At 43.5% G+C, this 103,226-nt stretch overlaps 5 protein-coding genes across 9 annotated transcripts; 3 read left to right on the top strand and 2 right to left on the bottom strand.

The window, feature by feature from the left end:
* The first annotated feature begins 15,694 nt into the window (after nucleotides 1-15,694).
* On the top strand, nucleotides 15,695-18,392 carry spink4 (serine peptidase inhibitor, Kazal type 4). Its single transcript, XM_055908980.1, has 4 exons — nucleotides 15,695-15,855; nucleotides 16,190-16,224; nucleotides 16,633-16,745; nucleotides 18,295-18,392. Exons 1-4 carry the CDS (start codon nucleotides 15,801-15,803, stop codon nucleotides 18,338-18,340), a joined length of 249 nt encoding a protein of 82 aa, XP_055764955.1. The 5' UTR covers nucleotides 15,695-15,800; the 3' UTR covers nucleotides 18,341-18,392.
* Nucleotides 18,393-18,406: 14 nt separating this feature from the next.
* On the bottom strand, nucleotides 18,407-26,606 carry LOC129840933 (beta-1,4-galactosyltransferase 1-like). 2 transcript variants are annotated; one of them, XM_055908979.1, is made up of 8 exons: nucleotides 26,457-26,606; nucleotides 25,039-25,539; nucleotides 21,638-21,697; nucleotides 21,265-21,500; nucleotides 20,637-20,824; nucleotides 19,846-19,968; nucleotides 19,432-19,536; nucleotides 18,407-19,319 (listed from the first exon to the last, which is right to left on the bottom strand). In XM_055908979.1, the coding sequence occupies exons 2-8, from the start codon at nucleotides 25,265-25,267 to the stop codon at nucleotides 19,160-19,162; spliced, it is 1,101 nt and encodes a 366-aa protein (XP_055764954.1). In that variant the 5' UTR covers nucleotides 25,268-25,539; nucleotides 26,457-26,606; the 3' UTR covers nucleotides 18,407-19,159. The 2 variants fall into 2 exon arrangements, with proteins under 2 accessions (XP_055764954.1, XP_055764952.1); XM_055908977.1 differs by lacking the exon at nucleotides 26,457-26,606 and having other exon boundaries at nucleotides 25,039-25,687.
* An 18,481-nt stretch (nucleotides 26,607-45,087) lies between these two features.
* On the top strand, nucleotides 45,088-60,118 carry LOC129841400 (tudor domain-containing protein 7A-like). The gene is made up of 20 exons (XM_055909660.1): nucleotides 45,088-45,173; nucleotides 45,870-46,078; nucleotides 46,412-46,559; nucleotides 46,823-47,060; nucleotides 47,550-47,602; nucleotides 47,888-48,132; nucleotides 48,337-49,083; nucleotides 49,296-49,432; nucleotides 49,707-49,896; nucleotides 50,623-50,734; nucleotides 51,106-51,311; nucleotides 53,186-53,320; nucleotides 53,450-53,533; nucleotides 53,725-53,859; nucleotides 54,024-54,128; nucleotides 55,625-56,038; nucleotides 58,098-58,219; nucleotides 58,484-58,644; nucleotides 58,888-59,009; nucleotides 59,265-60,118. Exons 2-20 carry the CDS (start codon nucleotides 45,878-45,880, stop codon nucleotides 59,361-59,363), a joined length of 3,654 nt encoding a protein of 1,217 aa, XP_055765635.1. The 5' UTR covers nucleotides 45,088-45,173; nucleotides 45,870-45,877; the 3' UTR covers nucleotides 59,364-60,118.
* A 225-nt stretch (nucleotides 60,119-60,343) lies between these two features.
* LOC129841540 (tropomodulin-1-like) lies at nucleotides 60,344-78,862 on the top strand. 2 transcript variants are annotated; one of them, XM_055909851.1, is made up of 11 exons: nucleotides 60,344-60,665; nucleotides 64,926-65,136; nucleotides 66,703-66,859; nucleotides 69,646-69,762; nucleotides 71,618-71,707; nucleotides 72,217-72,347; nucleotides 72,785-72,892; nucleotides 73,160-73,303; nucleotides 74,342-74,486; nucleotides 76,008-76,132; nucleotides 76,584-78,862. In XM_055909851.1, exons 2-11 carry the CDS (start codon nucleotides 65,011-65,013, stop codon nucleotides 76,584-76,586), a joined length of 1,146 nt encoding a protein of 381 aa, XP_055765826.1. In that variant the 5' UTR covers nucleotides 60,344-60,665; nucleotides 64,926-65,010; the 3' UTR covers nucleotides 76,587-78,862. The 2 variants fall into 2 exon arrangements, with proteins under 2 accessions (XP_055765826.1, XP_055765827.1); XM_055909852.1 differs by lacking the exon at nucleotides 76,008-76,132.
* A 377-nt stretch (nucleotides 78,863-79,239) lies between these two features.
* Nucleotides 79,240-92,018, bottom strand: LOC129841541 (complexin-1-like). 3 transcript variants are annotated; one of them, XM_055909854.1, is made up of 4 exons: nucleotides 91,994-92,018; nucleotides 89,523-89,642; nucleotides 85,519-85,697; nucleotides 79,240-80,470 (listed from the first exon to the last, which is right to left on the bottom strand). In XM_055909854.1, the coding sequence occupies exons 2-4, from the start codon at nucleotides 89,551-89,553 to the stop codon at nucleotides 80,276-80,278; spliced, it is 405 nt and encodes a 134-aa protein (XP_055765829.1). In that variant the 5' UTR covers nucleotides 89,554-89,642; nucleotides 91,994-92,018; the 3' UTR covers nucleotides 79,240-80,275. The 3 variants fall into 3 exon arrangements, with proteins under 3 accessions (XP_055765829.1, XP_055765830.1, XP_055765828.1); XM_055909855.1 differs by lacking the exon at nucleotides 91,994-92,018 and adding an exon at nucleotides 90,517-90,865; XM_055909853.1 differs by lacking the exon at nucleotides 91,994-92,018 and adding an exon at nucleotides 90,629-90,785.
* Between the last annotated feature and the right edge of the window lie 11,208 nt (nucleotides 92,019-103,226).

Here is a 103,226-nt window from a genome sequence, read left to right as displayed (position 1 = left end):
TGATAGGATGGAAGAGGAGAGAGTAGCGGCGGAGAGAGAGCGAAGGTTGGGACGGCGCGATACCATCCGAGTAGGGGCAGTGTGGGAAGTGTTGGATGAGAGCGAGAGGGAAAAGGATACAAGGTAGTGGTCGGAGACTTGGAGGGGAGTTGCAATGAGGTTAGTGGAAGACCAGCATCTAGTAAAGATGAGGTCAAGCGTATTGCCTGCCTTGTGAGTAGGGGGGGGGGAGGTGAGAGGGTGAGGTCAAAAGAGGAGAGGAGTGGAAAGAAGGAGGCAGAGAAGAATGAGTCAAAGGTAGACGTGGGGAGGTTAAAGTCACCCAGAACTGTGAGAGGTGAGCCGTCCTCAGGAAAGGAGCTTATCAAGGCATCAAGCTCATTGATGAACTCTCCAAGGGAACCTGGAGGGCGATAAATGATAAGGATGTTAAGCTTGAAAGGGCTGGTAACTGTGACAGCATGGAATTCAAAGGAGGCGATAGACAGATGGGTAAGGGGAGAAAGAGAGAATGACCACTTGGGAGAGATGAGGATCCCGGTGCCACCACCCCGCTGACCAGAAGCTCTCGGGGTGTGCGAGAACACGTGGGCAGTCGAGGAGAGAGCAGTAGGAGTAGCAGTGTTATCTGTGGTGATCCATGTTTCCGTCAGTGCCAAGAAGTCGAGGGACTGGAGGGAAGCATAGGCTGAGATGAACTCTGCCTTGTTGGCCGCAGATCGGCAGTTCCAGAGGCTACCGGAGACCTGGAACTCCACGTGGGTCGTGCGCGCTGGGACCACCAGGTTAGGGTGGCCGCGGCCACGCGGTGTGAAGTGTTTGTATGGTCTGTGCAGAGAGGAGAGAACAGGGATAGACAGACACATAGTTGACAGGCTACAGAAGAGGCTACGCTAATGCAAAGGAGATTGGAATGACAAGTGGACTACACGTCTCGAATGTTCAGAAAGTTAAGCTTATGTTGCAAAAATCTTATTGACTAAAATGATTAAAATGATACAGTACTGCTGAAGTAGGCTAGCTAGCAGTGGCTGCGTTGTTGACTTTGTTTGAAAGTGTAGCTGGCTAGGTAACCTCGATAGCTGGCTAGGTAACCTCGATAACTGGCTAGATAATTACTCTAAACTACACAATTATCTTAGATACAAGGACAACAAAGACAACTATGTAGCTAGCTAACACTACACTAATCAAATCGTTCCGTTGTAATGTAATAGTTTCTACAGTGCTGCTATTCGGTAGAAGTTGGCTAGCTAGCAGTGTTGACTAGGTAGGAGAACGGCAGCGCGGCGGACGAAAATAGCTGGCTAGCTAACCGATAATTACTCTAGACTACACAATTATCTTAGATGCAAAGACAGCAAAGACAACTATGTAGCTAGCTAGCACTACACTAATCAAGTCGTTCCGTTGTTCCGTTGAATGTATTAGTTTCTACAGTGCTGCTATTCGGTGGCTAGCTGGCTAGCTGGCTAGCTAGCAGTGTTGACTACGTTACGTTTGTTAGATGGACGAAAATAGCTGGCTAGCTAACCTAGATAATTACTCTAAACTACACAATTATCTTTGATACAAAGACGGCTATGTAGCTAGCTAAGATCAAACAAATCAAACCGTTGTACTGTAATGAAATGAAATGAAATGAAATGTGATACTACCTGTGGAGCGAAGCGGAATGCTACCTGTGGAGCGAAGCGGAGTGCGACCGGAATCGCATGCGACCGGAAACCCTTACGCGCCTTACCCTTACAGGCCCTCCGATTTGACACACTGAACTCTGTCTGATAAGTAGTTGGTGAAACAGGCGAGGCAGTCATTTGAGAAACCAAGGCTGTTGAGTCTGCCAATAAGAATACAGTGATTGACAGAGTCAAAAGCCTTAGTCAGGTCGATGAAGACGACTGCACAGTACTGTCTTTTATCGATGGTGGTTACGATATCGTTTAGTACCTTGAGTGTGGCTGAGGTACACCCGTGACCAGCTCGAAAACCGGATTGCACAGCGGAGAAGCCAAGCAGTTGCCATACCAGGTGGTGATGCAACCAGTCAGGATGCTCTCGATGGTGCAGCTGTAGAACTTTTTGAGGATCTGGGGACCCATGCCAAACCTTTTCAGTCTCATGAGGGGGAAAAGGAGTTCACAACTTTCTTGGGGTGTTTGGACCATGATAGTTTGTTGGTGATGTGGACACCAAGGAACTTGAAACTCTCGACCCGCTCCACTTGTTAATGGGGGTCTGTTCGGCCCTCCTTTTCCTATAGTCCACGATCAGCTCCTTTGTCTTGCTCACATTGAGAGAGAGGTTGTTGTCCTGGCACTACACTGCCAGGTCTCTGACCTCCTCCCTATAGGCTGTCTCATTGTTGTCGGTGATCAGGCCTACCACTGTTGTGTCGTCAGCAAACTGAAGGATGGTGTTGGAGTCGTGCTTGGCCACGCAGTCGTGGGTGAACAGGGAGTACAGGAGGGGACTAAGCACGCACCCCTGAGGGGACCTAATGTTGAGGATCAGCGTGGCAGATGTGTTGTTGCTTACCCTTACCACCTGGGGGCGGCCTGTCAGGAAGTCCAGGATCCAGTTGCTGAGGGAGGTGTTTAGTCCCAGGGTCCTCAGCTTAGTGATGAGCTTTGCGGGCACTATGGTATTGAACGCTGAGCTGTAGGCAATGAACAGCATTCTCACATACACTACCGTTCAAAAGTTTGGGGTCACATTTTTTGTCCATTAAAATAACATCAAATTGATCAGAAAAACAGTTTAGACATTGTTAATGTTGTAAATGACTATTGTTGCTGGAAACTTTTTTTATGGAATATCTACAAAGGCGTACAGAGGCCCATTATCAGCAACCATCACTCCTGTGTTCCAATGGCATGTTGTGTTAGCTAATCCAAGTTTATCATTTTAAAAGGCTAATTGAAACTCCTCTCAGCCTCACATGAATACACTGGCACCACAAAGAAAATTCTGATCAGCACCTCAACTTGGTCAAACAACCCCCACACCTCCTCTGGAAGCCTCCTGAGGACCTCTGCTGCCTCTCCACTGCTGCTACAGGGGTATTTGTTGTGAAATAGAGGCAATTGCACTGAAAGAGAATCTATGTTCAGCTCAGGGTACTGATCTATAGAGTTGGATGATCTAGAGACTCATCCAACTCCCCCGTGAGAAGAGCTCTTTCCAACTTTTGCAGGACGTTTAGACTGTCCTGATCAAAACGGTCGCCAAACTGAACCTCCACACCATCCAACACTTTAAAAATTCTGCCCTATATGATCCACTGCTTTGCCAGCAAATCATCTTGAGTGTGTCTCAATGGATTCAATGGAGTCAATCAATGTTGTTGCTTTCTCATACAGTGCAATGTAGCTTCGTCATTTCTCTTGTCCCTCAGAGAGGACCGCACACACTCGACTGCAGCCTGCATACCAGAGACAGTCAGAGTTTTCTTCTGGAGTGAAATGTTTAGGCATTTAAGCTCTCCAAGAACAGCAGAAGCAAGTGTGAAGCCCAACACAGTCTTGCCTTTGCTGAAGTGCTCAAATAAGCCACTGGCAGTTGAAGCTGTCTTGGATGCAGTTTTTTCCATCTCCTCTAGGCTGCTTAGTACCCGCTCATACTGCCCTAGCACAGCTCTATTAGCAGTATTCCGCACAGCACCTTGTTGGACATAGGGGTTTAAGGGTGGTCAGATGTGTATCTTCGGACGTGGCAATTGATTCAAGCATGCTCTTAAACTGTCCTGACTGGCCATAGAGGACACGTAACTGATGGACCAAAGGAAGGGAATCCAGGATCAATGGGGAGGCTGAGCAGCCAGCCTGTGTAATCAGATTTACACAGTGTGCTCCACAATGCACATAGATGGCTATTGGCTGCTGCCTCCTCACAATTGCCTGTGCACCTGTAACGGCTTGTCCCTGTCTTGCTACATGCCGCACCGAACTAACAATTTTCATCAAGCAATGCCGTGCGTCCTCCTGCTGTTTACCCCACGCGCTGGATAACTGGGCACTGATTGGATTTAGCTGGTGTGCTGTTACAGTTACAAAGTGGCGGTGGGTTTGGCAGTCTGATGTGCTGTGAATTTTACAATGGCTTTTCTCCGGTTCCTAAATCCTGCACTAAAGAAGGCAGCATCCGCTCTTGGGCCAAAAGATGGCTGGCTTCAAAACCCTTGGCTACAGTGAAAACACAACACTCTTTTTATTGACGGATTATAATGCAGCCAGGGGGAATCGCGAAACCGTTTCTCTTGAAACGTCAACACTGTTGGCAAGAGTTTGCAGTTCTATAAATTGTGGGTGTGGTTGATATGGTTTTGTGCCGTCACTGAGGTAACTGGACAATGCTGTGCCACTGTCCCCTATACTGGTTTTTGTATGGTTTTTGTATAAATGCTGAAAATAAGGTCTGTGTTTTGTTGTATGAGATAATCTTCATAAGCTAAAGTTACTTTTTGTGAAATTGGAATAATTTATATAATTTTAAAAACCATATAAAGACTTCATAATTCATAGGTTTTGAAAATCACTATTTTTCATCCTACATTGTGATGTCACTGAGAAGCATTTTTTCCGACTTTCTTCATATGTTTTTAACCACAAAGCATAGAAATGTGCTGTTTCCACATACTGTATGTAGACCCTGGTATGGTGCTGGAGATAATGAACATGAGGTTGAAAAGTGGCGGAATTGCCCTTTAATCATTAATGGGGAAAAACACAAAACGCAATATCAGCGTCTAGAGGCAACGGGGAACTTCACCCTATTCTGTGAATTCAGTGTGATGAAATATTCATCATAATAGAAATGTAATCAATAGAGCTTGACACAATCAGTCCCTATTCTATATGACATGTAATAATGTCATACTTGTTCTAGAGAATGCAAGCTGAACGGAAAGGCTCTGGAGCAACGAACCACCCTTGCTGTCTCTGCCGGGCCGGTTCCCCTCTCTCCACTGGGATTCTCTGCCTCTAACCCTATTACAGGGGCTGAGTCACTGGCTTACTGGTGCTCTTTCATGCCGTCCCTAGGAGGGGTGTGTCACTTGAGTGGGTTGAGTTACTGACGTGATCTTCCTGTCTGGGTTGGCGCCCCCCCTTGGTTTGTGCTGTGGTGGAGATCTTTGTGGGCTATTCTCGGCCTTGTCTCAGGATTGTAAGTTGGTGGTTGAAGTTATCCCTCTAGTGGTGCGGGGGCTGTGCTTTGGCAAAGTGGGTGGGGTTATATCCTTCCTGTTTGGCCCTGTCCGGGGATATCATCGGATGGGGCCACAGTGTGTCCTGACAGCCTCGTGTCTCAGCCTCCAGTATTTATGCTGCAGTAGTTTATGTGTCGGGGGGCTAGGGTCAGTTGGTTATATATGGAGTACTCTCCTGTCTTATCCAGTGTCCTGTGTGAATTTAAGTATGCTCTCTCTAATTCTCTCCTTCTCTCTTTCTTTCTCTCTCTCGGAGAACCTGAGCCCTAGGACCATACGTCAGGACTACCGGGCATGATGACTCCTTGCTGTCCCCAGTCCACCTGGCCTTGCTGCTCTTCCAGTTTCAACTGTTCTGCCTGCGGTTATGGAACCCCTACATGTCCCAGACCTGCTGCTTTTAACTCTTAATGATCGGCTATGAAAAGCCAACTGACATTTATTCCTGATTATTATTTGACCATGCTTGTCATTTATGAACATTTTGAAAATCTTGGCTCTCTCTAATTCTCTCCTTCTCTCTTTCTTTCTCTCTCTTGGAGGACCTGAGCCCTAGGATCATACGTCAGGACTACCGGGCATGATGACTCCTTGCTGTCCCCAGTCCACCTGGCCTTGCTGCTATTCCAGTTTCAACTCTTCTGCCTGCGGTTATGGAACTCCTACCTGTCCCAGACCTGCTGTTTTCAACTCTTAATGGTCGGCTATGAAAAGCCAACTGACATTTATTCCTGATTATGATTTGACCATGCTTGTCACTTATGAACATTTTGAACATCTTGGCCATGTTCTGTTATAATCTCCACCCGGCACAGCCAGAAGAGGACTGGCCACCCCTCATAGCCTGGTTCCTCTCTAGGTTTCTTCCTAGGTTTTGGCCTTTCTAGGGACTTTTTCCTAGCCACCGTGCTTCTACACCTGCATTGCTTGCTGTTTGGGGTTTTAGGCTGGGTTTCTGTACAGCACTTCGAGATATTAGCTGATGTACGAAGGGCTAGATAAAATAAACTTGATTTCTAACTCAGCATTATGTAACATAAGACAAATTCAACTCCATCTTTCATCGAATCAGATGGCTTATTCATCACAAAACCATTTGATGTTGCCAATAATTTAAATTATTATTTCATTGGCAAAGTGGGCAATTATATTCATGCATAAAAAAACAAATAATGAAAGAAAAGCAGTGTAATTTTGAATTTTGTAAAGTTAGTGTGGGAGAGGTGGAAAAATTATTGTTAACGATCATTAACCTCCTGGCATTGACAACTTAGATGGAAAGTTACTGAGGATGGCTGACTCTATAGCCACTCCTATCTGTCATATTTTTAATCTGAGCCTAGAGGAAAGTCTTTGTCCTCAGGCCTGGAGGGAAGCCAAAGTAATTCCGCGACCCAAGAGTGGTAAAGCAGCCCTTTACTGGTTCCAACAGCAAACCTTTCAGCTTGATGCCAGCTCTTAGCAAACTGTTGGAAAAGATTGTTTGACCAAATACAATGCTATTTCTCTGAAAACAAATTAACAACAGACTTTCAGCATGCTTATAGAGAAGGTGTCACGACTTCTGCCGAAGTCGTTGCCTCTCCTTGTCCGGGCGGTGTTCGGCGGTCGACTTCACCGGCCTTCTAGCCATCATCGATCCATTTTTCATTTTCCATTGGTTTTGTCTTGTCTTCCCACACACCTGTTGTCAATCCCATTCATTACCTGTTGTGTATTTAACCCTCTGTTTCCCCTCATGTGTTTGTCAGAGATTGTTTTATGTCAAGTGTTTATTCTTGGTGTATAGGTGCGCGACGGGTCCTCGTACCCATGTTTATTTAATGTATGTATATTCTCGTGTTTGGAGCATGTCATGTGGACATTTATTAAAAGTCTCCATTTACACTTCGTTTAACTCTCCTGCGCCTGACTTCCCTGCCACCTATACACACGACGTTGACAGAATCTCTGACCATAAAAATGAAGTCAGCAGGAGGAGGCATTTCGCTAATGGCGGTAGAGGAACGTGTCATGGAACAAGCGGAGGAGATTGACAGTCTGAGCGCTGCCATGGATCGCATTGTCCAGAATATGGACCGCTGGGAGAGACAGGGAGCTTTTCCAGCACCTCCACCACCACCACCTGGAATTCCTTTGAACGCTTTTCCTCCTCCTGAACAGAACAGGATCCATTTAACCCTACCCACGGGATACAATGGAGATACTGCCAGCTGCCAGGGTTTTCTCCTAAAACTGAACTTGTATCTGGCCACGGTCTCTCCAGTACCATCAGACCGTGAGAAAAGTTCCGCCCTCGTCTCATGCATCACCGGGAAAGCCCTGGAGTGGGCCAACGCTGTGTGTGGAGAGGATACGGCGTTGGACCATTTTGAGGAGTTCATCTGCCATTTCCGGAAGGTATTCGACCACCCATCCGAAGGCAGAGCAGCGGGTGAGCTCCTCTATCATCTGAGGCAGGGGACGAGGAGTGCTCAGGAGTTCGCTTTAGAGTTTAGGACGTTGGCTGCCGGCGCTGGATGGAGCGACAGGGCCCTGATCGACCACTACCGTTGTAGTCTACGCGAGGACGTCCGTCGGGTGCTGGCCTGTAGAGACACCACCCTCAACTTCGACCAGCTGGTGGATATGTCCATCAGGCTGGACAACATGCTGGCTACTCGGGGACGTCTAGATCGGGGTCTGGTTGTTCCATCCTCCCGCACTCTCTCTCCCGAACCTATGGAATTGGGAGGGATGGTGCGCAGGGAGACCGGAGGGGGTACCCGCTCGAGCACCATCTATGATCGCAGAGATCACACTGCTGATCGGTGCCGGGTTGGTTCCTCTGGGAATAGAGAAGGCAGGCAGGGCACTCTGGCATCACCCCAGGTGAGTAGGCACCATACTCATCCAGAGCCCTCTGCTGCACTTATGTTTGTCTCTGTCACTTTTCCGGATTTTTCCCTGCATTCCCAGTATAAGGCGCTAGTAGATTCAGGCGCGGCTGGGAATTTCATTAATAAAAATTTAGCTCATAGTTTAGGGATTCCTATTGTTTCTGTGGATATGCCTTTCCCTATTCATGCCTTAGATAGTCGACCAATAGGGTCAGGGTTAATCAGGGAGGTCACCGCACCTTTGTCTATGATAACGCAGGAGGGTCACAAGGAGAAGATTAGTCTTTTCCTTATTGATTCCCCTGCGTATTCTGTGGTGCTAGGCCTACCCTGGTTAACTTATCATAACCCCACTGTTTCTTGGCCACAGAGGGCTCTCACGGGGTGGTCGCGAGAGTGCTCAGGTAGGTGTGTAGGGGTTTCCGTTGGTGCTACTACGGTGGAAAGTCCAGACCAGGTCTCCACCGTGCGCATTCCCCCAGAATATGCCGATTTGGCACTCGCCTTCTGTAAAAAGAAGGCGACTCAATTACCACCCCATCGACAGGGGAATTGTGCGATAGATCTCCTGGTAGACGCTGCATATCCCAGGAGTCACGTGTATCCCCTGTCGCAAGCGGAGACAGTGGCTATGGATACATATATCTCTGAATCCCTATGTCAGGAGTTCATTCAGCCATCCATTTCACCCGCCTCTTCGAGTTTCTTTTTTGTGAAGAAGAAGGATGGCGGTTTACGCCCGTGCATTGATTATCGAGATCTCAATAAAATCACGGTAAAATATAGTTACCCGCTACCTTTGATCAATACAGTAATGGAGTCAATGCGCGGGGCCCGCTTCTTCACAAAATTGGATCTCAGGAGTGCGTACAATCTGGTGCGTATTAGGAGGGGTGATGAGTGGAAGACGGAATTTAGCACCACCTCAGGTCATTATGAGTACCTGGTCATGCCATATGGGTTGATGAATGCTCCATCAGTCTTCCAATCATTTGTAGATGAGATCTTCAGGGACCTGCACGGGCAGGGTGTAGTGGTGTATATCGATGATATTTTGATATACTCCGCTACACGCGCCGAGCATGTGTCCCTGGTGCGCAGGGTGCTCGGTCGCCTGTTGGAGCATGATCTATATGTCAAGGCTGAGAAATGCTTGTTCTTCCAACAATCCATCTCCTTCCTAGGGCATCAGATTTCCACTTCAGGAGTGGAAATGGAGAGCGACCGCATTACAGCCGTGCGTAATTGGCCAACTCCAACCACGGTAAAGGAGGTGCAGCGTTTTTTAGGGTTTGCCAATTACTACCGGAGATTTATCCGGGGTTTTGGTCAGTTTGCAGCTCCCATTACCTCACTGCTAAAGGGGGGACCGGTGCGCTTGCAGTGGTCGGCCGAGGCGAATAGGGCTTTTGGACAACTGAAGGCTCTGTTTACCTCGGCGCCTGTGTTGGCTCATCCGGATCCCTCTTTGCCATTCATAGTAGAGGTGGACGCATCCGAAGCTGGGATAGGAGCAGTGCTCTCTCAGCATTCGGGTGTGCCACGGAAGCTTCGCCCCTGTGCTTTCTTTTCGAAGAAGCTCAGCCCGGCGGAGCGAAACTATGATGTGGGGGACCGAGAGCTGTTAGCTGTCATAAAAGCCTTGAAGGTGTGGAGACATTGGCTTGAGGGGGCTAATCACCCTTTTCTCATCTGGACTGACCACCACAATCTGGAGTACATCCGGCAGGCGAAGAGACTAAATCCTCGCCAGGCAAGGTGGGCCATGTTTTTCACTCGTTTTGTGTTTACGCTTACTTACAGACCAGGCTCCCAGAACGTCAAGGCAGACGCTTTGTCTCGGCTGTATGACACAGAGGAGCGGCCCATGGATCCCACTCCCATACTCCCAGAGTCGTGTTTGGTGGCGCCAGTAGTGTGGGAGCTGGACGAGGACATTGAGCGGGCGTCACGTGCAGAGCCCTCTCCTCCTGAGTGTCCAGCTGGTCGTCTGTACGTTCCGTCTGCTGTCCGCGACCGATTGATTTATTGGGCTCACACATCACCCTCCTCTGGTCATCCTGGGATAGGTCGGACGATGCGCTGTCTTGATGGGAGGTACTGGTGGCCCACTTTAGCTAAGGACGTGAGGATTTATGTTTCCTCCTGTTCGGTGTGCGCCCAGTGCAAGGCTCCTAGACACCTGCCTAGAGGTAAGCTTCTACCTTTACCCGTTCCTCAACGGCCGTGGTCGCACCTGTCAGTGGATTTTTTGACTGATCTTCCACCTTCACAGGGTTACACCACGATCCTGGTCGTTGTGGATCGGTTCTCCAAGTCCTGTCGTCTTCTCCCTTTGCCCGGTCTCCCTACGGCCTTACAAACTGCAGAGGCCCTGTTTACACATGTTTTCCGGCACTATGGGGTGCCTGAGGATATAGTGTCTGATCGGGGTCCCCAGTTCACGTCAAGGGTCTGGAAGGCGTTCATGGAACGTCTGGGGATCTCGGTTAGTCTTACCTCAGGTTTTCACCCCGAGAGTAATGGGCAGGTGGAGAGAGTTAACCAGGATGTGGGCAGGTTTCTGCGGTCCTATTGCCAGGACCGGCCGGGGGAGTGGGCGAAGTTCGTGCCCTGGGCAGAGATGGCCCAGAACTCGCTACGTCACTCCTCCACTAACCTTACCCCTTTTCAATGTGTATTAGGGTATCAGCCGGTTCTGGCTCCTTGGCATCAGAGTCAGACCGAAGCTCCTGCGGTGGACAATTGGTTTCGGCACGCTGAGGAAACCTGGGAGGCAGCCCACGTCCACCTTCAGCGTGCCATAAGGCGCCAGAAAATTGGCGCAGACCGTCGCCGCAGTGAGGCCCCGGTGTTCGTACCAGGGGACAGGGTCTGGCTCTCGACCCGAAACCTGCCCCTCCGCCTGCTCTGCCGGAAGCTGTGTCCGCGGTTTGTGGGGCCGTTTAAAGTCCTGAGGAGAGTGAACGAGGTATGTTATAGGTTACAACTGCCCACTAATTACCGTATTAACCCCTCGTTCCATGTGTCTCTCCTCAGGCCGGTGGTGGCTGGCCCGCTCCAGGAGGCTGAAGTGCGTGAAGTTCCTCCGCCTCCTCTAGACATCGAGGGGGTCCCGGCGTACTCTGTTCGATCCATTTTGGATTCGAGACGTCGGGCGAGGGGCCTTCAGTACCTCGTGGACTGGGAGGGGTACGGGCCGGAGGAGAGATGCTGGGTTCCGGTGGAGGACGTTTTAGATCCTTCCATGTTAAAAGAATTCCACCGCCTCCACCCGGATCGCCCTGCACCTCGCCCTCCGGGTCGTCCCCGAGGCCGGTGTCGACGCGCTGCTGGAGCCGCGCGTCAGGGGGGGGGTAATGTCACGACTTCTGCCGAAGTCGTTGCCTCTCCTTGTCCGGGCGGTGTTCGGCGGTCGACTTCACCGGCCTTCTAGCCATCATCGATCCATTTTTCATTTTCCATTGGTTGTGTCTTCCCACACCTGTTGTCAATCCCATTCATTACCTGTTGTGTATTTAACCCTCTGTTTCCCCTCATGTGTTTGTCAGAGATTGTTTTATGTCAAGTGTTTATTCTTGGTGTATAGGTGCGCGACGGGTCCTCGTACCCATGTTTATTTAATGTATGTATATTCTCGTGTTTGAAGCATGTCATGTGGACATTTATTAAAAGTCTCCATTTACACTTCGTTTAACTCTCCTGCGCCTGACTTCCCTGCCACCTATACACACGACGTTGACAGAAGGGCACTCAACATGTACTGCACGGACACAAATGACTGATGATTGGTTGAAAGAAAAAGATTATAAGAAGATTGTGGAGGCTGTACTGTTAGATTTCAGTGCAGCCTTTGATATTATTGACCAAAACTTGAGTGCAATGGCTTTTCAACCCCTGCCATATCGTAGATTCAGAGCATCTGTCTAATAGAACTCAAAGGGTTCTTTAATGGAAGCGTTGTCATGCCCTGACCATAGTTTGCTGTGTATGTTTCTATGTTTTGTTTGGTCAGGGTGTGATCTGAGTGGGCATTCTATGTTGTTTGTCTATTTCTATGTGTTTGGCCTGATATGGTTCTCAATCAGAGGCAGGTGTTTGTCGTTGTCTCTGATTGGGAGCCATATTTAGGTAGCCTGTTTTGTATTGCGGTTTGTGTGATTGTTACTGTGTTCCTGTGTTTTGTGGTGTCACTTTACAGGACTGTTTCGTCTTCGTTCGTTTATTTCGTTATTTTGTTTGTTTCACGTATTCCTATTAAAATGGATACTCACCACGCTGCATCTTGGTCCGACATTTCTTACTCCTCAGACGAGGAGGACGAAGACTACCGTTACAAGCGTCTCTAATGTCAAACATGTAAAGTGTGGTGTACAGCAGGGCAGCTCTCTAGGCCCTCTATTCTTTTCTGTTTTTACTAATGACCTGCCACTGGCATTAAACAAAGCATGTGTGTCCAGCAACCACAGCTAATGATGTCACTGAAACCCTTAGCAAAGAGTTGCAGTCTGTTTTGGAATGGGTGGCCAGTAGTAAACTGTTCCTGAACATCTCTAAAACTAAGAGCATTGTATTTGGTACAAATAATTCCTTAAGTGGTAGACCTCAGCTGAATCTGGTAATGAATGGTGTGACTTGAACAAGTTGAGGAGACTAAATTACTTGCGTTACCTTACATTGTAAACTGTCATGGTCAAAACATATAGATTCAATGGTTGCAAAGATGAGGAGAGGTCTAGCCATAATAAAGAGATGCTCTGCTTTTTTGACACCACACTCCAAAAAAGCAAGTTCTGCAGGCTCTAGTTTTGTCTAATCTTGATTATTGTCCAGTCGTGTTGTCCAGTGTGGCAAGGAAAGTCCTAGTTATACTGCTGCTGCGGCATGCGGCAGAACAGAGTGGCATGTTTTGCTCTTAATTGTAATCAGAGGGCTGATCTAAATACTATGCATGCCAGTCTCTCTTGGCTAAGAGTTGAGGAGAGACTGACTGCATCACTTCTTCTTTTTATAAGAAACATTAATGTGTTAAAAATCCCAAACTGTTTGCATAGTCAATTTACACACCGCTCTGACACACACACTTATCCCACCAGACATGCCACCAGGGGTCTTTTCATAGTCCCCAAATCCAGAAAAATTCAAGAAAACGTACATTATTATATAGACCCCGTATTGCATGGAACTTCCTTCCATCTCATAATTCTACAAATAAACAGCAAACCTGGTTTCAAAAAAAGATAAAGCAACACCTCGTGGGCACAACGCCTCTTCCCTATTTGACCTAGATAGTTTGTGTGTATGCATTGATAAGTAGACAATGTGTTCCCTTTTAAAAATGTATGTAGTTCTGTTCTTGAGCTGTTCTTGTCAAATGATGTTATGTCATTCTGTATTTTGTTTCATGTTTTGTGTGGACCACAGGAAGAGAAGCTGCTGCTTTTGCACCAGCTAATGGAGATCCTAATAAAATACCAATACAGGGTCAAACCCAGACAATGTTGGGCCAGTTGTGTGCCGCCCTATGGGACTCACAATCACGCCCAGTTGTGATACTGGATTTGAACCAGGGTGTCTGTAGTGACGCCTCTAGCACTGAGATGCAGTGCCTTAGACCGCTAAGCCACTCGGGAGCCCCAAAATAGAATACTGCATACACTTGTCACTATACAGCTGAGGTCGTGTCACAGTTTACAGAAGCAATGCTTCAGGCCTCCAGTAAATCACTGAAATACATTCAAGGGGCTGAATTTAATCAAACATGCATTGCAAGGAAAATCACATATTGTGCTTCAATGACACAGATACTTTACACTGAGTAGACAAAACAATAAGAACACCTGCTCTTTCCAGGACATAGACTGACCAGGTGAATCCAGGCGAAAGCTATGATCCATTATTGATGATCCCTTGTTAAATCCACTTCAATCAGGGGTAAATTGAGGGGAGGAGACAGGTTAAAGAAGGATTTTCAAGCCTTGAGACATGGATTGTGTTTGTGTGCCATTCAGAGGGTGAATGGGCAAGACAGAAAATGTAAGTGCCTTTGAACAAGGTATGGTCGTAGGTGCCAGGCCGCACCGGTTTGTGTGAAGAACTGCAACGCTGCAAGTTTTTTTCGCTCTCAACAGTTTCCTGCGTATCAAGAATGGTCCACCGCAAAGTACATCCAGCCAACTTGACACAACTTTTGGAAGCACTGGAGTCAACATGGGCCAGCATCCCTGTGGAACGCTTTCAACACCTTGTAGAGTCCATCCCCCGACAGATTGAGCTTGTTCTAAGGGGCATAGTGGGCAAGGGGGGTGCAACTCAATATTAGGAAGGTGTTTCTAATGTTTGGAATACACTGTGTATATTTCCTTCCAATGAGAGTAGGTTTCATTGAATTCCAGCTGTATGTACAATACAACCATATTGAACATAATTCTCATATATAATGCACTCACTGTAGAACTTTGAGATTTTTTCAATTAAAATTATGTTATGTTTTATTCATACCACAAGGCATAACAAATAAATCAGTGTATGACATGAACATTTGTCTCTTTACAGGGAAACCGGAATGGACATTTCGATCATGAGCATGGGAGGGAGTGCTTGACTGGCTACCAATCCACATCGCTCCGGCCAAACGGCACAGCCATTAACGTTTCTTCTCTACGTTGACACTGGATATGCTTCCTCCCCGACGACATTCAAACCGGTTCTGATTGGTCCCAGAAACCGATGGGTTGGTCCAGAGCCGATCTACACGAATCACGAATCAGGTCGTTTTGAAGTAAGCACAAAGGACTTCTAGGATAGCAGGTTCAGACTGATGTATGGAGAGATTGTTAGAGCAGCGGAATTAAATGAATAATGAGTCGTCAGGCAAGGGAGCTGCTAGGGGGGTCTGACATCACCACACAAATGTCATCATCATGACCAGATAATAAATGAATTGGAAAATAAAGAAAGTGACCTCAGTTTATTCTATTGGAGTTTCCAATGGCTCACACATTACAAAAACACCACACTATAATACAAAGCGTATAGCCCAATAGACATTCGATAACAACAAAAAATACATCAAATTCAAGTTCACAAAATATGACACATCTCTAGGTCTGAGAACTTTACATTCCATAGCCCTTGTTTGATCTAGAACAATAACACAGTATTGGTACACCAAAAGTAATGCTGTCTTCAAATGCTCCTTGAAAAGGTGAAAGATCAGAGATGATACTTCACAACTCGTGAACTCGGGTATCAAAATCATCTCAGACTTTCCCACAACAAGGATGGTCATTTAAGGGGTTATTTCAGAGTGGAAACCTTCCTGTGGTAAATGTAAAGTGGAACTACAACAATTCACTGAAAAAAGTTACAGGATATCACCCAGGCCCCCTCACAATTAGCTCCAAAACTCTAAGGTGAATTCATAGGAATGGAAAACTACAGCACTTCAACGTTTATTTCATCATCTTCTGCCGAGTAAAGTCCATTTGCGTCTCAAATGGCACCCTACTCCCTATATAGGGCACTACATTTGACTAGGGTTTGACCAGGGTTCATAGGACTAATATAGTGCGCTATATTATAGGGGATAGGGTGCTATTTGGGACACAGCCTGACTCCTGTCAGCTGTGAAAGTTCTCACACCTGCTGCTTCACAATAACCACTGAGAGAATGTTAGATAGGGCACTCTCGCTGTCTATCCACTGACAACATGGCTGGAAAAGTAGTGATGCTGCTGTGTGTGATGCTCCTCGTCGCCTTTGCAGGTCAAGTACAACTGTTTTCTGTGTGATATCTTGGGGTTTAATAAAGTTTATTGAATTTAATTAAATACTCAAAGAAAGCATTGATTGAACCGTGGAGTATTTCAGTAACTATGGGAAAAGCTTGATTCTGCCACCTGCTGGAGTCGAGGGACTATGAAACTATGTTGAAACTATTATGGCTAAGTGGCCAGATGATATACCAGTTTTAATGTACAGTACATGAGATGATGGTTAAATGAGTATGATGTTATCTAAACCTCCATGGTCTGACATTGTAATAACATTCTTGAGGTGATTTGAAAAAACATTGTAACATACTATTTGTTTTCTTCAGGCGCAGAAGAAGAGCACTCTGGACTTTACAGAAAGGTAAGGCTGATCTTGACATGTCTAATGTAAATGCTGCTTCGTAAACCAAACCTGGTGTGAATTCAGCTTGGGGTAAAGTTTCCCCTAGGTAGAGATTAAGGATCAGCTTCCCCTCCCCCAATCATAACCTTAACCATTAGCAGGGAAAACACAAATCCCAAGATCAGCATCTAGGGACAATTTCACTCTAGTCTGTGAATTCAGTCTCATGAAACATTCAGAAAGTGTCAGCAGATAGAAGTGTAATCAATAGAGCCTGACACAGTCGACCCCTATTCCACATGACATGCAATCATATCGTTCATACTTGTTCTACACAATGCATTTCTAACTGAGTATTTTGTAACATTACACTCTCCTGACTGCCCATTCTCTTGGTCTTAACAGTAATGTGATATTGTTTTGTAGCCATCTTGTGTTGATATGGTGGAGATCCTAGCTTGCCCTATGAACTTGGCTCCTGTGTGTGGCTCCGATGGCAACACCTACCCCAACGAGTGTGCACTCTGTGTCCAGAGACAGTGAGTACTGTACCGACCTGGGTTAAAGTATTATTTGAAATCATTTCAGATACTTAAACTGGGCTTGATTGAGCTTGCCTGGCACAATGGAAGCAATAGACTAGTTCTAAAACGGCTAACCCTGCCCATCAGGCATTCCAGACAAGTTGAAACACACAAAAAGTATTTGAATGATGTCCCTGGTACACAGCTGCTCCTTTCTCACAGCCCTGTCCAACCATATCACTATAAAGCTGAGAGAGTCCGTTTACAGAAACAACACTCAACACCTCAAAGGTAAACACTGAATTCAGACCAGTATTTCAGGAAAATCCACATTCTGTAGGCTCCTACAATGTAATGTTGTAGCCACTAAAGTGCTTCTGGAACCACGTTTCCATCCACAGTTTATGTGAGTAAAGTCAAACCTTTTATTTTAAAAATAAGCATGACAGCTGTGATGGAAACAGGTAGTTTAGGTAACATTTTATAAATGCCGACAAATAGGCCTAATTTGTTGGACACGGTTGGGTTCTTTTTGTGTCGGTATAATGAATTATGCGAGAAATGGTGGTGGAAATGCCATTAAGCACAAATATTGATATAATAACCATAATATCAAAGTAAACTTGAAGTCGCACGATGATATGGTGTGTGGTCCTCCCACTACAACTCTGGAAAGCATGTAGATTATTAGGCTACAGATTAAATAAATGATGATGAACATCACAGGGTGGTGAAAGTACAAGATGACCTTGATGCTCCTTTCCAATACATATCGAGGGTCTTATTTTGGGGACATGATGATCAATGCTTGACTGCCGTTTGACAAACAAAAATATTTTCCTTATGTAGACTAGCTGTGAGCTGTTGTCTAGAGCGCAGGTGCCAAGACCAGAGTAGGTACATTTGCTATTTAACGCAATAGTTTTTGTGACATAACTATCGGTAGAGTTGAAAATGCCATGGAAACACATTGAACTTTAGATCTTTATTCGGTACATGAAAATTTAAGCGAAAAAGTACATTTTGTGTGGGCTACGTCATCAAGCACTGAATTTGATCTGACACAGGTCCGTTTGGTGGAAACACACCACTGGTGGGAAAATGTGCTTATTTTCTTTTTGTGGACTTTAGAATCTGTCTCCAATTGGATGAAAACCTAGATAATGACACAAAGATACTACGGATATAGGATCTTAATTTGAGCCAATTTGCTACAGCAGGAAAAAAATCCTGCAGCAACAGGAAATGTGAATTATTATGTGGATTATAATGAATGGATATTTTTGTATGGGTTAGCACATTTTTCGTTATGGAAAATCAAGTCTGAAATTTCTAAATTGAAATTACGAACTTTAGAAGCCTTTTTAAAACTCAAATACACTACACGTTTGTATTTCCTGCTGTGCAAGAAAATTCTCAGCAACAAAAGAGTGATCAAATTAAGACTCTATGAGAGCAGGTTTCGTTGAATTCCGTTTGAATGTACAATACAACCATATTGAACATAATTCATACCCAACAACATAGTAAATAAATTATGGCATGAACATTCCTTTCTCTACAGGGAAACCAGAATGGACATCTTAGTCATGAAGGAGGAGAGCTGCTAGGGGGATCTGACATCACCAAACAAATGACATCATCATGACCAGATAATAAATCAATTGGCAAATAAAGAAGAGGTCTCTGTCATTTTATTTTGAACAGTTGAACATTTTGTTATTGTTTTTGGGGAGTTTCCCATGGCTCACACAGTAGCCACACTATAATAGTCCAATAACTAAAAAATACTAAATTAAAGTTCAGATTTTCACACAGAAAATAAGGAGGAAAGGCAACACATTCGATCAACAACAATATCAAAAAGCATCTCTGAAACCTTTACATTCCATAGCCCTTGCTTGATGTACACTAGTGTAGAGCAAAAATACAGTATTTGTAAACCTAAAATTTGCTCCCTGAAAAGGTGAAAGGTCAGAGATGAAACGTCACAACTTGGGTATCAAAATCCTCTCAGACTTTCCCAATTGTAATTGGAACTTGGAGGGGGGGTTATTTCAGAGTTGGGACCTTGTTTCTCCGAGTTGCGGTGAAAGCAGTTGAAGGCAGCACTACACAAAGCTCTGCCAATTGGGCCGCTCGAGGGACAAAAGTTCCAAGTGGATATCATGACACCTCCTCAAAGATTCATGCTAAGTCATGTTACGGTTCTACAGTGTTGTATTATAACCGCTGCAGCCTCTGCAATAGGTTATTGGTTAATGCAACAAATAGATTGTGCGCTGCCCTCTAGGTTGTTCTATTACCTAGCATCCCTCGTACTGTTCTGGGAAGTTTTCTTGACCTCATTCCAGGTGGTTCCTGCCTTCTTCACAGGGCCGGATTTACAAACGGGCACGCAGGGCTCTGCTTGTTCATCTCTTCCTCATTCATTCTTTATCCATGTCTTCTTCATCTTCGGGTGGTATCCCCACGTCTACTGTAATATTTGTGAACAGGTCATGCTTTTCAACTGCGACAACTTTGTACTCGAGAGAGTTGAGGCCATCGGTATCCATCGTCTTTAACGTGTGAGTTATTCTCTTGAACCTGCAGGGCAAAATAATAATCTGTCATCAACATTTGGAGTATAGTTGGGGGACGGGTGGTAGTTTAAAATTTGAGGGGGAACTTGGTGAACGCGGTTGTTCTAAAGCTTTACCTCTGAGGATTGTCGTTGTTATTTATGTCTCTTTCGTGACGGATCATCCGGCATTTTCCGACTTCGCCGTCCGGACGAGAGATGGACATTTTTCTGTCATTCATCCTACGGAAATCAGACCAGTGATAGGAATTTGATTAAAATAATTTAAGGGGGGGGGGGGGGGGTCACCCTTTTTTTTAAACAAAACACATCCTCTCCAGCACCCCCGCAATGTCAACATAATGTGACAACGGCAGGTTTCTATGTTTTGTAGTCAAAAAGATAAGTGATCAGTGATAAGGGAAAGATGTGTTTCCGATGACACTGATAACATCATCCAGTGTGCAGCATGTGATTTTATGAGCAGGCAAACGTAAGTAAGATCAAGAGTTACGATGTGCTACATGTCTATGAGGATAAACGTTTTCTGACCTGTTGAAAATGTCGTCATCTTCACCACCCCACCCCCAGTAGTTGTTGGGAAAGCCGTTGATTTTCATGATCTGCTCTTTACTCAACGATGAGACACCGCCAAAGTACTGATTATAGGGCAACCTATGGAGGAGACGAAGACAATCAAATATACAGATATACTGGAAATACTAGCAGCTGTGATGGCCGAGTGGTTGAGGCGGACGTGACGGGCCCTCCCTTGGTGGTCCACTGTAGCTCAGTGAGTAGAGGATGGAGCTTGCAATGTCAGAATAGTGGGTTTGATACTTGGTGCAAATAAAATGTATGCATGCATGACTAAGTCACTTTGGATAAAATTGTTTGCTAAATGTCATACGTTATGATATATTATAGTTTCCTGTTCTGTCGTGCTGTGCCTCCGAAGGTAGGAATTGAAGAAGTGTTAGGGATGTATCCAATCCGTAGCGCTAAAGTTCTGTGTTGGAGCCAGAGTTACATTTAAAAGAAATGTTCCTGTGTTAGTGGAGACTATATTCACGGTAAACACCGCATATGTCGGTTCTATCGAAAATACCTTGTGCGATTTAAATGCAAATCTCGAACGCTTCAGCGAAACAGATTTAATCGAGTCCTTTTCCCCTTGGTAATACTGTAGGTATGAGGAAACATTAACAACCACTCTGGTATTTACCATGGTCATAACAACGAGTCAGCAGTTAAACATTTAAAGTGATAGTTCACTCCAAAATAAAGGTTATTGGTTGAGGTCTACACCGTACTGTGGCACTGCGATAGGACTTGACACGTACTTGAAGCCAAACTTGTCCATGGAGACAGACAGGTGTCTGGGCTGGCTGAAGCATTTGTAGGTGTTGCGGTCATCCATGGGGATGATGTCCACGTCACTGAACACAAAGCAGTCGTAGTCATACTCTTTCAGGGCCTCAGCATAGCCAATGTTCATCAGCTTGGCCCTGTTGAACGTGTTGTCTCCATCCTAATGAAGGTAAAAGGCATCCTCAAGATGAAGATTAAACATCTTACTGTAAACCAATCAAATGTATTTATAAAGTTCTTTTTAATTCAGCAGATGTCACAAAGTGCTATACAGAAACCCAGCCTAAAACCCCAAACAGCAAGCAATGCAGGTGTAGAAGCACGGTGGCTAGGAAAAACTCCCTAAAAAAAGCAGGAACCTAGGAAGAAACCTAGAGCGGAACCAGGCTCTACGTCATTTAAGGGGAAGTTTTCTCGAAACACATTAGGCCTAATTCTGGTCTTAATAGCATATTGAATGGAGAATCTCCATTGTAATCGCTATTTAGTCCAGGATTAGGCTTAATTTGCTTCCCGGAAACAGGCCCTAAGTGTTTCATTCAAGTGTTTAAATGTTAGTGTTAAATTTAAGTACTTTTCCAAATGTGTGTTGTACTGTACCTGATTGATAACATAGACACCATAGTCCAGCTGTTGGCGCTGAAGGATGGGATGGAGGTAGTAGAGCCAGAACTTGAGGTGCTCGTCACGATGGCGGAAGGGGATGATTAGAGCAACCTTCTGGAGGGCGACACAGTCATGTGGTTTGTAGCGACCTCCTTCCTGCAGACCTGGGTTCTCCTTCCTCACTGTGTCCAAGCTGACAGGCGTAGAGAACTCAACCCTGAGAGGCCCAACTGCAGATCAGGAGAAAAGTTACATTAAAGTAACTTAAAATCTATTCATGTGGCGACTTGATGCCTTTAGAAATGGTATCAGTACTTATTGGTATTGATAGAGAATTTCATTTATTGTTTTCCATGTTACCATGTACCTAGAAGTGGAGAGGGATCTGGGCATTTCTTTAATTCTTGGGTATTGGTCTCTGTAGTTTCTGAAAAATCAAATATTAAATTGGTTCAGGTGTTGGACAAAAGAAAATGTTGATAAAATGATGCCTTGCAAAAGTATTATTTAATCCCCTTGGATTTCTTCAAATTTGATTGTGTTACAAAATGCGATTCAAATGGATTTAATTGACATTTGTTGTCAATAATGTACACAAAATACTCTGTAATGTCAAAGTGGAAGACATATTTTATATTTTTTAAGATAAAATATAGTTGTTGCATCAGTATTCAGACCCTTTCTTTAGCCAAGCCTAAATTAGTTCAGGAGTAAAATGTGGCTTAACAAATCACATAATAAGTTACACGGACTCACAATTTCTGTTGGTGTCCATTTTGAAAGTGCTGAACGAAAGGCCTGCTGAATGAAAGGCCTACCTTGTCGCAGCTCGTTTGCTTGCACTTGCTTTTACTTGGAGCTAAGTGTTAATGATAAATGAACAAACATAATGAATTTACTGAACATAAACGTAATATTGTTTGTGTATGGTTCATGTTTATTGGAGAATGCAGTTCTTATCGACTTACACAAGTCCACAAGGAGTCAGTAGAAACTTTCTTTATTCAAGCAAGTCAGCCATTATCAGGTGTAGAACGTTCTGCTGTTGGGACAGCTTTATGTAGTCCCTAGCAGTTTGTGGGCACTGTTTGTCACCGTTATAGTGCAATTAATGTACTGTTTAGTGTTGTGTTGTGTAGTGGCTTTGCTGGCATGCATAAAAAAAAATGGTTGCGTTTGCCCCACCATAATTTCCATGCTAAAATTGCCACTGCGTATTTGTACATTTTGAAGTGATAAAGTGTTGATTCTTTGAAGTGAAGTGTTTAAACTTGTTTTAATTGTTAAACCGTTATTCAAAATGAACAAGTGTCTAATGAACTAATGTTGATTAATCACATATTACAATCCTGCAATAAAGAGGGGAAGGGGTTCTGTCTGTAAAGTTTCTGTGTTTCTGTGTTGTGTTCTCAAATGAACATTTCCTTCGTGTCTAGCTGTAAGATCTCCAGCCTGTTTTATTTGACTGTCACTCTGTCTCAGTATATCAGCTATCTGAATCCATTTTGCAGCTTATCACAGGCTTACAGTATGATGGCATTACTGGCCTTATGGTCAGCTGTCATCAGAAGCAGAGAATAGCAACAGTGCATTCGGAAAGTATTCAGACCTGTTGACTTTTTCCACATTTTGTTACGTTACTGCCTTATTCTGAAATAGATTAAGTCGTTTTTTCCCCCTTATCAGTCTACACACATTACCCCATAATGACAAAGCAAAAACAGGTTTTTAGAAATCTTTGCAAAATGTATTAAAAATTAAAAACAGAAATATCACATTTACATAAGTATTCAGACCCTTTACTCAGTACTTTGTTGAAGCACCTTTGGCAGCGATTACAGCCTCGAGTCTTCTTGGGTATGACGCTACAAGCTTGGCACACCTGTATTTGGGGAGTTTCTCCCATTCTTCTCTGCAGATCCTCCCAAGCTCTGTCAGGTTGGATGGGAAGCTTCGCTGCAAAGTTATTTTCAGGTCTCCAGAGATTCGATCGAGTTCAAGTCCGGGCTTTGGCTGGGCCACTCAAGGAAATTCAGAGACTTGTCCCTTGGCCACTCCTGCATTGTCTTGGCTGTTTGATTAGGGTCATTGTTCTGTTGGAAGGTGAACCTTCGCCCCAATCTGAGGTCCTGAGTGCTCTGGAGCAGGTTTTCATCAAGGATCTCTCTGTACTTTTCTCTGTTTACCTTTCCCTCGATCCTGACTAGTTTCCCAGTCCCTGCCTCTGAAAAACATCCCCACAGCAGGATGCTGCCACCACCAAAGTTCACTGTAGGGATGGTGCCAGGTTTCCTCCAGACGTGGCTCTTGGCATTCAGGCAAAAGAGTTCAATCTTGGTTTCATCAGACTAGAGAATTTTGTTTCTCAAGGTCTGAGAGTCCTTTAGGTACCTTTTGGCAAACTCCAAGCTGGCTGTCATGTGCCTTTTACTGAGGAGTGACTTCTGTCTGGCCACTCTACCATAAAGGCTTGATTGGTGGAGTGCTGCAGAGATGGTTGTCCTTCTGGAAGGTTCTCCCATCTCCACAGAGGAACTCTGGAGCTCTGTCAGAGTAACCATTGTGTCACGTTCTGACCCTAGTTCTTGTGTTATTTCTTTGTTTTAGTTGATCAGGACGAGTTGGGTGGGTTATCTATGTTTTGTGTTTCTTTGTTGTGTTTTTCGTTTGGCCTGATATGGTTCTCAACCAGAGGCAGGTGTTAGTCATTGTCTCTGATTGGGAACCATATTTAGGTAGCCTGTTTGCTGTTGTGTTTTGTTGGTGGTTGTCTTCTGTGTCTGTGTGTTCCACATGGAACTGTTTCGGTTTAGTTCGTTCTCTTTATTGTTTTTTATTTTCAGTGTTCAGTTTTTGTTCTATTAAATTTCATCATGAACCTTACCACGCTGCGCGTTGGTTCTCCGATCCTTGTTACTCTTCATCCTCAGAGGAGGAAGAGGAAAGCCGTTACACATTGGGATCTTGGTCACCTCCCTGAGCAAGATCCTTCTCCCCCGATTGCTCAGTTTGGCCGGGCGAACAGCTCTAGGAAGAGTCTTGGTTCCAAACTTCTTCCATTTAAGAATGTTGGAGGCCACTGTGTTCTTGGGGACCTTCAATGCTGCAGACATTTTTTGGTACCCTTCACCAGATTTGTGGCTCGACACAATCCTGTCTCGGAGCTCTACGGACAATTCCTTCGACCTCATGGCTTGTTTTCTTTTCTCTGACATGCACTGTCAACTGTGGGATCTTATATAGACAAGTGTGTGCCTTTCCAAATCATGTCCAATCAATTGATATGTTGACTCTCATAGCAAAGTATCTGAATATTTATGTAAATAAGGTATTTCTGTTTTTATTTTTTATACATTTTCAAAAATGTCTAAAAACCTGTTTTCACTTTGTCATTATGGGGTATTGTGTGTAGATTGATGAGGATTTTTTTTTTTTTAATTAGGCTGTAACGTAACAAAATGTGGAAAAAGGGAAGGGGTATGAATACTTTCCGTGTGCACTGTACATCTTGTTCTTGCCCTCTGAAGGGACACCATTTAAGAAATATAACACTATATGAAAGCTAATGATCAAATAATTTCATCAACAATAACCTTTTAGCTTACTATGCCACACATGTGCCATGAAATTACATAAGTAAAAAAAATCTCTAGCTTATTGTCAAATGTCTTCAGTCTTCAGTGACCTTATTTTTAAAACATAATCATAGTAGTGTCCGAAAATCCATATATTTACATATATTTAGAAGTTATACAGCACATTACTTACCATTTTCTTTCGTTAGTTGTTCTCTCCCGAAGTCTGACTCCAAGCGGATACCTCTATAATCGACTCCTGATTTTGTTAATCCTTCTTCACTTTGGGAATCCTTCAAACTGGACAGCAAAGCATTCCTACTCGATTTAGTAACATTTGAGTATCTCAACTGATACCAGAAATATACTGAGAAAGATAAGAGACATAAAAGCACAAGGCTGCAGAATATTTTTCTCAGCATCTCACCGCTGTGTCCCGTGAATCACAGGCTACAACACAAAAGTTTACTGGTAACGAGCTTCCCCACCTAACACATTGGTGCGCTCAACCTGCCTGGCCAGTTTTTCTGCCAACATTTGACTCAGATTACAAAACAACGATTGACCAACCTCATGTCTTTTGTTAGGCACTTTAACGCCATATAAAAACCAACCTATTGACAAGCATCTGAACAAACCTGACAGTATCGGTATCTTGCCTTCTTAGTTTCTAGCAGCACCAGCCACCACTGGGCTATGGTAGAGTGAAAATGATTTGATTAATTATTTTCCTGTATTTGATTTACTGTGGATATGGATTGATATGGAATAAACATGACTATGTACCAGAAGACACAGACAGATGGATTCCCTTTTGGGGAAGGGAACATGAGTTAACCAAGTATGTTTAAGTAACATATTTATTTAAGTAAATGTCACGTGTCACGTTCATTGTAATGATGAGACCAAGGCGTGGTATGCGTACATTCTCTTTACTGAATGAACCACTTAACAAAACCAACAAACCGTGAAGCTATACGACTAGTGCAGACAGGCAACTATACATAGACAAGATCCCACAACATAAACGAGGAAAATGGCTACCTAAATATGATCCCCAATCAGAGACAACGATAAACAGCTGTCTCTGATTGTGAACCATATCAGGCCAACATAAACATACAAAACCCATAGACATACAAAACCCTTGACATGCAAAAACCCTAGACATACAAACTAGCTTACCCACCCTAGTCACACCCTGACCTAACCAAAATATATAGAAAAACAGAGATATCTAATGTCAGGGCGTGACAACATGTTAGTCTATCCGTTGTAACTACAGTGCCTTCAGAAAGTATTCACACCCCTTGAATTCTTCCACATTCTTTTGTGTTACAGCCTGAATTTAAAATGGAATAAATTGAGATTTTATGTCAGTGGCCTACAAACAATACCCCATAATGTCAAAGTGAAATTAGGTTGTTAGACATTTTTACAATTTATAAAAAATAAAAAGCTTATGTCTTCACTCAATAACTATTCAAACCCTTTGTTATAGCAAGCCTAAATAAGTTCAGGGGTAAAACTGTGCTTAACAAGTCACATAATATGTTGCATGGTCTCACTGTGTGCAAAAATTGTGTTTAATATGATTTTTAAATGACTTACCTTATCTTTGTACCCCACACTCAATTATCTATAAAGTCCCTCTGTCGAGCAGTGAATTCCAAACACAGATTCAACCACAACGACCAGGGAGGTTTTCCAATGTTTTCCAATATATATAGTACCAGTCAAAAGTTGGGACACACCTACTCATTCAATGTTTTTCTTTATTTTTACTATTTTCTACATTGTAGTATAATAGTGAAGACATCAAAACTATGAAATAACACATAAGGAACCATGTAGTAACCCCAAAAATTGTTAATCAAATCAAAATATATTTTATATTCTTCAAAGTAGCCACCCTTTGCCTTGACGACAGCTTTGTACACTCTTGGCGTTCTCTTAACCAGCTTTACCTGGAATGCTTTTCTGACAGTCTTGAAGGAGTTCCCACATATGCTGAGCACTTGTTGGCTGCTTTTCTTTCACTCTGCGGTCCAACTCATCCCAAACCATCTCAATTGGGTTGAGGTCGGGTGATTGTGGAGGCCAGGTCATCTGATGCAGCGCTACATCCCTATCCTTCTTGGTCAAATAGCCCTTACACAGCCTGGACGTGTGTTGGGTCATTGTCCTGTTGAAAAACAAATGATAGTCTCACTAAGCGCAAACCAGATGGGATGGCATATCACTGCAGAATAGTGTGGTAGCCATGCTGGTTAAGTATGCCTTGAATTCTAAATAAATCAGGTGACACCCACACCATCACCCACACCATCACACCTCCTCCTCCATGCTTCACGGTGGGAACAACACATGCGGAGATCATCCGTTCACCTACTCTGCGTCTCACAAAGACACGGCAGTTGGAACCAAAAATCTCAAATTTGGACTCATCAGACCAAAGGACAGATTTCCATCAGTCTAATGTCCATTGGTCGTGTTTCTTGGCCCAATCAAGTCTCTTCTTATTATTGTTGTCCTTTCATAGTGGTTTCTTTGCAGCAATTTGACCATGAAGGCCTGATTAATGCAGTCTCATCTGAACAGTTGATGTTAAGATGTGTCTGTTACTCTGTGAAGCATTTATTTGAGCTGCAATCTGAGGTTCAGTTAATGCTAATGAACATATCCTCTGCAGCAGATTTAACTCTGGGTCTTCCTTTCCTGTGGCGGTCCTCATGAGAGCCAGTTTCATCATAGTGCTTGATGTTTTTTGCAACTGCACTTGAAGAAACTTTAAAAGATCTTGACATTTTCTGCATTGACTGACCTTCATGTTTTAATGTAATGATGGACCGTCGTTTCTTTTTTCTTATTTGAGCTGGTCTTGCCATAATATGGACTTGGTATTTTACCTAATAGGGCTATCTTCTGTATACCACCCCTACCTTGTCACAACACAACTGATTGGCTCAAACACAAATTAACTTTTAATAAGGTGAATGCACCAATTTGTAAGTCGCTCTGGATAAGAGCGTCTGCTAAATGACGTAAATGTAAATGTAACAAGGCTCACCTGTTAATTGAAATGCATTCCAGGTGACTGACTACCTCATGAAGCTGGTTGAGAGAATGCCAAGAGTGTGCAAAGCTGTCATCAAGGCAAAGGGTGGCTACTTTGAAGAATCTCAAATATAAATATATTTTGATTTGTTTAACACTTTTTTGGGTTACTACATGATACCATATGTGTTATTTCACAGATTTGACGTCTTCATTATTATTCTACAATGTAGAACATAGTGAAAATAAAGAAAACCCATTGAATGAGTAGGTGTGTCCAAACTTTTGACTTGTACTGTATATATTTTGAAAGCAGACATTGATTATCTCTTTGAGCAGGGTGAAGTTATTAATTACTCTTTGGATGGTGTATCAAAACACCCAGTCACTACAAAGATACAGGTGTCCTTCCTAACTCAGTTGCCTGAGAGGAAGACTGCTCAGTGGTTTCACCTTGACTCATCTGGTGACTTTAAAACAGTTACAAAGTTTAATGGCTGTGATAGGAGAAAAACTGAGGATGGATCAACAACATTGGACTTACTCCACAACACTAACCCAAATGACAGAGTATATCGAATGCACTCAACCGTCAAAACACTGCTTCCTCAAAATAAAACCTTTTTGTTTCTTACTGTTCCGCAAAGCACTGTTGAAAATATCCCGTACAATAATTCCTTTTACAGTGAGGACGAGTGACTAGCTTGGTAATGATAAACTCACAGGAAAATAAACTATCCTTTGGAGGGAGAAAACCAATGGGATCGATTCCCTTGAGGTTATCTGTTACTGCGCTCTCTGTTGACAGTGCCATTGCACGGTAACATGTCAGTCAATAAGGGAGCACAAGGTGCCACTTGTGTAGTTTGGCGTTTGGGGTCAAAGGTACATCACATGACTGCAACTAGGAAACGGGGCTTTGAGAGCTATCAGTAGATAGTACTTTCTGTTATCGCTTTTAAGAACTATCTTTTATGTTACTCCCTTGCTCGTTGAAAGTGGTTCCGACACGATAAGAAGCAACATGTGAGTGCAATTCAAATTTTGGCTAACTACTGTATCAGTTATAAAGGGATGCTTGATAACTGTAAATCTGTACATCTTACTCACTCGTTCATGGAAGAAATGTATTATTCAGTCTGAAAGTCAACTTTCCTTTTTTAATTGTTTATTAATTTTTGTCTTGAAGGGGCTCTCCTAACCAGACCTTTGACAGTGGTGTATCCATGGCCCTCTTCTTGCACTATTCTCTCGTTCTATCGGTAAGGGGTCTCTGTGCCCAAATACAGTACATTAACATCCAGGTAACACTTTACTTGACACCTAGCGTCATAACACGTTATGATACAGTCATAACCATGTCACAGTATGTCATAACAGCTGACATAACTTGTCATAACCTGTCATAATATGATCATAACACTGTCATGACAAATATATTTACCCCTGTTGTGACATATATTGCGTTATTTTGTGGCTGATTGTGACACCTACATAAGAGTGTCAAAACCCACATTTAATCAAATGTGTTTTTTCCCTGCAAAGAAGTTTCCTTTCGTTTGAAAGTTTGTTTCTTATCCTTTGTTGTTGTATTGAATTCCTTTAAAGTTATGTTTTTACACTTTATGACACTGTCAAGAAGCATTATGACCAGTATGATCAGAATCATGTAAGCCAGATAGGCCTATCACGTACATGCCCTTATGTCAGTCATCAGTCAAAAAGAGGGTGTCTTGTCCTGCTCCTGAAATCTGTTCCTGCATTCATCACAGTCATCAGCAACAGAGCGTTGGGGTAGGTGCATGTCTGACATCAATGATTACAATGATAATGAAATATCATCCTTTTCAGAAAATGTTATATTAAATATAAATACTGTTGACAAGTAGGCTATGGTGTAATGGAATGTTTTGCCTTGTGTGGTTGGTTTTGTCGGTTTTGACACCCTTATGTAGGTGTGATAACCAGCCATAAAATAACGCAATATATGTCACAACAGGTGTTATGACCATATTATGACAGGTTATGACATGTTATGTCAGCTGTTGTAACATATTATGACATGGTTATGACCGTATCAAAATGCTTCTGAGTGAATGGAATACTGAACAGGGGTGAGTCAGAATGTTCTTTAGCGAGTGGAACACCAGTGTAGCAGGAGTGTCAGGATTAGATCCTCAGCGGGATCTCAGTACCTGCTGGGTTTCTCATCTCCCTAGTATCAAATCAAATCACATTTATTTAGAAAGCCCTTTTTACATCAGCGGATGTCACAAAGTGCTTATACAGAAACCCAGCCTAAAACCCCAAACAGCAAGCAAGGCAGATGTAGAAGCACGGTGGCTAGGAAAAACTCCCTAGAAAGGCAGGAACCTAGAAAGAGTACTTGATCGATTCATGAATGCCACTGTATTCTATATTGTGTCCTGTAGCATTGATAATGGTGAGGGCTGGGAGTTTTTCCTGACCACATGGGATAACCTGACATGGCCCTAGTAACAATGGCATGTGCACTGCTCTCAACACAAGCATAACTTTGTCTTTGTCTTTGCAGCGTTTGTGTTCCTCGTGGGTGCTCTCGAGGTGGGCCTATTTCCCTTTCTTTGCATGTCTGTCAACCCCTTGCCGAGAGTTCGGGGCTGTTCTGGGAATCCTCTGCTCTTTGACATGGTCAGTGCACGTTTGATGTGATGTCATGGCGTAGGGTCAGGAGTTTTTACCGACCCTGAGATCTGACCGGTTGAAGTAAGGGTTGTTTTTTCTGGTCAGGATGAATAACTCCTGGCTCTATGGGGACTTACAGTGCTGTGAGAAAGCATTCGCCCCTTTCTGACCAGTTACTGACGGTACAAATCCTTTTTACGCCGGGGAATTGGGTGTTGTATAACTTTGTTAAATAAATAAGTATATGTTTTTTGGAGTTATTTTATCTAATATTAGATCTTGGTTGAAGATCTGATAATGTTATATATATAAAAAAATATGCAAAAATAGAGAATATCAGAAAGGGGTCAAATACTTTTCCCCAGCACTGTACCTGTAGACAGCTTGATTTAGTCATTACAGGAATTGCCCAGCTTACTGAATAAGTAGCATTGATCTAAGGACTCCCTATAACAGCCTGGTTGATTTTTATTTGCAGGTTAATCATCACACTGTGGGATACGAGTAAGGTAGGTGAGTATTCAACACGCCAACACAGTCGTTTACCCCCTCCATATAGAATGCAACGTGGTATAACAGGCTGCTATAGCAATGTGGTTTAGCAACATATACTGCCTGCAAGCAAGAGAAATGTAGCACTTATGAAGATGAAAATGGATATCCTCTCTTCTGGGAAAGGGTGACAAACTTCCCTGTTTGATGATTGTGTGATAGAATGTGTTGAATTAACTTTGTGTTGCCGTCATCCTGGCATGTTTGCACAGAGGTGGAAATTGGAAAAGCCTGTTTGAATAGTAGACAAGATTTGTCTTATCCTAACTTGAATACCTGTTGTTGACTCTAATACCACTAACAAAGCACAAAGCATGTCTACATCCGTTTATTAGCATTGTCATTACGTTCAAATGCTTATACACTAGAACACAAGGGTTTTTCTTTATTTGTACTATTTTCTACATTGTAGAATAATAGTGAAGACATCATACCTATGAAATAACACATATGGAATCATGTGGTAACCAAAAAAGTGTTAAACAAATCAAAATATGTTTTATATTTGAGATTCTTCAAATAGCCACACTTCTCCTTAATGACAGCTTTGTAGACTCTTGGCATTCTCTTAACCAGCTTCATGAGGTAGTCACCTGGAATGCATTTCAATGAACAGGTGTGCCTTCTTAATGCGTTTGAGCCAATCAGCTGTGTTGTGACAAGGTAGGGGGGTATACAGAAGATAGGCCTATTTGGTAAAAGACCAAGTCCATATTATGGCAAGAACAAATAAGCAAAGAGAAACAACAGTCCATCATTACTTTATGACATGAAGGTCAGTCAATCAGGAAAATTTCAGAACTTTGAACGTTGTGCAGTCGCAAAAACCATCAAGCGCTATGATGAAACTGGCTCTCATGAGGATCGCTACAGGAAAGGAAGACCCAGAGTTACCTTTGTTTCATTAGAGTTACCAGCCTAAGAAATTGCAGCCCAAATAAATGCTTCACAGAGTTCAAGTAACAGACACATCTCAACATCAACTGCTCAGAGGAGACTGTGTGAATCAGGCCTTCATGGGCGAATTGCTGCAAAGAAACCACTTCTAAAGGACACAAATAATAAGAAGAGACTTGCCCGGGCCAAGAAACACGAGCAATGGACATTAGACCGGTGGAAATTTGTCCTTTGGTTTGGAGTCCAAATTGGAGATTTTTGGTTCCAACTGCCGTGTCTTTGTGAGATGCGGTGTGGGGGAACAGATGATCTCTGCATGTGTATTTCCCACCGCAAAGCATGGAGGCATGGAGGAGGAGGTGTTATGGTGTCGTGGTGCTTTGCTGGTGACACTGTCTGTGATTTACTTCGAATTTAAGGCACACTTAACCAGCATGACGACCACAGCATTCTGCAGCGATGCATCATCCCATCTGGTTTGGGCTTAGTGGGACTATCATTTGTTTTTCAATAGGACAATGACTCAACACACGTCCAGGCTGTGTAAGGGCTATTTTACTAAGAAGGAGAGTGATGGAGTGCTGCATCAGATGACCTGGCCTCCACAATCCCCCGACCTCAACCCAATTGGGATGGGTCGGACTGCAGAGTGAAGGAAAAGCAGCCAACAAGTGCTCAGCATTTGTGGGAACTCCTTCAAGACTGTTGGAAAAGCATTCCAGGTGAAGCTGGTTGAGAGAATGCAACGAGTGTGCAAAGCTGTCATCAAGGCAAAGGATGGCTATTTGAGAATCTCAAATCTGAAATATATTTTTATTTGTTTTACACTTTTTTGGTTTGTATATGATTCCATATGTGTTATTTCATAGTTTTGATGTCTTCAGTATTATTCTACAATGTAGAAAATAGTAAAAATTAAGAAAAACCCTTGAATGAGTAGATCTTCTAAAACTTTTGACCGGTAGTGTATATATACAATTTGGCATATTTAGCATTCATCTCACATATAGTTCATAGTACAGTATGTCATTGCATTCAATAATATGTCTTTATCATAGATGCCAAATGAGTTATTCCACTCATTTACTATATTCAAATGCTATATCCCTTACCGTTTTTGCCAAGGCATTCATCACTCTTGAAAGTAGGTGTGGCTGTTAGGCTTATGTATTTCTGCGTCTATGACTGCTATGTGAACATGAACTTGTACTCTGTAGATGCTGGGTAGTCGCCAGAAGCTAGTCTACATGTGGCCGACCATTTTGTCTCTCATCTTCCTCCTGGGGCGGTTCACATACATGCTGGTCAAAGCTGTTCGGATTCGCCTCCTGCTTGAAACTGAGGTGAGAATTTCAGTTGGAGATTACCACATCTGTTTGAGGATGTGTGTCAGTGAAATTGAGTTATTAATCCCAATAGCGTATATCAGATATGATGAAATACATACTTGTGTTATTTATGACTCATATTCAAACAGGATTTTGAATATCATGAGCTTCATTTCATGCCACCCTGCAAATGTTTTTGACATCACTTCTTTCAGGACCAAGAGCAGCTAATCCAGTGTCACCAGGCCAAGCATGTACAGAGGTTGTTGAGAAGGAGCCCTATTGACCGGTAGGACAACAGTAGGAGAAACACTGGCTCATCATTAGCCCTACATACAGTAGGGCATTAGCCCTTCATTCATTAACGGCATCCTATGTAGGGCTAGTTCATCACTTCAGTTATTACCGTCACAAGTTGCAGCCATAGCCATACATATAAATATGATATATTCCGTGGTTATATAAAAGTAAATTGTTGGTAACAGCCTGTCATACCATTGAAACATACACCACCATTGGCCTGCTTTCAAAATTAGGTCTACTATGTTCTGGATGAGAAACCTTTTGGGTTCCATGCAGAACCCTTTCTAAAGAGGGTTCTACATGGAACCCAAAAGCGTTCTACCTGGAACCAAAAAGGGTTCTCCTATGGGGACAGCCGGAAAACCCTTTTGCCTGAATATCTGTACCATTATCATTCATCAGTCTGCATAGTTTATGAATTTGTTTGTTTGATTGATTGATTGATTTTCTAGAGTCCTGGCTAGCCACAACCATCTTTGCCAGCCTAACATCTGTGTCATACACATTCCATGTGTCAGCATGTTACCGGTATGTCCTGTTTGAAGCAGTTATTCCATATATATACACAGTGTACATTATGCAAATGATGTATTGGTCTGTTAATATTATTAACCGTGTCTGTTGGTATTGTTATAATTTTTGCCCTGTCACAGGAAACATCTGAAGAAATTGTGGGCTGGGGAGAAGGGCTTTCTTCCTGAGAAGTTCCATAATCCCACTTCTGCAGTCAGTGTGGTGAGTAGCAGCGCATTCCAATTCCAGAATGTTCCACAGAATGATTGGGAATGTTATTTGTTGTGTCAACATTTTTAAGAGTCATATTTTGTGACATTACATGCAGGCTGCCATCACAAAATACTCCAGATGGCAAATAGCATTTACTTTGTGGTAAGACAACCTTTTCTCTTCCTTTCAGCCCATACAATACATAGTTATAAGGGGATATATAGGATGAGACATAAACAGTCACCTCCAAAATGATTGCCAATCTCGATAAAGATGGGCAAAAAAGAATGTATAACATACGTAATAAAAATACAGAGCTATATTATTTAATAAAAAAAATACAAATGTATGCTTTTTATTTATTTATTTATTTATTTTATTTAACCTTTATTTAACTAGGCAAGTCAGTTAAGAACAAACTCTTATTTACATTGACGGCCTACCAAAAGGCAAAAGGCCTGCTCCTGTCACGCCCTGGCCTTAGTATTCTTTGTTTTCTTTATTATTTTAGTTAGGTCAGGGTGTGACATGGGGAATGTTTGTGTTTTGTCATTTTGGGTGGTTATATGGTAAAGGGGGTGTTGGGTGTAGTGTATGAGTTTGTGTTGAGTGAATGTTTCTAGGTATGTCTATGGTTGAGTGAATGTGTCTGGGTATGTCTATGGTTGCCTTAGTGGTTCTCAATCAGAGACAGATGTCTTTCATTTGTCTCTGATTGGGAGCCATATTTAAGGCAGCCATGGGCATCATGCATTTGTGGGTAATTGTCTAAGTGTTTAGTGTCAGCACTTATGTTTGATTAGCTTCACGGTCGTCTGTTTTGTTGTTTAGTTGTATAGTGTTCGTGTCGTTTTCGTCTTCTTTCTTTAATAAAGAAGATGTACTTTCCACACGCTGCATTTTGGTCCTCACTCTCTTCGCAAGACGATCGTGACAGCTCCGGGGACAGTGGCCTGGGATTCAAAGAAATAACTAAATTCAATATAAATATCGGACAAAACACACATCACGACAAGAGAGACAACGCAACAATACACAAAGAGAGACCTAAGACAACAACATAGCAAGGCAGCAACACATGACAGCACAGCATGGTAGCAACACAACATGGTAGCAGCACAAAACATGGTACAAACATTATTGGGCACAGTCAACAGCACAAAGGTCAAAAGTCAACAGCACAAAGGTCAAGAAGGTAGAGACAACAATACATCACGCGAAGCAGCCACAACTGTCAGTAAGAGTGTCCATGAATAAGTCTTCGAATTAAGAGATTGAGATAAAACTGTCCAGTTTGAGTTTTTGTTGCAGCTCGTTCCAGTCGCTAGCTGCAGCGAACTGAAAAGAGGAGCGACCCAGGGATGTGTGTGCTTTGTGGACCTTTAACAGAATGTGACTGGCAGAACGGGTGTTGTATGTGGAGGATGAGGGCTGCAGTAGATATCTCAGATAGGGGGGAGTGAGGCCTAAGTGGGTTTTATAAATAAGCATCAACCAGTGGGTCTTGCGACGGGTATACAGAGATGACCAGTTTACAGAAGAGTATAGAGTGCAGTAATGTGTCCTATAAGGAGCATTGGTGGCAAATCTGATGGCCGAATGGTAATGAACATCTAGCCGCTCGAGAGCACTCTTTCCTGACGATCTATAAATTATGTCTCCGTAATCTAGCATGGGTAGGATGGTCATCTGAATCAGGGTTAGTTTGGCAGCTGGGGTGAAAGAGGAGCGATTATGATAGAGGAAACCAAGTCTAGATTTAACTTTAGCCTGCAGCTTTGATATGTGCTGAGAGAAGGACAGTGCACCGTCTAGCCATACTTCCAAGTACTTGTATGAGGTGACTACCTCAAGCTCTAAACCCTCAGAGGTAGTAATAACACCTGTGGGAAGAGGGGCATTCTTCTTACCAAACCACATGATCTTTCTTTTGGAGGTGTTCAGAACAAGGTTAAGGGTAGAGAAAGCTTGTTGGATACTAAGAGAGCTGTGTTGTAGAGGATGTAACACAAAATCCGGGGAGAGGCCAGCTGAATATAAGACTGTATCATCTGCATATAAATGAGAGAGCTTCTTACTGCCTGAGCTATATTGTTGATTTAAATTGAGAAGAGCGTGGGGCCTAGGATTGAACCTTGGGGTACTCCCTTGGTGATAGGCAGTGGCTGAGACAGCAGATTTTCTCACTTTATACACTGCACTCTTTGAGAGAGGTAGTTAGTAAACCAGGCCAAAGACCCCTCAGAGACAACAATACTCCTTAGTCTAGAATGGAATGGTCAACCGTATCAAAAGCTTTGGCCAAGTCAATAAAAATAGCAGCACAATATTGCTTAGAATCAAGGGCAATGGTGACATCATTGATGACCTTTAAGGTTGCTGTGACACATCCATAACCTGAGCGGAAACCAGATTGCATACCCGAGAGATGCTAATACAATTGCTCAGAGAAAAATATTTTGTTGAAGTAAAAAAATAAATTCTCAAAAAGATATCTGTGAAAATGATTTACACTCCTGTTTTCAAAATGTTGTACGCCCTCCCCCTTGCAAGGATAACAACACTTAGCCTTTTTCCTATAATGCTTTATCAGATTGGAGAACACATTGAGAGGGATCTTAGACCATTCCTCCATACAGAATCTTTCCAGATCCTTGATATCCTTTGGTCTGTGCTTATGGAATGCCCTCTTCAATTCAAACCACAGGTTTTCATTGGGTTTCAAGTCCGGAGAATGCGATGGCCATTGCACCCAGTTCCAATCTAAGTGCCAATGCCGTTTAGCAAACTCCCAAGAGTTTACATTTATTGTTTGCTCTCAATAAAATAGGCTATTGGCATGGAGTTGGTGTCTAACTTTTGAGTTGGAGACTTGGTGACCCCAAGATGTGACCAAGTTCTGTAATTCTCCAACTGTGGCCCTTGGATTTTTTGATGCCTCCCAAACCATCTTCCTCACTGTGTGTGGAGACAAGATACACTTGGGTCCTCTACCAGGCAAGTTTACCACTGTTGCAGCGGTTTTAAACTTCTTAATTGTTGCCCTAATAGTGGTAAGTGGTATATTTGGTTTTTCAATTTTTTTGGGGTACCCATTGCCTGATTTATGAAAGTCAACAACTAGTTGTCTCTTTTCATTGATTCATTATTTGCCTTTCTGCGTGGTAATGGATGACAAAGGGATTTTACACGTATGTTACCTCATTTTTATACCCCAGTGAAACAGCAAGCCATGGAAGGCCACAATACACTTCCTTAAATTGAGATACATTTTAAAAAAAAAGTAGAATGTTAATGCAGATTTTATTTAGATTTTATCTTCAGGGGTTCCAATAATATTGACAGGTATCTTTTTTAGATTAAAAAAATAAACTTCTTAAGCGTAATCTCTTTCTCTGAGCAATTGCATTAGTATAAAAGTATAGAATTGTCCCTTTTTGGGGGATACAGTATAGCGCAGTATTTGTATTTACAGTCTTTTTTGTTCATCTTTATCAAGGGTGCCAATCATTTTGGAGGTGACCGTGAATAGTTATGTATTGGATAGATAAAAGATCAATAAATGCATTCTATATGAAAGTTCTCCAATTTCTTCCAGGTTTTCTAATTGTTCACTTTATCCAGTTCGTCTTTGCGTTGCTCTTTGCCTACGGAGTGGTCCTCCCTATCCAAAATGGAAGAGTGTTGGAAATGTTGACCAACCTGGGAACCGTTCTGTAAGTGTACTCTATGGGACAGTGTCCCAGACCCAGATTAACAGAGAATCGCCATTGAAAGTGTTTTTGAGTCCAGGATTAGGCTTAATCTGGATTTGGAAAACTGTCCCTTTAACTGTTTTAAACAAGATATAACTATTCAGAAATAAGATATTTTCAAGGAGCCGCTCAGTTCATATTAGAAAATGTCACTGATCACTGGTATTTCTTTACCCGTTGAGTGTCAACGTAACATATTTCCTGGTACGTATGCATATCCAAGCAGTGTGAGTTTCCTTATCCTGTGTGAAGTAAAGTTCTCTCTATCAGTTTGACCATAGGTATCGTTATAGGATTGGTTATAGTACAGGTGGTGCTGGTCCAAGTGTTCTTCCTTCAGGACAAGATCTCACCTTCAGACAGGAAGAAACCTCTGGCACTCAACAACAGGTACAGTATTATGTAATACAGGCCATGCCTCGACCGAACGTTCACCTTAGCCTGCTGGTCACCTGTCATTCACCCGTCACAACTCTGCCGAGTTACAATCTATGTTTGGTGCGCTTCTTTGGAACATTCCCACGAAGAAAGAAGAATGCTTAACATTTCCTTAGTGAAAGGATTTCAAGGAACATGCTGTAAGGATATGGTGCATGATAAAACACCCATATTTAGATGGGTGCTGTACCACAGGAGGTTGGTGGCACCTTAATTGGGGAGGACGGGCTCGTGATAATGGCTGGAGCGGCATGAGTGGAACGGTATCTAGTACATCACACGCATGTTTTCCATGTGTTTTGATGCCATTCCATGTCCTCCGTTCCAGCCATTAATTATGAGTCGTCCTCCCCTCAGCAGCCTCCACTGTACTGTACACATCATACTACACAGATCAACATTGTGACAAATGTTGGTATCGGATTTCCTGGTTGACATCGTAAGATCTTTTCACAACTATTTTTCTTTACCCAGAGGTATTTACTTTAGTTTACCTTAGTTACTGTACACACAAGCTTTCCTTAACCCAGGGCTAATGCTGGGGATGAATAGTAGTGGTTCTCATCTAAACACTAAGCTAATGAGAAGCAGAAAAACACAACCAGTATTTACATGCCTCTGGCCACAGACTTGAGGAGATTTTTATGGCTTGACATTCAGCATTTCACCCAAACCAGGGCTAGTTGAGCCTCATTATGCATACATGTGTAGCACAGACAAAGTGCAGTCAAGCTGTTCGCGCACACCTGCAAGAACACACACACACACACACACACACACACATATACACACACACCGTTTGACAGTGCATGCTCCTTTTACATATCAGGAAATACATACACTGAGTGTATACAACATTAAGAACACCTGCTCTTTCCATGACAGACTGAACAGGTGAATCCAGGTGAAAGCTATGATCCCTTATTGATGTCCCTTGTTAAATCTACTTCAGTCAGTGTAGATGAAGGGGAGGAGACAGATTAAAAAAGGATGTTTAGGCCTTGAGACAATTGAGACATGGATTGTGTATGTGTGCCATTCAGAGGGTGAATGGGCAAGACAAAAGATTTGTGTCAAGAACTGCAACACTGCTGGGTTTTTCACGCTCAACAGTTTCCTGTGTGTATCAAGAATGGTCCACCACCCAAAGGACATCCATACAACTTGACACAACTTTGGGAAGCATTGGAGTCAACATGGGCCAGCAACCCTGTTGACTGCTTTCGACACCTTGTAGAATCCATGCCCAGACGAATTGAGGCTGTTCTGACGGCAAAATATTGGGAAGGCGATCCTCCTGTTTGGTATTCGCAGTGTACGTTGACATGACCCTATGGTATCTCCCCTCTAGGAAGGCGTTCCACAACTTCAACTACTTCTTCTTCTTCTACAATGTTGTGATGGGCCTGAGTAACTGCATCCTGCGTCTGCTGATCAGCTGCGTGGTGGGCACCTGGCTGGTGTCACGTATCGACCGTACCATCATGCCGAGGGGATACGAATCCATGGACCCTGGTCAGTTTAGTGACCTAGTTAGGGCCCAAAGGTTTTCCCTGACCAACTGACCAAGAAAAACTCTGCACCCTAATTAAAGGCTATAACTAAAGCCCATAGTTTTTCATTGTAAACTCATACAGGTGCAGCTATACACTAGCAGGTGATTCCGTCACTGTAATATAAGTAAGTAGGCACGTTTCTGTAGAGCAGGGGGTAGGCAACCCTGTTCCTGTAGTGCCGCAAACACTTCAGGATTCTGTTCCAACTAGGCACCACACCTGACCAACTGAGCTAATTGATCAGTTCAGTGATTGCCTAAATTCAACACACCTGGTCTTCCAGGTCGGTTAAATCCAAATCATGAAGTGCCTGTGTTACTCCAGGACTAGGGTTGCCTACTACTGCTGTAGAGTGAGGCAGCTTGATGTGTACAAGTACGCCCCTTGGAGAGGATGTTAGTTCCAAACTTGGTCCTGGGATGATTTTCACAGACCACTACCACAACAACCCTGTCATGGTGTGCTTCTGCCATCTTCTCCTAGAGAGACAACAGAGGACCACAGAGGCAGCATCGTACTCCACGTTCAACAACACACCTTCGCCAGGTCAGTTAACATCACGATGTCATGAACACAGCTGCAGATCAAAAGAATGGGATGTTTGAAAGATCATTTAGTGTAGGTTGAAGTTTCTCATCATGTGAGTGTGTATTAGACTAAGTAGTCCTTGAGAGATTAGAAGGTTCTGAGAGCACAAATCATACTAACCTCCAGTGGTGTAAAGTACTTAAGTAAAAATACTTTAAAGTACTACTTAAGTAGTTTTTTGGGGTATGTGTACTTTATTTTACTATTTATATTTTAGCAATTTTATTTACTTTTGATACTTAAGTAAATTTAAAACCAAATCATTTTTTACTTTTACTGGGCGACTTTCACTTTTACTTGAGTCATTTTCTACTACGGTATCTTTACTTTTACTCAAGTATTACAATTATGTACTTTTCCCACCACTACAAACCTCAGTAGCCCAACACAGATTGTTGATCAAAACAGACAAGTGAGCAGATCCTGGACACCTCACAACTCATACAAGTGACATTTGAGACCTGAAATATGAATGCTAGGACACTTAATCATTCTTTGTAGATCATGTCAGTCTCTCTCTAAAACCACTGTGTTGTAGATTCAGCCTGTGGAAGCCTGGCCAGGCGGCGATGGATGCTCCTCTACACCCTGTTGAAGAACTCACGACTGATCCTCCTGAGGAAGAACAGGACCTCCTCCAGTCCCACTGACCACCAGGGCACTGTGGTCCAAGCCTGGCTGCTGGCCTCTCAGACCGAACAGATGGGATAGGCACCAGAGACGACAGCCACAGCAGTTACATCAGATCAGACTACGCCCAATGGGCAGGCATTAACTGACTGATTCTGTTCATGGCTTATACATGCACAGCCTGAAATAGTGTAGTACAATAATGTGATATAACATTTAATAGACCTACACACATTTCGAGGACACCTTTATGGCTCATGAGTGCTACATTTGATACCACAGGCCAAGCTCTTACAATGTATTGTTTTGTATGTGATGAATCATGGGAAATGGGGATAACTGGTCAGTTGAACAACTGAAATGTGTCTTCTGCATTTAACCCAACCCCTCTGAATCAGAGAGGTGCCAGGGGCTGGCTTAATTGACAACTACATCTTTGGCACCCAGGGAACAGTGGGTTAACTGCCTTGCTCAGGGGCAGAACAACAGATTCTTACCTTGTCAGCTCGGGGATTCGATCCAGCAAACTTTCGGTTACTGGCCCAACGCTCTAACCACTAGGCTAATATGATTAATGCATTATAAATTCGGAAATACCTACATAATTACTCCTACTGTGAAAAAATGATAGGACAAATGGGACAGAGTTATGCTTTTTATCTCATAACGGTCCATTTGTTTTTAGTAGGCCACGTAGCCACAGGAAGTAGAGGTGCTGAGGGTGTTGCAGCACTCTCTGAAAAATCTGAATAAAAAAAATACAGTACCAGTCAACAGTTTGGACACACCTACTCATTCAAGGGTTTTTCGTAATGTTTTACTATTTTCTACATTGTACATTGTTCTACTATGAAATAACACATGGAATCATGTAGTAACCAAAAATTTGAGCCAATCAGCTGTGTTGTGGCAAGGTAGGGTTGGTACACAGAAGATAGCCCTATTTGGTAATAGACTAAGTCCGTATTATGGCAAATATGCAAAGAGAAACGATAGTTCATCATTACTTCAAGATGTGAAGGTCAGTCAATGTGGAACATTTCAAGAACAAGTTTCATCAAGTGCAGTCGCAAAAACCATCAAGCACTATGATGAAACTGGCTCTCATGAGGACCTCTACAGGAAAGAGAGACCCAGAATTACCTCTGCTGCAGAGGATAAGTTCATTGGAGTTACTAGCCTCAGAAATTGCAGCCCAAATAAATGCTTGACAGAGATCAAGTAACAGACACATCTCAACATCAACTGTTCAGAGGAGACAGCCTGAATCAGGCCTTCATGGTCAAATTGCTGCAAAGAAACCACTTCTAAAAGACACCAATAAGAAGAAGAGACTTGATTGGGCCAAGAAACACGAGCAATAGACATTAGACTGATGGAAATCTGTCCTTTGGTCTGATGAGTCCAAATTGGAGATTTTTGGTTCCAAAAGCTGTCTTTGTGAGATGCAGAGTAGGTGAACGGATGATCTACGCATGTGTGGTTTCCACTGTGAAGCATGGAGGAGGAGGTGTGATGGTGCTTTGCTGGTTACACTGTCTGTAATTTATTTAGAATTCAAGGCACACCTACCAGCATGGCTACTACAGTATTCTGCAGCAATACGCCATCCCATCTGGTTTGTGCATAGTGGGACTATCATTTGTTTTTCAACAGGACAATGACCCAAAACACCTCCAGGCTGTGTAATGGCTATTTGACCAAGGAGGAGAGTGATGGAGTGCTGCATCAGATGACCTGGCCTCCACAATCACCCGACCTCAACCCAATTGAGATGGTTTGGGATGAGTTGGACCGCAGAGTGAAGGGGAAGCAGCCAACAAGTGCTCAGCATATGTGGGAACTCCTTCAAGAATGTTGGAAAAGCATTCCAGGTGAAGCTGGTTGAGAGAATGCCAAGAGTGTGCAAAGCTGTCATCAAGGCAAAGGGTTATATTATTTGTAAAAAAAAAATTGGGTTTGTAAATGATTCCATATGTGTGACTTCATAGTTTTGATGTCTTCACTATTATTCTACAATGTAGAACATTGTAAAAATAAAGAAAACCTCTTGAATGAGTAGGTGTATCCAAACTTTTCACTTGTACTGTATATACAATTTAAAAATGTATTTTTTTAAATGATGTTTTCTTCTCACAAAAGTAGTGCACTGGGCCTTTACTAGTATTAGCAGACCAATATAGATGTCTGTAGCTCAAGCAACAACAACAAAAAATCAGCATCTCTGCTTTGGCAAAAAAACTAGTTTTGTAATTATGAACAGTATCTTGCAGGATTCAATAGTCATTCTAATGGGATACAGAAAGAACAAAACCATGTCCTCACATTAAAGGTGCAAAGTTATGGGCAAAGACACAAAACATTCACATCAAATAAAATATTTTTATTGATCAAATTACATGGAAAACAACGCCTTTTTATGCAGTTGTCACGTCCTAACAATAGTTCTTATGTGTTTTGCTTGTTTAGTGTTGGTCAGGACGTGAGCTGGGTGGGAATTCTATGTTGTGTGTCTAGTTTGTCTGTTTCTGTGTCCAGCCTAATATGGTTCTCAATCATATCATATAAATAAATAATAATCATATAAATGTAAATGTAATCAGAGACAGCTGTCAATCGTTGTCCCTGATTGAGAATCATATATAGGTGGCTTGTTTTGTTGGGGGGATTGTGGGTGGTTGTTTCCTGTCTCTGTGGTCTGCACCAGATAGGACTGTTTTGGTTTGTCACACTTTTATTTTTTGTTCGTTGTAAGTGGTCACTGGTTTTTGTTTAATTAAACATGTTGAGCACTGGCTTGTTGGTCCGATCCCTGTTTCACCCCCTCTTTTAGTGAAGAGAGGGAAGGCTGCCGTGACAGCAGTATTAATTTACCATCCTTACAAACCACTTAAGGTAAATGTACATTGCTGTATTGTACATAGGCTGGTCATTTGGAGTAGCGCAACGGTCTAATGCACTGCATCTCAATGCTTGAGGTGTCATTACAGACACCCTGGTTCGATTCCAGGCTGTATCACAACCGGCTGTGATTGGAAGTCCCATAGAGCAGCGCACAATTGGCCCGGTTTGGCCGGTGTAGGCTGTCATTGTAAATAAGAATTTGTTCTTAACGGACTTGCCTAGTTAAATAAACGTTACATTTTAAAATATATATGAATAATAATCATCTAGGTTTGTACCTGTAGACTTTCCATCACCATGAAGAAAAACAATGTACAATACAGTAATTGAGTACATTGAGACATGGTGGTTTGTGATAATGTGGCTCAGTTGGTAGAGCATGGCACTGGCAATGCTAGGGTTGTGGGTTTGAATCCCATGGGGGACCAGTATGAAAATGTATGCACTCACTACTGTAAGTTGCTCTGGATAAGAGTGTCTATGAAAAGGAATGAATAGACCATTTCAGTTTTCACATAGTTTAAAAAAAAATCACAAAAGTAGGGCGCTGGGCCTTTACTAGTCATGTATTAGCAGACTGATATAGAAGTATTCAGCACCTGCAAAAACAACAAAATCTGCACCCCCAGCTATAGCATGCCACATGTACTGTATATGGGCCACAGTCAAGTGTATTTCAATATGGTTGCATCAATGATTGTAATTGAGTATCTTTGACTTGAAAATAAATTATTACATTTATGTAAATGTCTTACAATAAAATAAATCATATATTTACTAAACGATGCCGTGATTACTAATAATTATTACATTAACCACCTGAACTTGAGGGCACGTGTGCGTCCCGCACGCGAACGTTAATTCGAAAACAGTTCTGAGGCAGTGACCCAGCAAAGATAGTTAATTGATTGAAGCTAATAACAGTCCCAGGTAATCAGTATTGCTAATCAGCCAATATGAAATACAAAGTATTATACGTCCTTGGACTTTTAATAATATCTATGTAGCTAACGTTAGTTTGAAGCCTGGATACTTTCGTTACAATAACTTCCAGTGAACTTGCCAGCTAAAGCTAGTTAACGTTAGCAGACGTTGGCTAGCTAGCTATCATGTTTTAGCCAACAACGTTAAGGCACTATAGCATATTCGTAGACAGTATTATAGTGCAAGGACTGACATTGGATACAGTAGCTCAGGACAATGGATGTTTATAGGAAAAGTTACTTTGAAAAACATGTTTGACCGCCCAAAGATCGGCGGCCTCGCATGACAAGTGCCACACTAACGTTATTCATCCAGTTCAACCTACAATCAAAGCAAACTTTTGTAACCTCTCTAAACATCTCTGCTGCAGTCTACTTTTGTTTAGTTGGCTAACAACAAACACTGGGAAGCTGTAGCCTAAGTGGGCAACCGTATAGCTAGCTAGTTGAGTTGGTTATATCTAGGCAACGGTAACTTATCCGTAGCTCAAGTATTTAAGTTTGCTAGCATATGTCTCAGTAGTTGAGGCCTTGGTAAGTGTGTATAATTGTGTGTTTGGTGACTGTAGAACATAACTGACTTGACTATCTACTATCATTTTGGGTTGACACTGACAGCAGTCTTCATTATGTTCCTGACCAGGTGTCAGGATGTCTGACGATCTGATGAAGAAGATGCTCCGGGCTGTCCTCCAGGCCAATAAGAACGGGGTGTCCATCACGCGGTTGCAGGGGGAATACAGGTCGCTGACGGGGGAGTTCATCCCTGACCGAAAGATGGGTTACCCTTCAATGGAGTGCTTCCTCCGCAGTATCCCCTCCGTGGTCAGGATGGAGAATCGCATGGGGGAGGTAAGGCCTACCTCCATATAAACGGGCGGCTGGTAGCCTAGTGATTAAAAGCACTGGGCCAGTAACCGAAAGGTCGCTGGTTTGAATCCCCGAGCCGACTAGGTGTGAAATCTGCCTTTGCCCCGCAGGAGCAAGCAGCATATCACTTATACCAGCCGGTTCCTTTTCTATTGGCCACTTTCCTTTTAAATCTATGAAGGGAAGTGAAGACGTGCACATTTCAGGAGGAAGGACATATTTGGAGTTTGAGGAGAGTTGAGCTAGTCAGATTGAGGTTTTAAGCCAATATGTGTCACTTTGTATGAGCTTGTACTCTCTATATTTCTCCTGTAGATAATGTGCTTTGCTGCAGTCTGTCAAGAAACGGCCCACATCGCTCAGCTGGTCGCCCGTCAGAAGTCCAGCAAGAGGGCACCTGGCAGATCCCAGATGCTGAACTGTCGGATGAGGTCGAAATTGGCTTCAAATTTTGTGTTCTATGGTAGGTCTCGTCTGTCCTTGTCCCAGTCTGTGTCATCTGAGAATGGCTCTTTTCTGAATGTGTCTTTCCTCGATGGCCCAGTTTACTATTCCTTTGAGAACTTGAATTTCAACAAAAAGCTAAGTATAAGGGCCTTTCAGACAAATTATATTCCTCTCACTCCTGATTCTTTGCACATATGAATCAAATCAGTGAGTGAAAAAGTGAAGCAGGATGCTCTCATCACTGACATCTACCTCTTCCATCTCTCCCCTCATCTCCAGAGAAGCCTCGGACGTCCCTGCGTCAGCCCGACCGTGCTCAAGTGCGCTCTGGCTGGAGCCAGCCTTACACCTCCATGGGACCCTCACGGCCACGAAGCTACAACACCTGTGGAGGCTTCAGTGCTGGGGGAGACATCAGGAAGATGTACAGCCAGCATGACAAGCGGGCCAACCCCCCTGCTCCGGCACCGCAGAGTCAGAACAGGGAGTCCATCACTCAGGTGAAACCGAGTGAGAGGTGAGTGGAAGGAACACATTCTTTAGTATGAGAGGTGTGGAGGGCATTAACACACACCAATGTGTAAGGTGTAGGTGGTTTGTGACGTTATACCGTTTTCAATGTAATTTCATGTAATGTTATTGACAAATGTCTTCTCTGCATTCAAATAGTACCACCAGACCTCCCGGGTGGCGCAGTGGTCTAGGGCACTGCATCGCAGTGCTAGCTGCGCCACCAGAGTCTCTGGGTTCGCGCCCAGGCTCTGTCGCAGCCGGCCGCAACCGGGAGGTCCGTGGGGCGACGCACAATTGGCATAGCGTCGTCCGGGTTAGGGAGGGTTTGGCCGGTAGGGATATCCTTGTCTCAGTATGTAAAATGTAATAAAATGTATGCACTCTACTGTAAGTCGCTCTGGATAAGAGCGTCTGCTAAATGACTAAAATGTAAATGTAGATGTTACTATCCCTCTATCTTCAGACCAGTCAAGAAATGTACCTTTTCTTCTAGACAGGTGAAAGAAGTCAACCATCACATTTCGATTACCACCCAAAAAGCTCCTGGTAAGTCTCAAGTGGAACCCACCTTTCTCCATTTGGAGATTTGGCTAATTGCATGACAGCAGATTCATAGTGGAGATTTTGTCTGAAATCCCAGACTAAGAGTATTTCTCCTAGGAAGTCTATGCTATGTCTCCCTCTAGAGGGCATCTGGTTAGTGTCCTCTGAACACTCCAGTGGTGGTAGTGTTACTGTACAAAACATTTGAAAACGTTTTCACCCTACTGAACATGACTAGCTGGTATACTATGTATTAATAACATGCCATCGTTTCATCCTATTTCCCAGCTCTCTCCAGTTTCCCAGCTCTCGCCATTACCATCAGTAACGTCTCTCCTCCTCCGACGCCCAAAGCCTTTAAGCCGGGAGGCTACAACCCCCAGGTGGTGCAGAGTCAGATCTCTGAGGTGCTGAAGAAGTACTGCAGTGGTCTGTGGCTCTCCAAGCTGCCCTCTGTGTACCGGGACATGCACAAACAGGACCTACCTGGCCAAGCAGTCATAGACCTGGAGAACTGGACACACATATGCTCAGTAAGTATCTAGTGGAAAATCATATTATCTTTGTTTCCCTTCTATCAGCAACAAAATGTTTTTTTTTTTGAGATGATAGAATAGTTACCACTCATTTTCCCCCCACAGATTTACAGAACGTTAGAAAGTCGCACTGTTTTACTGTAGTGTTTTATGTACTTTAAAAATGCACTTTGATGCATCAAGTGACACTTTGTGTTTCAGGTTGAGAAGCCTGTTAGTACCAATCGAGCAGATAGGCTGGTCTACCCCCCTCAGCCCAAACCCCCCAGCCCTGCTCTCTCACCAGTCAAACCTCCAACGGCTCCTTATACAGTAAAACCAGCTACAACCCTCCTAGCCAAACCCATCACTACTGCTCCAGTCAAACCAGTCACTGCCAACCCAGTGAAACTGGCCCCTCTATTCTTCTCACCTAGGAACCCCTCCTTGAACCAGAGTCAGACCTTGCCCACTCCACCGGCCACCTCTTCGAAGCACTCCCCGACCCATACCCCTACCTCTCCAACTGCCCCATCTACCTTGTGGAAGCCCTCTCCTTCCCACCTACTCCCTATGCCCACCTGTAATTTGTGGAGACCCTCCCCTACTTCCACCTCGCCCTCAATGAAGCCAGCAACTACCCCCACCTCCCCTACTCCTCCCTTCCTCACCTCCCCCACATGGATGGCCTCCCCTACCCCCACCACCCCGATCCCCCTCTCCCCTACAGCGGTGAGCATCCCCGCGGAGGCGCGCCTCAGACTGAAGGAGCTGCTGTCTAAATACAGCCATGGCCTGTGGGCCCACGCCCTCCCCAAGCTCTACCATGAGACCTTCAAGGTTCCCTTCCCAGAGGACATCCTGGCCAACCTGTCTCTCTTACTAGACATCTGCACCGTGGAGTACCCCATGTCCGACAACAAGAAGAAGGCCATCCTCTACGGCCCCACCACCGAGTACAAGGCCAAGGTAGGGCTGCCTGTTCCACTCCAGAAATGTTATTTAATTTATTCATTGTTTATTCGGGAGATCATATATCGGAGTCATTTCTGATTCCTCGAGTCGGGAATCGACTCTTGAAATTGATTCCCTCCCAAACAACATGTGCCGGGTCCAATAGAAGAAACTGGTAGAGAACACATTGGCACAACTGTAGTAAGGTGTGTTGTTTGGACATGCAGGTGAGCAGCACCCCGTCTTCTCCGTCGGGTTATAAGCTCAACAGCACCCCCGTGGTTCCTCCTCTGCTGCTCCCCAAGGAGGAGTTCCCCTCAGTGCTGGTGGTGGAGGCAAGCAGCACCGACCAGGTCATCCTCAGGTAGCTTATTTCTTTGGTCATTTGACTATTTATTTTGAGAAATTGCTGGTCAAATTTAAGGGGACTTTTACATTTTTGGGGGGAAATTATGTCTTCGACATTGCAATTTCGGGGGCATTTCATGAACTTTTCAGGGAATTTTGCAGCCTAAAGCCTCTAATTTCCTGTTTAGAAGATTCACTCCCCTGCAATATTTCCTGCTGCTTCTGGAAATCCTCCAACCTGGATTTCAGAAAAACCTGAAAATGTTGGGAATTTTCCTCTTCTTACTCAGGTACATAGGCGAGGGCTACTCTCAGGCCCTGGAGACAATGGAGGAATCCATGAGTACCGTCTACAGCCAGCTCAGCGCTCAGAGGCTCCTCCCCTTCCCCTCGACTGGTGAACTGGCGGCCGTCAAAGTGGAGGGGGGCGAGGAGGTCGTCAGGGCCCAGGTCTGTGAGGTCATGACCGACAAAGTCAAGGTAAGGACAGTGTTGGAGAGGCAAGCTCAATGGAGAATCTCCATTTGAAAGTTCTGTTTAGTCCAGGACTAGGCTTAACCGGTGTCTAGGAAATCTCCCCTATAGGTTTGTGAAGCGCTGCAGGGAACTGAGCCAAAACACGATTAGGTGGTGAAAAGTTGAACAAACATTGGCCTAGTGGTTAGAGCATTGGACTAGTAACCGAAAGGTTGCAAGATTGAATCCCCGAGCTGACAAGGTACAAATCGGTAGTTCTGCCCCTGAACAAGGCAGTTAACCCACTATTCCTAGGCCGTAATTGAAAATAAGAATTTGTTCTTAACTGACTTGCCTAGTTAAATAAAGGTAAAATAAAACATTTTAAATGCAGTAGAAAGAGAAGTGTGTGGTAGTGGGTTAGAAGGGCCTCATGAGGATACTTTTCTGCCAAATCTAGTTGGATTTTAAAGTATAGTGTGAAAAATAATAATCATGGGAAGCAGGAAATAATGAGGATGTTTTATTGGACATTCCTATGCTAGACTTAGTTACAGGTGTCCAGTCCACATCACCTACATGGCCCTGTGTTTAACCAGATTTGTCGACCCTCGGGTGTTTTAAGTGGACCACTAGCCCAGTAACCAGCCGTGCAGGTGTATTACTAGAAGACTGTACCTTGTATGTTTTCAGTCCACAGAAAGTTCAAGGCCCTGTTTATAACCAGACTGTGTTGTTGTTGCTCTACAGGTGTACTACGTGGACCATGGCTTCTCTGAGGTCCTCAGTAGAACCAAACTACTGGAGCTGCAGAAAGACTTCCTCAAGCTGCCCTTCCAGGCGACTACCTGTACACTAGCTGGTAACCAAGTTCAACTCCCATTTCCCCGTCTCTTCTGAGCATTGCAACTACAGTGTGTCCATGAAAATAATTAGTTTGTGTGATGGAGAATACAAGCAGTTAGCTAAATGTAATGTTTATTTACACATGTCACGTCACTACAGTTAGTGGTATTCCACGTTCTGGTGTGTTTAATCTGCTGTCTTTGTCCTTTAGGGATCCTCTCAGATCTAAGTACCTCGGGGTCGTAATATGGAGCAAGAGGTTAATTTTAATCGCTCTCTCTCTTTTTTCCATCTCTCTTTCTCTCCCATCTTTCTCCCTCTTTTCTCTCTCTCCCTCACGCTGCTGTCACCATCTTTCTCCCTCTCTGCGTCTCCCTCTGTGTGTAGGTCTGGAGCAGTTCAGCTCGGAGCTCTCTGTGCTGCAAACGCTGGAGTCCCTGGCCGTAGGTAAGATCCTCCTGGTGGAGCTGCTGCAGCACGACGCTGACCCGCCCCAGGTGGTGCTCTACGACACGTCGCACGATGATGAGGTCAACATCAACGCTGTATGCCTCAAGGCTCTGCAGGACAAGGCCATGGAGAACCCTTTACAGGTTGTTATAGGTTTTCTAGAGTATCCATTTTTCCTTTCAATGCACATTTGATCAATTTGCATGGAAAGGATGCGCACAGACGGCATGCTGGGAGCAGCACAGGGTCAGCCTTGGACTGGGGCACATTTCCGGGTTAATGGCCTTGTTCTATGGCACACCGTCAGTAGGTAGCACATGCAATATTGTGTTCTGTCCTTTGTCCACCTGAAATGCATGCATACCCATCATGTTTTCTCTTGCCATGTTAAGTAATCTACCTCAATCTCACTGTAATGAGGGTTTGTTCTCAGTTAGGCGTTCATGAATACGTAGTGCCATGTATGGAGTTTGAATGCGTCTGTGGTTTCTCCTCCAGGTCAACAGTACCTAAACTCAGCAAAAAAGAAACGTCCTCTCACTGTCAACTGTGTTTGTTTATTTTCAGCAAACTTAACATGTGTAAATATTTGTATGAACATAACAAGATTCAACAACTGAGACATAAACTGAACAAGTTCCACAGACTAACAGAAATTGTCCCTGAACAAAGGGGTCAAAATCAAAAGTAACAGTCAGTATCTGGTGTGGCCACCAGCTGCATTAAGTACTGCATTGCATCTTCTCCTCATGGACTGCACCAGATTTGCCAGTTCTTGTTGTGAGATGTTACCAAACTCTTCCACCAAGGCACCTGCAAGTTCCCAGACATTTCTGGGGGGGAATGGCCATAGCCCTCACCCTCCGATCCAACAGGTCCCAGACGTGCTCAATGGGATTGAGATCCGGGCTCTTCGCTGGCCATGGCAGAACACTGACATTCCTGTCTTGCAGGAAATCACGCACAGAACGAGCAGTATGGCTAGTGGCATTGTCATGCTGGAGGGTCATGTCAGGATGAGCCTGCAGGAAGGGTACCACATGAGGGAGGAGGATGTCTTCCCTGTAATGCACAGCGTTGAGATTGCCTGCAATGACAACAAGCTCAGTCCGATGATGCTGTGACACACCGCCCCAGACCATGACGGACCCTCCCCCTCCAAATCGATCCCGCTCCAGAGTACAGGCCTCGGTGTAACGCTCATTTCTTTGACGATAAACACAAATCCGACCATCACCCCTGGTGAGACAAACCCGCGACTCGTCAGAGAAGAGCACTTTTTGCCAGTCCTGTCTGGTCCAGCGACGGTGGGTTTGTGCCCATAAGCGACTTTGCCGGTGAGGTCCTGCCTTACAACAGGCTTACAAGCCCTCAGTCCAGCTTCTCCCAGCCTATTGCGGACAGTCTGAGCACTGATGGAGGGATTGTGCGTTCCTGGTGTAACTCGAGCAGTTGTTGCCATCCTGTACCTGTCCCACAGGTGTGATGTTCGAATGTACCGATCCTGTGCAGGTGTTGTTACACGTGGTCTGCCACTCCAAGGACGATCAGCTATCCGTTCTGTAGCGCTGTCTTAGGCGTCTCACAGTACTGACATTGCAATTTATTGCCCTGGCCACATCTGCAGTCCTCATGCCTCCTTACAGCATGCCTATGGCACGTTCACGCAGATGAGCAGGGACCCTGGGCATCTTTCTTTTGGTGTTTTTCAGAGTTAGTAGAAAGGGCTCCTTTAGTGTCCTAAATTTTTATAACTGTGACCTTAATTGCCTACTGTCTGTAAGCTGTTAGTGTTTTAATGACTGTTCCACAGGTGCATGTTCATTAATTGTTTATGGTTCATTGAACAAGCATGGGGAACAGTGTTTGAACCCTTTACAATGAAGATGTGTGAAGTTATTTGGATTTTTATGAATTATCTTTGAAAGACAAGGTCCTGAAAAAGGGATGTTTCTTCTTTTGCTGAGTTTATATATAAAATGTATATATATATATAAATGTCTGGTTTCTCCTCCAGGTCAACAGTACCTATATGAATGTGTCTGTGACCAACGTGTGTTCTGACGGAACCATCTTCTGCCAGCTGCCCTCCCGAGGTCGGGTCAAGCTCAACGAGATCCTGGATAAGATCGAGGCCTTCTTCATAACCCAGGTACATGAAGACAGTTGGGATAGTCACACCATTCTTTTTTTTGGGAGGGGGGGGCAACTTGCTGTTACATTATTAGGCTATATTTGTGTAATGGGATTTACAATATGTTGTTGATCGTCTCCTTGCCAGGTGACGTCAGAGTCTCTGGTGTCCACTCCGTTCTGTGGGAAGTGCTGCCTGGCCCGGTACAAAGGAAGGTGGTCCAGAGTAGAGGTAGGAGACTGTAAAGAATAAACTACATGGAAGGAACACTTATCCCAATGGGATGTTCTCTGACAATACATCTTTTCACCCCAAAATAAATGAATAGTGAAATCTAATGCGTTTCAAACCAATTCTCTCCTTTGTTATATTCTGCACTATGCTTGCTTTTACCAAACAGTATGTCTGTGTATCCCTGTCAGATCACCAACCTCCATGGTAGCAGAGTGCTAGATATCAAATTTGTGGACCTGGGAGTCCCGGCCTCTGTAGAGGTCATAGAGCTGAGAGAGATCCCTCCTGCGTTCCTGCACGAGCTCATGGTCATCCCACCACAGGTCGGACGGAAAGACCCCTGGCTTTATTGATGATTGATCCCTTGTGTTGTCTCCTGTTGTCTGATGTACAATTTGCGATAGGTTATCTGTACACCATGCGTTCCTGTACTTTGTCGCAAGCAAATGTCCCTATGCGATACTAAAGTATACTACTCTCTTCCTAGGCGATCAAGTGTTGTCTGGCAGAGCTGGAGGTGGGGGTCTGGACTCCTGAGGCTGTTCTCTGGCTTAGAGGTGCTGTACTCAACGCTATGGACTGTAGCATGAAGGTACGTCAATCACAAACACAGATCCAATTAAAGTATATACAGTGCATTCGGAAAGTATTCAGATCCCTTGACTTTGTCCACATTTTGTTACATTACAGCCTTATTCAAAAATGGATTAAATTGTTTTTTTCCCTCATCAATCTACACACAATATCCCATAATGATAAAGTGAAAACAGTTTTTTTGTGTGCAAATTTATTTAAAAAAATACACACCTTATTTACATAAGTATTCAGATGCTTTGCTATGAGACTTGACATTGAGTTCAGGTGCATCCTGTTTCCATTGATCGTCCTTGAGATGTTTCTACAACTTGATTGGAGTCCACCTGTGGTAAATTAAATTGATTGGACATGATTTGGAAAGGCACACACTTGTCAATATGAGGTCCCACAGTTGACCGTGCATAACAGAGCAAAAACTAAGCCATGAGGTCGAAGGAATTGTCCATAGCGCTCCGAGACAGGATTTTGTCGAGGCATTGAATGTCTCCAAGAACACAGTGGCCTCCATCATCCTTCAATGGAAGAAGTTTGGAACCACCAAGACTCTTCCTAGATCTGTCCGCCCAGCCAAACTGAGCAATTGGGGGAGAAGGGCCTTGGTCAGGGAGGTGACCAAGAATCCGATGGTCACTCTGACAAAGCTCTAGAGTTCCTCTGTGGGGATTGGGTTGTCCTTCTGGAAGGTTCTCATCTCTGCAGTACTCTATCAATCAGGCCTTTATCATAAAGTGGCCAGACAGAAGCCAGTCTTCAGTATTTCTAAAAATAAATAAAAATGTTTTTGATGTGTCATTATGGGGTATTGTGTGTAGATTGAGGGAAAAACAGCTACTATTTAATCCATTTTAGAATAAGGCTGTAACGTAACAAAATGTGGAAAAAGTGAAGTGGTCTGAATACTTCCCGAATGCTCTGTATCAACTGTTTTTGTACTGCAGGTGTGGTAACGGCTAGCTGAACAGAATGTTCAGAATGTATTTTGGGAGGAAACTGCAGTCGGCACACTTTTAAACAAAGAACTATTGAATTTGCTTGCCTCGAGCAGCTATATATAATGCTTGAAAAATTGATGCATAGACAGACGAGAGTTGATGAGACATTAGAAGCAGGTGTGATCCACAGCTGCCGAATTGAAAGAATTTTTGACAGAGTCAAAAAAAATGTCCTCATTAGCATAGCTTTCAGAAGCTACAAACTGAAAGTAGGCACACTGGAATGTCTGACTTGTGAAGCATAAAATAAAATGGACATGAAAGGCTCTAACTTGGACTGATTTTTAACCTTCTCTTCACCTATATATAAAAGCACTTTGTAAAGGAAAAAGCTTCATAAAATGAACGATTGATTTTCCTTCTGTACTATTAGATCTTCAAGCTTTCTAACTCTCCTTTGCGCTGTAGCTCTCCAAGCTGAACTTTAGAATTAAATGTTATTGATTCTCCTATGTCATGTCCATCTCCAAGAAATTTTCAACCCTCTCCTTTTCTATAGATCTCGACACTGGACGAGACCAAGCTGGTGCACATCTACCTGTTTACCTCTGACTCCCAGGATGTCACCAACAGTGTTAACCACCAGATGACGACCTCTGACCTATGGAAGCAACCCGGACCCCAGAAGGACGGCCTCCCTACCCCCAGTTTCCTCAACACCGTGGTCGCCAACATGGTGGATCAGCTTACCCTCGACAGCCCAGCCTGCAGCCCTATCCCTGTCTCCACCAACACCCCCAGCCCTCTGGATGGTGCCGGGGACACCTCAAACCCCACTTTGGTCACCACCGCTTGGGAAGAGAAGCAGCTGGTGCTGCCCCCTCTCTTGGAGCTTCCCCAGGCGGGCCAGAACATGGACGTCTACGTGTCTGTGGCCTGTCACCCGGGACACTTTGTGCTGCAGCCATGGCAGGTAACCAGTTCAAGAGAGCTGCCAAGGGCTGCATCCCAAATTTCCCTCCATCAAAATGCATACAAAATTAATCTCAAACGTTACTAATAAACTTTTCCAAACAAGTCAAACAACGTTTATAATCAAACCTTAGAACGATACAATTTAAGACTGAGAATTGTTATTGTCTTTACCGGAGAAAAATACCAAAGAACGCGCTTGGAAACACTACCGCCAAAATGGGAGCCACCTAGAAAAACTACAATTTCTGGCTAATTTTTCCAAAAACCAGCATGAAACTCTTTCTAAAGACTGTTGACATCTAGTGGAAGTCCTAGGAACTCCAATCTGGGAGGATTTCGCCTTAAAATAAAAGTGACAGCCATTGAAACAGTGGTAGGCTGAATTTTTTTTTTATTTTGGGGGGGGGGGTGGTTTGTCCTCGGGGTTTCACCTGCCATATCAGTTCTGTTTTACTCACAGACATAATTTTAACAGTTTTAGAAACTTTAGAGTGTTTTCTATCCAAATCTACCGATTTATATGCATATCCTAGCTTCTGTGCCTGAGTAACAGGCCGTTTACTTTGGGCACGCTTTTCATCCGGATGTGAAAATACTGCCCCCTACCCAAGAGAGGTTAATGGAGTAGCTTAGTCTTTAGACATTGATTTTGTTTGGTCTTGGTGATCATGTGTGTCTGTATTGTTGAACTCGCTTGACAGGGATTTCTCTGCCAATGAAATCCTCGGGAGGGCCGCCTGAAGTGCAAACTGTAAAACAATATTGCTTTCAGTGTGAACTAAGACGACTAAAACCACAAAGTATGTAGAAAAGATAATGGTGCTATATATTTTTGGGGGGTATAATCTTTGAGTACTGACAATCCCCTAAATAAAAGCTAGACAGGGAGAATTGAAAGTTAAAACAACAATGAATATAGCTGTATATATTTTATTTTGTTTGTCCAAATGAACACCATATTAGCCATGATTTTTCTTTTTGAATTACAGGTAATTAGCTTTAATACGGCAAAAAAAAATGTTTAGCTCCGTGGTAGAATATGTATAATTGCATGAAATTTGTAGTAAACTGCAATATTTCTCTCAGCTGCATGGAAAATGTATAGAATTGCAGGAAATTTGCTTTAAAACTGCAAAAATGTCTCCACTCCATGGACAAATGTTAGAAAATGTCAGCCAGGCCGACCACGCCCCCCCCTGCCACGCTCAACACCTAAGCCGCTTTTTTTTATCCAGAATAAACCTGCATGGCTGAGGCAACCATGTACACTGAACAAAATGTATACGCAACATGTTAAGTGTTGGTCCCATGTTTCATGAGCTGAAATAAGATCCCAGAAATGTTGCATACGCAAAAGAAAGCTTACTTCTCTCAAATTTTGTGCACAAATTTGTTTACATCCCTGTTAGTGAGCCTTTCTCCTTTGCCATGATAATCCACCTGACAGAGGTGGCATATCAAGAAGCTGATTTAAACAGCATGATCATTACACAGGTCCACCTTGTTCAGGGGGACAATGAAAGGCCACTCTAAAAGGTGCAGTTTTGTCACAACACAATGCCACAGAAATGTCAAGTTTTGAGGGAACGTGCAATTGGCACACTGACTGCAGGAATTCTCTGGTGCTGTTACTAGGGAATTTAATTTTAGTTTCTCTACCATAAGCTGCCTCAAATGTCGTTTCAGTGCATTTGGCAGTACGTCCAACTGGCGTCACAACCGCGAACCACGTGTGTGGTGTGGGGGCGAGCGGTTTTCTGATAATGTTGTGAACAGAGTACCCCATGGTGGGGTTATAGTATGGGCAGGGACAACAACCACAATTGCATTTTATCCATGGCAATTTGTATGCACATACTGTGATGAGATCCTGAGGCCCTTTTTTAATATATTTTTTTAGGCATCTGACCAATCAATGCATATCTGTATTCCTAGTCATGCAAAATCCATAGATTAGGGCCTAATGAATTTATTTAAATTGACTGATTTTCCTCATATGAACTGTAACTCTTGCATGTTGTGTTCAGTATATTTCAAATGTGTCAAATCAAACTCAGGACCTGTACAAGCTGGTGGTGCTGATGGGAGAGATGGTCCTTTACTACAACCAGAGGGAGGAGACGCCGGGGCCCGGAGATGTACAGAAAGGAGAGGTCTACGCCGCCAAGGTGGACCATAAGTGAGTGGACAGATTAAGTTTTGGAGGCCCCCACAGTTTTGGTTTTATACAAATGTTGACTTCGTGTTTTTAGTCCTAGATGATTTATGGGTTTTGTGTTGTTTTCACATGGCTGAGGCAACTATATCAACTTGAAATGTGTCAAATAAATGCATGAATGTTTCATTCAGCCTTTTCCCTCGTAGTTGACTCTGTTGGTCAAGGGTGTTCTCTACAACCACCTGGGGTCTGTGTATAACCTCTGACCTCTCTCTGTGCCCACAGTTGGCACCGTGTGCTGGTGAATAGGGTTCTGTCCAGCGGCCTGGTGTCTGTGTACGAGCTGGACTATGGTAAACACGAACTGGTTAGCTGCACCCTGCTCCAGCCTCTCATCGAGTCGTTCAGACAGCTGCCCTTCCAGGGAATCACCGCACAACTGGCTGGTGAGTACTGGACAATGGGTAATACTGTGCATATAATGAATGTGGTTCGAGGACATGCAATTCTGTTGGAATAGTCTGACTGGTGACTTGTAGTTTATCAACAGTGTATTTCTATCATGTTGACCTCTAACATCCGCTATCTTGAACACTTCTTGCAAAAGACACAAACCAAAAAAAGACAATCAGACAAACCTGGATAAATACAGATTTAATCAAATCGAATAACCCCTCTTCCCTCCCCAGGCGTGGAGCAGTGTGTGTGGTCGGAGGCGGCGTCCATTGTGTTCCGGAACCACGTAGAGAAGAAGCCCCTGGTGGCCCAGGTGGAGTGTGTGGTGGAGGCGGAGCTTCCCTGGGACAGGAAGGTGATTGATTTATTGAATTTATTTGAGAATGATAAAAATGCATATAGCCAGTAGCAACATAAATTTCAAAAAGGATAACAGTCACTGGTTGCCTCTGAAATGGCACCCTATTCCTTACATAGTGCGCTGCTTTTGACCGGTGCCCGTTTCAGACAACCAGAGCCCCCATGGGCCCTGGTCAAAAGCAGTGCACTACATAGGGAATCGGGTGCCATTTTGAATGCAAACACTGGCTTATTTCCGTTGTGCTCCAAGGTGATGGTGTACCTGGTGGACACTTCTCGGAAGGAGACTGACATCTGGGTCCACAACATCATGGCTGACTTCCCAGAGGAACAGAGTACCGCCGCGTAGAACCGGACTGGACAGACATACCACATAAGACTGTTGTGGTATCCTTATACCACACAGGTAGAATCTCTGCCAGAGTCTATCACATATGCTGAAATGATGCACACCACTTGCTGTAGCATATAACTGTTGGTATCCCGTTCACTTATTCCACAGGTCACAAAGATCTTCCAGAGTGTCTCAGGTCATTGGGTAGCCTGCATTTATGCAGGAGCTCGGTATATTAGCTTAGCACTGTGTGAAGCATAGAACTGTGATTTTTCTTATCGTATGGGGGGACGAATCTATTTGCAGTGTTGTGTGTGTACAGAGAAAGGGATTAAACAACAGTACCCACCCCATCAATCACCTTAGCAGGGTATGTTGTTCAAGTGTAATATAAAGTGTCCTTTATCGTTCAGTTTCAATCTATCAAATACTTTGTGTAGAAAGTTCTTTACTGATTTAGTTATTATTCAGCGCCAACTTTGTCTTGCCATTTGTCCTAACTTGTGATTTGTTTGCCTTTAACTTAAATAATAATTTAAGTTTCAGTCAATTGTATGTAATTCGTTGTTCAATACCTTGACTTTGACACTTATTTTGCTTTTTGTGTGTAATATCCCACAGTACCAACTTTACTTTTGAATGAAATGGCTCAAATGGATTAATGTAGATTTGGCTGAATAAATGGTTCATTAAAAAGCACAACTTTGTTATACATTGTAATATTCATTACCAATAACAGCTACTAAGCTGTTTATACCGTGAGTGGAATATGAAAGGAGAGTTATGTTATGAATTTAGTTCAATTAAAACTATACGAAATGGTATTCAAAGACAAAGGTTTTTATTCTTTACGATGAAAACGCACTATTGTTTTTGCTGCTGTTCTGATGCACCGGTAATGTCTACTACTGGTAACGTAAATGGCGCTTGTATCATTTGATGTCCATGTAGCACACTTGCCCGGAGAACAAGTGTGTGACATCACTTGACTGGCAGCGCCGGGTGAGGAGGAGTAGCGGTCGGTGAGTTCACTTTGCCTTTGTGGGAGTGTTGTACTACATTACGCGAACCACTGAAAGACAAGTTGAAAGCAAAGTTAAGGATTTCAACTCGGCTGCCGTTGACAACATTCGAGGATATCCGTGCGGATATCAAACTTTTTTTCGCTTGGTTGCGCCGTACTTTACTTTCCTTGTATGAAGCGACTCTTTAGTGTGACTCGACTGGCCCTAAAAGAATCCATATCTGGTCAAAGTATTCAGCTGTCACAAAGCGGGACCCGTTCGCTATAAATAGCCCGGATAAGCAGTGGAGGAGGTACGTGCATATGAAATAACTTCTTGTTCTAGCGGAAAAGTCCTTAAATGTATTTGTTAACTAATAATTTGCATATAAAATAACTTTTGCCATATCCCATGATTTAACCCAGACTGAAGCGTCAAAGTAACTGGGTTTCACTTGAAGTGTGGAAAAAAACTAAAGTATTGTTTTACTTTGTTCTTTCAGAGTTTTAATTTTAGAATTCATAATGAATGCAAAGTTAAGCATTCTTCGCATTTTCACCTGTCATCGAATCTGCCTATGAATGACGACAGCTGTATAAATTCCCCACCTATCTTGTTAACCTAGGGCTTGTTAAAGCACAATCGAAGTGTATTTAATTTTAAAATAATACCAACGCATTGCAGGCCTACTACCCAATGACAAAAACCTTTCACATTATTTTGCTGCCCGGCCTGCTTAGCATCAACTCCAGAAACTGATAGGGACAATTACAAGCGTTCTTAACATTAACTTATCTCCCAACGCCTCTTTCTTTCCAAATATAGTATAACATTGTTTGCAGTTAACATAACAAATATTATTGTATTCGATCAAATGGGAACTCTAAATAACTTTGAGAAGATGATCAATTCAGGCATTTTTCGATAGATTTAGGTTTTAGGCCTAGATCAGCAACAAGTGTAGAGCTCTTGAATGTCACTTGTATTAGTCAAATGTCTTACAATTTGCGCTGTATGTGGTTGACTTACCTAGCCACCTTAAGATGAATGCACTAAGTTGCTCGAGATAAGAACCTCTGCTAAATTACTTAAATATATAGTTGAAGTCAGACGTTTACATACACCTTAGCCAAATAAACTGAGTTTAAATATTTCACAATTCCTGACATTTAATCCTAGTAAAAAATCCCTGTCTTAGGTCAGTTAGGATCACCACTATATTTTAGGAATGTGAAATGTCAATACTAGTTATTTATTTCAGCTTTTATTTATTTCATCACATTCCCAGTGGGTCAGAAGTTTACACACTCAATTAGTATTTGGTAGCATTGCCTTTAAATTGTTTAACTTGGGTCAAACGTTTCGGGTAGCCTCCTGCAAGCTTCCCACAATAAGTTGGGTGAATTTTGGCCCATTCCTCCTGACAGAGCTGGTGTAACTTAGTCAGGTTTGTATGCCTCCTTGCTCGCACACGCTTTTTCAGTTCTGCCCACAAATGTTCTATAGGTTTGAGGTCAGGGCTTTGTGATGGCCACTCGAATACCTTGACTTTGTTGTCCCTCAGCCATTTTGCCACAACTTTGGAAGTATGCTTGGGGTCATTGTCCATTTGGAAGACCCATTTGCGACCAAGCTTTAACTTCCTGACTGATGTCTTGAGATGTTGCTTCAATATATCCACAATTTTCCTGACACCATCTATTTTGTGAAGTGCACCACTCCCTTCTGCAGCAAAGCACCCCCACAACATGATGCTGCCACCCCTGTGCTTCACGGTTGGGATGGAGATCTTCGACTTGCAAGACTCTCCCTTTTTCCTCCAAACATAACGATGGTCATTTCGGCCAAACAGTTCCATTTTTGATTCATCAGACCAGAGGACATTTATTCAAAAAGTTTGATCTTTGTCCCCATGTGCAGTTGCAAACCGTAGTCTGGCTTTTTTATGGAGGTTTTGGAGCAGTGGCTTCTTCCTTGCTGAGCGGCCATTCAGGTTATGTCGATATAGGACTTGTTTTACTGTGGATATAGATACTTTTCTGCCTGTTACCTCCAGCATCTTCACAAGGTCCTTTGCTGTTGTTCTGGGATGGATTTGCACATTTCGCACCAAAGTACATTCATCTATAGGACACATGACATGTCTCCTTCCTGAGCAGTTGTCACGGCTTTCGTAAGAACGGGACCAAGGTGCAGCAGATGTTGAGTTCCACATAATTAATTAAAAGAGAAAGTTAAACGTAACAAAATATATCAATAAACAAACAACTAAATGGGACTACGTGGTGCACAAACACAGGTGGGAAAAACTACTTAAATATGATCCCCAATTAGAGACAACGATTACCAGCTGCTTCTAATTGGGAATCATACAAAACACCAACATAGAAAATATAAACTAGAACACAACATAGACATTATAAACTAGAATACCCCCTTGTCACACCCTGACCTACTACACCATAGAGAAACAAGGGCTCTCTATGGTCAGGGCGTTCCAGCAGTATGACGGCTGCATGGTCCATTGGTATTTAAACTTGCGTACTATTGTTTGTACAGATGAACGTGGTACCTTCAGGCGTTTGGAAATTGCTCCAAAGGATGAACTAGACTTGTGGTCTACAATTTTTTTTCTGAGGTCTTGGCGGATTTCTTTTGATTTTCCCATGATGTCAAGCAAAGAGGCACTGAGTTTGAAGGTAGGCCTTGAAATACATTCACAAGTACACCTCCAATTTACTCAAATTATGCCAATTAGCCTATCAGAAGCTTCTAAAGCCATGACATAATTTTCTGGAATTTTCCAAGCTGTTTAAAGGCACAGTCAACTTAATGTATGTAAACTTCTGACCCACTGGAATTGTAATACAGTGAATGATAAGTGAAATAATTTGTCTGTAAACAATTGTAGGACAAATTACTTGTGTCATACACAAAGTAGATGTCCTAACCGACTTGTCAAAACTATAGTTTGTTAACAAGACATTTGTGGAGTGGTTGAAAAACAAGTTTTAATGACTCCAAACTAAGTGTATGTAAACTTCCGACTTCAACTGTATATGTAATGTAGTACGATAACCATGAGCTCGGAAACTACGAGTCACCATAATTATGTTCATAATTATGCATTGTTACAACATTGTTACAGCAGAAACCAGGCCTCTCTATAAATATGTTCCTGTTTGCCAGCAGACTGGGAGTGACAGGGAAGCTGTTTTTATCAGCTGTTCCCCATCAGAGTTTAGGACGCAGGCCAGGCTTCATTACGCCAATTCTGTTGCCAAACCTTTTTGTAACAGAAACCGTTTACTCCAAATGGAAAACGTTTTGCAACGAAAATTAGTTTCTATTGAACAAATTCAGGTAGGTCCTTCCCCGTTTTTGTTCGGTTTGCTTCTTAAACGGTTTACGGTTTCCGTTTCAAGACGTAATGAATACACCCGTTCAAAGAAAAGTGCTGTTGGCCTATCTTCTTAAAGCAGTGGTTTCAAAAAAAAATTGGGGGTCATGACATGTTGTGATCCCCACTGAAAGTTAGTTGTTTTTTTGTTGTTGCAAAGCCAAGTAGACTACTGTCGGAAGTTAAGTACAACGGCAGTGGTTCTCAAATGTTTTTTTTGACCCAAATGAATATAGTAGCATTTTTTTTACGCGACCCATCAAGCCTGTCCCAATTTGCTCCCTCCCCCTTGCTCCTAATCCTCTGATGTTTGCAGATCTGAATTGTCTCTGTAGGTATAGGGCCTAAGCAATGTGGTGGTGAAGCTTCCACTATATTGATTAAACCTGACAGATCTGCAAACATTGGAGGGTAATGGATGTTTCTAGCCATGCTCTGGGCTTGGGACACAACCCACAAGTAGGATCCGACCCCACCCAGCGTTTGGGAAAAAACTCTGCCTCAAGGTATTTGGCTGAAGTGTTGTTGGACCTGCAAACAGCATTCTTAATACATTTTTTAAAACTTTTAATGGCACCAGGCACAAACATCTCTGAACATACCAGACCGTTAAGCAACACAAGTTAGTTTCTGTGAGTCAAGGGCCCACTTTCAGTGTTTATCCAACACATCACGTTATTGGTGTTTACCAATAGTCTAATCTCTAATTTCTTGGATAGATGTGGTGTTTGGATTTTGCTGGTTGGTCTGCCTTATGACTCAGCTAGTAGGTCTAACTGGATGTACAATAGGTCTGCCTAATGACTCAGTAGGTCTAACTGGATGTACAATAGGTCTGCCTTATGACTCAGTAGGTCTAACTGGATGTACAGTAGGTCTGCCTTATGACTCAGTAGGTCTAACTGGATGTACAGTAGGTCTGCCTTATGACTCAGTAGGTCTAACTGGATGTACAGTAGGTCTACCTTATGACTCAGTAAGTCTAACTGGATGTACAGTAGGTCTGCCTTATGACTCAGTAGGTCTAACAGGATGTACAGTAGGTCTACCTTATGACTCAGTAGTTCTAACTGGATGTACAGTAGACCAAAATCTAGGATCCAGCTGGTTGACCAATCAAACCATGTTGACTAAACCTTGTCTCGTTTGTTTTTGTCGTCCACATCCTTGCAGACTTCCTTTTGAAAACATCGCTGGGCACTTAGTTGCCTTTTTATTAAATTTTTGGGGGGAGTCGCTGGGATTCTATTGCGCCGCCATGTCCACCTCCTATAAGAAGGAAGTAGTGAACTACAGGGACGTGGACGAGGATGAACTACTGAAGAAACTCTCAGAGGAAGAGCTACAGAGGCTGGAGGATGAGCTGGAGGAGTTAGATCCCGACGTAAGTCTAAAACTCTGTCTTGGTGTGTGTGTGTGTGTGTGTCTTGGTTATCTGGAGCTAGGAGTTCGATCCCAACACAACACATCTAAAATATTTATCTTTTTACGAGCTCAACAGAGATGAGAGGTCGGTAGCAGAACAGTGCATTAAATCACGCTATCACGTAAAACAAATCTAGGACTATAAAAGGATCCTTAAATCAAACATGCAACCCTCTATGCAGTAGATATAACGCTCAGATATTAAGGTTTACAGGTGTACCAGAGCCCTGGTTTAAAGTAGCTCACTATAAATGCATTAGGGTTGACATCTGAGAAACGTGGAGAATCTCAATTGCGTCCTCTCGCCTCACCTCCTCAAAACCCATTGGAGGAGATGGTCTGAGGGGCGGGACCTCTGGCTTTCTCATCCAATGGGTTTTAAGAAGGAGGCGAGGAGCAAGGGCTTGAGGAATTTACAATTGAAATTCTCCCACAGACTAAGACTGACAAATGACACTCTAACCAACTTAGTCAGGAGTAGATCTCAGCTGGAAGCGTTGTTGGATGACGACGTAACGCAATTCGGTCAGATTGATTTCAGATATCATTACTTACATTTTTTTTTTTAAACCTTTTGACATTGTTATAGGGCACGAACATATTAACGTGTCATATCACGTTGATATCATATATTAGCCTATATATCGTATCCCTGTATATTCAATTCAAATATGCAGTTCTAGGTCTAAACAATACAGTGATCCTCAAACCAACTTCCCAGTGAAAGTTGAGAAAAACAGCAACTTCTCAGAGTGTAGACCTCATCTGTTATTTATAATATATGTTAAGTTATGCCTATCATATATTTATAATGCTGTGTGATGCGGCGGTGCTTGACTTTATCTCTATTCATAAGTAGCTCTTCCGTCGAGGCGTTGACACAAGCTGTAATAGGGTTATGATGAATGGTCGACGGCTCACATCAAGTCTGGACGCTTACAATACCAGGAGAGCCAGCCCAGGCTTAGATGAATGTGTGTGTGTGTGTGTGTGTGTGTGTGTGTGTGTGTGTGTGTGTGTGTGTGTGTGTGCGTGTGCGCGCGCCCATCTAGTGGTGCTTGTCCGTCTTTCCTTGACTTTTGACGATATCATCCAGATCTCCCACAGAGCCATGTTAAAGAGTTAAACTGATATGTCAGGTATAAATAATACAGGTATAAGTAATACAGGTATAAATACTACAGGTATAAATACTACGCTGTCTGTAAGTGGCCAGTGCACTAATAGATGCTGAAAGCTAAGACAAGATATCGGTCTATTGCTATAATATGGACCTGGTTTAGCGTGCTGCGGTCTAAGAATAAGCTATCTGGGTCTGGGAACTGCCTTTGTTATTTCTGTTAGTGTTATTTTAACACAGTTAGTGATGGTGTGTGTGTCCTTTCACTGTTACATTCAGCTGTAGAACACACTAGGAAGTGTGTTACTATCCCACGAGAGTGGACGAAAAATGTAGTGTATAAACAAGTGCAATCTCACCCATTGCTATCATTATCGGCCAATGATAAATCCTTCCTGTCTTTAGAATGCCCTGTTGCCGGCCGGGATGAGGCAGAAGGATCAGACCAAGAAGGCGCCGACCGGAACCTTCCAGAGAGAGAACCTGGTAGCCCACCTGGAGAAGCAGGCCAAGGAACACCCTGACAAGGAGGACCTGGTTCCGTTCACTGGAGAGAAGAGAGGTATAACCTCAGTTCCCAGCATGATAGAATACCACTATAGGCCTGTGCTTCCCTGGAGAGAAGAGAGGTAGGACCCTGTTAGATCTGATCTGAGCACTGACGTAATGCTGTGCCGTGCCGACTCCCAACCAGGGTTGGGGTCAGTTCTATTTCAATTCAGTCAAGGAAGTAATCTAAAATTCCATGTGTCCTCATTGAGAAGTGTGGTAGGAGCCCAGTTCCATTTTGGTTCATACTCCAGATAGATTTTACCAATATGGCAGAATCTCCACTTGTGGGGTGTATCCATCCCCCTATCGGCCTGCAGCATACCACCCTGCATCCCACTGCTGGCTTGCTTCTGACGATAAGCAGGGTTGGTTCCTAGACGGGAGACCAGATGCTGCTGAAAGTGGTGTTGGAGGGCCAGTAGGAGGCAATCTTTCCTTTCCTGGTCTAAAAAAAAAGATCCCAATGCCCCAGGGCAGTGATTGGGGACATTGCCCTGTGTAGGGTGCTGTCTTTCGGATGGGACGTTAAACGGGTGTCCTGACGCTCTGTGGTCACTAAAGATCCCATGGCACTTAACGTAAGAGTAGGGGTGTTAACCCCGGTGTCCTGGCTAAATTCCAAATCTGGCCCTCATACCATCACGGTCACCTAATCATCCCCAGCTTACAACTGGCTCATTCATCCCCCCTCCTCTCCCCTTTAACTCTTCCCCAGGTTGTTGCTGTAAATGAGAATGTGTTCTCAGTCAACTTACCTGGTAAAATAAGGGTTAAATATTGTTTACATGAAATCCTGTCAGATCTATGAACACAGAAGGGATAGGGGATAGGGTCTAGCTTGGCTAGGAGAAGTGGCTGGAGGCCAACATGGACCGTGGCCAGGGACATGCAAGCTGTGATAATAACCTTGTGAGGTGAACCCTACTGTCAGCGTGCCGAGATACTAATACTTTCAGAACATTACAGCCATGTAAATAAAGGCCTAAAGTCCTACATCCATCAGGACCAATCAGTGGTCACAGACAATAGCTAGTTCCAGGAAACTGGACCCAGTCGCAACCCAGTCTGTATGCTGGTTCATCTGTTCTTGCATCTGTCTGGACATATCCAGCTACGAAACTGCCTGTGCTGAGTCTGCCTACCTATCAGACCAATTATGATCTCAGACAGTCTGGTTCTGGGAAACTGGGCAAGCCGCAACAGAGTCCTCTAGTTCGTCCTTCCTTATATCTGGACATATCCAGGTAGAAAGCAGGGCCTGATGCCAGCTGACTCATCCCAGATCCACTCAGGTGTAGATGTAGCCTGCTGGGTATCAGCCTGTCTCTCTGTGTGTCCGCCAGACAGCGTACAGTCTGGGGGGATCAAGTTTTAGCGAGGTAAGGCCCGGAATCTCTAATCTTGATCACATAAGGAGTATTATTTGGGATGCAAGGTGATTTGTAGATCACTGATTCTGTGCAGTCGATCTCAAACACTCAAGCAAGCACTGTGTCTCAGCCAAGCCTGATAGGTGACAGGTACCGACCAACCACAGAGACGAACATCCTGCTACATCCTGGCACCCAGCAGCTAGCCTGAAGGTGAGGTGACTTTCCAGTTGAAAGTTGGAACGGCTCCACTGGTTCCATTGGTTCCACAGACCCCGGAACAGATCATCCAGGCTACAGTCAAGGCCAGCAGGACGGACGCTGCTGTAGCTGATCCTGGACCTGTGACTGATATTAGTAAGACCTCAGACCTTGTATTCATAAAGTGTCTCAGAATAGGAGTGCTGATCTATGATCAGTTTAGCAGTTTAGATCCAAATAAATATGATTACTGGGACAGGGAAGAACCTGATCCTACATCAGATACATATGGCCCCTGATCTAACGGTGGACTGTGGCTACGTCCCAACTCTCTTATCCCAAAGTCTGCACTCGAGCACTTCCCGTTATGGATCAACTCCCTCCAGCCAACGATTCCTTCCATGACAGGGAGTGTGCAAGACAAGTGCACAGTCTGCAAACTTTGGGAGAACGGTCAATAATTGGACCACACACACAGCCTGTCACTGCAGCCTTCCTCTCCTCAGTGTTCATTCACATAATCCTGTTCCGGTGTTCTGAGGCTGGGGCGGCGTGACGCGGGGCGCTACATGTCAGACGTGGCTGGGTAAACTCGAGAAGGTCTTTGCCCCCATCTGTCCCAACAGGCTGCCTGGCTTTTTACAGCTCACTCTGAGTGACGATATGAAAAGCGCCCGATGACGTAATGTGATATTGCATATCAGCCTTGTATTTTCTGTTGTCAGTCAGCGTTACGTAGATGGAAACAAAATGGAAGTTTTCCTCACGGTCATGTTCACTGTATAATGGTAGTTGGCTACTATTAGGTAATGATCAGTCTATTTTACTATCGGGGCATTGATGTTTCTGCTTTCCTGCAGTCAAATGACCAATTAAAAAATGGAATTAGAAACGAGCTGGTATAGTAGAGGGATGGTAGTAGTCGTACTAGTAAGAATAGTAGTAGTAATAAATATATCAAATCAATCAAATGTATTTTATAAAGCCCTTTTTACATGAACAGTTGTCATAAAGTGCTTTACAAATACCCGGCCCAAAACCCCAAACAGCAAGCAATGCAGATGTAGAAGGACGGTGGCTAGGAAGAACTCCATAGAAAGGCAGGAACCCGGAAGAAACCTAGAGCGGAACCAGGCTCTGAGATGTGTCCAGTCCTTTTCTGACTGTCCCGGGTGGAGATGAATAGTGGCATGTACTGTGTTAACGATTGTCCTATATCTTCCAGGGAAAGTCTTTATACCTAAGAAGGTGGTGGATCCCATCATGGAGAATGTAACTCTGGAGCCAGAGCTGGAGGAAGCACTGGCCAACGCCAGCGACGCTGAGATCTGCGACATTGCCGGTAGAAAGACATGCACCTTCACGTGCACACACATTCACAGACAGACGTAAACAGATCCCTTTTTGCTATCTTTTCTGCTATCACCGTTCCTGTTTTATTTTCAGTCTATTCACCTTCTTCAGCTAATAAGTTTAAATCCATGCTAACTAAACAGTCACTTTAGAACGATCACGGACACTAAATCAGCTTCACTGTTCACTCCTCCGTCAGTAACTTCCTCCTTTCCTCTCTAACTCTCCTCTATCTCGTCTAGTGATCCCACCCTTCTTCTCCTCCTTCTCCCTGTTCCCCCTATATCCTGTCATCGTCATCACCCCTTCCATTGCTGCTCCTCACTGCTGTTGGACACCATGGTTGCCCTCTCTCTGGGCTTTATGACAAGCAGCCGCGGTATTTACCAGCCCACACACTAGCTAGGGCTGGGACGATAGCAGTAGTCGTTGGTATCTTGGCAAGGAAATGAAACACGAAGCAAATTGAACTTCTTTAGGAAGAGAGACCTAATGTTGGAAACAAACCTAATTATATTGTCATCCAGAGTCACATGTATTTATTTTCCAAGTTATAGCACATAAAATGTTATATACAATAGGTTTTTAAAGGACCAAAAAGTTTGGTCTGCTTCGTGTTTTCATTTTTGCCTCGGTGCTACTGGTTCATATATTGCAATCGTCCCGGCCCTAACACTAGCTGCACGTTATATTGCTTGTATTTCTCTCCGCTTCACTAAGTGTTAGTGTTAATTAGTGACAAGTGGTTTGCTTGCCAGCGTTTGTTTTGGTCCTCCCAGACATTTCCAATGGTTTGTAATTAATCCTCAGCCTCCTCATGATGAGTTACCAACTAACTCTTCACGGCTGCTTAAAATGGACCGCTCGTTCTCTGTTGTTTATCTCAAAGATAACTAACTGTTCTCACACTCTCTGTCATACTGACAGATGAAAATAATACACTTGCTCTTTTTTCGTTGCTTTTCTGCTGAACTACTATCTTTTCACTCTCATTTGTACTGGCTCCAAGTCATCTACGGTGGTCCAGAAAGCACATTTTATTCAAGTTTTCCCATCAAACTGGACACAAGATAAAACGACTGCTACTGCTACTAATACATTTGATTTAAAGCGCTTTTCAAAAACCCAAGGACTCTGTACAGCAAAAGAGGGGGGGGGGGGGGGGCAAAGACAAAACAATTAAAACTAAGATTAAAATGAAAGCTAAAACAGGGATCTTTGCGATAATCAAGAACATATTGACTAGTCAAGCATGTTCCTGCAATTCATAGAGCCCGTTCTGTGGCAGCAGAGGACATCCAAGCCAGGGAGAATAATGTCTGCCTTGTGTGACGTCTGCAACAGTGACGCATGCTATTTAAACAATGTATTTAATAATGACTTGCAGACGCTGGCATCGACTCAAGTGTTGTTCTTTTGTATGTCTGGCTATGACAGGGACGACTATCTATTGCTGTGTGTGAGATGTTTTGCGAGCCGATAGTTTGGCTTGGATGTTTGCGAGTTTGAACAAGGCAGCTCTCAAGGCCCACTTGTGGGTGTCCTGTCTGCTGTCTTAGCCAAGTAAACATAATGTGCTGAACTAAGGAGAGCGTTGGCACCCACGTCAACTCTTCTGTGTTTATCCTTCAGTGTTCACGTCATTTGACACAATGTATACTCTCTCTCCCTGTCTCTGTTATCTCTCTCTCTCTCGCCTTTGTTTCTCTCTACTTAATTTTTCTGTCTCTCTCACTCCATCTCTCCCTCCTCCTCTCTCCACATCTCTCACTTAATTTTTCTTACCCGTTCTCTCTCTCGCTCCTTTTGTCCGTCTCTCCATCTCTTCTCTTCCCTCCCTCCAGCCATTTTGGGAATGCACACTCTGATGAGTAATCAGCAGTACTACGAGGCTTTGGCCAGCAGCAATATAGTCAACAAACAAGGCCTTAACAGTAAGTATACCGTGTGTGTATGTGTGTGTGTGTGTGTGTCTGTATCCCTCCTGTAAGTGCCAAAGTTTTCAGGCATCGTTTTAACGATGATTCATCTGTTTATCCTACCATGTATTGTACTTATTAGGGTTTTGTTTTTCAAGTGGATTTAAGAAAGAGTGGCACCAAAGCGTACGTGTTTCAGGCAGTTCAGGGAAGTTAAAAATAAAACATGAACAGAACCAACATCAAAGGTCCAAACAGAACTGGACAAAATGTTCCTGTTACAACTGAAGACTTTTACAATCCTCCGTTGCAACCTTTCTGAAGTTAAATAATATAATTTAAAGACATGCTGGTTCAGCCAAACAAACTAAGTGCTGCAAATAATTATTTTTCTTTCAACATTAAACAGCTAGAGTGCCGTTGTTATTACCGATTTACATGATATAGGTATTACATGATATACTAACATATTTTCCTATAGCTGTTATCCAGTGTACTCAGTATAAGCCTGTGTTTTCCTATAGGTGTTATCCAGTGTACTCAGTATAAGCCTGTGCCTGATGAGCAGCCCAACTCTACTGACGTGGAGGAGACGCTGCTGAGGATGCAGAGGAACGATCCTGACCTGCTGGAGGTCAACCTCAACAACATCAAGGTGCTACATTATATTGATTCACATGCACAGTCAGTATAATTGATTTATATGATGTCATTATGTCCTCCTACCATAAACATTTGTACATTTTTTGTTTTGTTGTCTTTAGTCATTTAGCAGACGCTCTTATCTGGTTTACAGTAGTTAGTGCATATATTTTCCAACTTATATATATTCCCCCCGTGGGAATCGAACTCACAACCCTGGCATTGCAATGCTCTACCAACCGAGCCACACGGGACCCCCATAGGAGACACACATGTACCACACTCTTCTCAGTCTGACTTCAAGAGGTCAGGGCAAACCTCTACTCTGGAGTCAACATTTGATTTAGGTTATTCTCCAGTCTTTTCAAATGCATTTGTAGTCCGTCCGATTTAAAACAGTAGCGCGTGTTGTGGCTTTATTGATTTGAAGTATTGCCTCTTGTGTTCCAGAACATTCCAGTGAAGACGCTGAAGGCCTATGCAGACGCCCTGACGGAGAACACTGCAGTGGAACGCTTCAGCATCGTGGGAACCAGGAGTAATGATCCCGTAGCCTTTGTGAGTATTGCTGTTATGTCTGGAACAAATTCCCTACACACATACTGTAACAGTTACGTGAGACGATGCGAATGTACACGTCTTCATTCGAAGTCATCTGCATCTGGAAATTCAGTTTTATTTAAATGACCTCCCATGGCCTTAATACCTGGGCCTGTGGCCTGGTCAAAAATATAGATGGGGGGGAAAGGATGCCATTTCAGATATGGGTCTAATTATAGCCCGTATAAATATACTGTCCCCATTTGCTGCGTCTCTGTGTCTCAGGCTCTGGCAGAGATGCTGAAGGGGAACACCACACTGAAGAGTCTGAACATAGAATCCAACTTCATCACAGGGACGGGCATCCTGGCTCTCATCGCCTCACTGCAGTCCAACACAACCCTGCAGGAACTCAAGATCGACAACCAGGTACAATAAAATACAGCACAATCGTTATTAGTCCATTCTACTGGCAGAAAGTGTAAAGGAGGCCTGGGTCCATTCTACTGACAGACAATATAAAGGAGGCCTGGGTAATGCCAAAATGTCACAAATATTACAACTTCTACAAATTATTTCTCAATGATGCTTTAAGATACAAATGCCAAATATATGTCGACAATCCTTCCTCCAAAGGACCTTTCTATGGAAAACATTTCGTGAAAATCCGAATGAAATCATGGTATTTTTTTGTCCTGGTTTCATGAGGAATCACCCTATTTTTGTTGTCACAGTGCCCGGCCCAGCCAGTTACAATAAGACATCACAAGGACCACTTGAGTCTACTGTTTCAACAGGGTCTGATTGTAAAAAGCTAATCATTCGATTGATTCATTGTGGTGTGATAATGGTGCTAGTGTCAACACTTAGTAGCCGTTATTCCTTCCCAGTGGGCAAAACTGGTTCAAAGGACATCATTGCAACCTGATTAACCAGATTGCAGCCAAAAACGGTTGAAATCTGCTTGTTGCATTGACCTCATTTCAACCAGTTTTGCCCACGCTGGGTTACCTCTTGCCAGTGAATCATATTTTCCTAACATGAACTGTGCTGAATCTCTTTGATTCCGTAAGGTTTTATATTTAGACACATGACTAACAACTTCGCCTTCATTTATTAATTGTGCTGAGTCATGGATGAACATTACCCAGTGGACAAGCTGGTTGAAATGACTCCATTTTACAACCAGGAATGGATGCATTGTAACCAGTTATTTCAAACAGGACATTGGGAAATCACCTAGGTTCACTGGTTTACATGACGTAATGTCTGGTTGTAAATTGGTTTGTAATGGCGTCATTTCAACCAGTTTTACCCGCTGGGTGATTCCTTCTATGTCCAGTTTTTTTCTCCAATTATTTAAGCTGCCCATCTGACAGTGCAGACAGGCTCAATCAAACGCTCAATTTGTAAGGAAACAAATACTATTTGAATCCAGGTCTGATTCCCCCTTTCCCCTTCCTCCAGAGCCAGCCGCTAGGTAACAAGGTGGAGATGGAGATAGCCAGCATGCTGGAGAAGAACACCACGTTGTTGAAGTTTGGCTACCACTTTACCCAGCAGGGCCCCAGGCTGAGGGGCTCCAACGCCATGATGAACAACAATGACCTGGGTGAGATGATGGTTCTGCTAACGCTAATGCTAACAACCTGGCTGATATGGAGGTTCTGCTCAAGCTGAAGCAACCAACCTGGCTGAGATGGACGTTCTGCTAGCCCTAATGCTAACAACCTGACTGAGATTGAGATTCAAAGACTAACTCACTCACTCACAATAGAGTAAAATCGCTCTTTTATAATCACTGTTTCTCTCCCATCGACACTCACAATCTTAGAGATGTTCACTCACTCACTCACTCACTCACTCACTCACTCACTCACTCACTCACCCACCCACCCACTCCATTTCTCAAAACAACGTTGAACTAATAAATCCTGCCGGAGAAGGTGCAGAGCATGCATCAGATGTAACTCCAGACCCAGTAGTAGCCGATTGTAATCGCTCTTAATTCACCATCACTGTTTAACGTAACTAAATAATGGGAGGAGCCAAGCCAATCAAAACGCTCGGCTGTTTGGATCCCTTCCTGGAAGATGACATCACTAGAACTAAAGTGGTGCTCCAGTGAAACGCTCCCAGACTTCCCAGTGTGATCCCTCACAACAGCTGAGACACCACTAGAGACACGGGCTGCGTCCCAAGTGGCACCCTATTCCATTTATAGTTCACTAACCCGTACAGTAGGGCTCTAGTCAAGAGTAGTGCACTATATAGGGAACAGGGTACCATTTGGGATGTGCACTCAAATGGGTCTATTCAGGGACTTGTGTTGTCGCCTGGCTACCCCAGACTCCTTGCTCCGGCCAAACGCTATGCCGCTCCACGCTGTCTTACGTTCCTTATTTCTCCTCAATGAGTCTGGATCTGAGTAGTTCCCCGACCCGTCACTGAATGCAAACACATTCGGGGCCGTCTGATTGGTCCAGAAACCCACGGGTTGAGCCAGAGCCAGAACACAGGTGGGTAAAGTGGCGGTTTGAAAATTCATCATTGGTTTTGATAATCTGATTGGTTAGAGACGATCCAATCGATGATGACTTTGTTTAGTACAACGCCCATTGTCACCGCAAACGACTTCAGTGACGGCAGTCTCGGACTAAAGTCTATAGCGAACGACAGAGCAGCGGGAGAATTTAGTGTGAGTCATCGGGCTACATGTTTTGGGGTCCAGAACACATGATCAAAGACATGTCAGGTCTTGTACAAAGACTGTAAAAAGTAAGAGATGGTCTTGTACTAATCTCTTGGAACGAAATGATTGACCTAGTTTGCGCACCGACATCAATGTGTCATCGGGTTGTTTTACATCACGATGACATTTCTCTTGAACACAGCATGGTACCAGTTCTATCTACTCGGTGACTCTTCCACCAAAGATGTGCATGAGCCGCTCTCGTCTTGGTTGACGTCTATTTGATCATAATACTTTTTCTCTTCGAGAGTGAGTGAAGGAGAATGCATGTCAGATCTGTCAACTGTCACTCACGGTTTTTGTGTGTAAGTGTTTCACTCATAGTGCTCGTGTGTGTGTGTCTGTTTGTTTGTTTATGTGTTTAACACTGTTGTGTTGCAGCTCGGGTAATCCGATCCGATCATCACTCGGACGGTTCCTTTACTCTCACTCTGTCCGTGCCGGAACTGGAGAGGGCATTTGGTAAAAAGTTCAAGCCGAAACTCACCAAGCCCAAGACCAAGAAAGTAAAGACAGCCGTTGTATCCTCGTCCTACCTCTTCAAACTTCTCCTGCTTCTTTTCCTTGAGTTCTACCCACAACTCCCTGTGTTGTGCCTTCCATTCCTCCTCATCATCTTTCGTCATCTCTACTCTTCCCAGCAGTGGCAGATCTGGCAATCTTTCTCCAGTAGCTCTTGAATTCTTAAGTGGGTCTTCACTGTAGGACTGATTGCTTAAGGGCTTTTTGCAGTTAGAGCTATTTTATTCTAAACTGCCTCTTTCAAACCTTTGGAACAGGTTTTTTTCTGCTTTCTTTCAAGCTGTTTTTCTTACTTCAAACTCTTCCTTCATTGCCATTCCTTTGAGTCAAGTATTTGTTGTGTTTGAGTAAAAACATGATTTTACCGAAGACATAGAAGGAACTGATATGTTTTAATAGTGTGTCTAATTTCTATTTTTTCTTCTCTGACAACAGTAAGAAAGAGAAGGCTTGAAGGAGGTCCCATCTTCCCCAAGTGTCGGACAAGCGTGTAGCGCCGCCAGGCACTGCCCGGCCCCGCCCAGACCCGTATTCAGCCAGACGTCCTCCAACAGATATCCCATCAACCCCTGCTTCCCCAACCCTAACCTCGACCCCTCCGCGTTGACCGAAATCGTTCCAATTTGAATGTCAGGGGCTTTGGCAAACCTTGTTCCTACTGTGGCATGGAGTTGATGTACTATTGTTTCCTTCACAGTTTTCTACTGATATTGGTTTAGATATCTTCGGTAATAATAATATCTGGTAATTGTGACATAGAGAAGCAGCCCACCTATACAGAAAATATTTATTTTGTTGTTAGTTTGTTTACTGGAGATGAACTTGTGGTGGTGGAAGATTAAATGGTGTTACACCCATAATGTATATTGTACCACATGCCATGGGCAACAGGTAGCCTAGTGGCAAAGAGCATTGGGCCAGTAACCGAAAGGTCGCTGGTTCAAATCCCCGAGCCAACTAGGTGGGTAAAAATCTGCCAATGTGCCCTTGAGCAAGGCACTTCACCCTAATTGCTCCAGTAAGTCACTCTGCATAAGAGTGTCTTCTAAATGACTAAAATGTAAATGACTTAACTTGGTTATGACGTTAGTACCACATTATGTATTTCAGCATTTCGCAACCACTTAACGTAATGTTTTTCAGTGTGAGGTTCATATAAGATACGTTTTTAGTCTGCAACTCACACTGTCTGTAAGCAATGGCACATAAAGGTTACATAGGAGCTATGTTCAGAGGAATTGTTGCAGATTTAAAAACATTTTGGGGTGTAAGTTGTTTGTTTGTTCAAGTTTACCCCATGGAGACAGCCACTAGAAGCTGGTCCTAGATCAGTTTGTCCGCTATTGTGTAAATTCTGTAGTATTACTGATCTCTAGTCAGTTTAAGTTTTCTCAGTCAAATCTTACACAGAGGTTGCTACTAAGCGTTGGTTCTAGATCAGTTTTGTGACGAAGTCGATATCTGCTATGATCCTTTATTGATAACACTTGTTAAATCCAGATCAGTGTAGATGAAGGGGTGGAGACAGGTAAGGATTTTGAAGCCTTGAGACAATTGAGATGTGGATTGTGTATGTGTGCCATTCAGAGGGGGAATGGGCAAGACAAAAGATTTAAGTGCCTTTGAATGGGGTATGGTAGTAGGTGCCAGGTGCACCTGTTTGAGTGTGTCAAGAACTGCAACGCTGCTGTGGTTTTCACGCTCAACCGTTTCCCATGTGTATCAAGCATGGTCCACCACCCAAAGGACATCAAGCCAACTTGACACAACTGTGGGAAGTATTGGAGTCAACATTGGCCAGCATCCCTGTGGAACGCTTTCGACACCTTGTAGAGTCCATGCCTAGACCGATTGAGGCTGTTCTGAGGGCAAAAGGGCTCAAACTCATAAGGAAGGTGTTCCTAATATTTTGTACACTCAGTGTATATTAGAAGTTTGTTCACAAGTGTATTGGTCACTGATGGACAAACTGATCTAGGACCAGCTCTTAGTGGCTGTCTCTATGAGGGTGGGTTGACTGAATCAGTACTTACACCCGGCAGATGTGATTACTTGTCACCATGGCAAGTTATGATCGATTATGTTCAATTATTACTTGAGTTACACAGTAAAGGGAGTTGCAGCATTCCCCCCTCCCCTTTTTTTTCAGTTACACTGGTAGAAATGCTCTTAGTTGAATGTGTCTGCAACCCCAAAAAGTGTGCAAACTAAGAATTCACTGTCATCACTGTAGCCTATCAAAGCCCAAGAAAAAGCATAAAGACAAACGACTTTTCCTGCCTGTTGTAAGGTCCTATGAGATTATTCCTTAATGAACACTCCTTCGGGTATTGTTGCTATGTGGCCAGGTATCAGGGGTGTCAGGGGAGCACTGATGACTAAATTCAATATCCTATCATTAAATCTGTGTAAAATAAACAATATATATTATATTGGATGAAGGATGGAGGAGGGGGATACGTGCCCCCTCAGATTCAAAGAGCATGACGCTACTGATTAGGTATGTTACTGTATGGTCAAAAGGGACAACTATGGTGTGTACAACAACCCATCCCAGTATGAACTACTGCTGAATATGACTGTGTTCTCCTTGCCCTAGCCTGGCTGTTGTTCTTTCTCTGCAGTATTTGCTTGAGTATTGAGTATGTTTTTGTTAGATAATTCACATTATTGTTGTTGTTTTTTTGTTCATGGATAAATCAGGTTTGAAAGTATTGTGTACTGTGTACTGTTTTTACGCTTCTAGGCCTATGCCTCCAAACCATGTATAACAACGCCCTCTGGGGGAGGTTGACGTATAACACCGCCCTCTAGCGAAAGGTTGAGAGAACTACATAATTCCAGTCAGCCAGACCCCCAATGAGACTTGTGCCATTGCGGGATCAACCGCTGCTGCCAAATTAAGAAGCTTTGGTCCCTTTGGATTGGTGGCGGACTTGATATTTCCTGCTTGAATACGCTTGAATAACTTTTTTAGTTGCATCCAATGTTAATATTTATTGTAAAATAACCTATCCCTCTCAAAATAATGTGTTTAATTTCTCTAAAGAAAAACACATACCTCCCAGAGCATTGGGGAAAAAAACAACCATTGTGTCTGTGAACCAGTTTTATTCATTCTCAAGCAGAACATACATGATGGTCCTTTATTGCTGATAGCATTCCATTCTGATTACCAACATAACATTCTTACAACCAACCCACAACCAATTACAACAGAATTATCAAGCATTATTACCCTCATTCTTTAACAGTTCTTCGCAAATTCCCGACTTTGACCAACCTTCTGGCAGTCCAGTGGGAAAACAACAGGTTTCCCTTTTTATTCAGGTGATGGAAAAGCTAGCCCTCCAGTCAACACAGATTTTGTAATAGCTTTAGAAATCATGATTAAAAAATAAATAAATGTTATAGCAAATCCTGATAGCGCTTTTGTTTAATTCCGGTTTAATGTTGAAGCATAACGTTTTAAGTGGTACTGCTACCCCATGGTCATCCTCCCCGTCCAAAAACTGTAAATGAAATTCCTGAATGCATTTTATAACCATTATTACATCATACCTTATGATAATTTAACCACATTCAAAATCAGAGTTATTGCCATATATTTTTGCGTGACTAAGAGAGGAAAAAGGATATTGTACATATTCACAACTTGACTTGACAAATGGCATGCAAAGACATAAGGTACACAGAATTTGAATATAAAATTGAGTTTAGACCTACGCCATGACCGTATGGCTACACCGGGCTAGACATGACGACACAGTATGTGGACATATATACGTACTTACGTGTGTGCAAACATTTTCACATAAACCTCATAGACAAAACCAAACATTACACTAACATCATGATTTAATTCTTCAAACGTCCTATAAAGATAAAATATGGCTTATAGTGTTATTCTCTGATGTTTTTGTTTTTAGACAGACGCACGGTATGATTATTTTTCATGTATCATTTTTTCCAACCAACCTAAAACAGGTGAAGCGAGGAATGTTTTTATTTATTTTTTATTTCCGGTGCTAACTCTTCGCTGCAGGGGGGGCAGAAAAGTAATCTAAAACTCTCACCTAGAAGTTACCGTAACAACCTAATTTAACTCCAACAACGTTGTTGCTCGGCTACTTCTTCAGCATGTCTTGGAGAGGACCAGGGAGGTATTTCATGACCGTGTCCATGATGCTTTCCTCTTCGTCGTCATCGTCTCCGCAGCCTTTGGGCACGGACGATTTGGGACGGGTCAGACTGCCCTCTGCAGACTGCTCCATAGCAGCCTGGGCCTCGGCCTCAGCCTCCTCCCTCTTCTTAATTCCGTACTGGAAAAACAACATGATACTAGCATTACAATAACGTTAATATTATTGTTAATATTATTGTGTCAACGTTATAATAACATTAACCCCCGAAAATACACTTATTATGAACGTCACGTGGTTAGGAGGGAGGTGGGGAGTGATACAGGAATTGTCTCCCTCTTTTAATGACATAATAAAGTAAATAATTATTTTGTTAAATCGGTAATCATCGTTGGTCACTGCCTTTCAAAGTGTGTTGCATTATGGTTATGGAAATTTACTGACTTGCGACTAGATGTCGACGATTGCATGAACTTTACAAAAAATATTTGACCAAAGGCGTGTATTAAAGGATGCCAAGGGAAGCCAGGCGTCCCCAAATATTTGACCAATAAGAAAAATCCTAATTATAAAATAATACTTTTTTTGTTTCTCTGTTTTTTCATAGTTTTCTGTCAATTCGTAAATTGCTAAATCTCATCGGAGAAATCAACCGAGAGAGGGAAACAGCGCCCCTCTCTCGGCCTCAGTATGTGTATTCCATGTATCTGATACTGTCTGGACCAAAAGAGTATAACATGTTGTCTTTGTAGAATTTGATTGATTGATGCCAGCAAGCATTTGGCCACCCTTGATCAAACAATTATAAAATAATTAGCCAATCAGCGTTGAGCTGAGCTCAACTGTGGGTTATCCTGGTGCAGCGAAACACCCTGCAAGGGAGGCCATTTTCGATTATGCTTTAGACCAATTAAAAAACACAATTTTCAGAAAAACGTGTCTGTTTCTGGTCTGCTTGTGTTGATGTCCTGCAGTAGCTAGCTTGCTAAATTGGCCCTTTCCTAAGCCATGGATGGAGATGGGAATTTTGACTTGTGGTTTTGACTTAATTCTCTGCACAGGCCAATAATTATGAAGGCGATTCAAATCTAACCATAAATTAATGTTGTACCACTGGCCTGAGACGATTGCAGTTCAATATGAGTCTAAATGTAGCCTAGTAGTCTCACGTTAACTAGCTAGCTAACTAGCAAGCATTTTAGCTATGTAGGCTATGACAACAAAAACTAAAAGCGTGCTGTATGACAGAGCCATAGACTGTTTTGCCAACATGAAAGAGAGGATGATGGAATTGGTGTTCAACTAGTCTACAAGAAGGGTGAGTAATAAAAAAAGGGTTTTACTTGTGCACGCACACACAGACACACACACAGAAATCAGTACCATGGACAGCCACATGATGCTGTTTAAGTTGAAATGGTACTGGAATAGCTGTGTTCCTGTTGTCTTTGTGCTGGAATAGCTGTGTTCCTGTTGTCTTTGTGCTGACTTGCTGTAACTCTGTGGTTCTAAATCAGTAGTTGTTTAGTAAACTGTCAAACATTAACTTGCTTGACCATGCTGCAGGAGATAACTGTGTGTATGCAGGAGATAACTGTGTGTATGCAGGAGATAAACAGCAGGAGATAACTGTTTGTATGCAGGAGATAAATAGCAGGAGATAACTGCTTGTATGCAGGAGATAAACAGCAGGATATAACTGTTTGTATGCAGGAGATAAACAGCAGGAGATAACTGTGTGTATGCAGGAGATAAACAGCAGGAGATAACTGTGTGTATGCAGGAGATGAACAGCAGGATATAACTGTTTGTATGCAGGAGATAAACAGCAGGAGATAACTGTGTGTATGCAGGAGATAAACAGCAGGAGATAACTGTTTGTATGCAGGAGATAAACAGCAGGAGATAACTGTTTGTATGCAGGAGATAAACATCAGGAGATAACAGTAGATAAACAGTAGATAAACAGCAGGAGATAACTGTGTGTACGTAATATTTGCTTTGTGGGCTTCACTGGACAGGTTTTGTGATGAAACAAACGTATGTGTAGTTGAATTTATTCCGCCACTGTGTGACTTGTCTTTCTGTTGTCACAACCTTATTGCATATCCCGGTGGCGTATGATCGAATGGGTTATATAGCAAACAACGCATGTATCACATCTGTTGTAATATGATTTTTTTACTGGTAAACTACTGGTAAAAGCTCATGCCGTTTTTTATGAAGTCACCTTCTCACCAACTGCACCATGCAGCCATCACCTGCATTGTGGGAGGCACTATTTGTCAACCAATCATTAGGGTGTTGTCATGCCCTGACCATAGAGAGCCTTTTTTATTCTCTATTTGGTTAGGTCAGGGTGTGACTTGGGTGGGCAAATCTATGTTTCTATTTCTTTGTTGGCCTAGTATGGTTCCCAATCAGAGGCAGCTGCTTATCGTTGTCTCTGATTGGAGATCATACTTAGGCAGCCCTTTTTCCCATCTTAGATTGTGGGATCTTGTTTTTGTGTAGTGCCTGTGAGCACTCCAGACGTCACGTTTCGTTGCTTTTTATTGTTTTGTTGGTGAGTTTCATTTGAATAAACATGTGGAACTTTATGTACGCTGCGCATTGGTCCGCTTCTTTCAACTTACGTGACAAGTGTTTTTCTTTAACCCACGTGAACGTTACCCAAAATTTGACTGAAACAGGAACCCACTTTGCCAGGATTCTAAAGCTACATGGGATACAAATGAAAGTGATATTTGAGACCTCTCTCTAACCAATTCATTGTGCAAACATTATGTTTTCAGTGTGCGTGTGTGTGATATGGGGGTATATTATTTCGACATTTATACAGATTTAAAAAAAGAAACAAACAATAGCAACAATGTTGACACTGCAATGTTGATCTTTGCCTTGCAGTTGGAAAACCACTACAGTTGTCCGACTTTCGGGCTATCGCAGATGCACCTCCTCCGACTTGAGTCGCTGACTTTTGTCTACAGCCGGCTTCGTTAGGCTTACCGCACGAACACACCCATTCTGTTCTAATGCTGTAATGCTGCCTCACGTTACTGGGGTCTGTGACCTCAATGCTGATTGCATGTTAGCTGTAATTCAATCAAAATCACTGACTGGAACTGGCCTCTGGGGTTGGACCAGAATAACATTCTTTGTGCACTCACTGTGCTAGGAGAATGCGTGGCATGTCATCTTGTGCAACGGAAAGAAACTCAAAATGGAAAAGAGGTATTTAAACTCGCTCTCTGTACTGCGCAAGCAGAATGTTGTTTTTGGACATCTTCTGCAAATCCGCCAAAGCTTTTTGAATGAACTACTGGGAGGGAAGTGCAGGCTTTCGTTCCAACCCTGCAGTAACACACCTGATTCAGCTAGGCAAGGTCCAGACTGAAGACTTTGATTATTTGATTTAGGTGTATTACTGCACCAAACTGCACACCCTGAGGAACCCTGGATAGGGGCTATTCCAGGGCTATATATTACAGGAAATTGAGGATAGGATTCAATACCAAATGTGGTGTGATCCATTGTTGTACGGTAGACCTACGTAATAACATGTTACAAAAATCTATTTTCTAACTTGAATAACAGAAACTTGGAGATGTGATGTCACCCACTCTGTTGGAAGTAAGAGAGTGTTTTGTGCGTGTGTGACAGAGAGGGTGAAAACACAAATCTGTGCTAATTAATGCATCTCTCAGAACAGAAACCCAACTCTCCTCCCTCTGACATATTGTGCACAGCTGTTACTAGCGCCTTTGTGCTTTTTGGGGTTATTTTTAGGATCTGTCAAAAAAAGATACATTTTTGTTATTCCTTCCAATAACAGAGCTGTTCCAACTCTTCTCCTCTGCCTCTCCCTGTCTCTTATAAAGATGTCTTTATTTGTGTTTTACCACACTCTTAGAAAAAAAAGGTGCCATCTAGGTTCTTTGGCTGTCCCCATAGTAGAACACTTTAAAGAACCCTTCTTGATTTCAGGTAGAACCTTTTAGGTTCTAGGTAGAACCTTTTTGAGTTCCATGTAGAACCCTTTCCACAGACGGTTCTACATGGAAACCAAAATAGTTCTACGTGGAACCAAAAAGGGTTCTCCTATCGGGACAACCAAAGAACCCTTCTGGAGCCCTTTTTCTAAGAGTGTAGGGCAGTGCTATCAAGCAGACATCAACCTTGATATTATAGTCCATTGGGAGAATTCAGGAGAGAGCGCGACCTTGAGGATGAGGGAGAGGAGAGAGAGAGGTGAGATAGGGAAGGATGGAGGATAGGGGGGAGGGGGCTGGAAGGCTGAGGTCATCCTGTCTTTGGCTGCCTCTGCCGTTCTGCTTTTCAGAGTCTCTATTCCCTAGCTGTTATCTCCCTGCACTGTGGTGGCTAGTGGTTACATAGCAACCTCCGCTAGCAACCATGCAGTAGCAGTGCATTAGGCAGCTGAAGGGGAGCACCGCTTTAAACACGTTGCATCATGGGAAATGTAGTCCTTCCGGTGGCCTGATATGAGTAAACATTATTTTACAATAGTTTCTCTTTTCTTTCATTTAAAAATGAGCTTCAATTTTTGCTGAGCGCCTCGAGCGAGCCGCGTCGTGTATGAAACGCTTTTAAAAGTGAAAACAATCTGTGCTAAACTTCCCAGAAAATGGGGGGCCGTGCCATGAGAAGGGAAAATGGTTTCGTTGGAGGGCAGCCAAAAAACAAGGTCTTAGAAGAACGCATCCTCCAGTGTCCTCCCGATGCTGTCAAGCGAGTGAACAGTGGCCTCGACTGCAGCTCCATTAGCTGACCCCTGCTCTCACAGGGGCCTCTGCCAGTGTGGAAACAGGATAGCTAGCAGCTCTATACCGTCAGGCCAAACTCACTTTTACTTCCTTACAGTAATTCCAATGTTTTTTGTTTGTTTGTGTATTTAGGCTGTTTGAGAAGGTTTGACTCCTAAGCAACCTGCCTACAAGTACAGTAAGCCAACAAAGCTACTTTACTAGGTCAAAGCTGTGTGTTGTAACATCTTGACAGAGTATGGGTGAAATAGGCCTTGTAAATTTACTTTTCGGCTTCAGATCTGCGTTTTTAATAAGAACTAGGGCCCGGGAGTTTTTCCAGCTCAGGTCAAGAGGTAAAGGAAAACCTCAGGGCCCAACATGAACTAAAATTGCCAGTCGATAGAAAGGTAGTGTGTATAACTGTTCAACGTCACATGTATTGTTTATTATTTCATTTACCTTGTCTCTGATGCCTTGTCGCATTGACTCCCTTTCCACCTCCATCTTTGCATATTTGTCTTTCCTCTCCTCCTCCTGCTGCCTCAGAGCCTCTTGTCTTTCTTCCTCTTTCTTCTCTGCATCGGGGTCGGGCTCCTCTTTGTCTCCTCCCATCATCTTGCCCACATCAGGTGGCCCTCCTGGGTAACACAGAGACAAAGGGCTTGTTCGACATTGCAGCCGACATTGCAGCCGACTGACTGATAAATCCCCTTGCTTCATAAACAACTACTCATTATTATTTTGTCGATCAGTCAGTCGCCATTTACCCACAATGCATCATGGTTTGATGCTCTCGGACACGGCCATTGACAACTGTCAGACAGGCCTGCTTACTTCCTTTTAACTTAGACTGTCATGTTGTCAAGTAGGCCCAAACAGACCACATTTACACACATTTTAGTCACAGACACATTATCCAGAGCAACTTTCAATCGACTTACAGCGACTTACAATCAGTGATGTGGTCACTTTAGAGTTGAAAAAATATATATATTCCTGGGACAAGAACATGGTCCCAGGACTAAAGGAGGTAGCACTCTTGTCATTTTTTTCCCCAGCACAGAATATGTAACAAGATGAACTGTTTCGGTGTTCCTCATATAATGAGAAACTATGTCGTGTTCTCCTGTGGATTCATCCATTCGTAACACAAGATTCGTTTTTTTCAACACAGAGGAATGCTGAATGTCAGGGGGGGAAAAATGTTATGTCACAGTCGGAAGCGTTCCGCCAAATGAGCAGAACCGTTACAGTCCGAGGTATTGCCCGACTGTGCCTCACGACTGCATGCTTGGTCATGCGAGAGAGAGGGGGGGGAGAGAGAGAGAGAGAGCTAGAAAGAGGGAATTCCATGAGACTGTTGTGTCGCTGGAGCGAGCTGCTAGTCTGTTTTTTTCCTTTTCTTGCTCATCAGCATAAAAAAGAACTGCAGCAAAACGGAGAGAGGGGGGGGGGGGGGGGTGGGGGGGGGGATGGGGGGGAAGACTGCTGCTCCTGTAGTCGGTTGGTCAGGGCTTATAGAGCTGACTGTAAATCTACATTCTCTCTCTGATCAGATAGAATCCAGGTTATATAGCCTGGTTAAACCAGACTGAACACCATACACTCACTGGGGAGCACACTCAGCAGAGTGTTCCATCTGGTTTAACCAGGCTATATCCAGTCCAGGTTAGTATCAGCAGTTTCAAACTAAACAGCTGTGCTTAGTAATAGGCAGCATCAACGACCCCCCCCCCCCTCTCTCTCACTCTCTGTCTCTCTGTTTCTGTCTCTGTCTCTGTCTCTGTCTCTCTCTCTCTCTCGCTCTGTCTGTCTTTCTCTCTCTGTCTGTCTCTCTCTCTCTCTCTGTGTCTGTCTGTCTGTCTGTCTGTCTCTCTCTCTCTGTGTCTCTCTCTGAGTTTGTATTGTGAGTTGATATGAGCAGTAGTTATAAATAGCCAGCGCTGGGTCTTGGTGGCATGTTCTGATGATGACTGCATTGTGTGTTTTCTGTTTCATTGCACATCATGTGCTTTGAAGAGGAAGAAGTGTTTTATGTGGTCGGTCACATTAGATTAAGGATTAAAGAGGGCCCTTTTTATGAAACTGTATAACTGTGCATCATCTCATAAACCATCTTGCTCTCCCTCCTCCCCCTCCTCTCCGTCCTCCTCCTCTTCATCCTCCCCCTCTTCCCCCGTCATCCCACTCCTCGGCTTTTACAGTTCTACTGTCTCTACCGTTTTGACATTGCTGGGGTAGAATTCATTATTTATAGATTCTGGGCTGTGCACTGGAGGAACTCAAGGTCACACACTCACTCAGGAAAATGATTTGCTTTGCAGTACAGAGGGAGGGAGTCGGGAAGATACAGGAAGCAGTGAGGGCACCCTCTCTCTGACACAATCTCATCTAAGTGTTTTCGAATAATGAGATTAGCTTTGACTTTCAGTCAATTATCGAGCTAGAAGAGCATCTGAAGATGCCTCCGTTCTATTTTCTGTTGAGGAAAGGGAAATAGGCCTCCACTGCGTTGTTCGTTGCCCCTCGGCAGTACAGTACCCTTCACAAGCAGGATAGATTCCCTGCAGGCTCAATAAAACTGTAGGTTTTCTTGGAGGTGAGAAATATGGCTGATTCTCCCCTAGGCTCAATGGAAGTCTAGGTGGACTGAAGCCCCACCGTTATACTGGATCTTACAACTATCAGAGCTGGTCCCTTCCGATCGGCAGACGCCAAAAGGGAAATAGGCTAGCTAGAGGAAAAATAGGTTGTTTTCAGATTGGCTGTTAGTATTTCATAGTCTTGTGTGTTTCAATGTTCCCTTTTTCCTTTCCATTTCAATGTTTCCCATTGAGCTCCACTATGTGATTGAGTGTTTTGGAGTTCATTTGAAGGACTAGGTCTCGGTCTGAGACTGGTCTTGCTCAAGTTTAGATCCTCCTCAGATGAATCTTGAGCTGCTGCCTCGGTCACGATGACACGCTGGGTCTCGGTTTGATCAGGCTTGTGCCAAGTCAGCAATGAGACACACCTTGGCCTAGATTCCATTGAGTGTATGTGCGCTATCAGAAAATAGCTTGCACTCTATCCAACTCATACAGTTTCGGGCATCCACGGCCTGTATTCACAAAATGTCCCAGAGAAGGAGTGCTGATCTATGATCACATCCCGTCGTGGATTTTACAACGGTGGAAACTCTCTCCAGCCAAAATCCGAATGCAGCACATCAATCCATGATGGGAACGGTGCAAGTGCACACCGCAAGCAGCAGTAGAATGGGGATGTGTCTGAAATGGTAGCCTATTACCATACGGTCCTGGTCAAAAGCAGTGTTCTATACGTAGAGAATAGGGTGCCATTTGGGAAACACTGGGTGATGGAGTCGGTGTGGTGGATTCTGACAGGCGTCTGACACCAGCTACCTGGAGCTTGATTGTCAGTGTGAAATTGCTTTTTTCTGTCAAGTGACATAGACATCGAGCAGGGACGTAATAAGAGTTCAGATATATGGAAATCAGAGATGAGATTTGTGGATAAATGCATTTATATATATTTAAAACACAATAATAATTAGTTGTTGATTATGTTGTGTTTTTAAATGATTATTTATTGACTGGTGTATTTAATTCATTGATGTGTCTGTTGAGAAGGTTAAGTTCATCCCTTTATGCTTTACTGTCATGACCGTTCCTCTGCGTTCAGCCTCTGTTGTTCAAGTCGTTTGTTTAATGTATTGGCTGACAATCCACATTATATTTGTGACAGGTATCTCAAAGTTAACTGTAAGAGAAATTCATTTAGTCACGCCTGAATGAGTTAAATCAATACAAAATGACTAGGTTGATATACAAATAGATAACAGGCCAGATTATATGAGTGTAGAGTAGAATAGTGCGAAGCTGTGTCCATCTACAGTCAAACATTTTAAATGCTGGTTTGTGAAAAGGGGCAATGCTACTGTTTGTTTAAGGATTCGTATCATGGAGACTGGAGAGAGCACGGGGCTATGCAGAAGTTGGTGGTAGGTCCTGCATTTCAATGAGAAATGTAGGCTACCTCTCACAATCTCGACTCCCACACACCATTTCTATAGGCTGCTCAGCCAGTGCAGCAGAAGCCCCTAACAATGCAGAAGACCCCAGCAAATATGATGAAAAAGTACCACAGATGTACAATATTATATTTCTCTACACTAGGGGTTCACTTATCAAGTTTGACCTTAACATTTTTTAAATAATATAGTCCACATCAGTTTTGTACATACCCATATAATGATAAAGGGACAATATAAGTCTAAATAATATGTTATGGATATAGCTTATAACTATATACCTATTCATTAACTTAGAAATAATTCATAGAATTGAAAGAACGTCACACGTAATGTCCTTTCCCATCCCATCCCGTGTACAGTATATGCTGCATTGCCTTTGAGTGTCCGACACGACTCTGGTAATGGTGCAACACATTCATCAACTCACCTCCCATAGCTGCCTTCATTACAAAATTCATGATGATGCTTTAATTCTTGGCCTCCCCTCAGATTCACAGTTTCAACGTCAGACAGGACAGATGCTGCCCAGGTGCCAGAAGAAAGAAACCTTCGAAAATGAAGACAGTAGAGGTTGAGTGGTTATACTGACCCATAACTAACTTTCTCTATCAATGACCGTGTGTATGGTCCCTCCTTTTAGTTTGCAAAGTGAATGGTGTTGTGGTTTACAAACAAGATGCGTTGTTGGCTACACCTCCTCTGGGTAATGCTAACCTCAAATGTATAAACCACTCTATTTTAGGAATTTACTCGGACGGGGTGGATTCCCGTGGATTCCCGTGAAGGTCAGAAAAAAGGTCAATTTAGAGCGGTTTTCTTGTGACACATTTTGTGAAAAGGCTATATATTGACGGCACAGGTGTCGTAAATAACCGGCCCAACGTTGGCAATCTGCAATAGCGTTGCCTAGTACGTTTCATGGGGCTAAGTAGCTTTCCTATACTGTACTTCAAATGGGAAGGAGCAGCCTGATGTAAGCATAGGCTACCAGACAAGATATAGCACACCAATGCCGATAACAGGGTTCATTTGATCAGGGGAAATATATAAGGCCAATCAATTCCTCGAGCTCATAATCCGCGTTCAATGTCAAACTTTCAATTGTCCTGATTCAGTCATATTGTTCAAAACCCAAATGCACCGCGAGTTGTAGCCTACGACGTCCCAGGTAGGCTAATCATAATCCCAACCCTGGGTAATTTGAAATGAATAGGGCCTACGATCACGTTTAAAAATATATATTTTTTATATTCCCGACACATAACATTGTCTGAACCCACACACAGCTACAAAAGCAACAGCAAAAATCACTTCCTTTCTCGAGCGCGGAGCGATTTCAGCACCATTTTTGGGGGGACAGCTCCCAATTCGTCCCACAACATCAACATCTCTTGTGTCTTGCGATCGGGACATGCGATTACCTTTCCGAGCGCCTTGGATCTCTCAAAATAGCAACGTTATCCTGGCAAAATATGGAAGTTGTCGCGAAATGAAGAAGGTGTGGAGATCCTTAGATGCTCACTTTGAGCATACCTGCTGTATTTCCCACCGTCTTCCTGGCTTCTGCACAACGACTGCACGCGCGTCAGAGGAGGGAACTGCAGTTGCTGTCTGATGATGAGGAGAGGAGGGTAATCACATGGAGTTCGACCAACCTTCTCCCAAACGTCCCACGCCTTCACTGACAAAAACCTACTGCAAAACGTCTGCTGCCCCTATTACACAAGATTAGGCTACTAGGTTACACTGTTTGGCAAACTTCCACTTAGATACCCCAGATTAGCTATATATAAACTCTCTGGTAAATCTATCTTCAAAAGTCTAACCTAAATGTTTTCGCAAGTAGGGTGAATGCACACTTCAGCTTACGTAGGCTTCTGTAGGTTACTCACGTCATGCACCATTTCAGTAGCTCGTTAATTCATTGGAATGGATATGTCACAGCGCTTTACATAGTTGGGGGAAACACCTCATCCACCATCAATGTGTAGCACCCACTTGGGTGATGCACGGCGACCATTTTTTGTGCCAGAATGCTCACCACACATCAGCTAGAGAGGTGAGGAGTGATATATGCCAATTAGGAATGAGGGGGATGATTAAGTGGCCATGATGGAATGGGGCCAGGTTGGTAATTTAGTCATGACACCGGGGTTATCACCCCTACTCTTACAATAAGTGCCATGGGACTTTTAATGACCACAGAGAGACAGGACTCTTGTTTAATGTCCCACCTAAAAGACGGCTCCCTACGCAGGACAATTTCCCCTTCACGGTGGCATTGAGATCGCCTTAGACCAGAGGGAAGTCTGGCCCTCCAACACCATCTGGTCTCCCATCCAGGGGCGACTAGGACCGACCCTGCTTAGCTTCAGAGACAAGCCAGCATTGGAAGGCAGGGTGAAATGCTGCTGGATAAGCGGTTTTCATCGCTGGAAATCCGAAATTGATATATTTATTTATTTTATCAACAAAAAAGGCGTGGATTGTTCTCTATCCACCACTGATTCGGAATATAACATTTTCATAGTCATGGCATGCTTGGTTCAAAAGCTATTGTCGAGATAAAAAAAAAACGAATTTCCACCGAATATCCAATATAAAACGAAATATAAAACAAGATCATGTTCTTGTCAAGCATCCAATTACCCCGACATTTACTAGTAATGGTAATTTCACTGTATTTTCCTCCAGTCAATGTGACTGTGTAAACCTGCATGAAAACAACACTATATGAGACCAGTGCGAATTTGGTTCATGCTTAAAAGCCACTGTCAAATACAGCGAATGGATGGCGGTTGAAAAAAAAACAACCCTTTTCATTTATATTCCCCAGCAGGCTCCAAAGCTGCTCAGAAAAACAATTTAAAATGTCATAAAACCATTTCTTCACCTTACCTTTATCCCACTCTTATCTGAAACGGAATAAGTGTTTCTTCTTTGTGTTGATACATGGGGTTTGGTTTGGTACATTAATTCCACATCCCGAAAGGGATACACAGGGTCAACAAGCGTGTTTTTCCTTTCTATTGTCTGTAGTCGGTTATTTGAAACCATTCAGTTTATAAGTCAAATGCATGACAATGCATTTTGATGCATTGGTGCATCTCATTTCAATTACGCTAATTGAGCTTAAGACAACCAGACAAGGTTACTAAACGTTTTATTTTACCTTTATTTTACCAGGCTATCCCATTTTTCAAGGGAGAACATGGACAGAAAAATCTAACAGAAAATAAGAAAAATATACAAAAAAGCTAAATAACCCCATAGAGAGAGAAACAGGTCTCCTAAATAACCCCATAGAGAGGAGAAACAGGTCTCCTAAATAACCCCATAGAGAGGAGAAACAGGTCTCCTAAATAACCCCATAGAGAGGAGAAACAGGTCTCCTAAATAACCCCATAGAGAGGAGAAACAGGTCTCCTAAATAACCCCATAGAGAGGAGAAACAGGTCTCCTAAATAACCCCATAGAGTGGAGAAACAGGTCTCCTAAATAACCCCATAGAGAGGAGAAACAGGTCTCCTAAATAACCCCATAGAGAGGAGAAACAGGTCTCCTAAATATCCCTATAGAGAGGAGAAACAGGTCTCCTAAATAACCCCATAGAGAGGAGAAACAGGTCTCCTAAATAACCCCATAGAGAGGAGAAACAGGTCTCCTAAATAACCCCATAGAGAGGAGAAACAGGTCTCCTAAATAACCCCATAGAGAGGAGAAACAGATCTCCTAAATAACCCCATAGAGGGGAGAAACAGGTCTCCTAAATAACCCCATAGAGAGGAGAAACAGGTCTCCTAAATAACCCCATAGAGAGGAGAAACAGGTCTCCTAAATAACCCCATAGAGAGGAGAAACAGGTCTCCTAAATAACCCCATAGAGAGGAGAAACAGGTCTCCTAAATAACCCCATAGAGAGGAGAAACAGGTCTCCTAAATAACCCCATAGAGAGGAGAAACAGGTCTCCTAAATAACCCCATAGAGAGGAGAAACAGGTCTCCTAAATAACCCCATAGAGAGGAGAAACAGGTCTCCTAAATAACCCCATAGAGAGGAGAAACAGGTCTCCTAAATAACCCCATAGAGAGGAGAAATAGGTCTCCTAAATAACCCCATAGAGAGGAGAAATAGGTCTCCTAAATAACCCCATAGAGAGGAGAAACAGGTCTCCTAAATAACCCCATAGAGAGGAGAAACAGGTCTCCTAAATAACCCCATAGAGAGGAGAAACAGGTCTCCTAAATAACCCCATAGAGAGGAGAAATAGGTCTCCTAAATAACCCCATAGAGAGGAGAAACAGGTCTCCTAAATAACCCCATAGAGAGGAGAAACAGGTCTCCTAAATAACCCCATAGAGAGGAGAAATAGCTCTCCTAAATAACCCCATAGAGAGGAGAAACAGGTCTCCTAAATAACCCCATAGAGAGGAGAAACAGGTCTCCTAAATAACCCCATAGAGAGGAGAAACAGGTCTCCTAAATAACCCCATACAGAGGAGAAACAGGTCTCCTAAATAACCCTATAGAGAGGAGAAACAGGTTTCCTAAAACACTGCACGTGCCCAGAAGCTGCTGTATGAGTTAACTATTAATCTGCCATCTCCTATCTGCTCCCTCAATCTGTCTTCCACTCTCTCCCCCTCTTTCTCTCTCTTTTTATTTTTCTATCTTTCTTTTCAATCTCTCTCTCACACACACTTATCTCAGCCTCTCCCCCTTCTATCTCCCTCCCTCTCTGTCTCCCCCCCATGCCCCCCCCCCTCTCTCTCTGTCTCTCTTTCACTCTCATTCTCTCCCCATCTCTCGGTCTCTCCCCCTTTCTCCCTCAATCTCTTCAATCTCCCCCTCTTCACTTCTCTCTCTCTCCCTCCCTCCCTCTCTCTCTGAAACAACATTTGCATTATTTAACAGCCCCTGCAAGGGTGACTTCGTCTTGGCGTGCTTGACATGCTGCCTGCGCCCCACTGCCTAGTGCTAGTGCCTATATACCAAGCCCCACTGTTTGTCTTTAGAGCCAGGCAGCTATACTAATAACTGACTGCAGTAGAGGGTTAGAAGAAGGACTGTCATAGAATCCATTCATTCATCAAGACAGTGGGACTGTGTCCGGTAGAAACATCCATCATTCTCTGTATAGAACCCTCGTGTGCTGTAAAAATGACATCACTCCGTTACAGAACACACACCAGAGAGGAGGGTTCTAGGAGTTCCATTGAGCTGTATTGGAGAACGTTGGAGGAGAGGAAGAGATTGAACCGTTTCACTAATTGACTGCTAACACAGTGGTTGGCTATGTGAGAAACGTTGCTTTTAGTCCTGTGTAAAAAGCTCAGATTATCAGTAAAGGATATTTGACATTGTGGAAAAATGTTGTGGGGGCCTGTAGTGTTTTCAGTATCATTACACTCTGAGAAATATTAATCAATTGTACATTTCACATATACATTTTAGTCATTTTGCAGATGCTCTTATCCATAGCGACTTACAGTAGTGCACGCATTCATTTTCGTACTATCACACTCCCTATGATATTCTTAGTTCAATTCCCCTCATCTGTGCAGAGCTGAAGGACACCTCTCTCTCTGTCTCTATGTGCTTTTCCTGAAGTAGAGCAGAGCCGAGGAGGAGGGCACGTTTGCTTTGATATTAGTGTCAATCAACTGCACTCTGTGGTCTCTGGAGTAGGTGTGACTGCCTGCCTGTCTGCCTAGCTGGGCTTCCACTGCAATGCGTAAAGGGTTCACTCCCCAGCGAGGGCGGGTCCAGCTCGGCCGGACGTCCTGCAGCTATTGTGATGAGAGAGACATTTAAACGTGTTAACCCTCGCAAGGCTGCTGGCCCAGACGGCATCCCTAGCTGCGTCTTCAGAGCATGCACAAACCAGCTGGCTGGTGTGTTTACGGACATATTCACTCTCTCCCTATCCCAGTCTGCTGTCCCCACATGCTTTAAGATGGCAATCAATCAATCAAATGTATTTATAAAGCCCTTCTTACATACGCTGATGTCACAAAGTGCTGTACAGAAACCCAGCCTGAAACCCCAAACAGCAAGCAATGCAGGTGTAGAAGCACGGTAGCTGGGAAAAACTCCCTTAGAAAGGCCAGAACCTAGGAAGAAACCTAGAGAGGAACCAGGCTATGAGGGGTGGCCAGTCCTCTTCTGGCTGTGCCGGGTAGAGATTATTACAGAACATGGCCAAGATGATCAAATGCTCAGAGATGACCAGCAGGGTGAAATAATAATAATCACAGTGGTTGTAGAGGGTGTAACAGGTCAGCACCTCAGGAGTAAATGTCAGTTGGTTTTTCATAGCCGATCATTCAGAGTATCTCTACCGCTCCTGCTGTCTCTAGAGAGTTGAAAACAGCAGGTCTGGGACAAGTAGCACGTCCGGTGAACAGGTCAGGGTTCCATAACCGCAGGCAGAACAGTTGAAACTGGAGCAGCAGCACGTCCAGGTGGACGGGGGACAGCAAGGAGTCATCAGGCCAGGTAGTCCTGAGGCATGGTCCTAGCCCGAGCCATTGCCTGTTCACCCCGCTACCATCCAGAAGGCGAGGTCAGTACAGGTGCATCAAAGCTGGGACCGAGAGACAGAAAAACAGCTTCTATCTCTAGGCCATCAGACTTTTAAACAGCCATCACTAACACAGAGAGGCTGCTGCCTACATACAGACTCAAAATCATTGGCCACTTTAATAAATGGATCACTAGTCACTTTAAATAATGCCACTTTAATAATGTTTACATATCTTACATACTCATTTCATATGTATATACTGTATTTTATACCATCTATTGCATCTTGCCTATGCCGCTCGGTCATGGCCCATCCATATATTTATATGAACATATTCTTATTCCATCCCTGTAGATTTGTGTGTATAAGGTAGTTGTTGTGGAATTGTTGGATTACCTGTTAGATATTACTGCACTGTCAGAACTAAAAGCCCAAGCATTTCCCTACACTCGCATTGCAGACGACACAACAGTGGTAGGCCTGATCACTGACAACAACGAGACAGCCTATAGGGAGGAAGTCAGAGACCTGGCCAGGTGGTGCCAGAATAACAACCTATCCCTCAACGTAACCAAGACTAAGGAGATTATTGTGGACTACAGGAAAAGGAGGACCGAGCACGCCCCATTCTCATCGACGGGGCTGTAGGTTGAGGGTTGAGAGCTTCAAGTTCCTTGGTGTCCACATCAACAACAAACTAGAATGGTCCAAACACACCAAGTGGTACTGGAGTGCCAAGTCAAGGACAAAAAGGCTTCTCAACAGTTTTTACCCCCAAGCCATAAGACTGCGCTGAACAGGTAATCAAATGGCTACCCGGACTATTTGCATTGTGCTACTCTCTGTTTATCATATATGCATAGTCACTTTACTATACATTCATGTACATACTACCTCAATTGGGCCGACCAACCAGTGCTCCCGCACCGGGCTATCTGCATTGTGTCTCACCACCCACCAACCCCTCTTTTACGCTACTGCTACTCTCTGTTCATCATATATGCATAGTCACTTTAACCATACCTACATGTACATACTACCTCAATCAGCCTGACTAACCGGTGTCTGTATGTAGCCTCGCTACTTTTATAGCCTCGCTACTGTATATAGCCTGTCTTTTTTTTACTCTTGTTTTTATTTCTTTACTTACCTATTGTTCACCTAATACCTTTTTTTCACTATTGGTTAGAGCCTGTAAGTAAGCATTTCACTGTAAGGTCTACACCTGCTGTATTCAGCGCACGTGACAAATAAACTTTGATTTGATTTGATTAACATCTGCTAACCATGTGTATGTGACCAGTACAATTTGATTTGATTTGGATGTTAAGAGCTTTGAGTGATCTCTCCCCCCACTGACAGCTCCCTCCCTGACTCTGCCTGGCTGGTGCTGGAGCTGGGCAAAGGAAACAGCCCAGACAACAGGGAGGGAGCTGGGTGAAGGAAACAGCCCAGACAACAGGGAGGGAGCTGGGTGAAGGAAACAGCCCAGCCAACAGGGAGGGAGCTGGGTGAAGGAAACAGCCCAGACAACAGGGAGGGAGCTGGGTGAAGGAAACAGCCCAGACAACAGGGAGGGAGCTGGGTGAAGGAAACAGCCCAGACAACAGAGAGGGAGCTGGGTGAAGGAAACAGCCCAGACAATAGGGAGGGAGCTGGGTGAAGGAAACAGCCCAGACAACAGGGAGGGAACTGGGTGAAGGAAACAGCCCAGACAACAGGGAGGGAGCTGGTTGAAGGAAACAGCCCAGACAACAGGGAGGGAGCTGGGTGAAGGAAACAGCCCAGACAACAGAGAGGGAGCTGGGTGAAGGAAACAGCCCAGACAACAGGGAGGGAGCTGGGTGAAGGAAACAGCCCAGACAATAGGGAGGGAGCTGGGTGAAGGAAACAGCCCAGACAACAGAGAGGGAGCTGGGTGAAGGAAACAGCCCAGACAACAGGGAGGGAGCTGGGTGAAGGAAACAGCCCAGACAATAGGGAGGGAGCTGGGTGAAGGAAACAGCCCAGACAATAGGGAGGGAGCTGGGTGAAGGAAACAGCCCAGACAACAGGGAGGGAGCTGGGTGAAGGAAACAGCCCAGACAACAGGGAGGGAGCTGGAAAGTGTCCAAAGTGCTGCATCCAGTACAGAGAGCTGGGGATGTTCTGTAGATTGCGACCCGACTCCCGTTCCTAGACTACTGAGGCAGCCAGATCATGTTCTTAGCCCTCCAACCCCCCCCCCCCATACCAAATGGCCCCTACCCTCCTCTCTCTTTCACACATTACACACCCCCTTTCACTCCGGGTTTTTAAGAGAAAGCATTTGTGTATGACGTTGGATGTGTGTTGCTCCTGAAGGGTTTTGGGTTCTTCTAATTAGCGCAGTGAGGGATCTTTGGCTGAAAGCAATGTTAACTTGATTAGTAGAGGGAGTACTCTGTGTGTGATACAGAAAGTCTTGGTGCCAAATGTGAATATTAGCACCGATGTGGAACCCAACTGGCTTCCGCTCCTTGCTACTGTGCATAGGGAAAATGCCCTCGCAAAATCATACTTCAGTAAACTAGTGGAACACCGCTCAGGTTTTTTCTTTCTCCGTGTATACTCATGCTGTTACCTTTTGATCTTTGCATGCACATCAATGCTGGTTTGATTAAGCCATAATTCTGTGATGTCTTGCGAAATAATACCTCAGAGAGACTGCAACTGTACTCCTCCCCCCATTTTGTCAGAGTGTTTCTGAACGGTCTATGTCGTAACCTCTCCCTGCATTTGCCATGACAAAAAGCCTATTGTACTCTGTTAAAACACAGATCCAGTCCAAATGCCTTTTAACGCTCAGTGATATTCATCACTGGTCATCGGAACCCTCTAGATCCATACCCAAAGGCCTCCGTCACGCAAAACAAAAATATCCATCCTCACAAAAGGTATCCATCCACCATCTTAGTTTTTTCCCCAATGAGCATTGAATAACATGGTTCTAGATTCGCTAACTCTGCAGAAAGAGAACAATCTGGGGGCCACAGTATATGCCCTGTATTGATTAAAGGCTGTTGATCGATACTGCACGGTTGATGGTTAGTAGTTTTATGAGAGGCAGTCATGCCGTCCCACTTTGTTTTATGGACCCCCTCGCCCTCTGCTGACCCAGCACTCTTTACAGGCTCTGGCTAGGGGCCAGGCAGGGGGAGGCAGACAGGAAGGCAGGCTGGGGGAAACAGACCAGTCAGGGAGACCAGGTAGGCGGGGGGAGACAGACCAGACAGGCAGGCAGTGAAGTATACGCAGGGAAGGAGGCAGGACAGAAAGGCTGGAGGAGGCAGACCAGAGAGACAGGCAGACAGACAAGCAGGCAGACAGACAGGCAGGCAGAAAGGCAGGGGGTGCGGGGGCATGTCTTCAGTTCAGCCTCCTAACATCCTCTGGAGTTCAGTGGCAGAGGGAACGTTTGATATTGTGTTCATTGTTTACTAAGGGCTTTGTTTGTTCTCTCTCTGTGTCCTCGTAGAACAGTGAGCTTTTATTCTGTAGTGTTTGAGTAGTGCTTTGCTGTTACTGTGTCCCTCATCGACTGTGAGTCATATATTGAAAAGAGAAGTACAGTCAAACTGTTATTTGATTATAACAATGATATTAACATATCCGTGTAAACATTTGTGTATAACATTCAGTGGTTGAATAGGAGTTGTGTGGGTGGTAAAGGTGGATCTAAATCAGTTTGTATTTTCACAATCATTTTGAAGAGAGATTTGTTTTGTTCTGTTCTGTTCTATGCTGCTGTCTCCTGACGACTCCACACAGACCGTGTGTTGGTGTATTGATGACATGATTTCCAGCTCAGACACACACACACACACACACACACACACACACACACACACACACACACACACACACACACACACACACACACACACACACACACACACATACAAGGGCAGGTGCGCACACATATCACACAAACTGCCAATGCTGGTCTTTCAATCCATGAATACATTTAGTAATACATTCAAGGGGTCATACATGTTTGACAGCTTTAAAGGGTAGGCGAGGGTGAAAACAGTGAGTGACCAGATATATCCGAATCTTTTAAAGATATTTCAGGTCATACCTCTCCTTTAAAAATGATCTCCACTTCAAATGATGCTAGCATATGCAGTACATAAACTATGCCATAATTGACATGCATTGTGTGGTCCACACAGAAATGCCTCCAAGTGTGTGTGTATGACTTTGCAGATATAATGGGTTGCCCTTGAGAGACCTTCACTAGCATTGCAGGGATGATGAAATGCACTCTCTCTTATTGTATTCGCTCTACCTCCCTCCTCTGACCAAACCAGGGAACTGCACCCGAATCAGACGAGCAGTGACCACACCGGCGTTTAAATTGCAGGGGTGGATCGCGGGTGGCAGGCGTACGCCTGAATTGTTGGTCCAACCAACCATCTGGGTTGTTCAAAAAGCTTCCTTTCTGCTGTAATTACTTAATTCATTATTCAAATTATAAACTGCTTGGATGCTATCCTAGCTCCTACCCTGTAACTTATATACAGTTTACCCTACACCTAAAATTGCTGTTAATGGCAAACACTATCCAAATAGTCATGTCATGTTAGTCAACCGACATTTGAAACCTAATCTAAATCAAACGTAGATGCCCTGGCTCCTGAGCATAACAGAGCAGAGCTTATTTGTTGTGTTGTACCAAATTAAGTGACAAATATAATAGGCTACATCGACAATGTATGTATTTTCTATCTATTTGGATATTTACCTCATATTTTTTTCTGACAGATAAGTCCTCCTATAACACAGAGCACTGCATTCCTGTACTGCCCCATAAGCAAACCGGAGTTGAAAGTGGACAGGAAAATTATCTTTTGGCTTGGTTGTTAAATAGTGGTGATGGGGGGGGGGGGGGGGGGGGGGCTGGAGAGGAAACCCAGTGTTGTGGGGGAACCCATGAGTAGTGGAGCTGGATAAGAGAGGGGAATACCAGATAACCTGCCCCTTGTGGACAATGCAGATGTAATAGGGTTGTGTTGTGACGCAGGCCAGTGAAGTTAAGGTCTAATTATAAGACTTTTAAGGGGCGACCTTATAGTCAGCCAGATACGGTGCATATTTCACAAGGCGACTGTTAAGTGAGTCAACCTGGGGACTGGCAGTTCGCTTTGTTTACCCAACGCCCATTGAAAGAGGTGTTTGCAAATAGCTAATTTAATCTAAGCGTGCAAAAAAGAAAAATGTGTGCTGTTTGCATGTGTAAAAAGCATGAAATAGGGTGCCAGCTGAAATCAGAGTCAGTTCCAAGGAGCCCATTGCAGCAGTGTGACAGCCTTTGGTTCATTCAACACTTACCTGGACAAGTCCCCGGGGTAGCGCTGTTCTTTCATGATGTCTGGGGTTGAGTGGTGGGGGGTAGGGAGGGGTGTTGGGAAGAAGGAGTGTCTGCATTCTGGTCTCTATGCACGTCCTACTGCGTCACACAACCCGCCCCCTCCATCACCCCCCTACCTCTCTCTCTCCCCTCTTCTCTCTCACTTTGCAGCTCTCAAGGCTTAACACCAGTCAGCTCTTATGCAATCCAGCCCTCATTTGTGGAAATAGCCCTGCAATGCAGCACAGTTATAAAATAGCAAGCCGCACTGCTGCTGTTGGGTTGTGCTCAGGATGGGGGCTGAGAGATGTGCTCAGTGAAGTGGCTGCAAGCGAGAGAGCGAGGTTCAGCACACGGTAGCTGTGTTTAAAGAGGGGAGATTGAACACTCAGAGAAGAAAGTCCTTGAGAAATAACTGTATTTTTCAAATCTTCAGTTTTTTTTTTTTTTTTCTGAAGGCTAATTCATTGCTGCCTTTGATGACTGTATGCAAGCATGCAGATTTGCAGAATTAAGAAACTTCATAATGGAGAAAGAGTTGATCAGACATTTGATTGAATATCTACCCTAAGAGGACCAAAATAACTTGAAAGGTGTCGTAGCAGAGGTAGCCTGGTAGTTAGTTCGCTGAGCTACGTGCTCTCATTTGCCTGATGGGTAACCTTGCCTGAGACCTGAAGCTCATAGAGATAACACTTAGACTTTAGCTTAGCGGGATATTATGAGTTGGTCCTCAACCATAAACCGGTGAGGACCAACATTTGATACACAGTCTGTTCAATGAAACTCATCCAGGCCAGTGGTAGTCATTGATTAAAGAAACATGTCAGAGAAATAGCTCCATCAACTGGCAATGAGAATCCTTCAGAAACTAGAAAAGGTACATTTTCTGAAGAAAATATATGTGTTCTTGCTTCAGCTTTTACTACATGTTTTAGATACAGTGTATATAGTCTAGTTAGATGAGTTGTAAGTATTGGTCTAGATTAGAGCTAGCCTGGTCCCAGATCTGTTTGTGATTTTGCCAACTCCACTGCTGTCATTGTCAAGCCATACATACACTACCGTTCAAAAGTTTTAGAGCATCTACTCATTCAATGTTCTTTCTTTATTTTGACTATTTTCTACATTGTAGAATAATAGTGAAGACATCAAAACTATGAAATAACACATATGGAATCATGTAGTAACCAAAAAAAGTGTTGAACAAATCAAAATATATTTTATATTTGAGATTCTTCAAAGTAGCTACCCTTTGCCTTGATGACAGCTTTGCACACCCTTGGCATTCTCTCAACCAGCTTCATGAGGTAGTCAACTGGAATGCATTTCAATTAACAGGTATGCCTTCTTAAAAGTTCATTTGTGGAATTTCTTTCCTTCTTAATGCATTTGAGACAATCAGTTGTGTTGTGACAAGATAGCGGTGGTATATAGAAGATAGACCTATTTGGTAAAAATACCAAGTCCATATTATGACAAGAACAGCTCAAATAAGCAAAGAGAAACGACAGTCCATCATTACTTTAAGACATGAAGGTCAGTTAATACGAAACATTTCAAGAACTTTGAAAGTTTCTTCAAGTGCAGTCGCAAAAACCATCAAGCGCTATGATGAAACTGGCTCTCATGAGGACCACCACAGGAATGGAAGACCCCGAGTTGCTTCTGCTGCAGAGGATAAGTTCATTAGAGTTACCAGCCACAGAAATTGCAGCTAAAATAAATGCTTCAGAGTTCAAATAATAGACACATCTCAACATCAACTGTTCAGAGGAGACTGCGTGAATCAGGCCTTCATGGTCAAATTTCTGCAAAGAAACCACTACTAAAGGACACCAATAAGAAGAAGACACTTCTTGGGCCAACAAACACGAGCAACGGACATTAGACCAGTGGAAATGTATCCTTTGGTCTAGAGTCGAAATTGGAGATTTTTGGTCCTATGATTGAGTGTAGTCTGGCCCAGGGGTGTGAAGGTGAACGGAAAGGCACTGGAGCGACAAACCACCCTTGCTGTCTGCCTGGTCGGTTCCCCTCTCTCCACCAGGAGAACGGGGAACGCTATTACGGGGGCTGAGTCACTGGCTTACTGGTACTCTTCCATCCCGCTCCTAGGAGGGGTGCGTCACTTGAGTGGGTTGAGTCACTCAAGTGATCTTCCTGTCCGGGTTTGGCGCTCTCCTCGGGTTGTGCCTTGGGGGAGATCTTCATGGGCTAAACTCAGTCTTGT

Source organism: Salvelinus fontinalis, chromosome 42 (genome assembly GCF_029448725.1).
Source record: "Salvelinus fontinalis isolate EN_2023a chromosome 42, ASM2944872v1, whole genome shotgun sequence".
NCBI lineage: Eukaryota > Metazoa > Chordata > Actinopteri > Salmoniformes > Salmonidae > Salvelinus > Salvelinus fontinalis.
This window is presented reverse-complemented; position numbering and strand designations above follow the sequence as displayed.

Bases quoted from the DNA above. Each gene is read 5' to 3' on its own strand.
- spink4 (XM_055908980.1), top strand. From the start codon at position 15,801: ATGGCTGGAAAAGTAGTGATGCTGCTGTGTGTGATGCTCCTCGTCGCC. The intron at 15,856-16,189 runs GTCAAGTACAAC...TGTTTTCTTCAG, and splicing joins GCTCCTCGTCGCCTTTGCAG to GCGCAGAAGAAGAGCACTCT. The intron at 16,746-18,294 runs GTGAGTACTGTA...CTTTCTCTACAG, and splicing joins GCACTCTGTGTCCAGAGACA to GGAAACCAGAATGGACATCT.
- LOC129840933 (XM_055908979.1), bottom strand. From the start codon at position 25,267: ATGCTGAGAAAAATATTCTGCAGCCTTGTGCTTTTATGTCTCTTATCT. The intron at 21,501-21,637 runs GTACATGGTAAC...CCTGATCTGCAG, and splicing joins AGATCCCTCTCCACTTCTAG to TTGGGCCTCTCAGGGTTGAG. The intron at 19,320-19,431 runs GTAAAGCTTTAG...TTTGCCCTGCAG, and splicing joins AACAACGACAATCCTCAGAG to GTTCAAGAGAATAACTCACA.
- LOC129841400 (XM_055909660.1), top strand. From the start codon at position 45,878: ATGTCTGACGATCTGATGAAGAAGATGCTCCGGGCTGTCCTCCAGGCC. The intron at 47,603-47,887 runs GTAAGTCTCAAG...CCTATTTCCCAG, and splicing joins TACCACCCAAAAAGCTCCTG to CTCTCTCCAGTTTCCCAGCT. The intron at 53,321-53,449 runs GTACATGAAGAC...TCTCCTTGCCAG, and splicing joins AGGCCTTCTTCATAACCCAG to GTGACGTCAGAGTCTCTGGT.
- LOC129841540 (XM_055909851.1), top strand. From the start codon at position 65,011: ATGTCCACCTCCTATAAGAAGGAAGTAGTGAACTACAGGGACGTGGAC. The intron at 65,137-66,702 runs GTAAGTCTAAAA...TCCTGTCTTTAG, and splicing joins TGGAGGAGTTAGATCCCGAC to AATGCCCTGTTGCCGGCCGG. The intron at 71,708-72,216 runs GTAAGTATACCG...GTTTTCCTATAG, and splicing joins CAACAAACAAGGCCTTAACA to GTGTTATCCAGTGTACTCAG.
- LOC129841541 (XM_055909854.1), bottom strand. From the start codon at position 89,553: ATGAATTTTGTAATGAAGGCAGCTATGGGAG. The intron at 85,698-89,522 runs GTGAGTTGATGA...TGTGTTACCCAG, and splicing joins AATGAAGGCAGCTATGGGAG to GAGGGCCACCTGATGTGGGC. The intron at 80,471-85,518 runs GTAAATGAAATA...TTGTTTTTCCAG, and splicing joins GACAAGGCATCAGAGACAAG to TACGGAATTAAGAAGAGGGA.